Consider the following 144,179-nt stretch of genomic DNA (forward strand, 5'->3'; position numbering starts at 1 on the left):
CGGGCCGTGAGAGGGTGTCCGCCCACGTCTCGTGCCTCACCGGGAAAGCCCTGGAGTGGGCCAATGCCGTGTGGAGAGAGGGAGATGAGGTGTTGGACCAGTTTGAGGAGTTCACCCACCGCTTCCAGGCAGTCTTCGACCTCCCACCTGAGGGTAGAGCGGCGGGTGAAAGCCTTTTCCATCTGAGGCAGGGGACGAGGAGCGCCCAGGAGTTCGCCCTGGAGTTTTGGACCCTGGCTGCCGGCGCGGTATGGAGCTATAGGGCCCTGATCGACCATTATCGCTGCAGTCTGTGCGAGGACGTCCGTCGGGAATTGCCTGCAGAGACACCACCCTCATATTCGACCAGCTGGTGGACCTGTCCATCCGGCTGGATAACCTGCTGGCTACCCGCGGACGTTCAGATCGGGGTCTGTTGGTTCCATCCCCCAGCACCCCCTCTCCGATACCCATGGAGGTGGGAGGGACAGTGCGCAGGGAGACCGGAGGGGGTTCCAGCTCGTGCACCATCTGTGGCCGCAGAGGTCACACTGGCGGTCGGTGCCGGGTTGGTTCCTCTGGGTATCGAGGCAGCAGGCAAGGCGCTCTGGCGTCACCCCAGGTGAGCCGGCACCATTCTCACCCAGAGCCCTCTGATGCACATGTGTTTTGTCGGTGGATTTTCTTACCGATCTCCCCCCTCACAGGGTAACACCGCGATGCTGGTCGTTGTGGATCGGTTCTCTAAGACCTGTCATCTCCTCCCTCTGTCCGGTCTCTTACGGCTCTACAGACTGCGGAGGCGTTGTTTACACACGTCTTCCGGCACTACGAGGTGCCTGAGTATATAGTGTCTGATCGAGTTCCCCAGTTCACGTCTAGGTTCTGGAAGGCGTTCATGGAACGTCTGGGGGTCTCGATCAGCCTTACCTCGGTGTTTCACCCCGAGAGTAATGGGCAGGTGGAGAGAGTAAACCAGGATGTGGGCAGAATTCTACGGTCTTATTGCCAGGACCGGCCCGGGGGAGTGGGCGGCGTTCGTGCCCTGGGCCGAGATGGCACAGAACTCGCTTCGCCACTCCTCCATTAACCTCCCTTCAAGTGCATACTGGGGCACCACCCGGTTCTAGCGCCTTGGCATCAGAGTCAGACCGAGGCTCCTGCAGGGGACGACTGGTTCAGGCGCGCGGGGGAGACATGGGAAGCTGCCCGTGTTCACCTTCAGCGGGCCGTGCTGCGCCAAAAAAAGAACACAGACTGTCACCGCAGTGAGGCCCCGGTGTTCGCACAGGGGGACCGGGTCTGGGTACGGTCCAGAGGAGAGTCCATCGTGCACCAGTCCCTCGTGCAGCAAAGCACCCCAACAACATGATGATGCCACCCCCGTGCTTCACAGTTGGGTTGGTGTTGTTTGGCTTGCAAGCCTCCCCCTTTTCATCCAAACATAATGATGGTCATTATGGCCAAACAGCTCTATTTTTATGTCATCAGGCCAGAGAACATTTCTCCAAAAAGTACAATATCCCATGTGCAGTTTCAAACCGTAGTCTGGCTTTTTATGGCGGTTTTGGAACAGTGGCTACTTCCTTGCTGAGCGGCCTTTCAGGTTATGTCAATATAGGACCCGTTTTACTGTGGATATAGATACTTTTGTACATGTTTCCGCCAGCATCTTCACAAGGTCCTTTGCTGTTGTTCTGGGATTGATTTGCACTGTTCTCACCAAAGTACATTCATCTCTAGGAGACAGAACGCGTCTCCTTCCTGAGCGGTATGACGGCTGCGTGGTCCCATGGTGTTTATGCTTGCGTACTATTGTTTGTACAGATGAACGGTGTACCTTCAGGCATTTGGAAATTGCTCCCAAGGATGAACCAGACCTGTAGAGGTCTACAATTTTCTTTCTGAGGTCTTGGCTGATTTTTTTCGATTTTCCCATGATGTCAAGCAAAGAGGCACTGAGTTTCAAGGTAGGCCTTGAAATACATCCACAGGTACGCCTCCAATTTACTCAAATGATGTCAATTAGCCTATCAGAAGTTTCTACAGCCATGACATCATTTTCTGGAATTTTCCAAGCTGTTTAAAGGCACAGTCAACTTAGTGTATGTCAACTTCTGAAACAGTGAAATATATGTGAATTAATCTGTCTCTAAACAATTGTTGGAAAATGACTTGTGTCATGCACAAAGTAGATGTCCTAACCGACTTGCCAAAACTCTAGTTCGTTAACAAGACATTTGTGGAGTGGTTGAAAAACTAGTTTTAATTGACTCCAACCTAAGTGTATGTAGACATCCGACTTCACCTGTATATTAGGCCTAGCCTACTACAGTGAATTTTGGTGACCAGCTGTGCTATGCAACCCAAAAAATGTTTTTTGTCTGACGCACGTTTTGTGCCATTTGAAGTTGAACTTGAACATCGCCAAATGCGTTCATTTAAATAATTGTGCAATTCAAAAATATATAGTGCCTAGTCCTATTTTATGAAACCACGGCTGTTGACATAGACAACATATTGCAAAACAGAATATCCAATTCCCAACTGAGCTCCTGTTTGGAAATGGGAAGTTCACTTTCTCATCCATAAACAAATATCAAGTGCACTTTCCAGCAGCTCACATCAGCAGGCTGGGGGGCCTTTTCATTAGGAGGGATGTCTAACGTGGATCTCAAAATGAATGATTTTGATCACATTTCCTCAATTTAAATATTAGACCTATAGGGACACATATATTGGCAGCCAGGTGCAAGTGATCATTGTAGCCTTTTATCATGTAGACATGATGTTGAACTACCTTCACGCCTACCGAATAAAACCACCAGGCTTCCGGCATAGACTCAATTTAATGCACAAATAAAGAATTACGGGAGGCAGTTTGGAAAAAACGAATCCCATGGAAATCTTCCTTCTGGAATAAGGCAGAAGCTGGGATAATAATTACATAATAACCAACGTCTCTAGTAATACTAAAGCTGTCTCTCTCTCACCCGTTAAACGTTCCTTTTAAATTAATTTGATAGGCAAAATGATTTTAACATTATGCTATACCACATCCTAGGCTTACTTTCTGATGGACCTCAGCCAAGAATTGAAGGTGAGTCCGAATACGTTTTTAGGAAAGAAGAAATGTGTTTTGTGTGTGTTGGAGGTGCGTTGGTGGCTTTGATTCATGGGCCCTTTTAGTGTGTGTGTGTGTGTGTGTGTGTGTGTGTGTGTGTGTGTGTGTGTGTGTGTGTGTGTGTGTGTGTGTGCGTGCGTGTGCGTGCGTGTGCGTGTGTGTTCACTAATTCTCTCTATGTCCATTCAGAAAGTTTCCTAAAGTGGCCTGTCTTGTAAAAATGTGTAAGCAAGTCATGATGTGAGGAATGATGACAGGTGCCAGTTTTGCATTTCTTTCCTCTCATTAATGTGATGCAACTGAAGAAAACGCAGCTCGATTGAATCTTGTAGGGCGAATATTTGCCATATCATTATTTCTCTCTCATTACCGAGTCCTCTCTAGTCACTTTGAACAACATGTACTTGCATTGACACTGCCTTCTCACAAGGGAATTACTGCAGCAGGTCATGACGGTATTGTATAGTTGTTCTTAAAATTCTATATTGCGCCAAATTTGTGATGTGCACGCCATGTTCCATAACGTTGACATGGAAAATATGAATGTTGTTTCCCACTACCAATTAGCTACTGCGCCGTAAATCCAGCTGCATATTGAACGTTGAGCTTGCCGAAAGGCTAGACTCTTTGACAATGACAAGGAGTGGAATGTTAGCTAAGAGATTGGTACTCAGGCTACTGTGCTGTACCTTTCCACAACTTTGTCCCTGAATTATTTTACAAGCTCCTTGGTGCTCATGGTTGAGTGTTTGCTTTTCAATTAACTACCCAGCAAAGGGAACCGTTAGGAACTGTTTCAAGGTCACAGTTGTAAATGAGAACTTGTTCTCAACTAGCCTACCTGGTTAACCTTTCTAGCGCAGGCGTTACACTAGCGGAACCCCTCGACAACATTCTGCTGAAAAGGCAGTGCACGAAATTCAAATATTTTTTTTTGAAACATGTAACTGTCACACATTAACAAGTCCAATACAGCAAATTAAAGATAAACTTCTTGTAATTCTACCAATTGTGTCCGATTTCAAAAAGGCTTTACAGTGAAAGCACAACAAATGATTATGTTAGGTCAGAGCCAAGTCACAAAAACACACAGCCATTTTTCCAGCCAAAGACAGGAGTCCCAAAAAGCAGAAATAGAGATAAAATGAATCACTAACCTTTGATGATCTTCATCAGATGACACTCATAGGACATCATGTGACACAATACATGTATGTTTTGTTCGATAATGACCATATTTATATCCAAAATCTCTGTTTACATTGGCGTGTTACATGCAGTAATGTTTTGATTCCAAAACATCCTGTGATTTTGCAGATAGCCATATCAAATCCCAAATCCCCTTAATGCAACCGCTGTCAGATTTCAATTTTTTTTAACGGAAAAAGCATAATCTGGCGCTCAGAGCCCAATCCAGCCAAATAAATATCTGCCATGTTGGAGTCAACCGAAGTTAGAATTAACATTATAAATATTCACTTACCTTTGATGATCTATATCAGAATGCACTCCCAGGAATCCAATTTCAACAATAAATGACTGATTTGTTCCATAAAGTCCATCATTTATGTCCAAATAGCCACTTGTTAGTGTGTTCAGCCCAGTAATCCATCTTCATGAGGCTACGTCCAGACAAAAACTCTAAAAAGTTCCGTTACAGCTCGTAGAAACATGTGAAACGATGTATGGAATCAATCTTTAGGATGTTTTTAACATGAAACTTCAATAATGTTCCAACCGGAGAATTCCATTGTCTGTAGAAAAGCACTGGAACGAAAGCTAACTCTGTAGGGACTGCGCTTCACGAGTCTGAGACACTCTGCCAGACCACTGACTCATTCAGCTCCCATTCCCCCCTCCTTTATAGTAGAAGCCTGAAACAAGTTTCTAAAGACGGTTGACATCTAGTGGAAGCCTTAGGAAGTGCAACTTGATCCCATAGACACTGTGTATTCAGTAGGCCAAGCTTTGAAAAACTACAAACCTCAGATTTCCCACTTCCTGGTTGGATTTTTCTCAGGTTTTCGCCTGCCATATGAGTTCTGTTATAATCACAGACATCATTCAAACAGTTTTAGAAACTTCAGAGTGTTTTCTATCCAATACTAATAATAATATAGATTCCAAGAACACAGGATGAGATGTTACTATCCTTTGTGCAAGCACTTCCAAAAGTTCATGAACAGTGAGCCTGGTGAAATTTGAGGAGCGCATCGTCAGTAGTGTACCTTTGGTTCCTAGGGTGTTTCGGCCTTTCACACTATACACCCTCCCCAAAGGCAGCCAGCGACAGGGTGATCAATCCTACGCTTGCGTCCCATTCCCAATTAGTCATAGGAGTTGCCTTGTTGTTGATAGCCAACATCCCATGGGACTATGCATGGCAGGGGCGTCCTCCTCCCTGAGTCAAGCATTGTTGACCGCATACCTCCTGGCCCTCTCACTTCGGGGCCCAGCTGGGGTCTTTCCTCTTCATCCAGAGCCACTGACTGCTGCCTTCTGCCACCTCCGATACAGCTTTGATTGCCGAACGCTGGTTCTGGCCCTTAATTCCCAGGTCTCTAAGCAGTCTGGTTGTAGATGTTGCCACAAAACCTCTGCAGCCCACCTCCACTGGTCGGACTTCTGTGTTCCAGCCATGATGCCGAGCTTCAGCAGCTAGATCGGCATAGCGCAGATGTTTTCGCTCATAAGCCTCATCTACTGAGTCCTCCCAGGGTACTGTTAGCTCAATGATGAAGACTACTAATAATATGCATATATTAGCATCTGGGACTGAGTAGGAGGCAGTTTACTCTGGGCACGCATTTAATCCAAAAGTGAAAATGCTACCCCCTATCCCAAACAAGTTTTAAATAAAGGTGAAATAAAAAAATAAAAAATTAATTGTATCCTGAAATTATGCGAATCACTACAATTTAACACAGGTGGAGGCCAATTTACTTGGTGTGTGATTTTGAAGGTTATTACTCCTGAGCTAATTTAGGATTGCTATTACAAGGGGGGTGGACACTCATCCAACCAAGTTATTTCAGTCTTTATTAGGTATGCATATACAATTCTAGATTTCTTACTTGCTCATATTATTATTATTATTAATTGCTCGCTCTAGTGCTTAAACAACGTCCAAATGTGCAGACTGACCCAACTTAGATTGCTTGAGAAAATTGTTTTAATATTATTTATACTTTTTGTACTACAACAATATTTTGTAGTAAATATAGTGTCATCTGATGCTCCCTAAATGAGCTCCCAATGCATTTGAATTACAATAAAAGTACCTTAGACTTACATAGGGACATTTTGGAAATTTGGGGTATGTATCTCCTCCTACACCATTTAAGCTATCAACTCCAAACCAACGTTGAGATGTTCAGACTGACCCAACTTAGATTGCTTGTGTTTATAATTTGTATTACATTTTGAACAGTAAGCATTTTAAATGTTAATAAAAGGTCCACAAGCTTGAATGGGAAGCATTTTTGATTCTCCACTGCTCTTATACAGTTTAAGCTATCAACGCAAGGCTAATGTTGAGATGCTCAGTGTTACCCAACTTAAACAGCCTGCATTCAGATGTTTTATAATATTTAACATTTTTGAATTATAACCATTTTAAATTTGCATACTTTAACATGGGTTTGAAATACAACCACAGTAATACAATGGTAGCTATTTAAAATAGTCCTAATCCTTGGCCAAATAAGCTATAAAACCAACTTGAAAAAACAATCATGCTATGCTAACTTCAAATTCTTAAAGATCTTTATCAATTATAACTTTACACATTTGCATAAATTAACTCACTAACAGTAACTCTTGACCCGTTCAAGCTAAAGACACCAAACCAACTTTCACATATTCATGCTGTGCTAACTTCCAGTTCTTCAATACTTTTATCAACTATAATTATATAAACATCGCAAGGTGTGACATGATAATAGCAAATGACTGAGTCTGATGTACAGTGCGAAAAGGCAGGTAGCCCCTACTCAGAGGACCGCTAAACTAAAAATCTATAAATATATAATACATACAGGTAACTGCCAAAATAAAGGAAACACCAAAATAAAGTGTCTTAATAGTAGTGATGGGAAGTTGGACTCTTTTACTGACTTTTCAACTCGTTCAGTAAGAGGAATGAATCTTTCGACTAACTTGATTCAGTAATGCCCAGAGCACACAGGACCCACCTGCGAACGATGAACTAAAATCTAGAATAAATCATGATTCTGCAAGCCCCTCATTCACCATAGGGAGCTTATTGGAGATGTTATCTGTGGCTGAGACTTATTAAAATGTGCTTCAAACAATATACATGCATTTTTCTTCTCTATGCATGATCTATTGTTTCTGCACAAACATGATAGACTTGTCCGAAGCAGCTGAGCCAGAGGAGCGTGTATTAACCCTGCTGTAGAAATCATTGCGCCCAGCTGGTCAAGCTATCGACTAAAGTGAACAAGTCACTCGGAAAAACGATCATGACTGTTCAGTCACAAAAATGAGTGCTTGAAAAATTATGAATTGTTCGCAACATCATTCTTCTACAAGAAATTCCAGCAATTTTTGTTTTGTTGATGGTGGTGAAAAACGCTGTCTCAGTCGCCGCTCCATAATCTCCCATAAATGTACAATTTGGATGAGATCTGATGACTCGGACGACCATGGCATATGGTTAACATTGTTTTCATGCTCATCAAATCTTTCAGTGACCACTCACGCCCTGTGGATGGGGATATTGTCATCCGATGGGGGCATTGCCATGGTAGCCAAAATAATGGATTGCCCAGCATTTTTATACATGACCCTAAGCATGATGGGATGGTAATTGATGAATTAACTCAGGAACCAGACCCGTGTGGAAGAACCTGCTTTCAATATACTTTGTATCCCCCCTTTACTCATGTTTCCATTATTTTGTCAGTTACGTGTATATAAAAATAAATGTGACCAGGGAGCAGGCATGCTGCTGATTTGACACTGAAAAAAAGCAGCTTGCCCTTTGACTGGCAGCTGTAGTGTCGCAGGTCAGGAAAAGGGCAGTTGGTGTGTGTGAGGAAAACGGCATGTCAGCAGCAGGAGCACGTCTGTCATGTGACTAAAGCAGCCAATCGCAAGCACCTCACCGGTGAGGCCACCGAGCATCTTGGCTGTCTCGCCAATGCGCAATCACTTTGGAGGGCCGCCTTCCTGCTGCCTGCTTGTTGCTATCTGGGTACTTCTGAGTCTACTGATTACAGTAATAGATACTAGTGGTGCAATGTCTTCAACAACATTTAATAAACTGTCTATCTGTAAGTAATAAAGCATTATCTAAACTGTCCTCATGAAATATGGTATAGCTATGCATTTGTTTCTTTTTTTCAAACCTTGACTTTTAGGGTTCAGTCAGTGACAGCAATGGCAGTTCAAATCAATCATGTAAGTCACATTTTTTCTTAAAATCATTACTGAACAAAAATACTGTGTAAACGCAACATGCAACAGTTTAAAATATTTTACTGAGTTACAGTTAATATAAGGAAATCAGTCAATTGAAATAAAGTAATCAGGCCCTAATCTATAAATTTCACATGACTAGGAATACAGATATGCATCTGTTGGTAACAGATACCTTAAAAAATGGTAGGGAAGTGGATCAGAAAACCAGTCAATATCTGGTGTGACCACCATTTACCTCATGCAGCGTGACACATCTCGTTCGCATAGAGTTCATGAGGCTGTTGATAGTGGCCTTTGGAATGTTGTCCCAATCCTCATCAATGGCTATTCAAAATTGCTGGATAATGACAGGAACTGGAACACACTAGAGAGAATAAAGTAGACGGCGAGCGTCAAACGTTTGATTTATGACCCTATGTTCAGATGACGCGTACATGCCCAAATATGGGCATCCGGTCAGGACATCCTGGCGGGAAGGTGTCACGTGGTTATGCCAATATAAGTGCATCCTGTTCCTGTTGTCACGTGTTAGAGTGTGTGCTATTTTATGGCTATATTGCATTTATTCCTTTGAAGTTGTCATGATGATTGATGTGTAGGGACCTCGTTGAACTGGGGGGGATGTGTTTGAACATTTCAAAGAGGATGGCCCCACACCCACCCTACTTTATTGCCCTTAGGGTTGTTGTCTATGAAGCAGGAATGTCCGGGGGCGATTGTGTTGGCGGCAGACGCATTATAAATAAGGCCCAGAACAACACATGCTGCCCCAGAACACTAAACAATATTTTAAAAATAAACATGGATTTTGTGATCAGTGGCAAAGCAGTGATTACCGCAACAATGGAAGCAGGACCGCGGCTGAAACATAGAGAAAGGGCCAAGTATAAAGCAACAATATACGATGCACCAAAAAAAAACGGATTCTAAGTGTGTATAGAACCCAAATACCGCCCCCAACAGTGCTGAAAGATCAAGTGATGATGTCTAAAGGACAGCAATGGGGGTATCAGTTTGATTACCAGGCCTGTAGAGTGAAACTCTATACCGTAGCCGAAGGAGAAGTATATACAGACCAGACTTTAGGAGCGGACTACGGGCTTGAAGACCGGTTTTTCGCAAGGCTGTGGAACTGAGAGTTATCACAAAGGGGTATAGCGTGTTCACAGGCTACGAGACCCGTTGGGAAGGTACCCCTGACTCCTCAGGAAGAGTATTTCACCAGGTGAAAATACAAAGAAAGAATGGACTTCCATGTGGATGCGTGGAGTTCTATATCAGCAATGAGGAAACCCGCAACCAAAACATTTGTGATGGGTATTTTAGGTTGTGCATGCTTATTCCTTTTAAAAGTTGGGATCTACTGGAATTGAAAATGTTAGAATTGTTGGACGCTCTTCTTGTACAGAGCCAAAAAGGTCAGCCCCCAAAGAAAACTAAGTACACGGCTGCGTAAACCACGCCCTGATACCCAAAGGACTGGTTCAACAATGAAAGGAGTGTCCATAAAGCCTCCGGTTCTTCATTTCAGCATATACCATGGATACAACATACCAGGACTCAGATACGTCATGGGGGCCAGACCCTAAGGACTCTATGCCTCGCAGCCCACCATTCTACTCCCCCCAGGCAAGACCCCCGACACCTCCTACATGTACACAGCCTGAGGATGTGTTTGATGGGGTGGTCAGTACTATTTTTGTGGACACCATCAAGGCCTCTGTAGCCACACTTTTAGACGTTGTGAATGGAGAGTATATAAGAGAAAAATGCATCGGTTGTGAGTGTCACGCCCTGACCTTAGAGAACCTTTTTATGTCTCTATTTTGGTTTGGTCAGGGTGTGAGTTGGGGATGGGCATTCTATGTTTTGTGTTTTATGTTTTATATTTCTTTGTGTTTGGCCGGGTACGGTTCTCAATCAGGGACAGCTGTCTATCGTTGTCTCTGATTGGGAACCATACTTAGGTACCCTTTTTCCCACCTGTGTTTGTGGGAAGTTGACTTTGTTTGTAGCATTATAGCCCTTAGGCTTCACGGTCATTTTTGTATGTTATTGTTTTGTCAGCGTCATCCGAAAGAAAGGAATATGTACGCTCAACACGCTGCGCTTTGGTCCTCCTCATTCAACGATCGTGACAGTGAGATCAATCACTCCAGCCAGCGCCGTCATCCGTGTTTATACGAGCCCCCAAGACACTACTTCTTCAACCATTTTGAGGAGCTGGTGAAAAGACTGTGGTCCTGCAGGTTTATACCTTCACTGGTCAGAGCCCTGGAGTCTTGTGCCGTCTATTCCCAGAGTTTACGGGGTAACCAAGGCTTTCCTACATGAACTGAAGGAGGCGATCTACATCCACTAGAAACTCAAAGAAATCCGACACACTCTGGTGGACGACAATAAATACAGGGAAGCTGTGGTGGCTGATGTGATGACTTTTTTACTCAATAAACCCCAAGAGACAGAGTGACAATACATATTTGTTATTTAAATGTAAAGAAATGGGTAACTATATGCATACGATGTTAGAGAGAATAAATACATTTTTACTTTTGAGAGAACTTACAAATGTGATGCATCAAATTATTGAAAATAAAGTGAACAATGTATCGTTCTACACAACCCACAATACATGGGCTAATGTAGAGTGTGTGCTAAAAATTTAGCAAATCATGAATCATGTACGACATACGGGCGAGAGTCTACAATGGACACAACTGGTATCCCATCTTGTGGATGATTCTGAAGAACTAGAAACAACTTTGTCTAAGATTTTACTTTATTTGTTTGAAACACTGTATAATTGTAACATGTATCATATTTGTTGTTTATATACTTATATAGCGGATGTGAGTGTTTTAATTCAGCGACACAAGCCTGTAAATCTTAACCAAATATACAGGGTATTGCATGCTTGGATCGTTGATGTCATGATCGTTAGAATGATTGGACCAAGGCACAGCATACTTAGAGTTCCATATGTTTAATAAATATGCAACTCACCAAAAACAAACAGAAGAATACGAAACGTGATGCCACAAACAACAGGTGGGAAAAGGCTGCCTAAATATGATCCCCAATCAGAGACAACGATAGACAGCTGCCTCTGGTTGGGAACCATACCAGGCCAACATAGAAAACTAAAAACTAGAATGCCCACCCTAATCACACCCGAACCTAACCAAATAGAGAAATAAAAAGGCTCTCTAAGGTCAGGGCATGACAGTTGAGAAAACGGGGACAAGTATCCTGCAACGAATCCTGAATTGTCTGTATATGTAATACTTGATGTTTGCAAAAATAAAAATTCAAAAATGAAAATGAAATGTTGTCGTTATTTGAAAGTGGCTCATTAACGTTATTGTACCCCATAGAGGCAAGAAGGATGGCGGAGCAAATGTTGAAAAACATATATTTTACCCCCTCTAACCCTGGGTCTTATGGGGGTAAGGAGCATTTACAGAGAGCTATAGCCGAAGAAACAGGTAGCCGGTTAAGTGCTGCTCAAGTGAATGAGTAGTTATCAGAGCAGGATGCTCATACATAAACCTGTACGAAAACAATTTCCAAGAAATATAGTTTTTTCTATCCCATCCTCATCCCAGTTTCAGGCGGATCTATATGACATGTAGGCCCTTACAGATAAAAATGATGGAAATCGCTACATGCTAATATTTTCTCTAAAATAGCATTTGTAAGGGTCTTAAAAAATAAGAGTGGGGCAGAGGTCCCCCGGGCCTTTGACTCTATCTTTAAGGAAGGAGAGCCCCCAAAAAAGTGCAGTCTGATGGCGGAAAATCATTTTTTAATAATACTTTTCAGAAACTCATGAAGAAGCACAATATAGTACATTTTGCTACAGGCTCGGATTTGAAAGCTGCAGTTGTTGAACGCTTTAACAGAACTCTGAAGGAGCGGATGTGGCAAAATTTTACAGCTCACAACACGCATAGATATATCGATATAGTTCAAGATTTAGTAAAGGCGTACAACAACAGCTACCATAAGAGTATACGTATGAAACCCTCCGAGGTCTCTTCTGAAAACTCTTTTCAAGTCTTTAAAATCTGTATGGTTTGTTCCCCCTTCACCGTACGAAAAAAATAGATTTTAAATTCATAGTGGGGGACTTGGTACGTATATCCAAGTTGAGGGCTGTTTTCGACAAAAAAATATGAGCAAGGCTACAGCGATGAGTTGTTCACAGTTACCGAATGTCTACTGCGCATACCCGCTTTCTACAAGTTAAAAGATTATGATGGTGAGCTTATAGAGGGATCTTTTTATGAGAAGGAACTACAGAAGGTACAGTTGGGTAAAGACAAAGTCTTTCACGTGGAGGAGATTCTAGATCAAAAGAGAGAAAAACTGGCCCCAAAAGTTAAACAGTTGGGTATTAGAGCACGATGTGGTGGAGGCATCGGGGGTTAACTTAAACCCTCATGCATGATAAATACAACATCATTCGTGTGTACACAGGAGTGCATCATGGAACACAGCGGCTTCTACCTGACTCTCCCCAGTAATGCGTCTGCACATATATATCGTAATAACCAAAGTTCGAATTATACAACCAATTTTCCAAAGCCTATAGAGTTTTCAGAGGCCTGGAAAGTAGGTCTCAGTGATATTACATACCCCCATAGTTGGTATAATATCAAAGATAAGGACCTTGATTTTTATTGCAAAAGGATATCGGAACCTCCAAAACGTATTAAGCTTAAAAAGGGTTCTATAGAACCGTCAACAGGATCGTCTCAGACTTGAATGAACTCCTAACCCTGAACAATATGGAAATACTTGATCTACAACCCTATACATAAACGTGTACAAATCTCAGAGGATGCTGATGGGGTATCCTATCAAAGGGTAGGAGACATTTGTGTGCCCCTCCTGAGAACAGTTCATATAGATGGAAAGGATGGCGATATAGTCACTGTTAATGCAACCACTGTGTCAGATTTCAAAAAAAGCTTTACCGAAAAAGCACACCATGCAATAATCTGAGTACAGCGCTCAGGCAACAAAACAGCCAAACAGATATCTGTCATGTTGTGTAGTCAACAGAAGTCAGAAATAGCATTATAAATATTCAATTACCTTTGATGATCTTCATCTGAATGCACTCCCAGGAATCGCAGTTCCACAATAAATGTTTGATTTGTTCGATAAAGTCTATAATTTATGTCCAAATACCTCCTTTTTGTTTGTGCGTTTAGTACACAATCCAAACTCACGACGCACTAGCAAGTCCATGCAAAAGTTCAGACGAAAAGTTATATTACAGTTCGTAGAAACATGTCAAACGAAGTATAGAATCAATCTTTAGGATGTTTTATCATAAATCTTCAGTAATGTTCCAACCAGAGAATTCCTTTGTCTGTAGAATTGCAATGGAACTTAAGCTGACTCTCACGTGTACGCGCGTGGTCAGCTCAGGGCATTCTGCCAGAGCCCTGACTTAATCTCCTCTCATTCGCCCCCACTTCACAGTAGAATCCTCAAACAAGGTTCTAAATGCTGGTGACATCTATTGGAAGCCTTAGGAAGTGCAATATGACCCCATAGACACTGTGTATTCGATAGGCAATGAGTTGAAAAACTACAAACCTCAGAATTCCCACTTCCTGGTGGATTTTTTTGCCATTTGAGTTCTGTTATACTCACAGACATAATTCAAACAGTTTTAGAAACTTCAGAGTGTTTCCTATCCAAATCTACTAATAATATACATATATTAGCAACTGGGCCTGAGTAGCAAGCAGTTTACTCGGGGCACCTTATTCATCCAAGCTACTCAATACTGCCCCCCAGTCCCAAAGAAGTTAACAAACGTGGCATTGTTCGATGCCAGAAGGATAGATCCTGACTGTATTGCCGCTCGAGTAAAGCCACCATTTGTTTGTGTAGCAAAACCTTTCTGTATTTTAGAGCCCTGGAAAAGGCTGTGAGAAACCTAGCTTGTTCTATTTCAGGTTTGTGTGTTTCTACAAAATAATTGGAGGAATCAAGAAGGTTGGCCGCTTCACATAACATCACGTCATCTACCTCTGAAATGTAATTTAAAACTTTGAAATCATCCGGTTTCTGTGTTTTATTCGGGATGTCCTGTGCGCCAAAATCCTCTGCGTGCTCTCATTGTGTATGGTGTTCTGTGTCGTTATACGCCGGGGAGGAGTCTGAAAGAAAATAATACATACAATATAATATAGATTATATATAGATATAATACTATATATTAACAATACGTAATTAAATTACCTTGGCTTTTTTGAGAGGGCTGTTCTGACAAATCGCGGAAACCGGGGGCTCTAGACTTTTTTCACCAAGCATTCCAGATTCTGCCGGGCATGTCTCATTATTTGTCATTGTTTTAACATATTCAATCATAAAAATGCATAAATAATAATAAAATATGTATAACTAATAATATATATATATATATATATATGGCTTCCTTGTAGCCTGTTTTTTCAAGCAGTAAGTTGCCGTCCCAGTAACACTTTTCGGGCTGGGGTGATTCTGCGCAATGCACTTGAGCCTGAGTTGTGCGTTGCTGGTTTGGGTCTGGAATATGGAGCAAGCGGTTGGAGGTTCCTGGGGGAGTTGATGTGACAGTTAAAGCCTCGGTTCTTGGTGTGTTTGAATAAACATTCGTACAGAACGGGAGAATAGCATCAATGTCATCGTCTCCACCGTAGTCGTTCAGAGTCCATAATGCAGCCATGATCCTTCTTTGCGGTCTGTCAGCTGTTAACACAAAAATAGCTTTTAATATAGGGTGCACACTTTTTGTTTTTAATGTATAAATATTCTTATGGATTTTATTATTGGACTTACGTTGACAATAGTGTGATGGGGACTGGCTGCACTCGTTTTGCTCCACTGAATCCACTTCTAATGAACGCTGTTCCAAATCATTTATTCCCCGGAGCAACTGGGTAAAGGATTGATATCCTGTGAAAACTTCACAGTTGAATCCTCAGGTTGGAATATGTAAGCCATATGTCCATCACTCGAATCCAAAACTCCTTTAAAACATTCAGGGGCCTCATATAAAATGTCCTCAATGCTTTTATCATTGGGTTTTCTGTTTAATGTTCTGGGTTTTATTTTTTAAATCTTGTTTAGTGTTCTGGGGCCGCATGTGTTGTTCTGGGCCTTATTTACAATGCGTCTGCCGCCAACACAATTCCCCCCCCCCCCCTCCCCCCCGGACATTCCTGCTTCATAGACAACAACCCTAAGGGCAATAAAGTAGGGTGGGTGTGGGGCCATCCTCTTTGAAATGTTCAAACACATCCCCCCCAGTTCAACCAGGTCCCTACACATCAATCATCATGAGGAATAAATGCAATATAGCCATAAAATAGCACACACTCTAACACGTGACAACAGGAACAGGATGCACTTATATTGGCATAACCACGTGACACCTTCCTGCCAGGATGTCCTGACTTGATGCCCATATTTGGACATGTACGCGGCATCCGGACATAGGGTCATAAAGACGCGCGCCGTCTTCTTTATTCTCTCTCACACTGTCGTGCACATCGATCAAGAGTATCCCAAACAAGCTCAATGGGTAACATGTCTGGTGAGTATGTAGACCATGGAAGAACTGGGACATTTTCAGCTTCCAGTAATTGGGTTCAGATCCTGGTAACATGGGGCAGTACATTATCATGCTGAAACATGAGGTCATGCTGGTGGATGAAAGGCATGATAATGGGCCTTAGGATCTCATCATGGTATCTCTTTACAATCAAATTGCCATCGATAAAATGCAATTGTGTTCGTTGTCCGTAGATTATGTCTGCCCATATCATAACCCCACTGACGCCATGGGGCACTCTGTTCACAATGTTGACATCAGCAAACCGCTCAACGCCATGCTGTCTGCCATCTGCCTGGTACAGTTTAAACCGGGATTTATCCATGAAGAGCATACTTCTCCAGCATGCCAGTGGCTATCGAAGGTGAGCATTTGCCCACTGAAGTCGGTTACGACGCCAAACTGCAATGAGGTCAAGGCTCTGGTGAGGATTTCGAGCACACAGATGAGCTTCCTTGAGACGGTGTCTGACAGTTTGTGCAGAAATTCTTCACTTCTGCAAACCCAACCCATCAGCTGTCCGGGTGGCTGGTCTCAGACAATCCCACAGGTGAAGAAGCCAGATGAGGAGGTCCTGGGCTGGACATTCCTGCAGTCAGCATGCCAATTGCACGCTCCCTTAAAACTTGAGACAGTTGTGGCATTGTGCTGTGTGACAAACTGCATATTTTAGTGGCCTTCTATTGTGCCCAGAACAAAGGTGCACCTGTGTAATGATCATACTGTTTAATATGCCACACCTGTCAGGTAGGAAGGAGGATTATCTTGGCAAAGGAGTAATGCTTACTAACGGGGATGTAAACAAATTTGTGGCCAAAATAAATAGGCTTTAAGTGTGTATGGAACATGTTTGGGATATTTTACTTCAGCTCATTAAACATGGGACCAACACTTTACATGTTGTATATCTATTTTAGTTCAGTATAATTTGTAGACTGAAAATTGACGACAATAAGCCCAATACAGTCTGTTACAGCCTTATTTTAAAATTGATTAAATAAAATGTTTTACTCATTGATCTACACACAATAACCCATAATGACACAGCAAAAATAGGTTTTAGAATTTTTAGCAAATTTATGAAAAATAAAAACAGAAATACCTTACATGAGTATTCACACCCTTTGCTTTGAGACTCAAAATTGAGCTCAGGTGCATCCTGTTTCCATTGCTCATCCTTGAGATGTTTCTACAACTTGATTGGAGTCCACCTGTGGTAAATTCAATTGATTGACTGCGTGGCCATGCACGCTTCCAAAAAGATTATTAAGGATAACAACCACCCGAGCCAATGCCTGTTCACCCCGCTATCATCCAGAAGGCAAGGCTGCAACAAAGCTGGGTACAGGTGCAACAAAGCTGGGACCGAGAGACTGAAAACAGCTTCTATCTCAAGGCCCCAGACTGTTAAACAGCCATCACTAATATAGAGAGGCTGCTGCCAACATACAGACTCAAATATCTGGCCACTTTAATAAATGGACTTAATAAAGGTATCACTAGTCACTTTAAATAACGGCACTTTAATAATGTTTACTTGGTAAATATTACTCATCTCATCTGTATACTGTATTCTATACCATCTACTGTATCTCGCCTATGCCGCACAGCCATCGCTCATCCATATATTTATATGTACATTGTCACGCCCTGGTCTTAGTATTTTGTGTTTTCTTTATTATTTTGGTCAGGCCAGGGTGTGACATGAGTTATTTATGTGGTGTGTTTTGTCTTGGGATTTTTGTAGGTTATGGGATTGTGGTGTAGTATAGTTGTCTAGGTAAGTCTATGGTTGCCTAGAGTGGTTCTCAATCAGAGGCAGGTGTTTATTGTTGTCTCTGATTGGGAACCATATTTAGGCAGCAATATATTGTTTCGTGGGTGATTGTTCCTGTCTCTGTTTGCACCAGATAGGGCTGTTTAGGTTTTTCACGTTATGTTTATTGTTTTGTATTGTATTGGTATTATCTTTATTAAAGATGTATGAAGATAAGCACGCTGCGTTTTGGTCCGATCCCTGCTACTCCTCCTCTTCAGAGGAAGAGGAAGAACCTTAACAGAATCACCCACCACAACAGGACCAAGCGGCGTGTTGACAGTCAGCGGCAGCAGGAGCAGCGAAATCCAGATTTCTGGACATGGGAGAAGATATTGGATGGTGAAGGACCCTGGGCTCAGCCTGGAGAATATCGCTGCCCCAAAGAAGAGCGGCGCTGGTATGAGGAGGCAGCACGGCGACGCGGATGGAAGCCCGAGAGTCAGCCCCAAAAATGTATTGGGGAGGGGGCACACAGGGAGTATGTCGAAGCCAGGTAGGAGACCTGCGCCAACTTCCTGTGCTTACCGGGGGGCTAGAGAGACCGGGCAGGCACCGTGATATGCTATGGAGCGCACGGTGTCCCCAGTGCGGGTGCATAGCCCGGTGCGGTACATACCAGCTCCGCGTATCGGCCGGGCTAGAGTAAGCATCGAGCCAAGTGTCATGAAGCCGGCTCTACGTATCTGGTCTCCAGTGCGCCTCCTTGGGCCGGCTTACATGGCACCAGCCTTGCGCACGGTGGCCCCGGTTCGCCTGCATAGCCCAGTGCGGGCTATTCCACCTCGCCGCACTGGTAGAGCGACCGGGAGCATTCAACCAGGTAAGGTTGGGCAGGCTCGGTGCTCAAGAGCTCCAGTGCGCCTGCACGGTCCGGTCTATCCAGTACCACCTCCGCGCACCAGCCCTCTGGTGGCAGCTCCCCGCACCAGGCTTCCTGTGCGTGTCCTCGGCCCAGTACCACCAGTGCCAGCACCACGCACCAGGCCTACAGTGCACTTCGCCTGTCCAGCGCTGCTGGAGCCTTCCTCCTCTCCAGCGCTGCTGGAGTCTCCCGCCTGTCTAGCGCTGCCAGAGCCTTCCTCCTCTACAGCGCTGCCGGAGTCTCCTGCCTGTTCAGCGCTGCCAGAGCTGCCAGTCTGCAAGGAGCAGCCAGAGCTGCCAGTCTGCAAGGAGCAGCCAGAGCTGCCAGTCTGCAAGGAGCAGCCAGAGCTGCCAGTCTGCAAGGAGAAGCCAGAGCTGCCAGTCTGCAAGGAGCAGCCAGAGCTGCCAGTCTGCAAGGAGCAGCCAGAGCTGCCAGTCTGCAAGGAGCAGCCAGAGCTTCCAGTCTGCAAGGAGCTGCCAGTCTGCAAGGAGCTGCCAGTCTGCAAGGAGCTGCCAGTCTGCAAGGAGCCGCCAGTCTGCAAGGAGCAGCCAGAGCTGCCAGTCTGCAAGGAGCAGCCAGAACTGCCAGTCTGCAAGGAGCTGCCAGAGCCGCCAGTCAGCATGGAGCTGCCAGAGCCGCCAGTCAGCATGGAGCAGCCAGAGCCGCCAGTCAGCATGGAGCAGCCAGAGCCGCCAGTCAGCATGGAGCAGCCAGAGCCGCCAGTCAGCATGGAGCAGCCAGAGCCGCCAGTCAGCATGGAGCAGCCAGAGCCGCCAGTCAGCATGGAGCAGCCAGGGCCGCCAGTCAGCAAGGAGCAGCCAGATCCGCCAGTCTGCCAGGATCCACCAGATCCGCCAGTCTGCCAGGATCTGCCAGTCTGCCAGGATCCGCCAGAGCCGTCAGTCAACCAGGATCCGCCATTCAGCCAGGATCCGCCATTCAGCCAGGATCCGCCAGTCAGCCAGGATCTGCCAGAGCCGCCAGTCAGCCAGGATCTGCCAGAGCCGCCAGTCAGCCAGGATCTGCCAGAACCACCAGTCAGCCAGGATCTGCCAGTGCCATTAACCTGCCTGAGCTTCCTCTCAGTCCTGAGCTTCCTCTCAGTCTTGAGCTACCCCTCAGTCCCGAGCTACCCCTCAGTCCCGAGCTACCCCTCAGTCCAGAGCTACCCCTCAGTCCCGAGCTACCTCAGTCCCGAGCTGCCCCTCAGTCCAGTGGGGCCCTTGGTTAGGGTTACTAGGCCAAGGTCGGCGGCGAGGGTCGCCAATCTAAAGACGCAATGTAAGCGGAATAAGACTTTGTTGTGGGGTCCAGTGGGGTCCACGTCCCGCGCCGGAGCCGCCACCGTGGACACACGCCCACCCGGACCCTCCCCTATGGGTTTAGGTGTGCGGCCGGGAGTCCGCATCTTGGTGGGGGGGTTCTGTCACGCCCTGGTCTTAGTGTTTTGTGTTTTCTTTATTATTTTGGTCAGGCCAGGGTGTGACATGGGTTATTTATGTGGTGTGTTTTGTCTTGGGGTTTTTGTAGGTTATGGGATTGTGGTGTAGTATAGTTGTCTAGGTAAGTCTATGGTTGCCTAGAGTGGTTCTCAATCAGAGGCAGGTGTTTATCGTTGTCTCTGATTGGGAACCATATTTAGGCAGCCATATTCTTTGAGTGTTTCGTGGGTGATTGGTCCTGTCTCTGTGTTTGTTGTCACAAGATAGGCTCAGTCATTTGTTTTTTTCTTTTCACTTGTTTTGGAAGAGAAGAGAACGAGCGCCATTCTCCTTGCGGAGATGGTGCTAAATACATCAACACGGTCGGTCCCTGGGATTGGGCTGGCTAACACGATTAGGTTTGCTTGGAAGGAAAAGGAGATGGAGCCTTTAGGACGGGAATCTTTTGGAAGGATAATATTGATGGGGATTCTAAAGCTGACGGTGAAGGACGTGTTTTGTTTCCAAGGCAACTCGTTGGAGGGAGCATACGACGTGGCACTATATACAGAGGTAAAACACGATGATATCCTGAGAAGGGCAAGAGCAGTGGGAGGTGAGAGGCCGATGTGCCACTACGAAATAACAAGCCTGGCGAAGAATAATTTTAGGGTTGTAACTGTCAACATTTACAACCCTTACGTTAAGGACGAAGAGGTGAGGGCTTTTCTGTGGAGATATATGGATAACGTCTCCTCAGCAAGGCACCTCAAAGACTCCCTTGGGTTTTGGAATGGGAGGAGAGGTTTCCAGGCCCTCCTCAGAGAGGACCCAAAGGGACATGGTGGCTACCTCCATCCTCCTGCTATGTTCTCCCTAGGGGCTGACAGGGGGGCGTTGTTTTATGCACGTCAGCCCCCATTTTGCAGACGTTGTATGGCCTACGGTCACATATTCGCCTCATGCAGTACAAGAAAATGCAGATTTTGTGCATCTGAGGATCATGAGGCGAGGGATTGTGACAAGCCTAAGACGTGCCATGGGTGTGGCTCGTCAGCACACCTGTGGCGGGGGTGCCCGGCCCGTCAGCGGTCATATGCGTCTGCGGCTGGGGGGGGAGCAGGGGCGGGGGATGGGGGAAGAAGAGGAGGGGAAGGAAGCACGCCTCATGATCAGAGTACAGGTCCATAGGGGAAGGCCACAAGGAAGGAGGAGGAGCAAGAAGCGACGGAAGGAAGAGAGAAGGAAACGGAAGGCACGGGAGTAGGAGAACCAGGAAAAGCGGCGGAAGAAGGCAACCGAGTGGAGGAGCATGAGAGAGAAGAAAGCGATGGAGGAGTGGTGGAGAAGGAGACGGTGGAAGAGCAAGTGGACTGGGGGGAATGTGCCCTGGTGGAAGAGATGAGGGGTATGGTGGAGGAGCTGGCGGGGGGGGGGGGGTGGTATCTCTCCACTGCCGTCATCACCAAAGAAGAGAATGAAGAGGAGGGAGCGATTGGCCGATAGTGAGAGGGAGGGGATGGCCAAGAGAGTGATGGGGGTGGGAGAAACCTCTGGGTTGCTGCTGGTTTCCACAGGCTCTCAATATCTGTTGGGTGGGGACACACCTAACAAGACTAACAAGACACACCTAACAGGACTGGGTACAGGAGGAGGTGGGGAGTTTTTTGTTTGGGGACTCAGCCTCCCCGAATTTTTTCCAATCCAGCTGCAGCACTGGGGAGGGGGAGGATTGTGGGGGTAGACCCAGGGTGCAGGGCACCCCGGAGCCAAACACTATTCCTGCATCCTGGGTTGGTGAGATGGAGGAAGAGGGGGGGATGTTGGGAGTACAGATGGTGTTATCACCGGTAGATATGGAGCAGGGGAGCATCGGGTGAGTCTCCTGTTTTTGTTTTTTTCTGTCTGGGTTTAGAATTTGAGTGTATTACATGTTTTTATTTTATTCTTTCATGGGGTCTGATTTTACTTTTGTTACAGGAGGTTCACCTGAGGGATGGAGGGGATGTTAATAGGTTTAAGAGGGTGTGGGACAAGGGGGAGTCGGTTTGGGGTGTTGGGGGGGTGCACTCATCGGGGGTAGGGATTTTGTGTGGGCACAGGGAGGTTAAAGTGGAGGATTCTTTTGTGGTAATGCAGGGGAGGGTTATAGGGGTGGATGTCACGATAAGGGATTGTAATTTTAGATTAGTGGTGGTGTATGGACCACAGGTGGTGGCAGACAGGAGGGAGATGGTGGACTGTCTGACGCCCCTGTGTGTCACAAATAGGAAATTAGTGATAGGGGGGGATTTTAATACAGATTTAGGAAGAGGGGGGGATAGCAGTGCGGGCGCCATTGCCAGGCTAATGGCTTGCCATGGTCTGGTAGATGGTGGTCTGCACACTACTCCGAAAATGGACGGTCCTACATGGCGCAACTCCAGGGGGGTTGAGCGGAGGCTCGACTATATTTTTGTACCCAGGTCTTTGGGTAAGTTGTCTGGGCGGCTGTTGCCTGTTTTCTTTTCGGATCACGACGGGGTGCTCCTGCAGGTGGGGTCGCCAGTCTGCCTCTTTGGTAGGGGGTACTGGAAGCTAGATCGGGATGTGCTGGAGGAGCAGGCTTTTGTTGACGGGTTTTATGGTTTCTTTTGGAGGCTTGAGGGTCTCCGGTCCATGTGCGAGGGGGTGTTAGAGTGGTGGGAATTAGTTAAGGTGAGGATTAGGGCTTTTATAATAGGGTATTGCAAGAGGAAAAAAAGGGAGGAGAGGAGGGAGGTGGATCGTATCCAAAGGTTAATTGAACTCGAGTACGAGGCAGGCAACCTCGGCGGGTCGTTTGACTGGGAGAGATCCGCAACCCTAAAGGCGCAGCTCAGGGAGTTGCAGGAGCGGAAGGCTCGAGCTTTCCTGGAGCGTGCGCATAGTGGCTTTCTAGAACACAATGAGACTTGTTCTGCTATGTTCTTTAAGTCGGTTAGGGCCAGACAGAGTAGGAAGGTAATGCATGGCGTTAGGGAAGAAAATGGTAGTATAGTTAGAGAACCAGAGGATATGGTCAGGGTGACAACTGATCATTTCCAAGGTTTATTTAAGGAAAGGGAAATAGATGTAGAGCAGGGAAATGTGTTTTTAGAACACTTGTCCAGGCGGTTGCCGGAGGACATTAGAGAAGTGATGGAGGCCCAGATCTCACTAGAAGAGGTTGAGAGCGCTCTTAGGAGGATGGGAAAAGGGAAGGTGCCTGGGATAGATGGGCTGCCGGCTGAGTTTTATCTCAAGTTTTGGGGTATACTTGGACCAGTGGTCCTCGAAGTCTTGAAGGCCATCCTTGAGACGGGGGTCCCGGGGGGATCAATGGCTGTTGGTGTGCTGTCACTTTTATATAAGAAGGGGGAAGTAACAGACCTTGGCAACTGGCGGCCGTTGACCATGCTGTGTGTAGATTACAAGCTACTTGCAAAGGTTTTAGCAGACCGGTTGCGCACAGCCCTTCCCTACGTCGTCCATGAGGATCAGACGTGCGGGGTAGAGGGCCGCTCTATTAGATGGAACCTACAGTTAATCAGGGACTCCATCGCTTGGGTTGAAGATAGAGGACTGCCTTTAATGGTAGCAGCGCTAGATCAGGCGAAAGCCTTTGATCGCGTGAATAGATCATTTTTATTCAGAGTGTTAGGTCGATTAGGATTTGGGGAGAAGTTCATAGGATGGATTCGTACATTATATGTCGGAGCGGGGTGCCGAGTTAGTGTAAATAGTCACTTGGGTGACGTTTTTGACCTCTCGTCTGGGGTCAGGCAGGGGTGCCCACTCTCGGCTCTCCTCTTCGTTCTGTACATGGAGCCTCTGGGGGCTGCCATTAGGGCAGACACAGGGGTGGAAGGCTTGTTGATCCCTGGAAGTGGTGGGCTGCGTGTTAAGATGACGCAGTACGCCGACGACACTTCCTTGCTGCTGTGCAAGGACTCGTGCCTGACAAGGTCCCTTGCCATCTTTGGGGATTTCACCCGAGCGTCGGGAGCAGTTCTGAACCATGCAAAGTCTTCCGTTAAGTTTTTCGGAAGATGGCGCGGTAGAACGGATGTGCCCGGGGGGTTATCTCTCTGTGAGGGGGCCCTGAGGATTCTCGGGGTCCATTTTGAGACCTCCGGCTCAGCGACGCTAAACTGGAACATGCGTATCGCAGTGGTACAGAGGAAGCTAGCAATGTGGAAGGCTAGGTATTTGTCTTTTATGGGCAAAGTCCTGGTTTTAAAGGTGGATGTGTTGCCGTCTCTCTTGTATTTGGCGTACATCTACCCATTGCCGGCTAGTCTGAGGAGGCCTCTAGTGAGGCTTGTGTTTCAGTTCATGTGGAGTGGCAGGTGCGAGTGGGTCGCCAGGGCACGCATGCTTTGTCCCATCGGGGAGGGAGGTAGGGGGGTACCACATTTCCCCCTCAAGCTGGACGCAATTTTTGTTTCTTTCTTGTTAACGGAGCTTGCTCATCCAGTGATACACCCGTCCGGTTACCTCCTGCGGGTGTTCTTCTCGTATCAGGCGAGAAGCGTAATGGTGTGGTCTAACACGGGTCCTCGGGCGGAACAGCTGCCGTGGCACTTTGGTCATGCCACCCTGAGGTTGAAGTTGCCCGAGTAGGTTTAGATCACAGGCACCTGTACGAGGAGGTCAGAAAGGCAGGGAGTCCGGCGCCTGTAGTGGGCATCTCGGAAGTGGTCTGGGAGGGAGTGCAGGCGCGGGGTCTGGACAACAGGCTCAAGGACCTGAATTGGTTGAGCCTCCATAAGTGCTTGCCGGTACGTTCCATCATGTACCGGTATAGTTTGGTGCAATCCCCCACCTGTCCAAGATCTTCTTGTGGCAGGGAGGAGACTGTGCGCCATGTCTTTTGGGACTGTGCCTTTGCCGGAGTAGTATGGGCTAGGGCACGGGTGTTGTTAGGTTTGGTAAGGGGGGATTTTGTATTGACGTGGGCCAGGTTAGAGAGAGGTGTAGGGAGAGCGAGAGGGACGGATAGGGACAGGTTTCTGCTCTGGCTTCTCATGAGTCTCTTTAAACGGGGGCTGTGGGAAGCCAGGCAGAACATGGTGAAGACAGGGAGAGATTGGGGGGTGGAAGGGATAGTGAGGAGGGTGGAAGGAGATTTGAGGGGGAGGATGAAGAGGGAGGAGAGGAAGTGGGGGCAGCATGCTGCCCGGGAGAGGTGGAAGGGGGGTTTAGGGCTGGGTGTCATTTAGATTTGTAAGGGGATAGATTAGGGACGGGGAGATAGGGAAAGGTAATTTGTAGGATGACGGGGAGGGAAGATGCTCCCCTGAGGTTTTGTTTGGGGTTTTTGTTTTGTTTAAATTAAAATACCACTATTTGAGTTTGTATGGAAAGTTTGAGTTGTAAAGAATGAATGGTATTGATGATAATAAATTATTTTTTATTAAAAAACAAATAGGGCTGTTTAGGTTTTTCACGTTATGTTTATTGTTTTGTATTGTATTGGTATTATCTTTATTAAAGATGTATGACGATAAGCATGCTGCATTTTGGTCCGATCCCTGCTACTCCTCAGAATACCTTAACATACATATTCTTATTCATCCCTTTATATTTGTGTATAAGGTAGTTGTGAATTTGTTAGATTACTTGTTAGATATTACGGCATTGTCAGAACTAGAAGCTCAAGGATTTTGCTACACTTGCATTAACAGCTGCTAACCATGTGTATGTGACCAATAAAATTGGATTTGATTTGATTTCTGAAGGCACTATAACTAGAGACAGCAGTTTATTTTCTTTAATTGACCAAGCAAGACTATACCAAGTTATTGAAAAAAACAGAGGTCCCTGGTTACATGTAATAATAATTATTCTATTTCATTATATCAACAAGTGACAAAATGTTTTTTTTGCACTGTAAATGGGGTGACAGGTAGCCTAGTGGTTAGAGCGTTGGGCCAGTAACCGAAAGGTTGCTGGATTGAATCCCCGAGCTGACAAGGTAAAAATCTGTTGTTCTGTCCCTGACCAAAGCAGTTAAATCACTGTTCATTGGGTAGGCAGTCATTATAAATAAGAATTTGTTCTTAACTGACTTGCCCCCCAAAAAAATGCTTCAGCCTTCTATATTCCAGTTGAAACAGGTCTGTAAAACATTAACCATTAGTTAGCTACCATAAATTGTTTCTAGGACCACTTGAATCCTGTAAACAGGAATGGTGCTATATGTGTGGAGACAACAGAATTCTCAGCCCAGACCTAAGTCTAATAATAATGCAAGACTTTGGACAACAGCATGGAGTTTATTACTCTCCTGATAGCCATTATCTGAGATTAAGTGTTGCCAGTCTAACCTATACACTATGGTGGGACTGCTCGACCTGGATGTTTACCAGAAAACATGATAAACTACTCCTGTAATGGTTGTCTTGGGTGGAAGAAGGATCGGACCAAAGCGCAGCGTGGTAAGTGTTCATGATGATTTATTCAAAACGAACTGAACACTGAAATACAAAACAATAAATGATGTGAACAAAACAAAAACCGAAACAGTACCGTGTGGCCCAAACACTCACACGGAAACAAACCCCCACAATTCAAAAGTGAAACCCAGGCTACCTAAGTATGATTCTCAATCAGAGACAACTAACGACACCTGCCTCTGATTGAGAACTATACTAGGCCGAACACAAAAACCAACATAGAAAAAAACAAACAGAGACTGCCCACCCCAACTCACGCCCTGACCATACTAAAACAAATAATAAAATAACAAAACTATGGTCAGAACGTGACAGTACCCCCCCCCCCCCCCCCCCCCCCCCAAAGGTGCGGACTCCGCCCGCAAAACCTGAACCTATAGGGGAGGGTCTGGGTAGGCGTCTGTCCACGGTGGCGGCTCTGGCGCGGGATGTGGACCCCACTTCACCACAGTTTTTCTCCGCCTCCTCAACCGCCCCCGTGGCCTCTTACGAGTGGCGACCCTCGCTGCTGACCTCGGACTGGGGACCCTCGCCACGTGTCCCGAATGGACGGGAGATTCCGGCAGCGCCGGACGGATGGGAGATTCCGGCAGCGCCGGACAGGCGGGAGACTCCGGCAGTGCCGGACAGGCGGGAGACTCCGGAGGCGCCGGACAGGCGGGAGGCTCCAGCAGTGCCAGACAGGCGGGAGAATCCGGCAGCACCGGACACGTGGGAGGCTCCGGCAGCGCCAGACAGGCGGAAAACTCCGGCAGCTCCGGAGTGAAGGATGGCTCTGGCAGCTCCTGGCTGGCTGACGATTCTGGCGGCTCCTGGCTGACTGACGGCTCTGGCGGCTCCTGGCTGACTGGCGGCTCCTGGCTGACTGGCGGCTCTGGCGGCTCCTGGCTGACTGGCGGCTCTGGCGGCTCCTGGCTGACTGGCGGCTCAGGACAGACTGGCGGCTCTGGCAGCTCAGGACAGACGGGAGACTCTGGCGACTCAGGACAGACGGGAGACTCTGGCGACTCAGGACAGACGGGAGACTCTGGTGGCTCAGGACAGATGGGAGACTCTGACAGCGCTGGGCAGGAGGAATGCTCTGGCAGTGCTGGACAGGCGGGAGCATCTGTAGGGGGAAGACGGAGAGACAGCCTGGTGCGGGGGGCTGCCACCGGAGGGCTGGTGCGTGGAGGTGGCACTGGATAGACCGGACCGTGCAGGCGCACTGGAGCTCTTAAGCACCGAGCCTCCCCAACCTCACCTGGTTGAATGCTCCCCGTAGCCAGGCCAGTGCGGCGAGGTGGAATAGCCCGCACTGGGCTGTTCTGGCAAACCGGGGACACCATGCATAAGGCTGGTGCCATGTACGCCGACCCGGGGAGATGCACTGAAGACCAGATGCGTAGAGCCGGCTTCATGGCACCTGGCTCGATGCCCACTCTAGCCCGGCCGATACGAGGAGCTGGAATGTACCGCACCGGGCTATGCACACGCACCGGGGACACAGTGCGCTCCACAGGCACCCTCTCGCTCTCCACCGCATAACACAATGCCTGCCCGGACCCTCTCGCTCTCCGGTAAGCACGGGGAGTTGGCTCAGGTCTCCTACCTGACTTAGCCACACTCCCCGTGTGACCCCGCCAATACATTTTTGGGGCTGCCTCTAGGGCTTCCTTGCCAGCAAAACATGATAAACCACTCCCATGGTTGTAGACTGCTCTATCTGGATGTTTACCAGAAAACATGATAAACCATCATGGGAGTGGTTTATCATGTTTTCTGGTAAACATCCAGGTTTGTAGGAAGGAAAATATAAAATGTTGCTTTATTTTTCAGTCCCCGATATTAACTTAGAAATTACTTGGTAAACTGGTAATAATATAACATTGGCTGTTATGTATAATATTGTGTGAGATGACACAAGGTAACCCCCTAACTTTGGGTAGTTCTTTGAGACCAAGAGAAAATTGCTAAACTATAGTAATGTAATTGATTATGAATTTGTTCTTAAGCGACTTGCCTAGTTAAATAAAGGTTACATTTAAACAAATGTTAACACTTGCCTTCTAGTGGCCTCATGGGTGGAACGTTGTTAATATTTTTCATAATTTCATAATCAATATACAGGATTGGAAAAAAACTCAGAAAATCCTGTGATTCTATGTCAAAAAAATTATACATTCACATTATATGTTATTTTTTTATTGAGGAAGATTGTAGCCAGGCAAACAAGAAAGGACAAAATTAAAACATTGTAAAACAAGGTAGGTTATTGCCGTAACAGCATGTTGTCATTGAAGGTTGTTATGGCATTCTAACTAATTGGTCCTACAGTACATAGCTAGCAGTAATTCATGGCCAGTTGCAGCACTTGCAGGCATCAACATAGACCAGGCCGGGCTGGCATTTGTGCAGGTAGGTGTTGCCACGGAAACACTGGAAGTAGGTGGTGTTGTCGAAGATGTTGACGTACAGGCCGTCTGGGCGTCCGGAGCAGAAGCTGAGGATGGGGTCTGGGGTGGTGGTGGGTGCCCGAGTGGTGGTGGGCTTGGGGGCGAATCCTGGGAGAGGGAGGGAGAAAGGAAAGGATGTATGGAGAAAGGGAGGAGAGTTTGAGATGATATATAGACCTACATACTGTATAGCTTTACTTAGAGGTTTGTAAAGTCAACTGAATTCAATTGAACTGAATGGAAGTTCATTTACCCAGAGAGTTGCGGAGGTGGTTGACGAGAGGGAAGGGGCCATCAGCACAGAAAGCACCACTGAAGTCATCCATGTCTAGGGTCCACACAGAGGCTCCTCCCAGGTTCTTGGACTTCAGCCACTGGACCTGATGAAGCAAAGAAGACACAGACAAATGTGCTAACATGGACATGGCTTTAGAGATAAATCAGTTGATTGATTGATATTGACTCAGATGTTCCTGGCATGTACCTTGGCAGCGTAGCTCTCCTTGCTGTCGTAGCCCACCCAGGAACTGCCTTTGACGGCGTAGGGGACCTTCTGCTCATCAATCCATCCGATAGTGGCACCGGAGGTGAAGGAGCAGACCTGGGGGGAGCGAAACATTCTGTTAGATAATGACAAACAAACAGATAAACAAACAAACTACACAAAATGGCGTATTGTTTTGAGATTTGTGGCCTGTGTGCTTTGAGTAAAAAATTTATATTATATATATATATATATATATATATATATATATATATATATATATAGATCAGATGTATGATCATGAACATAGTTATTCAAGTTTTAGCGCACCTCGTAGTAGGACCAGTATCCTGCGTCCCGGGTGTAGGGACCAGCGTCAGCCGGGCCGTTTGTGGGGGCTCCCAGGCCAGTGCTGGAGGTGGTGAGACGGTAGGTACGGCCGTAGGTGGGGAAACCCATCAGCAGCTTCTCAGCGGGAGCACCGTTGTCCAGCCAGTAGGTGATGGCAGAGTCCTAACACATAGAGACAGGTGGTTAAGACAAGGGAGCTACAATGGAGGACATCTATACCAATATTTTGTATATTTACATAATTTCTTCACAAGTTTCCTGGTGAAAAACTTGGTGTAGATGTTAAAAAAGAAAGTGTGTCTTACGACATTGAAGTTGTAGTGTGTCCCCGAGTCATGGCTGCTGCGGAACAGTGGGCTATTGTGTCCTGTGGCTCTCTCCCAGTGTCCGTGGAAGTCATAGGTCATCACGTTGATGAAGTCCAGAGAGCTGCAGAGACATGAATAGACAGGGGAATGAAGTATATAAAGTGTGTTTGTTTGAAAAGGAGAGCGAGGGAGAGAGATAAAAAAGAGAAAGAGAGAAAACAGAGACTTCAATTTATATCAGAGACTTCTATCAGCTGAGTGGGTTTCTCCCAGACCCATGCTGTCTACAGTACCTGGCGATCAGGGCCACCTCGTAGCTAGAGTTGATAGTGGGCTGAAGAGCAGCCACGTTGGCAGACAGGAGCAACTGGGTCAGCCTGGTGTCTTTAGCGTCATTCTCAAAGGCCTTCTGCAGCTCCTGTTAAGCCATACATAGACATTAGGTACAGAAAATAGTCAAAACTATATGGCCCTTCAGGCTGAGCTGGATAGACAGCGCTACAACGATAACAAGCCACAGAAAATGACAGAAACACATTGAAAGATAAAGGTGCAAAACCTCACTCATGTTATAACTGTCAGTAAAAAAGTTTATGTGCAAGCTTACTCTGACGAGCTTGGTGAATCTCTCCCTGTCTCCATCGGGGCTGCCGTTTTGAGTGGGGAACTCCCAGGCCAGGTTGAGACCGTCAAAGCCATGGGAACGCAGGTAGCTGATGGCAGACTTGATGAAGGCCTGGCGGCCCTCAGGCTTGGACACCATTCCAATGAATCTAGAGGGGTGGAGGGAGACAATGTAAACCGTTTCTCTGGTCCTGAGTCTATTGATGTGCAGAAGTAGGGAAATGGAAAACACTATGATAAAACACTATGATAAAACACTATGATTAAACACTATGATAAAACACTATGATTAAACACTATGATAAAACACAATGATTAAACCTGATAAAAAAAGGAGTGGAATGGGAAACAATAAAAACCTTCACCATTGAAATTGACTTTTTTAGATGCTGGGTACAAAAACACAAATCTGTTTAATGTGGAGTAGTGGAAAGATGTGAAAGTAAAATTTTATCTTATCACAAACCATGCTTTTGGAGAGCTGTGAAATCGCAATAAAATACTGTGAAGAACCAATAAGAGACTTACGGGCTAAGTCCGTTGACTGTGCCTCCGACAGACAGCAGAGTCTTCATCATTGGGTTCCTGCAGATCAGAGAGGTAAGATGAGGAGTCAAACCGAGTGTTCACCATGGAATTATTAACTAAGGCCCAACTCTCACTGATGTCAACCCAGAGTCACTCACACGTTCTTCAGGTGGTTGAGGCTCGTGTAGAGGGTCTCGTCATTCCACTCGATAGGGGCGACCTGGTTGAAGCTGTTGATGGTGGCCAGGGCGTAGATCACGTGGGTGCAGAGGAATGGGTCGATGTTCTCGGGGGTGAACTTCCCAGTGGTTGGGCGATACTGGGACCAGTTGGTCATGTGACACACCAGTTTGGTGGAGGCAGCTGAAGGTAAAAGAGGAAATCTATCCAGAGACTGAATTTCACATTGACCCTTTGGGGTGCTCTAAAATAATGGGTTGGATTATTTTACTTTATGGGATTCCTCATTTTAAATGCTTATGTAGGATGCATGAATTTGAGTAGGATTACCGAGCCTCAGAGGTGTAATTGTGGCTCAGATAAGGAGATTTAAACCACAGAATTAGATTTAACACAATCTTAATCTCTATGGTTTAAACATGTCAATTGAGAAATGTAAAAAAGTTGATGAGGGAAACGCTTACCAATCTGCAACATCAGCAGAAGGCCCAGACCTGAGGAAAGATTACTGAGTTAACAGAGTAGACACTAGGGACTCGTTTGCCAGTGGGTCATGTTGAAGAATAAGATGAGGATGATGATAATGATAACAACAAGGACGATGGGGATGATGATAGTGATGGTAATGACTGAAGACGGCATAGGCATGTACCTGCAAGCACAGTAAGTCTGGCCATTGTGTTGTAAAAATAAAGTATGTTTTCCTTAGAAACAATGTACCTGAAAGAAAGGATAGATTATTAAAATAAATGAATACATACAAATAAACAAACAAATGACTTAATAAATACATTCTTAAATATAAATATATAACGAAATCGTATAATTATGCAATTATAACATTTTATACATGCAATTCTGTTGTTATGTTGTTCATTCAGGTCAACCAAGTTTGTAAATATTAGATATCACAAAGTATTGGATAGTGTTTTGTATTTCACAATCTCTAACATTTAGTAACCCATGTAACTATTGTTCTTAATTAGCTGGATATTAAACAAAATCACATTCATGTATACCCAGACCTAGGTCAAATGTATAAACACTTTCAAATACTTGAAGTGCACTTCACATACTATAACTTGACTGGTATAATGGAACCAATTAAAAAGTCCCCAAAAATGTTGTTTTTAAAAACATTTTGAAACGTTTTAAATGTAACCTTTATTTAGGCCCTGGTCACCATAACCAAAAGGGTCAACTCCACCCACCCTGCAGTGTATTCAATAATGTATTTGAACCAAGTCTGATCTAAGCATACACACACTTATATCCACTGTTAACCTAAATCTTTTCAAATGCTATTCACACGTTAATTAATAAACACACTGTTATCACCATGTCATGCATGATAGGTAAGTTGCAACATAGCGGTGATATTACATATGAAATTACAAGCTATGTCACATACATTAATATAACATTACATATTACATACAAAACATGAATATGGATGTGATCGTATTACCTTTCTCCACCAGTGACAGAGGGCGAGTTTCTAGCTGTGCTTTGTTCTTGCTTATTTATACTTTTCACTTTCCTTAATAATAATTGGTATCAAAGTGCAAGTGATAAGTTTCCCGGCTATTCTGGGTAGTGGGAGATTGACTGATTAGGGGAGACCGGAGTTGGCTTTCACACTTTTTACTCTCGTGTATTTCTCAGCGCTAGTATATCTTACAAGACTCTTTTAAGCCTTAATAGAAATACCAAGGCCTTGGGTTGACATACAGTAGGGATCCTTTCTATCCTCATATCGTATTCCAACATTGAGCTAAAAGCCATCAAACACACGCTCCATTCTTGGGTTGGTTGTCACAATGTTTGCTAGTTGCTTATTCCTTTTGTAACAGGAACTACAGCATACAGAGTCTTAGAAATAGCCAAGCCTTTCTTTGATCGAAAAATATTCCCAACAAAATTCAGCATTTTATGCCGTGAGAGCAACATATGACATTTTGAGTACATTTGTTTGTGTATGCATGTCTTTGCATACACATGTGTACGTGTGTGTATTTCACAGGGTATGGACGGTGTATACCATGTGTATATTCTGTACATACGACTAATAAAAACGTGAAACATGTCATGCTGACATGAATTGACCAGATGGATGAGATCTTTCAAATAATTGACATATTTTAATATTACACAGCAATCTCTAGATTGGGAATAATAAGGACTGTGACAACCAACCCTTGAGACAATCAACCCAGGTCCCCCCTCCCTAATAGATGAAATGACGCACACTAGATAAAATGGCGCACATTAGATAAATAAAGTATTTAGGGGCTATTCATCCTGATATGTCACAACTGACATAATAAAGCAGTCTTTGATCATGCTACATCATCCATGCAAATTCAACAGTGATAAGGAAATAAAAAACACAGTGGAACAGGAACGTTTTAAATACAACCCCAAGGTGTTTATTTAGTCACATTTACAAGTGCCATCCCCCCTTCACATTTCCATTCAATCACAGATTTAGATTGGCCAAACGGTATCATAACATATCAACATTTCAGCCCGACCAGCTGACAGGCAAGCACATCCTAGCAGAGAGGTTGCCCTTTTTAACCACTGATACAGGAACAGTGTTTTCACCCCCTTAATGCTTCAGGTTAGTATTAAGGGGAGAGTAACTGATCTTAGATCTGTGGTTACGGGCAACATCTACTTCGAGCACCATCATAGCTTCCACCATGAAGTGAGAGATGAACCGACCAATCAGACTTCCTGAAGTTGACACAACATTCCAACAGTTTTTGGACATGATGTCACCTTAGTATTACAGAGATATCTGATGGTAGTTTTAAATATGAAAAGTGTTGCGTTAACAAAAACATTTACACACACACACACACACACACACACACACACGCACACGCACACGCACACGCACACAAATGAATAAGCTAGCATTACGTACATAACCAAAAGGGCAACAACATTCCATGGCTGAGGCAACCTTCCGGATTGGGGTAGAATAAGCAAGGGCAGATCACGTGTACTTGTGCGTCTTCTCAGACCTATACCAGTGCTGGGTGAGGAAGGAACAACACTACCCACCAAACAGTAGGCTCTGAGTTGTGAGGTAAGTGTGTGCTAACAACTGTACTCTAGCAGCACAGTACAGTACAGTATAGTATCTACAGACCGGTGATAAGTGAGATGCAGTGTACAAATACATTGAGTGTACAAAACATTAGGAATATCTGCTCTTTCCAGACTGACCGGGTGAATCCAGGTGAAAGCTATGATACCTTTTTGATGTCACTTGTTAAATCAACTCCAATCAGTGTAGATGAAGGGTAGGAGACAGGTTAAAGAAAGATGTTTAAGCCTTGAGACAATGGATTGTGTATGTGTGCCATTCAGATGGTGAATGACCAAAGATTTAAGTACCTTTGAACGGGGTATGGTAGTAGGTGCCAGGCGCACAGGTTTAAGAGTGTCAAGAACTGCAACACTGCTGGGTTTTTCACACTCAACAGTTTCCCGTGTGTATCAAGAATGGTCAACCACCTAAAGGGTATCCAGCCAACTTGACACAACTGTGGGAAGCATTGGAATCAACATGGGCCAGCATCCCTGTGGAACGCTTTCAACACCTTGTAGAGTCCATGCCCCGTCGACTTGAGGCTATTCTGAGGGCAAAAAAAGGGTACAACTCAATATTAGGAAGGTGTTCCTAATGTTTTGTATGCTCAGTCTTTACCATAGTAACTCCTATCCTGTGCTTACGGGAACACAGGCTGCTTTCCCAGTTGGTGGCTGTATCAGTTTAGATGTGATACAGTGTACAGAGCTGAGTGGTCCAGTGGCTTCCAGCATGTCAGGCCTTAGTAACTGTTTGACCCTGCAGAAGCTGCTGAATGAGATATATGTTTGACTATAGTTTGACCGGCATGTTGAAAGAGAGTCAAATTGATGCCCTTGTTCTGCAGTTTTAACGACAGTATTACCATGCATTCATTGTCTTCAACTTCAAAGTGAGAGTTTGTGTTTCCTCAATAAGACGTATGGACGTATGGACGTATGGACATGTGGAGGTATGGACGTATGGACGTGTGGACATATGGACGTATGGACGTATGGACGTGTGAACGTGTGGACGCGTGGACGTGTGGACGTATGGAGGTATGGCGTGTGGACGTATGGACGCATGGGCGTGTGGACGTATGGATGTATGGACATATGGACGTATGGACGTGTGGACGTATGGACGTATGGACGTGTGGACGTGTGGACGTATGGATGTGTGGACGTATGGCGTGTGGACGTGTGGACGTATGATGTGTGGACGTATGGCGTGTGGACGTATGGACGTATGGCATGTGGACGTATGGACGCATGGACGTATGGATGTATGGACGTATGGACGTATGGACGCATGGACGTATGGACGTATGGACGCATGGACGTATGGCGTGTGGACGTATGGACGTATGGACGCATGGACGTATGGCGTATGGACGCATGGACGTATGGCCTGTGGACGTATGGACAGTCACGTTTTTTCTTTTTTAGCTGCCCTCTTTATTTTAAGGTACAGTGATCAACATACCAAAACAGTTTATAAAACGCAACACTCCCGATCCAATAGAAAATGACCTGAACACTGTCAGGCACAGGATTGGGTGGCTTCACACACTGGAATCAAAACACTACGGGTCTGAAACATCAAAACTGACAGGTGTTGAATACATCAATTTATTATGAAAACAAAATGACTGTCAAAACTGGGAACTCTGGGTATAGTGGCGTTGTTTCTGTACTAACAGATTGTCATCAAAATGTTTCATGCCCAGAGTGTGTTTGTATCTCGCTCATTCTGATGTTGACAATCAGTCGATGTCTGTTTAAAACAAACAATAACTTCTATACAGCTTTGGCCCTAAAATGTGAGATGTAGCTAGAAAACAGCACTGGAAAAAACAAGTGATCCATCATCCAACCACTTGCTTAACAAACCATTTTCAACTCCCAGACTTTTACAAATAACAAAAAAAGACCCCTTGCAAACCATAAAAGGTATTGTTTGATTCCTACACTCCTGAGATGTTTTGAAATCATAGAATTACAATTAGTGATGACTAAGAAACCCTGGAATGCCACAGAGCATCTTGGTTCCTAGAACTGTTCTACTGCATAGAACAACATGTAGAAGCACAAACGTACTGCTACTGGCCAACCTGCCTTTATATGGTTCAGACCAACAGAAATGGAATAAAACAAGGGACAACATACAGTAGTTGCCATCTTGTTTCACGTTAAGATGTATCTAAGAGTAGTTATATTGAGAACAGACACACTGTGTTGAAAGAGCAGTTTACCATTGAACTTCTTGGCTACGCCCAAAATCAATAGTTCAAGGTATTGTACTGAACATACATTCCACAGACTTTCTAGGTGCAGGAGTTATCAGATGGGAAAATATAGGAGAAGACCCCCTGTTCAAAAGCTGCCACGGTTTTAATGTACAGTGGCATAACACTTGACAAAGACAGTGGTTGTGTAAAGCTCGTCATCGGTGGAAGGAAGAGTGGACCAAAGTGCGGCGTGGAAAGTGTCCATGATGTTTATTTTCAAGAAACACTCAAACAAAAATAATACATTCAAAAATTAAAGCGAAAGCGAACAGTTCCGTCAGGCACAGACACTAAACAGAAAATAACACCCCACAAAACCCAAAGGGAAAATCACAACTTATATATGATCCCCAATCAGAGACAACGATAGACAGCTGCCTCTGATTGGGAACCACACGCGGAAAAAACAACAAAGAAATGGAAAACATAGATTTTCCCGCCCGAGTCACACCCTGACCTAACCAAACAGAGAATAAATAAGGATCTCTAAGGTCAGGGCGTGACAGTAACCCCCACAAAGGTGTGGACTCCGGCCGCAAACCTGAACCTATAGGGGAGGGTCCGGGTGGGCATCTACTCTCGGTGGGGGCTCCGGTCAGGGATCGTCGCCGGGACCTCCGGACCGTAGATCGTCGCTGCAAGCTCTTAACTGGGGACCGTCGCAGGAGGCTCCAGACTGGGGACCTTTACTGGAGGCTCGGCACCGTCGCTGGAGGCTCCGGACTGGGGACCGTCACTGGAGGCTCCGTGCCCTGGATTTTCACAGCAGGCTCCGGGCCATGGATCATCACTGGAGGCTCCGGGTCATGGATCATCACTACAGGCCCCGGGCCATGGATTATCACTGGAGGCTCCGGACCATGGATTATCACTGGAGGCTTCGTGCCATGGATCATCACTACTGGCACCGGGCCATGGATCATCACTGGAGGCTTCATACGTGGAGCCGGAACAGGTCTCACCGGACTGAGGAGACGTACTGGAAACCTGGTGCGTGGAGCTGCCACAGGGCTTACCAGGCTGGGGAGACATACTGGAGGCCTGGTAAATGGAACCGGAACAGGTCTCACCGGACTGGGGAGATGCACTGGAAGCCTGGTGCACGGAGCAGGCACCGGATACACTGGGCCGTGGAGGCGCACTGGAGGTCTCGCGCGTAGAGCTGGCACAACCCGTCCTGGCTGAATGCCCACTTTCGCCCGGCAAATGTGGGGCGCTGGCACAGAGCGCACCGGCCTGTGAATGCTCACTGGAGACACCGTGCGCATCACCGCATAACACGGTGCCTGACCAGTCACACACTCCCCACGGTAAGCACGGGGAGTTGGCTCAGGTCTAAACCCTACCTCCGCCAATCTCCCCGTTTGGGGCTGCCTCTCGTGTTTCCGTCGTTGAGCTAACTCTTTGTATAGTCGCCGTTCCGCTCTCGCTGCCTCCATCTGCTCCCTTGGACGGCGATACTCCCCGGCCCGTGTCCAGGGTCCTTCTCCCTCCAGGATTTCCTCCCATGTCCAGTCCTCCTGGCCACGCTGCATGGTCCTTCTTTGGTGGGGTGTTCTGTAACGCTCGTCGTCGGTGGAAGGAAGAGTGGACCAGAGCGCAGCGTGGAAAGTGTTCATGATGTTTATTTTTGAAGAGACACTCAAACAAAAATAACAAATGCGAAAGCGAACAGTTCCGTCAGGCACAGACACTAAACAGAAAATAACACCCCACACAACCCAAACAGAAAATCACAACTTATACAGTATATGATCCCCAATCAGAGACAACGATAAACAGCTGCCTCTGATTGGGAACAACAAAGAAATAGAAAACATAGATTTTCCCACCCGAGTCACACCCTGACCTAACCAAACATAGAGAATAAATAAGGATCTCTAAGGTCAGGGCGTGACATGTTGACATGTTGCTTTTGTAACTCTGGAAACATCGGGAACATCTAAACAGCTTGCGGGAATTCTCTTTGCTTTACACCCAAATCAATATCACAGGGGCTTCATGATTAACTAGCATATGCAGTATGTTCCTTAGATGTCGTATCCTTGCCGTGAACCCTTCTCAGACAGACAGTATTTATGGCAGGTGTGTTGCATGATTAACAGTTAATGAACAACAGGACATGTTACATAAAAGTTAATGGATAAAGGGTGACAGAATAATGGTGGCATTAATAATAATACTAACGATAACTCTGTACTTTGGTGATCAAACGTTCATCGTATTTTTGCTGTTGAAAGAACTGATGAAGCTCTTTATCAAGTTGAGTTCTCTCATCTAAACATAAACAATAAAAAAGGTAAACATTCATTTGGACCATTAAAGTTATTCATCCGGATGCTGCCATCGCAAACAAATAATAAAGCAACCAAACAAATACACAGGCAGACAATCCAAAGAGAAAAATGACCATTTTAAACAGAAACTGTGTCATAAGAAAGACCAGTAGGCTAAGGTAGCGTTCTATTTACAGTGAGTTCCATTTGAAGTAGACTTTCTCAAAAATCATGACATTTATGACATCACTGTTTTATCCCCCTTCATCTTATTCTAGATACAAACGTTTGAGTTGGTCAGTGTCTGAGAGAACCAGAGATGTTGTCTACTGTTCCGTATGTGTGTACCATAGATAATTACAGAGGACTCATCATTTTACCTGTCCCATTATGGCGTCTGTGAGCGCACGGGCAGCGCCATTGAGACCATCTCCATTTTGAAGTAGTACATTTTCTTCTACTACTACTTCTATGAGTTGGTTAAAAAAAATGAAAGGGTGTATACTGCCACCTGGTAGTGTGTTGCTTAAACAGGTATAAAGGGAAGGTTGGCGATTTACTGCCACCTGCAGTTACGGAATGTTTGATCACAAGTATAATTCATTGGCTGATCCCTCCTGAGGACCTGGATGGAATTATGTGATCCTTCCTTAACCCATAGGATGTCCCACCCATTTGACAACTTCAAAATTGTGAAAGTTCTCAATTGCGCAGCCCTTGCTAAAACGTGCTTTTGGGCACTAGAGTCCTCTTTCATTCTCAATGTTATGTACACATGATGCTCTACATACACAGGCTGATTTGGGTGACATACGCCAGTGAGCCTTGGGTTTATAGCAGAGTAGGGAAAGCCAGGAGACATGGAGAGAGTGACCTATTGCTGTGAAGCACAAAGGCCTCTCTAATCCCCATAAGGCATGGTTCTAACGACACCAATGTAACTGACAATCAGGTAGTCTGACCCACTTGAAACCCCATAGACCCACACATAAAAAAATTACCTTCTTTGATTTTCTTATAAAAAGAATAAAGTCCCCATTAGTCATTTTGGCAACTCCCACCATCCCCTTTGCTTCAAAATATTACCTCACACATCCCTCCCCACCTATTCAAATCCATCCCTTAACCCCACCCCAACAAAACTCCAGATAGGTGAATTTGACCAATCGGCTTAGACCATGAAACATAATGTCCAGGGATTGTTGTAGATCACAGGTCCAGTAAGCCAATGAGAGTGATGGAGAGTGTGGCGGTGAGCAGGAGAGGAGCATGATTGGACCATGGGGATCCCGCCTGGTTCTGCACCATCATTCCAGTTCCTGTTTGAGAAAGAGAAAGAGAGCGAGATAGAAAGCGCGAGAGAGAGAGAGAGAGAGAGAGAGAGAGAGAGATAGAGAGAGAGAGAGAGAGAGAGAGAGAGAAAATTGGGGACATGCTCTGGTACAGTATTATCATAACAGTTGCCTTCTTGTCTCCTTTGCTTATTGAAGGAGTCACAGTTCTAATACTGAGCTCAGTAAGCAAAAGCTAATTGACAGACACTGACTAACAACCACTGTCTCTCTGACTGGCTCACACAGCCCTCCCGGCTCTAGAGACTGGGACTGGGACACAGCTAGTCTTAAGCATACTCCAAATAACAATGTGTGTGTGTGTGTGTGTGTGTGTGTGTGTGTGTGTGTGTGTGTGTGTGTGTGTGTGTGTGTGTGTGTGTGTGTGTGTGTGTATGTGTGTGTGTGTGTGTGTGTGTGTGTGTGTGTGTGCGCATATGTGTTCAGTATGTGTGCATTTCTGCATGTGTGTGATAGACAGGCACTAATACAGAATCCAGTGAGGTAAACCCCCATTAACCCTCTCTACCTCTCATTAAACCCTGTCACTCACTGACGAACCTCAACTTCCCACAGCAGCCTAGCAACCTCACAGGCAGCAACGGGACTCCAGAAAGCTACCCAGATCCAATATTCCAATTCCCACTTGAGAAATGATAGGCTATCAGAAACAGGAAGGCCAAAAAGGTCAACAAGGACAACAACCACCCGGGCCACTGCCTGTTCACCCCACTATCATCCAGAAGGCGAGGTCAGAACAGGTGCATCAAAGCTGGGACCGAGAGACTGGAAAACAGCTTCTATCTCAAGGCCATCAGACTGTTAAACAGCCACCACTAACATTGAGTGGCTGCTGCCAACACACTGACTCAAATCTCTAGCCACTTTAATAATTAAAAATGTTATGTAATAAATGTATCGCTAGTCACTTTAAACAATGCCACTTTATATAATGTTTACATACCCTAGATTACTGATCTCATATGTATATACTGTACTAATCTACTGCATCTTGCCTATGCCGTTCGGCCATCGCTCATCCATATATTTAATTGTACATATTCATATTCATTCCTTTACACTTGTGTGTATAAGGTAGTTGTGAAATTGTTAGGAATTGTTAGATTACTTGTTAGATATTACTGCACGGTCAGAACTAGAAGCACAAGCATTTCGCTACACTCGCATTAACATCTGCTAACCATGTGTATGTGTAACCGATGTGAAATGGCTAGCTAGTTATTGGTGGTGCACTCTAATAGCGTTTCAATTGGTGACGTCACTTGCTCTGAGATCTTGAAGTAGTGGTTCCCCTTGCTCTGCAAGGGCCGTGGCTTTTGTGGGGTGATGGGTAACGATGCTTCGTGAGTGACTGTGCTTGATGTGTGCAGAGGGTCCATGGTTCGAGCCCAGGTTGGGGTGAGGAGAGGGACGGAAGTTATACTGTCACATATGTGACCAATAAAACTTGACTTGACATGGATTTCACAGAACAGTTTGACCTCATCCTCCCAGCTAATTATGACTGGGCTGCTGTGTATAGCCGCGTGGTTCCAATTACCACTTAAGCTCTTGTAACCTTATTTGTGTGAAAGCTAGCTTATCCTGTTAGCCATGGGCTAGACTAGCTGTTGGGGCAGACTCATGCAGAACAGGAGATGGGATTTGGTTATTTTATATTTTATATAGAGTAGTCCTAGGTGGGGTTGTGACTTAAACTTGGCACAAAACCTTGCCTGAAGAAGCTCTGTGGCTATGTGGTGTGTATAGAGTTGCAAAGCTATTGGTAATTTACCAAGGTTACTGGAATGTTGGTCAAGAACAGGTCATCTATGGCAACGTTGGTAATTTATACTTGTATAACTTTTAAATGTATTCATATTTAACATGATTTTTTTTTTATATCTGTGTCCATATTGTCCATGGGTTTCTAGTGGACAGACCATATGTGATTACGTGCGTCTAGGTGAGAGGTGTAGGAGTCAGGCGCAGGAGAGCAGGGATGTCTGAGAAGCGTGTTTAATCAGACAGTCCACCAACACAAAAATGGCACAGTTGAAAATACAAACTAAGCTCTCGATACTGAGAACTCGTGCAAACGCACTGAAACGCACGGAGGAACAAGCACAGTTCCGAGTCTAATCCCGCACAAATTAAGGCAGGCAACAGGTTACCCTTATACACACAGAAAAAAACGTAAATGAAACCAGGTGTGAAAAGGAACACAGACAAAACAAACAGAAAAGGAAAAAGGGATCGGTGGTGGCTTGTAAACCGCAGAGCGCCGCCCGAACAGGGAGAGGACTTACCTTCGGTAGAAGTCGTGACACCATAAGTGTTCAAGATAATATAGACTAATTAATGAAAAAAGTATCTAATCAACAATGGCAACTCTGCAAATCTTCCAACAATTGTCTTTTATCACAGCTGTCACCAGTTTGGCCCTAAAACAACAAAGACATATTGACATCGTAAAATAAATTAAAGTGGGTAAAAAAAGACAAAGGCTATTTCATGCTGAAACCCTCAGTAGAAAAAACAATGGTATTATTTCATTATTTAACATAGTATACATGTGATAAGGCCACACGGAGGGACAGAGATAATTAGACACTGTGATAATCTGAACTACCCAAAAAGGCCCTAGATGCAATCTGATAGAATTCCACAAAATCCTTGAAAGTTACAAAAATTATGTTAGTGTGCACTTGTTCACTTCCCTTCACTGATATGAAAGGAAATGACTGGTATAAGAAATATGGTAGAAACAATCTATAGCCCATCCTTTCACCAATCCAATGCTTATAGATTTAGGGGAAGTAGTGACCGAGTGTACACTTTATGAGAAAAAATATATTATTGGGACACACGCAGTCAGTCCAAGTCTCACCTGAGTCTCGGGAGACGATGGTCTCTTGTGCGGCTCCGTCGCCCCCCTCCCCCCAAGAGCGTATCTCCAGGACCACGTAGCCATTGTCTTTGGGTAGGGGCAGGGTCACAGACGTCTTCCCCTTGTCCAGAACCTTCAGAGCAGACTGGCCCTCGTGCTTGTACAGGACCTGAGAGAAGACAGAGGGAGGGAACCTATTCACACAATTTCTACAGAGGAAATACATTTGTTGGGTTGCTGAATGTGTGTCCTTTCCATCTTGATGAACTATTATTTGTTTTATTAAGATAATGTTTTTTTTCCTTTACTTTTGTGTTTTCTCTCTGCACAGCATCACACTATAAAACCAGAATAGGATGGTTCATGTTATCTACTGATGATATGTCATATCTTGAATGTTTTTCTATTGCCAGGCTGAGCCTTATCAAATGCTCTTTGATTCCTTTACATGACCTTTTTATTGCACTACCTATCTGATTATTTACAGAAGGGTTTACAAGTAGCTTATGAGAACAACTTTATTCATTTTGACCACATATCCCCTTTCACTTCACACATGTTAACAGGATTTAATATATTTTGACAGTGCATTCGCAATATGACAATAACATACCTACCTGCACACACCTCTCCTACAAACAGACACCACTCACCTTGTAACCCAGTACGGCTGATTCATTGTCTAGGGTCTTGACATGATCCCACCTAACAGTTACCCATGAGCCATCAGTCTTCCAGGACACGTTGCCAGGGGGACGATTAGGAGCTGTAAAGGTAAACAAAGGAAATCAACTAGAGACACCAACTTATTGATCTGCCTCACCTTCCGGGAGTCACATGACCAAGACATGAATTAAACTTAGATACACGTACTTGATAATACAATAGTCTCACACACGTTTTACGGACACAGAAACATGACGATCCAAACTGTAGCCAAAATGCAAACCAAAAGGCATGATATCATATAGAATATATTAATATAGACATATTTTTGCCTAATGTTGACAGTGGGTTAAGGTATCAGTATCAGTAGCTTAAGGAGAGGAGATCCTCTGTCTCAGGATCAGCACAGACATGATTCCCTCTCACTCTATAAATCCTCCACAAGAATCCCTTTACACTCTTAAGCCCAGTAGATACTGGTAGCCAGGTGCATATCCACCCTCCCAAAAACACTGGGGCCATACTTACGAACTTCAGGCAAAGTTTAAATTCAAGTTTAAGCATCAGCCAATAAAAATGGTTGGTGTATTGTCACGCGATAGAATGCTGCATTGCAGCTGGTCCCATCAGATAACATGGCACACGTTAGCCCTATGCTAAGTTCACCAGGTGGCAGTGATTATTTCCTTTAACAACTTCCTCATCAGCCTATCAAAGATGTTAAACTTGTGGGCGACAAAAGTCAAGCGGCACAATCTGCTTTTGAAGTTACTAAAAAGCTTCTTATTTAAACTGGATGTTTAGATCACAGTGTAGTGATCCTGGCACCTGGTACTTTTCACGGTGTGCTGCAAGTTGGAATCCCAGGTGAGATACATTTTCTTTCCTTTAAAATATAGAATGACATTTGTAGTGTTAGTGTGTTGCAGGGAATTGCAGACAAAACCTTGGAAATGAAGATTACCAATTGACTACTGCTACTACGCAGGTGTATAACGTTAGTGCTGCTGGAGCGACGCTCCACCACTCCTCAGAATGGTGCATGTTTAATACAGTTTATATCAAAGCTGAATCAATGTCTTGCAAGACCACTTAATGATGAATTTGTATTCTACATAGGCCAAGCATACTGAATATAATAGCATAGTATAACAGTAGTGTTAGACCAAAAACGTCCTTTAATTTCTGATGTAGGCAACACTTACATGTACAACGTTTTGTATGCGTTGTTAGAATCATCCACTTCGACATTTAAGCCTTATTTGAATTGAGCTTTGAGGACCAGCAGTGAACAGTTTTTTTCTCAACAAAAAAGCTTGACTTCACAGGGACTCAAACCCACAATGACTGTGCCCCAGAGATGACATGTTAAACCCCTTAGTGCTATATGCCATCTGGCAGGGATATCAATTGTGGTAAATGACAGCTTTTTGACAAGGCCACAAGGCTCTTTGTCTTCTTTTTTTTTACAAAAAACTTAGTCTGACTTTAGTAGCTAGTAGCCTTGGCAAGGATGCATCATGCTACATATTGATCTTTGTGACAGACCAAGTGGAACAAAAGTAAACCTTGACTTTGGATGTTTACCAAATCCATCTGGAGGCCAAGTTGACCTATTTTATTGAAATACCGTTGGTTTGTGGAGAAAAAGTTGAACATCTTTGATACACTGATGACGAAGTTGTTACAGGAAATAGTCAGTGCCACCTGGTAAAGTTAGCATAGGGCTAACGTGTGCCAGGTTATCTGATGGGACAGCTACAATGTAGTGTTTTATCACGTGACACTACGTCAGCGATTTAAACTGGCTGATGCTTAACTTCTTGGTGACAGGGGGCAGTATTTTCACGTCCGGATGAAATGCATGCCCAAATTCAACTGCCTGCTACTCATCCCCAGAAGATAAGATATGTGTATTATTAGTAGATTTGGATAGAAAACAGTCTGAAGTTTCTAAAACTGTTTGAAACATGTCTGTGAGTATAACATAACGTATTTAGCAGACAAAACCCAGAGGACAAACCATTCAGATTTTATTTTTTTGAGGTCACTCTCTTTTCAATGAGTTTTGGTTGGGAATCCAGATTTCTAAGGGACCTTCTTGCAGTTCCTATCACTTCCACTGGATGTCAACAGACTTTAGAGAATGGTTGAGGTTATTCCTTTGTGTAATTAAGAAGTACGGCCATCTTGAACGAGGGTCACTTGAAGTGTACTGTTAGATAGAGGCGCGAGACCAGAAAGCATGCTACAGTTTGTTTTCTTCCTGTATTGAACACAGATCATCCCGTTTTCAAGTTTATCGATTATGTACGTAAAAAATACCTAAAGTTGTATTACAAAAGTAGTTTGAAATGTTTTGGCAAAGTTTACAGGTAACTTTTGAGATATTTTGTAGTCACGTTGCGCAAGTTGGAATCAGTGTTTTTCTGGAACATTTTGTATATATCTCGACGGAATTAATCAAACAAAAGGACGATTTGTGATGTTTATGGGACATATTGGAGTGCCAACAAAAGAAACTTGGCGAAGGTAAGGCATGATTTATATTTTTATTTCAGGGTTTTATGTCGCGCCTGCAGGGTTGAAATATGGTTTCTCTCTTTGTTTATGGAGGTCCTATCCTCAGATAATATCATCGTTTGCTTTTGCCGAAAAGCCTTTTTGAAATCTGACATGTTGGCTGGATTCACAACAAGTGTTTCTTTAATTTGCTATCTTGCATGTGTGATTTAATGATAGTTTGATTTTTATAGTAATTTATTTGAATTTGGCGCTCTGCATTTTCCCTGGCTTTTGGCCAGGTGGGACGCGTGTATGTCATATCCCAGAGAGGTTAAACTTAACCTTGAACTTAAACTTTTTATAATGTTTGCAAATATGGCCCCATTGTGTTTGACCCCCTGGGATGTTATGTCATATATACGGAATGGTGTCTTGATGGTGGCAACACTGTGTGTGTGTGTGTGTGTGTGTACATGTTAGGTATCCTACATACGTGGTCTCCTGGTAGTGACAGTGGTTCTGGGTGAGGCTGGTCCTGTGCCAGCGCTGTTGTAGGCCATTACGGTAACATGGTACCGGGTGCTGGGTCTCAATCCCACCACGCGAGCCGTGGTCTCAAGCCCAGCTGTACGCACACGGTCTGCAGATGCCTCCCGCTCATGCTGACGCCAGTACCGGATCTGTAAACACACACATACACAGCATTGTCAAACAATTAGTTACGTGACCGTGGGTACATCTCTTAAAGGAATGAGATGCCTAATACTGGAATTGTTTCTTCTACTGAAAAAAAAACACAAACTTTGTCAAATCATTAGGAATGTTAGATACCTGTACTCTTCCTCACAATATACTGTGTGGTTCTATAAATTTGAGCATATTTTCTGGTGAGCCTTGTATCTAAGCCCTTTGCTGTTTTATGCTTCACCTGAAGGCACTGTGTATTCTGTATTTTTTATTCTCTTAAACTCTGTTTCCTTTCAAATATGTACAATAAAAAAATATGAAAGTGTGACACCTGTTGAACCATGATAATATTAATGACTCTGCCATTGTTTCCCCACAGGGCCATCGTGATAACCAACCATCAGACCTAATCTGCCTGTCGACAGACTGAACATGCTGATCCCAACCACACACAGGCCATCTAATAAATTAGTACCATCTTTATTGGTGTGAGAAGATAAGATAAGGTGAGGTCAACTCCAGGGTGGTCTCTCACTGGCGTCAGGGGACTGATGGCACCATAGATGGTACTGACTGGGACTGACTGGTTTTGAGCAAAAGTCCAGAGATGGGTCCCAAATGGCACCCTATTCCATTCATAGTGCACTACTTTTGACCAGGGCTCATAGAATAGCTTGTCACATATGTTATATGCTGGTGTTGTGCAGGTCCTGACCTCATATCCTTGGAGGATACCGTTGGTGCTGAGATGTTGGATGGGGTCCCACGACACCTGCATCTCGAATGCTGTCAGAGCCGTGGCATTGATCCTCGAGGGTGCCACCGTGGGCTCTGCATGGAGGGTCATGGGTAAAATAAGGGTTGGGGAGTCGGATCATATCTAACACACATAAGTAAGATAAACACAATGAATTTACATAATGTGGTTGGTAAACATCTGCTTTTTTTGTGTTTTTGTTCGCCCTCTTGTGGCAAACAAGCATAATGCTCCTAATCCTTCCTGCATGTCCCAGACCTGTTCTGACTCAGCCTCCTCTGCAGAGTGCACCAGGGTGATCTGACTGAAGGGTTAAGGCTAGGGTTGAGGTTAGGGTTAGAGTTAGAGTTTGGGTTGCTCACCCTCTTCTGCAGAATGCACCACAGCGATCTGGCTGAAGGGACCCTCTCCTTTACGGTTGTAGGCTTTGATCTTCACCTCAAAGAGGCAGTAGGGAGACAGGCTCTGGTTGGAATAAACGTAGCGAGACGACTCCACGTTGGAAACACGCTCCACCACCCATGTTGGAGAGTTCTGCTTCCGGAATGCCAGGATGTAGCCGAAGCCATCTCCGTTCTGGTACTCTCTGGCCATGGGCTGGGATCAGATTCAAACAAAACTTTATGTACATTTTCACAATGACAAAACTCTCTCTCTATCACCCACCCCACCCCCACCCACACACACACACACACATGCACACACTGACCGTCCAGGTGATGATGAGTTCGTTGCGGTCTCCTCCTCCTCCACCTAGTCCACTAGGGGCCACTGTGGGAGCTGCTTGCTGGGTGCGTATAGTGTGAGAGGACATACTAGGCTCTCCACTACCCAGGATGTTACTGGCAATGACCTGGAACTCATAGTCCATCCATGGCAACAGGCCAACCACACGAATCGACTCAGCATTGCCTTCAATGTTAGATGGGTCTGTGGGAGAAGAGAGGAGGAGAATGCGGAGGAAGGAAAGAAGGAGAAGTCAGGGACTAATTGATTGACACAAAAACACACAGGTACACAGATAAGCACACACACAGACAGTGGTGGTCCTCTTACCTGTCCTCATCCTCTTCCAACCAGGAGACAGTGGAGAGTGACCCATGATAACATACTTCCCGATGGGGCTGTGGTTGTCATAGCCACGACTCCAACGCAACTCCACCGACGTCGCGGCAACGTTCTTCACCACCAAACCACCTGGAGGTCCCGGGGGACCTGAGTAGAGACAGTTGGAGAATGCCTAGTCAGGACTTTTATCTAACCTCCTTCATGTACATGCAAGTACAAATTCTCACCCAGAAAGTAGTGGACGTAGCTCATTGTGGCCTGGGGATAAGGATGATTATGTAAGTAATTAACTCAAAAATCCTCATAAAATGTTACAATTAAGTTCTGCAATGCTGTAAAACAAACATTTTATAAGGATGACCATCATAGAAAAGGTCAGGTGAGTTGTTGTGATATGATCGGGGTCTTACCTCTGACCACCAGTTTAGCGGAGGCTGAGGCGCTGTCCACCACAGTCTGAGCTGTACAGCTGTATGTTCCTGCCTGACTCAGATGACCACTCACTATCAACAGGTCACCTACGGTCTCCTTCTGTTAGAGAGAGATAGATGGGTGGAGAGGGAGAGAGAATGGGAGGGTGGAGAGAGAGAATGAGAGAGAGTGAGAGATTAAAGAGAAAGGGGGCAAGAGATGAGATGAAAGAGATTAAAGAGAAAGGGGGCAAGAGATGAGATGAAAGAGATTAAAGAGAAAGGGGGCAAGAGATGAGATGAAAGAGATTAAAGAGAAAGGGGGCAAGAGATGAGATGAAAGAGATTAAAGAGATTAAAGAGAAAGAGGGCAAGAGAGAAATTAAAGATAAAGAGTGCGAGAGATTAAAGAGAACGGGGCAAGAGATTAAAGAGATTAAATAGAAAGGAGGCAGAGATTAAAGAGAAAGAGAGATTAAAGAGAGAGTGAGAGATTAAAGAGAAAGAGGGTGAGAGAAAGACAGAGAGAAAGGGAGGCAGATATATATATAGAGAGAGAGACCGAGAGAGAGAGGAGAGAGCGAACAAGTGACAGTGGAGAGAGAAAGAGAGAAATAACTTGTTTAGTAATTGGAGACATGGTCTGTCTGCTACAGAGAAACAAGCCAGATATTCAGTATTCATATCATCACCATTTCACAGCAGTATTGAAGGTAACTTTAATTAAAATTAAATTCAATTATATCCAACACTCGGATTTAAAAGTATATACCATTATAAAGATGACTCCAGTGACAGTGAAATCTCGGTGCTGACCGAAACTTGTTTGGGTCAACATTCTAAACTCTAATCCCCAGTACACCCAGAGGCATGTGGCAGTCATATCATCAACCTAGAAGTGTTAGGTCAGCAAGACGTGAACGGTAGGGAGGGAGACACATTACACGGATGGTCTCCTTGATATGGTCTGCAGCATAGATCTTAAGTGATTCAATTAAGCGTATAATAGCTGTCTCTAATAAAATTTTTGTTGTTTAAATAAACCCTGCTGAATGGTTCTTATTTCCATTAATCACACTGGGAATCATATTAATTTCAAGCTGTTTGATTCCAAAATCAGTTAAGCAGTTTCATTAAATTTCTAACTCTTTGATTCAAAATAACCCCAAGAGAACCCGTGGAGTTTTTTTTGTGTCATTCATCATGACGCACCCCCATTCCTGCAATGGTTTGCTCTGCTGTGGCCTGACTAACTCACCCCCTCCACGCGATGGTACGGTCCGCCGGGGTCCTCCAGGTCCAGCAGAGCTCCGTTGAGAGCCCAGGTGAAGGTGAGGTCCATGGTGGGGTCATGTGAAGCGTGACACTGCAGCGTGACGTTCTCCCCCTGGTTGATGTCAGCGTTAGAGGGAGCCAAGGTGATCTTAGTAGCATCTGGAGGGAAGGAGGGAAAGGACAAAGGGGAGAGTAGGATGGGAGGATAGTGAGGGAGTTCAGTTACCTCTGACAGATTCAGTGTGTGTGTGTGTGTGTGTGTGTGTGTGTGTGTGTGTGTGTGTGTGTGTACCTCTAACAGACAGGTGTCCAGTGCTGTTGGCCTTGCCCAGGTAGTTCTCAGCAAAGCAGGTATACTTCCCCTCATCGGCCCTGCTGATGTTGTGGATCCGCAGCATCCCGTCTGGAGTCACTGTCACCCTGGAAGAAGAAGCAGGAAGCTCAAGTTACCTTCATTATCTTTTTGGGCTTTTTAAATGTTTGGGCCTTTTAAGTGTTTGCAGTTTGTTGCTAGACGGGAGTTAAGGACGAAATCAAATCTAAAACATGACAGACTCTCCTTCAGATCACGTTTCTCTTCTAATCTCCATTTGACCTTAACTTCTACCTTTTATGTTTAATTCCCTCTGGAGATGTATCAAGTGAACATTCATACACGTACACACATGCGCATAGACACACAGGTTAATTAATAATGTTTTTCATCTAGACACACAGACCTAACAAAGCACCAAAATGTGATGAAATCCGAAGAAATAGGTTCCTTTGATACACACATAACAGGGGAATGCTCTTTTGATCTTACCTTCTACTATATACCTATTGCACATTTTGGTTTCTCAATCAAGCCTCAGGGTTGAGGCGTGTGTGTGTGTGTGTGCCTAAGTGTGTGTGTGCGTGAGTGTGTGAAAGGGGAAAGGAAAAGGGGGATACCTAGTCAGTTGTCCAACTGAATGTATTCAACTGAAATGTGTCTTCCGCATGAGTGTGTGTGTGTGAGTTAGTGTGTGTGTTTACCTGCTGCTGTTGGTAAGGAGCTCAGTACCGCGGCTCCAGAACAGGGTGGGTTTGGGGGCGGCTCGCGGCCGACACTCCATCATCACCTGCCCCCCTCGGGCTGCTGGGACAAGCCTCCTCACCGGGTTGGAGCGGAAGTCTGGAACTTGGACTGGAGACCACAACATAGGGTGGAGGAGAGGGGGAGAGAAGTTACAACTGAGTTCCAGTTCTCTTGGACTGCAGTGTTTACAGGGTTTGATTTTAACCCTTGAACCCAGACCTCTCACCTTGCACCCTCAGCTCAGCGTTGGAGTAAATGGTGCCGTGTTTGTTCTCAGCCACACACTGATACATCCCAGAATCCTCCAGGGCCAGGTTGATGACCTTCAGACGACCCCCATTGACCTCCACCCGGTCCTGAGAGAGAGCAAGGGATGGATTGAGAGATAAAGGGAGGGAGAGATGATGGGAGAGATAGAGAGAGGGATGGATTGAGCGATAAAGGGAGGGAGAGATGATGGGAGAGATAGAGAGAGGGATGGATTGAGAGATAAAGGGAGGGAGAGATAGTGGGAGAGATAGAGAGAGGGATGGATTGAGAGATAAAGGGAGGGAGAGATGATGGGAGAGAGAGAGAGGGATGGATTGAGAGATAAAGGGAGGGAGAGATAGTGGGAGAGATAGAGAGAGGGATGGATTGAGCGATAAAGGGAGGGAGAGATGATGGGAGAGATAGAGAGAGGGATGGATTGAGCGATAAAGGGAGGGAGAGATGATGGGAGAGATAGAGAGAGGGATGGATTGAGAGATAAAGGGAGGGAGAGATGATGGGAGAGATAGAGAGAGGGATGGATTGAGCGATAAAGGGAGGGAGAGATGATGGGAGAGATAGAGAGAGGGATGGATTGAGCGATAAAGGGAGGGAGAGATGATGGGAGAGATAGAGAGAGGGATGTATTGAGAGATAAAGGGAGGGAGAGATGATGGGAGAGATAGAGAGAGGGATGTATTGAGCGATAAAGGGAGGGAGAGATGAGAGGGATGGATTGAGAGATAGGTAGGGAGAGGGATGTATTGAGAGATAAAGGTAGGGAGAGATGATGGGAGAGATAGAGAGAGGGATGTATTGAGAGATAAAGGAAGGGAGAGATGATGGGAGATAGAGGATTGTATGTATGTATGTATGTATGTGTGTGTGCGTGCGTGTCTGCGCGTCTGCGTGTGTGTGTCTGTGTGTGTGTGTGTGTGTGTGTGTCTGCGTGTGTGTGTGTGTGTGTGTGTGTGTGTGTGTGTGTGTGTGTGTGTGTATACCTGTGTGCTGAGGGGCTGTCCATTGCGTAGCCAGCGTATGGAGGGTCTTGGTTTGCCTGCTGCAACACAAGTCCAGTGCAGCTCAGAGCTGATCTCTACCTCAGAGTCACTCATCACTTGCAGCCACTCTGGCTGTGCTAGAAAGGACCAGATAAATACAGGGACAATAAAGTGCAGGTCAACGCATGGTTTTGATGGTCATATTGTGTGTGTGTGTGTGTGTGTGGGGGGGGGTTGTGTCTCTACCCTACCTTGCACGGTGATGCGTCCTTGTTGTGTGTCGCGGCCCTCAGAGTTGTAGGCCTCACACTCATACACCCCCTCTTCATGGAAAGTCATCTCAGGCAGTGTGAGGATGGGTCCCTCTGCACTAGCCCCGGCCTTAGACGGCAACAGACCATCCACCTTCCTCCAACGCAGTTTTGGGACAGGACTGGGGAGGGAAGGAGTAGGAGAGGAGGATTAAGAGTGCAAGAGGGTTGGAGTTGGGGAGGAGGAGGGGGAGGGGGAGGAGAGAGGGGGAATTGTTGGAGAGAGGAGGAGAAGGAGGGAGAGGCAGGAAGGGACATATAGGGAGAGAGTGTGTGAAAACAAAATAAATACATCAAATCAGAGATATCCTAACATGGGACAAGAAAAGGGATCAGGGACTTACTTTCCGTAGGCGAAGCATTCCAGCTGGGTGGTGTGTCCTGTCAGGGCGTACGTCTCTGCCGGGAAACCCACTGTGATAGCAGGAGCTGACTTCCTGGCGTTGGCTGTGGTGAATAGAGAGGACATGTCAACAACAGAGAAAATGGCTGATGTGGTTCAAATCTTCCCTCTTACAGGAGAAACACACTTTATCCTTCCACTTTATTTCACTGTCCTGAAATTGTCAATTGAAATGTCAAAACATTTCAAAGCTGTACAATTACTGTGTAAGAGTAACAGAGTCTTGAATAGGCCTTCTTTCTCACTCTCAGCTACATGCACAAACACACACACAGTCCTGTACCATCTGGCAGCACGGTGAGCTGGTTAGCCTTGCTGAAGGTACTCTTGGTGCTAATGTCCATGTTGATGGTGGTGAAGCAGAAGTAACTTGCTGTATCGTTAGGCTCCGCCTTGGCCAGGTACAAGTTGCCCGTTACCTGGGAAACGAACCACCGACCCCCGTCAGGCTTCATGAAGCTAGGAAACTCGCTAACGAACCAGCGGTAGGAAAGAGCTAATGAGAGATGAGAGAGAGGAGAGGAGAGTGAGACTCGCATGTGTGTGAGTGCATGTGTGTGTGCATGTGTGTGTGCATGTGTGTGTGTGTGTGTGTGTGTGTGTGTGTGTGCACCTGGGTAGTGGGCGGGGGGCTGGCAGGCTAGGAAGGCACCTGCTCCCTCGTAAGCCGTCTGTGGGCTCCTCCCTTCCCCAGGGAAGTCATGGAGGTCTGGAAAAGGAGGACAGAAGAGTAAGAAGAATAAGAACAAGAATAACAAGAATAAGAAAAAATCAAATAAATCCCCTCAGTCAAGACAAAAATATACTTCTCACTGAGAAATGTATTATTTTCACTATGTAAACCAATCAATGGAATGAGATGAGATCCAAATAAGGTTTGATGAACAACAACTGGGATCCAGTAAATGTTGATGAATATGCATTGTCCCCATAAACACTGAGAGAATGGAAAATAATATCTGAATAAATAAATCAATGTACTCACAACCGAATTTGAGGTTGGCGGCCCGGCTGAGTATGGTGCCACAGCGGTTGATGGCCAGACACTGGTAGGAGCCTCCATCACGGCCAAACTGGGGACCACTGATCACCAGGTTACCGGCTACCAGTGTGTACCGGGGGTCACCTACAGGGACGTCTGTACCATTGACGCGCCAGCTACCGGACAGGGAGGGGATAGATGACAGACCTGTCCGATGCATACTCTGGCTGTACCCTTCTCTCTCGTATGTGACCAATTAATTTGATTTGATTTGTTTTCTGTCTGTATGTCTGTGTGAGTGCTTACCTGTACGTAGCAGCAGGACTGGCTCTAGCCTGGCAGTTGAGAGTGACTTTGCCCTCACTGAGTCCCTCTGGGTAGACCACACTGCTAGGCTGCTCTTCAAACACTGGTCCACTGTCATGACCCGTTATGCACACGTCCCCGCCTGTGAACACACACAGCCAATCAGAATCCCCCATCACCCAATGAGGGAGTTCTATTAACCTGAGACATGGTGCACCGGTCTATAGCCCGTGGAGTAAATGGGCAAAATAGATGAGGGAGGTGCACCCGTCTCAAATGGAATAGTAATCTGTGCTGTTAGGTCATGTAATCAACAAGGTAGGATGGTGCATCGTCCACAAACATATAACATCCCTTTTACATAAAATATATGTTCATATTTTCAAGCAAATTTTCATTGGGAAGGCAGATTAAGTGTTTTTTAAATCAAAAGCAATCACTTTTGCATGTGAAAATACAGAATTCTACTCATTACTCCACGTGCTTAATCTAGCCTAGGCTACGTCACTTTGTTTTGAGCCGACTTTGCCTTGGGCTTGGAATAGGGAACAGGGAGGCAGCCCAGGGAGGCAGCCCAGGGAGGCAGCCCAGGGAGGCAGCCCAGGGAGGCAGCCCAGAGAGGCAGCCCAGGGAGGTAGCCCAGGGAGGCAGCCCAGGGAGGCAGCCCAGGTAGGCAGCCCAGGTAGGCAGCCCAGGTAGGCAGCCCAGGGAGGCAGCCCAGTTACAAAATGAATGCAATCACTTTTCACCCAGTGCAAACTCCTCCCACCGAGGTAACCCGGGCCAGATAATCGAATCCCCTCAATGTCCTACTACCAGCCCCTTCCAACCAATCAGGAGTCAAAAACTGATTCCAGTGACTTTCCCTTTTCAAACAAGTAGTTTTGTATCACTTTAACATATTTTTGCTTAATTAAATGAAAATGTTTCATCACCAAAACATCCTGAATCCCATTCAGTTCACTAGAGGTAAATCAGAGGTTAATCTGTGCTTTTGGAAGCCAAGGTAAGAAACATTTGAATTGTCTACATTGATGATACATTTTTACAAACAGAATAATTTTCTTAAATGTAATCTAATCCAATTTTATCTGGTACTCTGGGAGAGTGTGGATATGGCCTGTTGTCCCCTATTCCCTCTTCCCCTGACAGAAACCCATACTTAGTTTTGCATGGCTCAGAGATGGTACCATAAAATATTAAAATCAAATCAAAATAAATCAAAAAGTATTTGTGGCGTACACAGATTAGCGAATGTTAAAGCAGGTGTAGTGAAATGGTCATGTTTCTAGCTCCAGCAGTGTTGTACATTTCTAACAGTACAATATGAATACACAAATAACCACCCCCCCAAAATAACATAAAAAATAACCAACTAAAATGAAGAAATATCAGATTTGGTTTGTGAAGTAAATGTGTACGCAAGTGTGTGTGTGTGAGAGTGTGTGTGTGTGTGTGTGTGTGTGTGTGTGTGTGTGTGTGTGTGTGTGTGTGTGTGTGTGTGTGTGTGTGTGTGTGTGTGTGTGTGTGTGTGTGTGTGTGTGTGCGTGCGTGCGTGCTTGTGTGTGTGTGTGTGTGTGTGTGTGTGTGTGTGAAGCAGAGAGTTGTGCAGGCAAACAGAGTACAGGATCCATCTGCACTAGAGGTGGGAGTGAGTCTGGAGGGGCTACAGGCTGTCAGGGATAATACTGTTGCTACAGTGAAGAGGAGAGAGAGGGAGAGGAGGAGATGGGTAGAGGGAGAAGAGGAGGGCCTGAGAGGGGGAGAGGAAGGAGGAGACATAGCTTAAAAAGAGGGGAAGATAGTGTTGGGGTGGAGATGGAGGGGAGAAGATAAACAAGTGTTGGGGTGGAGAGAGTGAAGAGAGGTGTGGGTAGAGGTGGAGGGGAGGAGAGTAAAGGGTGTAGAGGTGGAGAGAGGGAGGAGAGGCACGGGTAGAGGTGGAGGGGAGGAGAGTAAAGGGTGTAGGGGTGGAGAGAGGGAGGAGAGGCGCGGGTAGAGGTGGAGAGAGGGAGGAGAGTAAAGGGTGTAGGGGTGGAGAGAGGGAGGAGAGGCACGGGTAGAGGTGGAGAGAGGGAGGAGAGGCACGGGTAGAGGTGGAGGGGAGGAGAGTAAAGGGTGTAGGGGTTGAGAGAGGGAGGAGAGGTGTGGGTAGAGGTGGAGAGAGGGAGGGAGGAGAGTAAAGGGTGTAGGGGTGAAGAGAGGGAGGAGAGGTGTGGGTAGAGGTGGAGAGAGGGAGGAGAGGCACGGGTAGAGGTGGAGGGGAGGAGAGTAAAGGGTGTAGGGGTGGAGAGAGGGAGGAGAGGTGTGGGTAGAGGTGGAGAGAGGGAGGAGAGTAAAGGGTGTAGGGGTGGAGAGAGGGAGGAGAGGTGTGGGTTGAGGTGGAGGGGAGGAGAGTAAAAGGTGTAGGGGTGGAGAGAGGGAGGAAAGGTGTGGGTAGAGGTGGAGAGAGGGAGGAGAGGCACGGGTAGAGGTGGAGGGGAGGAGAGTAAAGGGTGTAGGGGTGGAGAGAGGGAGGAGAGTAAAGGGTGTAGGGGTGAAGAGAGGGAGGAAAGGTGTGGGTAGAGGTGGAGAGAGGGAGGAGAGGCACGGGTAGAGGTGGAGGGGAGGAGAGTAAAGGGTGTAGGGGTGGAGAGAGGGAGGAGAGGTGTGGGTAGAGGTGGAGGGGAGGAGAGTAAAGGGTGTAGGGGTGGAGAGAGAGAGGAGATACGCGGGTAGAGGTGGAGGGGAGGAGAGTAAAGGGTGTAGGGGTGGAGAGAGGGAGGAGAGGCACGGGTAGAGGTGGAGGGGAGGAGAGTAAAGGGTGTAGGGGTGGAGAGAGGGAGGAGAGGCGCGGGTAGAGGTGGAGAGAGGGAGGAGAGTACAGGGTGTAGGGGTGGAGAGAGGGAGGAGAGGCACGGGTAGAGGTGGAGAGAGGGAGGAGAGGCACGGGTAGAGGTGGAGGGGAGGAGAGTAAAGGGTGTAGGGGTGGAGAGAGGGAGGAGAGGTGTGGGTAGAGGTGGAGAGAGGGAGGGAGGAGAGTAAAGGGTGTAGGGGTGAAGAGAGGGAGGAGAGGTGTGGGTAGAGGTGGAGAGAGGGAGGAGAGGCACGGGTAGAGGTGGAGGGGAGGAGAGTAAAGGGTGTAGGGGTGGAGAGAGGGAGGAGAGGTGTGGGTAGAGGTGGAGAGAGGGAGGAGAGTAAAGGGTGTAGGGGTGGAGAGAGGGAGGAGAGGTGTGGGTTGAGGTGGAGGGGAGGAGAGTAAAAGGTGTAGGGGTGGAGAGAGGGGGGAGAGGCACGGTTAGAGGTGGAGGGGAGGAGAGTAAAGGGTGTAGGGGTGGAGAGAGGGAGGAGAGTAAAGGGTAGAGGTGGAGAGAGGGAGGAGAGTAAAGGGTGTAGGGGTGGAGAGAGGGAGGAGAGGTGTGGGTTGAGGTGGAGGGGAGGAGAGTAAAAGGTGTAGGGGTGGAGAGAGGGGGGAGAGGCACGGTTTGAGGTGGAGGGGAGGAGAGTAAAGGGTGTAGGGGTGGAGAGAGGGAGGAGAGTAAAGGGTGTAGGGGTGGAGAGAGGGAGGAGAGTAAAGGGTGTAGGGGTGGAGAGAGGGAGGAGAGGCACGGGTAGAGGTGGAGGGGAGGAGAGTAAAGGGTGTAGGGGTGGAGAGAGGGAGGAGAGGCGCGGGTAGAGGTGGAGGGGAGGAGAGTAAAGGGTGTAGGGGTGGAGAGAGGGAGGAGAGTAAAGGGTGTAGGGGTGGAGAGAGGGAGGAGAGGTGTGGGTAGAGGTGGAGGGGAGGAGAGTAAAGGGTGTAGGGGTGGAGAGAGGGAGGAGAGGTGTGGGTAGAGGTGGAGGGGAGGAGAGTAAAGGGTGTAGGGGTGGAGAGAGGGAGGAGAGGTGGGGGTAGAGGTGGAGGGGAGGAGAGTAAAGGGTGTAGGGGTGGAGAGAGGGAGGAGATACGCGGGTAGAGGTGGAGGGGAGGAGAGTAAAGGGTGTAGGGGTGGAGAGAGGGAGGAGAGGCACGGGTAGAGGTGGAGGGGAGGAGAGTAAAGGGTGTAGGGTGGAGAGAGGGAGGAGAGGCGCGGGTAGAGGTGGAGAGAGGGAGGAGAGTAAAGGGTATAGGGGTGGAGAGAGGGAGGAGAGGCGCGGGTAGAGGTGGAGAGAGGGAGGAGAGGCACGGGTAGAGGTGGAGGGGAGGAGAGTAAAGGGTGTAGGGGTGGAGAGAGGGAGGAGAGGTGTGGGTAGAGGTGGAGAGAGGGAGGAGAGTAAAGGGTGTAGGGGTGGAGAGAGGGAGGAGAGGCGCGGGTAGCGGTGGAGGGGAGGAGAGTAAAGGGTGTAGGGGTGGAGAGAGGGAGGAGAGGCACGGGTAGAGGTGGAGGGGAGGAGAGTAAAGTGTGTAGGGGTGGAGAGAGGGAGGAGAGGCGCGGGCAGCGGTGGAGGGGAGGAGAGTAAAGGGTGTAGGGGTGGAGAGAGGGAGGAGAGGTGTGGGTAGAGGTGGAGGGGAGGAGAGTAAAGGGTGTAGGGGTGGAGAGAGGGAGGAGAGTAAAGGGTGTAGGGGTGGAGAGAGGGAGGAGAGTAAAGGGTGTAGGGGTGGAGAGAGGGAGGAGAGGCACGGGTAGAGGTGGAGGGGAGGGGAGTAAAGGGTGTAGGGGTGGAGAGAGGGAGGAGAGGCACAGGTAGCGGTGGAGTGGAGGAGAGTAAAGGGTGTAGGGGTGGAGAGAGGGAGGAGAGGCGCAGGTAGCGGTGGAGGGGAGGAGAGTAAAGGGTGTAGGGGTGGAGAGAGGGAGGAGAGGCGTGGGTAGCGGTGGAGGGGAGGAGAGTAAAGGGTGTAGGGGTGGAGAGAGGGAGGAGAGGCGCGGGTAGAGGTGGAGGTGAAGAGAAAGCGATAAATGAGGAGAGTAGAAGGTGCAGGTGAAACAGCAGGCTGGAGCAGACAGCTATTCTCAGGGTACACAGAGAATCAGGGTACACAGAGAATCCATGTTAGTGTGTATGTATGTATGTGTATGTATGTGTATGTGTATGTGTATGTGTATGTGTGTGCATGTCTATCGTGTCTATCTTTTTCAGCCATCTATTTCCTGTGTTTGGGGGCTGCGAAATCCACTGGTCACTTACTGTAAATCTGGCTGGATTGATTGCTTTCATTTTACACCTGCAACCCTTTCATACTCTTGCTTGTGCCTGTCATTTTTTCCCGCTAACGTTACGACCAGGGAAATGTTTGTAATGACCTGTCAAACACATCCCGGTAATGGCTGGAATGGGCTCAATGGGATACCTTCACTTTCTGTGGAATCAATAAGAAAGCTTTGCCTGGGATTTAACACACCATCTCCACATCACAAGAAAGAGAAGAAACAAAACTTTATTTTGATGGGTGTTCATTTTTGTGGAATTTTTTAAAAAGTTATAATTTAATACAGTTCAAATTTTACAAAATAGAATAGTTGAAATGAAAGCAACTTCCGAAAATGAAAACTCGGATTAGTGATATTAGTGATATTATGCCTAATCTCACAAACAATGTAAAGTATGTTGAGATAGGTGTAATCTAAGCATGTTGATTTTTAATCCCAGGGTATCCTGCTATTGACACACTTGTTGAATTACGCAAGAGAACATCACAACAAACGTAATTAATGAAGCAGTCTAGACAGCACAGTTGAGTGCAGGTAGGCCAAGACAGCAATACAGGCTGTTGGGAGGAGCTATAGGAGGACGGCTCATTGTAATAGATCGAATGGAATAAATTGAACGGTATCAAACACATTAAACATTGGGAAACCAAATGCTTGACTCTGTTCCATTCCAGCCATTACAATGAGCCTGTCCTCCTATAGCTCCTCCTACTAGCCTCCACTGCTAGACAGAGCAAGTGTTTGGTGGTTGCAGCCTTTTTCCTCTCCTTTATGTTATTTTATTAATATATGCAAATACACCAAGTGTATTTATGCAAATTAGAAGCATATAAAATAAATAAAAAATACCTGATACAATAAGACCATGTATATATGAGTGCATCTAAGATTTAAAAAAAATAAATGGACAATACATTGAATACCTGAATTCCCACCAAAATCACTGAACATTCATTATTTGTCCGTACCAGTAACATGTTTCTTGTGCTATATTTAAGTCAATAGCTGATGGATGTTGTGTGTGTACAGTGCCTTGCGAAAGTATTCGGCCCCCTTGAACTTTGCGACCTTTTGCCACATTTCAGGCTTCAAACATAAAGATATAAAACTGTATTTTTTTGTGAAGAATCAACAACAAGTGGGACACAATCATGAAGTGGAACGACATTTATTGGATTTTTCAAACTTTTTTAACAAATCAAAAACTGAAAAATTGGGCATGCAAAATTATTCAGCCCCCTTAAGTTAATACTTTGTAGTGCCACCTTTTGCTGCGATTACAGCTGTAAGTCGCTTGGGGTATGTCTCTATCAGTTTTGCACATCGAGAGACTGACATTTTTTCCCATTCCTCCTTGCAAAACAGCTCGAGCTCAGTGAGGTTGGATGTTTTCAGTTCTTTCCACAGATTCTCGATTGGATTCAGGTCTGGACTTTGACTTGGCCATTCTAACACCTGGATATGTTTATTATTGAACCATTCCATTGTAGATTTTGCTTTATGTTTTGGATCATTGTCTTGTTGGAAGACAAATCTCCGTCCCAGTCTCAGGTCTTTTGCAGACTCCATCAGGTTTTCTTCCAGAATGGTCCTGTATTTGGCTCCATCCATCTTCCCATCAATTTTAACCATCTTCCCTGTCCCTGCTGAAGAAAAGCAGGCCCAAACCATGATGCTGCCACCACCATGTTTGACAGTGGGGATGGTGTGTTCAGGGTGATGAGCTGTGTTGCTTTTACGCCAAACATAACGTTTTGCATTGTTGCCAAAAAGTTCAATTTTGGTTTCATCTGACCAGAGCACCTTATTCCACATGTTTGGTGTGTCTCCCAGGTGGCTTGTGGCAAACTTTAAACAACACTTTTTATGGATATCTTTAAGAAATGGCTTTCTTCTTGCCACTGATTGTTGTCTTATGGACAGTCTCCCACCTCAGCTGTAGATCTCTGCAGTTCATCCAGAGTGATCATGGGCCTCTTGGCAGCATCTCTGATCAGTCTTCTCCTTGTATGAGCTGAAAGTTTAGAGGGACGGCCAGGTCTTGGTAGATTTGCAGTGGTCTGATACTCCTTCCATTTCAATATTATCGCTTGCACAGTGCTCCTTGGGATGTTTAAAGCTTGGGAAATCTTTTTGTATCCAAATCCGGCTTTAAACTTCTTCACAACAGTATCTCGGACCTGACTGGTGTGTTCCTTGTTCTTCATGATGCTCTCTGCGCTTTTAACGGACCTCTGAGACTATCACAGTGCAGGTGCATTTATACGGAGACTTGATTACACACAGGTGGATTGTATTTATCATCATTAGTCATTTAGGTCAACATTGGATCATTCAGAGATCTTCACTGAACTTCTGGAGAGAGTTTGCTGCACTGAAAGTAAAGGGGCTGAATAATTTTGCACGCCCAACTTTTCAGTTTTTGATTTGTTAAAAAAGTTTGAAATATCCAATAAATGTCGTTCCACTTCATGATTGTGTCCCACTTGTTGTTGATTCTTCACAAAAAATACAGTTTTATATCTTTATGTTTGAAGCCTGAAATGTGGCAAAAGGTCGCAAAGTTCAAGGGGGCCGAATACTTTCGCAAGGCACTGTATGTGTATGTGTATATTTGTATGTGTGTGTGTGTCAGAGCAAGTCACAGGCAAGTCTCAAGTCACAAGGTTCGAGTCTCAAGCCGAGTCCCAAGTAGAATGGGTCGAGTCGAGTTAAATCCAAGTCATTCTAAGAGCAAGTTAACTTTTTTCAAGTCGTCTCAGGTCAAGAAAAAAAAATCTATGCAGGCAATGACTTCAACTACATACCTTTGTCTATTTATTGAGGCTAGCAGACAGCCCTTTTCCTTATTTTCTATACAGCACATTTTGATTATGTAATAATACATTTTTACAACAAATTCCAAATGTACGCTTCATAAGTAAATGATCAATTTCAAGGCGTGTACCTTTTTCGTCTGAAGCACAGATTAGATGTTTTAGAAACAAATCATTTGGTGCAATGCCTTAGGCCTATGTTAGTGACCAGTATGAATAAGCAAAGATATGCATATAAAATATGGTAGGCTTTATGTAGCCTATTAAAATATGGTAGGCTATATGTAGCCTATTAAAATATGGTAGGCTTTATGTAGCCTATTAAAATATGGGCTATATGTAGCCTATTAAAATATGGTAGGCTATATGTAGCCTATTAAAATATGGTAGGCTATATGTAGCCTATTAAAATATGGTAGGCTATATGTAGCCTATTAAAATATGGTAGGCTTTATGTACTCTATTAAAATATGGTAGGCTTTATGTACTCTATTAAAATATGGTAGGCTATATGTACTCTATTAAAATATGGTAGGCTATATGTAGCCTCTTAAAATATGGAAGGCTATATGTAGCCTATTAAAATATGGTAGGCTTTATGTAGCCTATTAAAATATGGTAGGCTATATGTAGCCTATTAAAATATGGTAGGCTATATGTAGCCTATTAAAATATGGTAGGCTTTATGTAGCCTATTAAAATATGGTAGGCTTTATGTACTCTATTAAAATATGGTAGGCTATATGTAGCCTATTAAAATATGGTAGGCTTTATGTACTCTATTAAAATATGGTAGGCTTTATGTAGCCTATTAAAATATGGTAGGCTATATGTAGCCTATTAAAATATGGTAGGCTTTATGTAGCCTATTAAAATATGGTAGGCTATATGTAGCCTATTAAAATATGGTAGGCTATATGTAGCCTATTAAAATATGGTAGGCTTTATGTAGCCTATTAAAATATGGTAGGCTTTATGTACTCTATTAAAATATGGTAGTCTATATGTAGCCTATTAAAATATGGTAGGCTATATGTAGCCTATTAAAATATGGAAGGCTATATGTACTCTATTAAAATATGGTAGGCTATATGTAGCCTATTAAAATATGCATGAATTCGTTTTTATTTTTCCCATTCAGTTTCACTCTCATAACCCTCCAAAACCTTCTCACTATGTTAGCTCTCCTGACCTGTGTTGATTTACAGTGTGCTGGTCTATTCAGAGGGCTGAGTGTGTGTTTCACTAGCCAATTTGTTTTTTGCAACTGCCACACTGTCTCTATACTGTCTCTGGCTGCGTGGACAGTAATCCACGGGGAATCTGTGAAACAAAATGAGTGACAAAACCTTGCCAGATCATTTCAAGTCATCAGTCTTAAGTCAAAGTCGAGTCCCAAGTCTTGAGGATCCAAGTCCAAGTCAAGTCTCAAGTTGTTTGATTTTCTATCAAGTCGAGTCTCAAGAAATCAAATTTGTGACTCCACACCGCTGGTGTGTATACAGTATGTGTGTGTGTATGTGTGTGTGTGTATGCATGCGTGTGTGTGTGTGTATGAGTGTGTGTGTGTGTGTGATTCACTTCATCAACAGACCAATGGAGCATTGACGGAGCTAGTAATTACAATTTCATGGACTGTGTGCTGTCCACAGGGATCGACTATGCGTGACTGCACGCTTGGCTACAGTGGAAAAGCTTTTTTAATTTCAACAAAGGAACGCTACAACACATCTTCATTTATCATTCATGAGATCCCTAAATTATTTCAACTCTGTCGTCAAAAGAAAAAAAAGAAGAAAAAGACATCTCAAGAAAATCGAATCCCTTCCGCCTGCTGGTAAAAAGAAACAGCATACAATTTTAATCTGGCCTGAAGCCCCCAAGATCTGCAGACCCCCTACTTTTGGATCTCCAGACACACACTCTCACACCCAACCATCAGTCTGATAGCACACATGGACATGTTGAGTGTGTGTCTGGTGTGAGAGGCAGTGGCTGGCTAGGGAAGCACCATAACAGAAATAGGTTGCATTGCAGGGGAGAGGTGAATGAATGGGAGGGGAGAGGTGAATGAAGGGGAGGGGAGAGGTGAAGGAATGGGAGGGGAGAGGTGAATGAAGGGGAGGGTAGAGGTGAAGGAATGGGATTGGAGAGGTGAAAGAATGGGAGGGGAGAGGTGAAGGAATGGGAGGGGAGAGGTGAATGAAGGAGAGGGGCGAGGTGAAGGAATGGGAGGGGACAGGTGAATGAAGGGGAGGGGAGAGGTGATTGAAGGGGAGGGGAGAGGTGAAGGAAGGGGAGGGGAGAGGTTAATGAAGGGGAGGGGAGAGGTGAATGAAGGGGAGGGGAGAGGTGAAGGAATGGGAGGGGAGAGGTGAATGAAGGGGAGGGTAGAGGTGAAGGAATGGGAGGGGAGAGGTGAAGGAATGGGAGGGGAGAGGTGAATGAAGGGGAGGGGAGAGGTGAAGGAATGGGAGGGGACAGGTGAATGAAGGGGAGGGGAGAGGTGATTGAAGGGGAGGGGAGAGGTGAAGGAAGGGGAGGGAAGAGGTGAAGGAAGAGGAGGGGAGGGGAGAGGTGAATGAAGGGGAGGGGAGAGGTGAAGGAATGGGAGGGGAGAGCTGAATGAAGGGGAGGGGAGAGGTGATTGAAGGGGAGGGGAGAGGTGAAGGAAGGGGAGGGGAGAGGTGAAGGAAGAGGAGGGGAGAGGTGAATGAAGGGGAGGGGAGAGGTGAAGGAGGGGGAGGGGAGAGGTGAGGGAAGGGGAGGAGAGAGGTGAAGGAAGGGGAGGGGAGAGGTGAAGGAAGGGGAGGGGAGAGGTGAAGGAGGGGGAGGGGAGAGGTGAAGGAAGGGGAGGAGAGAGGTGAAGGAAGGGGAGGGGAGAGGTGAAGGAAGGGGAGGGGAGAGGTTAAGGAAGGGGAGGGGAGAGGTGAATGAAGAGGAGGGGAGAGAGGAATGAAGAGGAGGGGAGAGATGAAGGAAGATAAGGGGAGAGGTGAATGAAGAGGAGGGGAGAGGTGAAGGAAGAGGAGGGGAGAAGTGAAGGAAGGGGAGGGGAGAGGTGAATGAGGGGGAGGGGAGAGGTGAATGAAGGGGAGGGGAGAGGTAAAGGAAGGGGAGGGGAGAGGTGAAGGAAAGGGAGGGGAGAGGTGAATGAAGAGGAGGGGAGAGGTAAAGGAAGGGGAGGGGAGAGGTGAAGGAAAGGGAGGGGAGAGGTAAAGGAAGGGGAGGGGAGAGGTGAATGAGGGGGAGGGGAGAGGTGAATGAAGGGGAGGGGAGAGGTAAAGGAAGGGGAGGGGAGAGGTGAAGGAAAGGGAGGGGAGAGGGTGATTTTAATAAGGAAGACTGACATAATGGATGTGTTCATTTTGATGGGGAACGAGCCTGGAACTGAAGTCCATCTTAATGTACTAGTCAATTCAGGCATTGAATACCACTCCTACGGAAAATGTCATTTTATTCAATTCACAGGCCAGGACTGACAGGAGACACATTCATTGGTAGTATTGAACGTTTCTGGCTGATGGAGTGGGCGTGAGAGGAGAACTGACAGTGAAAGGGATGCGAGGAGGAAAGGTTCTTAATGATGGAGTGGGCGTGAGAGGAGAACTGACACTGAAGGGGATGTGAGGAGGAAAGGTTCTGACTGATGGAGTGGGTGTGAGAGGAGAACTGACAGTGAAGGGGATGTGAGGAGGAAAGGTTCTGACTGATGGAGTGGGCGTGAGAGGAGAACTGACAGTGAAGGGGATGTGAGGAGGAAAGGTTCTGACTGACGGAGTGGGCGTGAGAGGAGAACTGACAGTGAAAGGGATGTGAGGAGGAAAGGTTCTGACATTGGAACACAGGAGAAAGAGAATAGATGAGAATGCTGGAGGAGAGGAGAGGACAGGACAGGACAGGACAGGACAGGAGATGAGGGGAGAGGAGAGGAGAGGAGAGGAGAGGAGAGGAGAGGAGAGGAGAGGAGAGGAGAGGAGAGGAGAGGACCAGACATAGAGGAGAGGAGCAGACATGAGAGAAGATGAGAGAACATGAGAGAAGAAGAGAGAACATGAGAGAAGAGGAGAGGACAGGTGTGGAGAGGAGAGGAGTGGAGAGGACAGGTAATAGAATATAGAAGGAAAAAGTGAGAAACCTTACCGACAGCGTAGCTCAGAGCTAAGGAGCTGAGGCTCAACAGAAACAGCAAAAGCCCCATTCTCACACTCTGATCAGAACTGGACCAAACAGGATCAGAACCAGATCTGCACCACACCAGGAGGAAATTAGAAGTGGCTTATCAGTGCCTGTGGAGAACAAAAAATACAGATTTACTCCTGGTTAAACTACACGGCTAGTACTCTTACACGTGGCCTATAAGCATAACTTATCTATTCTTCTGAACATCCTAACAGTACAATGTCTCTGGACTGAAGCATTGTGGAACAACAGTAGAGCTGGGGTGTGTCCCAAATGGCACCTTATTCCCTACTACATCATTTTTTGGGGAACAGAGCCTTATGGGCCTTGATCAAAGGTAGTGCATTATTTAGGGAATAGGGTGCCATTTAAGACTCAAACCTGGCTAGTATGCTCCAGTGGCCTTATCTCTTTAGTAGCTATCTCTCCTGCTGCCTCTCACACACCCAGGAGACTGTCTCCCCATGCAGTGTGCACTCTGCTTCATGTTACATTACGGAATAAATACTAGCCCAAGGTAGAGGAGAGGGAGAAACAGAACAAACATAACAAACCTTTAACAATGTCGTCTCTTACCTTCTTATATTCCCTCCGTCCCCGCTCTCTATCTCCTTCCCTGTCTCTCTACCTACATCCTTTTCTCTCTATCCCCTTCCCTTTCTCTCTATCTCCTTCCCTTTCTCTCTATATCCTTCTGTTTCTCTCCATCTCCTTCCCTGTCTCTCTACCTACATCCTTTTCTCTCTATTCCCTTCCCTTTCTCTCTATCGCCATCCTTTTCTCTCTATCTCCTTCCCTTTCTCTCTATATCCTGTTTCTCCCCATCTCCTTCCCTTTCTCTCTCTCCTTCCCTTTCTCTCTATCTCCTTCCCTTTCTCCTATCTCCTTCCCTTTCTCTCTATCTCCTTCCCTTTCTCTCTATATCCTTCTGTTTATCTCCATCTCCTTCCCTTTCTCTCTATCTCCTTCCCTTTCTCTCTCTCAGTTGAAACCGCTGGCCAAACACGCAGACTCACTAAACACATTTCCACCTAATATAAATTCAGCATTGTTTGGCAAAAAATAACTCAAAATAATATTGTCCAATCCGAACGTAGAAAGCAATGAGAGGGTATTAATTGATCAAGTGTATTATACTCTTCAAATCCAATAAAGATAAAGAAACATCAATAGAACAGGAAGGTTCAGGCTTTTTTCCCCGGAAGCTGGCACATATGGTACAATTAGATCTAGCACATCTGCCGGAATGTCGTCTAGACAGCTCACAGCCTAGTAGACTCGCTTACAGACCAGGAACAAGCTACTCCATGGCAGAATTCCCCACGACAGACCCTGGCTAACATAATCTACTCTGTCAGTCTGTGTTCTCGCACAGTGTTCTCCCTCTGTGTGCTCCCTCTCTCCCCAAACTGTCACCTTCTGACATTTCACTGGATACTACTGTTATTAAACACACAGCAGAAATAGAGGGGGGGTGGGGGGAGATTGGGAGGAAGGAAGAAAGAAAGAGGGAGAGAGAGTTATGACGAGAGAGAGGGGGGACTGGGAGAGGCAGAGAGAGAGGGAGAAGGAGAGAGAAAGAGAGGGGAAAGACAGAGAGCGAAAGACAGCAATAAATAATAATATTTTGAGGGTGTTTATATTTGCTCTGTTAACACAAGTGTATAATGGAAATGTCCAAAGCTCTAACCTTGCGGCTACCTGCCATCCTGAAGACAGCAGAGACAGCAGAGAAACAGACAGAAACCGAGCCGGGCAGAGACAGAGAGATATAGCTCATCAAATCAGCTCACAGCTTAATGGACTGTGGAAGGAGAAGAGGAGAAGGGAGCAGCATATCACATTGCTCTCACGTCTCCATTACACCACAGCCAAACATCTGAGGCTGGTTCAACAGTTAGCTCAAAGCAGATAGAAAGATTCTGTATGACATTCTTTATGTCCAGTCTATGCTTTAATAAGGCTTGGATACACTGAGTTCGCAATGGCGCTGGAATGTATAGCAGACGTTTTACATGCTCCTGACCAATTCTGTTATTTTGTAGATTTTTGCGTTGATCGTAACTTTTTTTTACATAATGTTCCTGCCATCATTTCCTATGACCGAAAAGAGCTTCACTAACCCCGATTTGGATTAAGATTTCTACTTCAGTGAGTCTTCGGTGCAGGGCATACTGCTCACCCCAGACCAGGCCCTAATCCCTGACACTTGGAAAAGAAAGTGACAGCGATATAGAGGCCGACGTGTGGGCAACCTGATGAAACTACAGACGCGAAAAAATAACCCCCCTCTACCCTCTGTTCTAGTGACGAATATACAGTCACTGGAGAACAAACTGGACAAGCTCCGTTCAAGATGATCCTATCAACAGAAACTGAACAAGGACATGGATAATACACATCTAGCTGTTTTTTCTATGCTTTGGCAGGACAGAATGGCAACGTTGGGTAAACTCAAGGAGGGGGGCGGGGGGGGGGGGGGTGTTTGTCTCTTTGTTAACAACAGCTGGTGTGCTATCTCTAATATTAAGGAAGTCTTGAGGTTCTGAGTTAGAATACCTCACGATAGGCTGGTGATCATACTACTCCACACACAGAGATGCATACAAAGCTCTCTCTCGCCCTCCATTTGGCAAATCTGACTATAACGCTATCCTCCTGATTCTCGCTTACAAGCAAAAACTTAAACAGGAAGTACCAATTACGCGCTCAATACGTAAGTGGTCGGAAGCGGATGCAAAGCTACAGGACTGTTTTGCTAGCACAGACTGGCACATGTTCCGGGACTCATTCGATGGCACTAAGGAGTTACCACATCAGTCACCAGCTTCATTAATAAGTGAATCAACGACTACATCCCCACAGTGACCGTACGTACATATCCGAACCAGAAGCCACAGGCAACATCCACACTGAGCTAAAAGGCTAGTGCTGCCGCTTTCAAGGAGCGGGACACTAACCCGGATGCTTATAAGAAATCCTGCTATGCCCTCTGACAAACAAACAAACAGGCAACGCGTCAATACAGGACTAAGATTGAATCCTACTGCACCAGCTCTGATGCTCGTCGAATGTGGCAGTGTTTGCAAACTAGCACGGATTACAAACTAGCACGGATTACAAACTAGCACGGATTACAAAGGGAGCCATTAACTGCACAGTGACATAAACCGACCAGATGAACTAAATGCACTTTATGCTCATCGAGTAAAGCAGCACTGAACCATGAGTGAGAGCACCAGCTGTTCCAGACAACTGTGTGATCACACTCTCCATTGTCAATGTGAATAAGACCTTTAAACAGTTTAACATTCACAAGGCCGCAGGGCCAGATTGCCAGATGTGTACTCAGAGCATGCACTGACTAGCTGGCCAGTGTCTTCAATGATATTTTCAACCTCTCTGTGACCCACTCTGTGTTACTTACATGGTTCAAGCAGATCACCATAGTCCCTTTGTCCAGGAATGCCAAGGTAACCTGTCTAAATGACTATCGCACCTTAACACTCACATCTGTATCCATGAAAGGTTTTGTAAAGGCTGGCTCACATCAACACCATCATCCCAGACAGCCTGGACCCACTCCAATTCGCATTTCTCCCCAACAGATCCAAAGATGATGCAATCTCCATTGCACTCCACACTGTGACTTTCCCACTTGGACAAAAGGAACACCTACATGAGAATGCTGTTCATTGACTACAGCTCAGTGTTCAACAACATAGTGCCTTCCAAGCTCATCACTAAGCTAGGACCCTGGGACTGAACACCTCCCTCTGCAACTGGATCCTGGACTTCCTGATGGAACGCCCCCAGGTGGTGAGGGTACTGTAGGCAACAACACATCAGTCACGCTGACCCTCAAGACGGGGTTCCCTCAGAGGTGCGTGCTTAGTCCCCTCCTGTACTCCCTGTTCACCAATGACTGTGTGGCCGCGCACAACTCAAACACCATCAATACGTTTGCCGACAACATGACGGGGATAGGCCTGATCATCGATGACAATGAGACAGCGCATTGAGAGGTCAGAGACTTGGCAGTGTGATGCCAGGACAACAACCTCTCACTCAATGTCAGGAAGATAACGGAGCTGATCATGGAATACAGGAAATGGAGGGCTGAGCACGCCCCATTCACATTGACAGGGCTGTAGTAGAGCGGATCGAGAGCTTCAAGTTCCTTGGTGTCCACATCACTAACGATTTATCATGGTCCAAACACACCAACACAGTTATGAAAAGGGCACTACAATGCCTCTTCCCCCTCAAGAGGTTGAAAAGATTTGTCATGGGCCCTCAGATCCTCAAAAAGTACAACAGCTGCACCATTGAGAGCATCTTGACTGGCTGTATCACCACTTGGTTTGACAATTGCTTGGCATCCAACTGCAAGTTGATACAGAAGGTAGTGCATACAGCCAAGTACATCACATCCAGGACCTCCATAGCTGGCGGTGTCAGAGGAAGGCATTAAAAATGGTCAGACTGCACCCACCCATCATAGACTGTCCTCTCTGCTACCGCAAGGAAAGTGGTACTGATACACCAAGTCTGTAACCAACAGGACCCTGAACATCTTCTACCCCCAAGCCATAACACCCGTTTTGCACACATTTTTTTTGACTCATCACATGACACTGCTGCTACTGTTTACTATCTGTCACTTTATATCAACCTCAATGACCTCATACCCCTGCACAGACTCAGTACTGGTACCCCAGTACCAACCAAGTTATTATTACTCATTGTGTGTCTACTATTACTTTTATTATTATGTGTTTTACTTTTCTATTATTTCTCTATTGTCTTTCTCACTGCATTGTTGGGAAGGGCCTGTAAAGTAAGAATCTCACTGTTAGTCCACACCTGTTGTTCACAAAGCATGTGACAAATACAATTTGATTGATTTGATTTAGATGAAGACAAGACAAGACAATTAGTCAAATAAAATAAAAAGGTTGTTGCAATGGAACACGACTCCTGCAAATGCAGGTGCATCACTTTAAAGATCAGTGCAGACATTTTGTTGAACCAGATGGTTTCCTTATGGTATCTCATTACTAAATGAGGAGCTACAACCAGGTGTTGTGCATTTAGCAATCAACCGAACCACAAATTAACAAGACACGTCTGTCTCACAGAATGAGAGTTTTCTGTCAATCGCGCGGGACTAATTGTCGTATTAGAGTGAAATCTGTCCAATGTGTGAAGTCAGTGCAGACCCTTCCATTTCTGTGTGCAGCGCTGTGGAACATTGTGGCCCATTGTGGATCCTCGGGTGAGTCACCCATCAGTGCACACCTCTTCCACTCTATTCCCCCTCTCTCTCCTCTCTCTGCTCCTCTCTCTGCTCCTGTAATTGGAACTCAGAACTCTGACACATTCTGACAGATAACAGTAATGGAACCAGCACTCTAGAAGGGAGAGGTTCCTCCCTTGAGCACTGATCTAGAACCTGTTATATAGCCTCTCCATATCCTAACCATAATCATAAGAGGAGGGAAACACAACTGACCCTGGATCAGTGTCTGGTAGTGGCAACTTCATTGTTATCTGTTTTCTGCTCTTAGCTGAATCATTCTGGGCACACACACAAATAAGGAGAACTGATGGGGCGTTTTTAATGAGTGGTTTGAAGAGGAGAGGGCCCAGAGTGGGGATTCTACAGAGTGGGGATTCTACAGAGTGGGTATTCTACAGAGTGGGTATTCTACAGAGTGGTGATTCTACAGCATAGAGTGAGCAGCAAAGAGAGGGAACACACACAGCAGCGCTCTCAGCAGCCCTCAACAACATGCCACACACACACACACACACACACACACACACACACACTATGGATGACTGGGTCTAGACTAGAATAAAGGGTGGCTGGATGCGGTAGTCCATCTTGGTAGTACGCGCCGTGTGTGTGTGTGTGAGGGTGTCCGTGCATGTTTGTGTGTGTGTTGTAGATGAGGGGTTGAGTTAACACTGACTCCACTTGTGTGGAGCGGAGTGTAGGTTTGATTGCTGAAGAAATCTCTGCTGCTCACTCTTCTCTTCCCTCATCGTCACAGTTTTCTCCTATGTGCTCCTCTCCTCTCCATCAGACTGAGTAGGAGTGCTGGTTGATGGTACTTTTTTGGGAGGTGGACAATTTTGCCAATTGACATTCAGATCCTCGTCCTTCACAGTGCTTTCAAACCACATCCCACAGACAGACACCACAACATCTCCCTTTCCTTCTTTTACCACTATCTCTCATTGTCTACCTTCTCCTCCCTACATCCCTCCATCCCTTCGTCCCTCTGAAGTCGTCACGCTCCGTTAAGGAGGGAAGGACTGCCTGAGGCCACGGAGCTTTTAACTCAGCCTAGACATCTGTCGACGGGACACACACAAGGACCACACGTGCACGCACGCATGCACGCATGCACACACACACACATTCCACACACACACACACACACACACACACACACACACACACACACACACACACACACACACACACACACACACACACACACACACACACACACACACACACACACACACACACACACACACAGGGACAACAAAGGACACTGTCAAAATGCACTACACACCCCAGTTGGCTGTTTGGGACACCACTCTGGGCAGGGGAAGGGGTAGAGGGGAAGAGAAGGAAGGAGTGAGGAAAAGAGGATGAGGGAGGAGGGAAGTAAGGTGTCACCAGAAGACAACACCTTTATTTATTGATCAGCTAAGATCCCCACAGTACTGCCCTATCCTCTGGGGTGACAACTAATATCCTGTCTGCGCTTGCCTTAGGTGCGGGTGACACACACACACACGTACACACACACGCACAGGCTGCTCTGAAATCTCCTGTCTTCTTGGCGATAACCATCTCTTTAGCAGGTGTTTGATGAGAAAGCAGAGGGAGTTAGCTGTCCCTGCCAGTCCCCCTGAGAACATCAAACAAAACACTGATCTGCTCCCTAAATCCATCTCTGGGATGAACTGTGGAGATTGTGAGCTCTAGATGACTTCTACATCATACACCTCTCTGAATATCACACACACACACCTGCATAGTCAGTCAGTCAGTCAGTCAGTCAGTCAGTCACACACACACACACACACACACACACACACACACACACACACACACACACACACACACACTGATCCCTCCCTGTTGATTCAGAGATAGAGAGGCTTGAAGATGGAGACGGCTGATATTGCAGCGTGAGACGACAGACACTGGCAGCGTGACTGGAATCATATAACAGAGTCATCACATCACATCACACACACGCACACACACAGAGATTAAAGGTAAAGAGATCATTACCACAATTAGTCAGGAAGACCAAGGACTGTTAAGTTACGATTTCACAGGTAAATCTGAATGCTCCTGATTTTAACACCTAATGATATAATGCATGACATGTCAATTCCACAGCTGTAAGATGTAGCACCTCAAACAGATGGAACTGTGACAGTCACAGTAGCAGTATTCTGCACACACATATTCTATCTCCTCCAGGGTAATTGGAATTCAGACTCAAACTCACTTGATACACACTTTAAATGGTTAGACTGTCATTCACATACTATTGGGCTTGTATATCTGACTTACGAAGAGTACTCTACACACATACAATGCTGGCAGGCAGGCAAGCATAGACACACACATACTTTCTTAAATACTCACTGTCCTTACCTGGCTCTCCCCCCCATCTCTCACCCTGTCTCTCTCTGTCCTTCTCCAGTCATGACCAAGTCTGAGCAAATACAAACACACAATACAATACAACCGCGCACACACACACACACACACACACACACACACACACACACACACACACACACACACTGTGCTGGTCATACATTATGTATTGAATCACCACATTCGCTGTCAGTCAGTCGCTGGGGAAGAACCAACCAGATTACACTGTAAAATAAGATTAGAGGGTTTTCCACATTCAAACTGATGGAAACAGACATACACACTGTCAAAAACAAACACGATTATACGACACACACACACACACACACACACACACACACACACACACACACACACACACACACACACACACACACACACACACACACACACACACACACACACGACGTTTGACCATGCGGGGCAATGAGAGTACGGAGAGCTCAGATGTGACTATTGTAGTCCTATTGTTGAACAAACATTAGTACAAATCAATAACAGCATTATAATCACACCTCTATATTCTACAGACCTCAATATCCTAGAGTTTAGACTTGGAATTTAGAGTTTAGTTTACTGTTGGGATTTAGAGTGTAGTTTACAGTTTAGATTTGACAGAGTTACGAGTTCAGGACTCTGCAGACAACCATGGCAATATTTGGACAGGGATGAGTGTGTTTGAGCCGGGTTCATCAGGATTTGGATTGAACCAACCATGACCTTGTTTGACTGGACCGTTGCTTGTTCACACACTCTCCTTTCTGAATGTGGTGTGAAGAAATATCTTCACACCACATAAAACCCTTTATCAACAATACAGTATATGCAGCAAATGGATGGTAGGAGGGATTGCTATATTGTACACAGAGTGTGTGTGTGTGTGTGTGTGTGTGTGTGTGTGTGTGTGTGTGTGTGTGTGTGTGTGTGTGTGTGTGTGTGTGTGTGTGAGAGTGAGAGTGAGAGTGAGAGTGAGAGTGAGAGTGAGAGTGTGGGCTGAGCAGGAGCAAACAGAACTTGCTCTAAACATTGTAAATCAATCCGGGGGTTCATATTTCACCCAAACTGTCTTTTAGGTGCTTCTTCTACATGGAGCTCAGTGTGCTGGTCTAGGTTAGAAGCAAGATGTGTTTTAAGCTCTAATGATGAGATACCATTCCTCTGTGTGTATTTGAACAGTGCTCTGCTGAGGAACAAGGGTTAGAGGGCTGACAATCATTCTGATTCAGACACAGAGTCTGATGGAGTCTGATAGAGTCTGGAATATTGCAATTTAAAGTCTGATTTAGAAGGTTTGGCAGTATCATCAAATGTTCCAGAATACTCGAGTGCAAATCTAAATGCTATGCTTCATCGCCTGGTATTTATTAGAAAACATATGAAAAGGTTAATGACATTACTACACTGAACAAAAATATAAACACAACATGCAATAATTTCAAAGATTTTACTGAGTTGCAGTTCATAAGGAAATCTATTAAATCTATGGGATGCAGCACTGCACATCGCATAGAGTTGCCTCATGTAGCACTGCACATCACATAGAGTTGATCAGGCAGTTGATTGTTGCCTGTGGAATGTTGTCCCACTCCTCTTCAATGAGGCACTCTGCTCACAACGTTGACATCAGCAAACCGCTCACCAACACAACGCCATCTGCCCGGGTACAGTTGAAACCGGGATTCATCTGTGAAGAGCACACTTCTCCAGCATGCCAATGGCCATCAAAGGTGAGCATTTCCCACTGATTTAGATTACGATGCCAACCTGCAGTCAGGTCAAGACCCTGGTGAGGATGACGAACACACAGATGAGCTTTCATGAGACAGTTTCTGACAGTTTGTGCAGAAATTCTTCGGAAGGTGGAAACCCACAGTTTCATCAGCTGTTGAGTGGCTGGTCTCAGATGATCCCGCAGGTGAAGAAGCCGGATGTGGAGGTCCTGGACTGGTGCGGTTACACGTGGTCTGCAGTTGTGAGGCCAATTTCACTAAAATGACATTGGAAGTAGTAGAGAAATGAACATTCAATTCTCTGACAACAGCTCCGGTTGACATTCTTGCATTCAGCATGCCAATTGTACGCACCATGAAACTTGAAACATCTGTTGCATTGTGTTGTGTGACAAAACTGCACATTTTAGAGTGGACTTTTATTGTCCCCAGCACAAGGTGCACCTGTGTAATGATCATGCTGCATAATCAGCTTCTTGATATGCCACACCTGTCAAGTGGATGGATTATCTCGGGAAAGGAGAAATGCTCACTAACAGAGATGTAAACACATTAGTGCACCAAATTTGATAGAAATAAGCTTTTTGTGCACCTGAATCTTTTAGTTCAGCTTATGAAACATGGGACCAACGCTTTGGGTTTATATTTCTGGCAGTGTATTTCTTTACATACGTGTGTGTATGTATCTAAGCATGTAGCCTACAGCATGTGGATATTGAGTGAAGAGAGCAGGACTAAAACAGTCTCCCTGAGACACTGACCATCACCTTCCCTGAGTTGCGGTCCGCAGGTATGTGTATGTGTGTGTTTGTGTGTGTGTGTGCATATGTGCGTGCGTGTGTGCGTCTGTGTGTGTGTTATAGACTGATATTGGTTGAGATAGGACTTCAGAGTGTTCTGCCTCTCATGAATGGTGATTGTGCACAGTTGCCCTTTCCAGAAACTGTAAGAAAACACGTCTATAGCTCTGACCTTTCAAGAAGACGACAAGAAGGATTATTTTGCATTCAGACTAAATGTCTGGAAGTTTAGCAGCCCACAGAATGAGCTGAGTTTTGCTGGGGGCCATTTTCATCCATGATTTAAAATCTACCTCCGTACTGTAGAGTGCTGGGAAGAGTTGATACCAATAGTGACTTAATCTGTGGATGGAACTTCTCAGCATCTATGCGTGTGTGTGTGTTCATAAATCAGCAGATGTGGAATGACACTGACAGTTGTGAATCTGATGCAGCCGAAGAGCTACTGCCCCCTTACCTGGGAAGCATCGAACAACAGCAGACAGGGACGTTGGACCATCAAAGAGGTGCAAATATGATGAGAACTACATTGATTTGGGGTTCACTTATATTGGGTGTAGTGCCTTTCCTCAGCCACAGTGTGTTAAATGCGCAAAAGTACTATCTCACAACTCGATGAAACCTTCACTCTTGCGCAGCCATTTAGAAACAAAACATGAGCCGTTGAAAAATAAGCAGCGGGAGTTTTTTGAGCGAGAATTAAGATGACTTTCGAGTAGTAAGACATGTATAAAAGCAACAGATCCATTAATAACAAGGGGCTAGAAGTGTCTTATATGGTGAGCTACCGAGTGGCTAGGACAGACAAGCCCCATACTATTGTGGAGGACTTAATTCTTCCTGCTGCCGCGGATATGGCTGGGACAATGCTGGGGGAAAAGGCCCAAAAAACTATACAGACAATGCCTCCATCAAACAACACTGTTTTACAACGCATCAGTGACATGGCAAGCGATGTTTTGAAACAATTACTGCTACGCATACAAGCCAGTGAATTCTATGCGTTACAGCTGGATGAGTCTACAGACCTGGCACATTTCCTGGTATATGTCTGTTACGTTTATGGGGGGTCAATTAAGGAAGAGGCCACCGAGAGGCTCTTGCTGCCAAGGGAATGACTGACAGCTTGAAATACATTTTGGACACTACATTGAAAATGGTTAACTTTGTTAAAGCAAGGACCCTGAACTCTCGTGTATTTTCTGCACTATGCTTTTACAACATACAGAAAGAAGTGTGCTGGTTATCAAGGGGCAATTGAGAGACGAGCTTAAAGATTTCTTTACTGACCATAATTTTCACTTGTCTGACCACTTGCATAATGACAAGTTTCTCACACGACTGGTCTATCTGGGTGAGGTTTTTTCTCGCCTGAATGATCTGAATCTAGGATTACAGGGACTCTCCGCAAATATATTCAATGTGCGGGACATAGAGACTATGATTAAGAAGATGGAGCTCTTCTCTGTCTGCATTAACAAGGACAACACACAGGTCTTTCAATCATTGTATTATGTTTTGTGTGATAATGAACTCAAGCTTACAGACAATGTCAAATGTGATATAGAGAAGCACATGAGTGAGTTGGGTGTGCAATTACGCAGGAACTTTCCCGAAAAAGGTGACACAAACATCTGGATCGATTATCCCGTTCATGCCCTGTCTCCAGTCCACTTACCGATATCTGAACAAGAGAGCCTCATCGAAATTGCAACAAGCGGTTCTGTGAAAATTTGATTTAATCAGAAGCCACTGCCAGATTTACAGAATGAGCTGCGTTCACAATATCCTGCCTTGGCAAATCGGGCTGTTAAGACACTGATGCTCTTTGCAACCACATACCTATGTGAGAGTGGATTCTCAGCCCTCACTAGTATGAAAACTAAATACAGGCACATACTGTGTGTGGAAAATTATTTAAGAGTGAGACTCTCTCCAATACAACCCAACATTGCAGAGTTATGTGCATCCTTTCAAGCACACATTTCTCATTAACCTGTGGTGAGTTATTCACAATTTTCGATTAACAAATAAGGTTTTATATGTAAGATGGTTAAATAAAGACCAAAATGATTGATTATTATAATATTCTTATTTGTGCCCTGGTCCTATAAGAGTTCTTTGTAACTTCCCACGAGCCGGGTTGTGACAAAAACTCACACTTATTCTTATGTTTAATAAATGTATTGTATAGCGTGTGTGTAGCAGGCTTACAATGATGGCAAAAAACAACATTTGAGAGTACGCTGACCCTGGTACTAGAGGGGGTACGCAGCTGGAGGTTGAATGTTTGAAGGGGTACGGGACTACAAAAAGTTTAGGAACCACTGCTCTAGAGGACATCATTCTGCTGCACAAATGATAGATCCAACAGCAGAAAGCTTCTCACACAACGCCAACGGCAGGGTGTTGAGTTATATCCGACATAATGGTATATGTGCTGCTCAGGGTGAAATAAGTTCATGATCTCATCTTGGGGGACAAATGAGTGATTTTTGTAACGAAATACCTAAGATTCCAAGCACACAGGATGAGATGTTACTATCCTTTGTGCAAGCACTTCCAAGAGTTCATGAACAGTGAGCCTGGTGAAATTTGGGGAGCGCATCGTCAGTAGTGTACCTTTGGTTCCTAGGGTGTTTCGGCCTTTCACACTATACACCCTCCCCAAAGGCGGACAGCGACAGGGTGATCAATCCTACGCTTGCGTCCCATTCCCAATTAGTCATAGGAGTTGCCTTGTTGTTGATAGCCAACATCCCATGGGACTATGCATGGCAGCGGCGTCCTCCTCACTGAGTCAAGCATTCTTGACCGCATACCTCCTGGCCCTCTCACTTCGGGGCCCAGCTGGGGTCTTTCCTCTTCATCCAGAGCCACTGACTGCTGCCTTCTGCCGCCTCCGATACAGCTTTGATTGCCGAACGCTGGCTCTGGCCCTTAATTCCCAGGTCTCTAAGCAGTCTGGTTGTAGATGTTGCCACAAAACCTCTGCAGCCCACCTCCACTGGTCGGACTTCTGTGTTCCAGCCATGATGCCGTGCTTCGGCAGCAAGATCGGCATGTTTTCGCTCATAAGCCTAACATATTATCTCATGACAAACCAATGGTTTTTAACATCCGTTTTTTTTACAGCTCTGTAAGTGTAACGGATGTGAAACGGCAAGCTTAGTTAGCGGTGTGCGCTAAATAGCATTTCAATCGGTGACGTCACTTGCTCTGAGACCTTGAAGTAGCAGTTCCCCTTGCTCTGCAAGGGCCGCGGCTTCTGTGGAGCGATGGGTAACGATGCTTCGAGGGTGACTGTTGTTGATGTGTGCAGAGGGTCCCTGGTTCCCGCGAGGGGGCGGTCTAAAGTTATACTGTTACATAAGAATAAAATATTGCAAACTCCACGGTTATCGCATTAAAAAGAGTGGATCTCTTTTATTGACATGTATTAAAGCTAAATCAGAGAGCCAGGCTGTAAAACAACATACAGTATATATAATACATAGTCAAGGTAACACTCTCTTAACCTTGAAACAGCATGCCACCAGCTAATAATACTTGATATCTCAGCCTCTGTCTTGCCCAGCAGGGCTGAAATGGAGACATGTGTTGCGCCTAGTTGCTCTCTGTCTCCGGTCACCCTGTCCAGAATCTTTCTCGCCCTCCCTCCCTCTCTCTGTTTAACCTTCTGTCTCACTCCCCAGAGAGGGGGAGTGTGTCACAAGCACAGGAAATGAAGCACTTTGAATAACCTGGTGATGTTAGGAGGTGTTACATGTGTCTGGCTGAGCTAGAACGTTTTTATAAGTGCTGTAGAAAAATGTGTTGGCGTGGTGGGCATAGTGTTGGTGAAAGTGTTGTGTGGATCGACCTTGAAAGAATTAGAAATGTACTCTTGAATGTAGAGATGGCCATCTCTGAAGGAGGTAGGAGGAACTAGCTACCGTAACTAACAATCACTACTCAACTTCAGTTATATCTGAAGTAGGCAGTTTTACATCTGCAGCGAGTGTTCTATAGGGCCTCCAGTGTTCTAGAGGGCCTCTCAGCTCTCACATACACACATGAGAAGAGAAACTGCAGCTTTGAGATATAATATATTAAGTCTGATTGAAGTGAGTTGATGCTAAGTGCGTTGTTACGGCAATCAGAAGCACAGGCTGGTTGGGTTAGGAGAAGAGATCCTTCAAAAGAACAAAGCTCTTGGCTTAGCAAGGAGAAAGGAAGGCAGTCAGAGATTTAGACATCAGTGTCAGTATGGAAGACTAACAGGCAGAGATTTAGACATCAGTGTTCAGGGTGGAAGAATAACAGGCAGAGATTTAGACTTCAGTGTTCAGGGTAGAAGACTAACAGGCAGGTATTTAGAAATCAGTGCTCATGGCGGAAGACTAACAGGCTTAGGGAAGAACGCACACTGTGTTTTGGGTGATTGATTGATCATCAGCCACTCTGAAAATACACATCTGGCCTGACTTAGGCTCCTGTAGATTTTACAAAGGAGCATCTCCACAAACTATACTGGCCATACATCATATTCAGAATGCATGTTTGTTTCAGGATCATGTTTTCTCATCTAGGGAGATCTTACTTTCTCCCCATGATAGTTTAATAGTTATGTGCCAAGACCCCCAAAGCCGAACTCAGCACAATGTTCTTTAGAAATGAGTACATCTTATTTCTGCCCAATAACTTGAAAAGCCTTAGCTGTATCCATTATTCAAAAGGCCTTCCTTAGTTTTAGGGAAACCCCAGTTGGATTCCGTGAGGCAAAAGTTGTGTCAAATAAATTAGAAATATAATTTCTAAATGTTACTCACTCCCCAAAAAAGTTTTTGGAGATACAGCCTAACTTTGCTGCCGTAGCAGAGGCCAACTCTCTGAATCTATCTGAAACAGTTCAAGTTCAAGTTTAAGGACATTGTGTGTGTCCAGTCTGCTGCCGTTGACCTGCACTTAACAGGTAAGCTGACTGAGAACACATTCTCATTACAGCAATGATCTAGGGAAGAATTACAGGGAAGAGGAGAGGAGCTGGGCATTATTATGTTACCATGGCACCATGAGCTGCCAGTTTGGGAACTGCTCCAGCCAGGACACTGTGCCACATCTGCTCCTGCTACGCCCTCTTGTGTTCATCCGGTGTCTTCTTGAACTGCAGTTACTCCCCCAGTACACACTCTCTCTCCCTCTCCCTCTCTGTGTGATTGTGTGGTTGGAGACAGGTGTGCTGGAGTCAGAGCAGATCCCTACCAGCTGCAACTCGTTCCATAATCAAGACCTCTGCAAGTCTTCAGTCCTGCCACTTCCACTCTTCCAGATCGTAATCTCTGCTCAGTCAGTTCATGCTTCTAGCTATTTATGATTATTCAAGATCCTGTTACTCTGCTGTGCCTGTTTCCCTGCCTGATGCTATTTATCCTCACATTGCAGTTTACCTCTATGTCTCTGGCTCCTGTCTCCCGTTCCACATCTCACCACCCTACTATCCTGTTCTGGATTTAGCTCACCACCACTACTTTGGATTCCCCTCCGGACCTGTTTACCTGGTTCTACCCTGCTCACTCCAACCTCAGTCTCCACATCTGGTTTTCTACAAATCATCTGAGCTTCCCCGGACCTGCACTCCATATCTCCCTGTTTTACAACAAATATCTTGGTTAATTCATCCCTGTTTCTTCATCTGAGTCTGCTCTTGGGTTCCCCTGTGTCGATCCACCTAACACATTGGGGTTTAGTGTGGGTACTGCTACTCGTGTGACAGGTTAATGACAGGTTACAAATCATTAAAATCCAGACAGATAATATTTACACAAGAAGCAATCTAATATCACACAGTCAAACTCTCAGTCGTTTAGTAAGTTCACCATTCTGCGATTCTCACTGTTAATAACCATCGCACGGTCAGGACCCTGGTTCAACATTTAATCCATTGTCTGAACAAATATATTGGTTTTTAATGTGCCCAGATCTATGATCAGTTTACCCTCACACTAGGGCTGGGCGATATGGCAAATTCACAATATTTATTTTCAATCAATGATTATCACGATAAACTAGGGGGCAGTATTTTCATTTTTGGAAAAATAACGTTCCCAAAGTAAACGGGCTATTTTGTCAGGACAAGATGCTAGAATATGCATATAATTGACAGCTTAGGATAGAAAACACTCTAAAGTTTCCAAAACTGTACAAATATTGTCTGAGTATAACAGAACTGATATTGCAGGCGAAAGCCTGAGAAAAATCAAATCCAAAAATCCAACCTTGACTCTTATTTAGAAAGCTCTGCGTTCCTATGCGTCCCTATTGAGCAGTGAATGGGATATCAACCAGATTCCTTTTTCTATGGCTTCCCTAATGTGTCTAGTGTCACAATACATAGTTTCAGGCTTTTATTTTGAAAAATGAGCCTGAACGACAACATTGGTCAGCTGGAGGCTCTCAGAGCGATTTGTGCGTAATAGACAAATGCAACCATTGTTTCTCTCTTTCCTACTATTACTAACCTGTCCCGGTTGATATATTATCGAATAGATATTTGAAAAAAACCTTGAGGATTGATTATAAAAAACGTTTGCCATGTTTCTGTCAATATTATGGATCTAATTTGGAATATTTTTCGGCGTTGTCGTGACCGCAGTTATCGGTGGATTTCTCAACCAAACGTGAAGTACAAACGGAGGTATTTCGGCTATAAAAATAATCTTTATGGGACAAAATGAACATTTGCTGTCTAACTGGGAGTCTCGTGAGTGAAAACATCCAAAGCTCATCAAAGGTAAACGATTTAATTTGATTGCTTTTCTGATTTATGTGACCAAGCTGCCAGCTGCTAGCTAGGCATACTGCTATGCTAGGCTATCGATAAACTTACACAAATGCTTGTCTTGCTTTGTCTGTAAAGCATAATTTAAAAATCTGTGATGACAGGGTGATTAACAAAAGGCTAAGCTGTGTTTCAATATATTTCACTAGTGATTTCGTGAATATGAATATTTTCTAGTAATATTTTTTTGTCCGTTGCGTTATGCTAATTAGTGTCAGTTGATGACAATTCTCCCGGATCCGGGAGAGGGAGGTCCAAGATTAATCTACGTTTAAAAGTTGCATATCTGCTTCAGACTCAAGAATGTCTGAACAAACAAGGCTTTAATGTTTGTTATTGTCAGAAGTAGAACTCACATTTTAACTCCACTGGTATTTAAAGCTGTAAACCCTTACAAGTCATGAGCAAAAAATAAAATGGTGCAAGTCAATATGCCTTATAACTATTAACCTAATGGCACATCACAGTTTTTTGGGGTAGTTCTTGTCAGAAGTAGAACTCACAAAACATTAACTCCACTTTTTTAAAAGCTATAAACCCTTAAGTTATGAACAATAAATAAAAAAATAAATAGTCAAAGTCAATATGCATTATAACTGTTAGACTAATGGTACATCACAGTTGGGGTAGTTGTCTTACAAGTTACAAGCAAGAAAGACAAGTGTGTATACAGTCTCTGGCTTTAAAGATGCCCTATGGCAGGTCACTGTGATGCCACCTGTGCTTAAAAACATGCTCTGAGGGGGAGCTGGTCGCAGGAATGCACAGGTAGCATTTTGCCAGGTGGTTGACTTTGGGAAGGTTTTTGGGGTGGATCTTCCACCAGTCCAGTGGATTGGTTTCACTGTCAGCATCAGGAGACTGAAGGTAGCAGCTGAGTTCCTTTTATACCAGCTGGATATCAGTAAGACCTGTGGTGGTGGAGCATGGATTTTTGAAAAAACTACCCAGTGACTTTCTCTTTTTAGCTGACAGTTGTGGTGAAGCAGCAACAACATCTCCCTGTGCTGGGCTTGGGTTTTCATGTCCCTCATTGACCATCTCTGAGACAGCTCTTGCTTTTATGTGACCCACTTTCTCCTCTTTGATGTAATGTGTTATAAACCGTGGGTCAACTAACGAGGCTATGTCCAGGAGGTCATCTGTGGCTAGGTCATCATATTTCTCATTCAGATAGTCCATGACTATCGTTTGATGGTTTGGATGAGCTCTGTTTCACCATCATCAGGTTTCATTACATCTGTATAGAACAGGTGTATTACTGTCTTCAGGTAAGACACAGTGACATAAGACTCACCAGACAGAGCATCTGTGAATTCTAGTGGGGTCAATGCCTGGTTGATGGATTCAAGAACATCTATATCTGTATAGGTGGGAGCTCAGTGCCGGGTCTTCTTGTCTCTGGACAAGACGTGTGAAATGGTTTTCTCCTGCTCCAGTACTCTCTGCACCATCTTTTGACTTGATCCCCACTCTGTCACCAACTTGTTCTGGGGTAGGTTGTGTTCTTTTTGAGCAACTGCCAGGTCTCTCTTCTTTTTCCACCAATAGGAAAAGGCACCTACCACTTTCTTACAAACTCCAATTGCTCAATTTACCCGTTTGTCTGAACCACTCTCTCTAAGAGAAGTCAAGAGATTTTAATACAATGTTAAAATCACAATAATCCCTTTAGTTAAATTCGAATGTAATAGTTATCAGCTGATCATCTGATGAAAAAAAATCACATTGAGTTTAATCTAACCAATCACTTCAATATACACAATTGACAAGGTTACTTACCAATGGCCAAGTGCAGACGATGTCTAAAACATTGCAGTCGGGTCCATTTGTTGATTTGAGCGGCCTTCACCACGTTCGCACCACTATCCGTTGTAATGCAGACCTGTCTGTCTTGACTGAGTCCCCAGGAGGCGAGAGCGTCAATGAGCCCCTCTGATATAGCTTCACCCGTGTGGTCGTCGGGAAAGCATGATGTTGAAGGCATTTATTTCAATGATTCCACTCTCTGTCAATATAGTGGATCGTGAGGCTAATATAAGGCTCTGACGTGTGGCCAGACCACAGATCGGTAGTAGTAGCAAAATACGTCAAATGTGTCTTGAGCTGTTCCTCAACATTTTCCCTACACTCTGTGTAGAGATTAGGCAGTGTGGTGTGAGAGAAATGTTTGCGTCCAGGGAGCACGTACATGGGGTCAATTAAATTGATAAGCCTCTTGAAACCTTCCTTTTCGACTGTGCTAATTCGCTGCATGTCCTTAGCAATGCAATGCATAATAGCATTTGTGATGTCTTTGTGTCTTTTCGATGTTTGCTCATAGGGCATAAACGCTGTCAGTGTTGACTGCTTCGAGCGAACATCCCTAGATTGGCTGGTGCTTGAAGGGCGTTTATCAATACCGAGGTTCCAAAGAGTGATTTTGTTTCAGATGGTGAAACAGGTTTGTCGTATTACCAGACTTGGTAGCCACCTGTCTACTTGAAAATAAAATAAAAGAGAGCCGCACACTCTTGGAGCTCAGATGCAAAAATGTAATACCAACGTTTCGACAGCCAAGCTGTCTTCTTCAGGGTATAATCACAAACACTGCGGGATGACTCGTTTATATAGTGTCAAAAGACACAGGTGTCTGTAATCATGGCCAGGAGTGGCCTAATATCATTGGTTAATAATCAAATATTAAAATGTCATACAAAGAACAGCATACAAACAAATGGATAGCATACGATCATAGATTAATTTGACTATACAAGTTTACACACAATTACAATGGCAAAGTCACAATAATCACAAGAATGGCTTCAGATCAAAGTCTACGTTGAGACCGAAGGGCGCAAGGGTCTTTAAATTAAAGATCCAGGCAGCCTCTCGTTTTAACAATAAATTATCAAGGTCACCCCCTCTCCTAGGGAGGGTGACATGTTCGATGCCAATATAACGCAGAGACGAAATCGAGTGGCCTGCCTCCAAGAAGTGGGCCGCAACTGGATAAGCCACCTGTCTACGGCACAATTTGCACCGAACATTGCTCTGCTCTTTGTCAGACTTCAAAAAGCCAAACCACTTCCAAATTACTGAAACAGTTGAACCCTTTTCATCAATCATTTCTTCATGTGAAGCTGCTCCTTCTCCATGGCTATCACTGCCACTGGTATCGTCTAAAACACACATTTTTTGTGTTTAATAGTGGCTACTCCATCACTCAAGGTGCTAAGTGGTTTTTAGTGGGCGTATACCTCTCCACGTGCATATTGTCACTTCTCTGCACGTTCCTGCTGCGTCACAGAGGTGAAATGGACTGCTGGACCTAATTATTCTATATCAACATTATCGAAAATGTATCTAAATGTTTTAATATTGTTATTGAGGGAAGTAATTACCTGTAACTATAGACATTGATTTATCACCCAGCCCTACCTCACACAATGTTAACCTTAACATTAGGAGTGGGCGGAACACAAAACTGACCTTGGATCAACATCTAATGGGCAGTTTCCACTTACTGTGTGTGAATACAGCATGCTGCCTGTGTGGATGTGGTCTGCTGCCTGCCTGGCTCCCTCAGTGCTGTTTGGTGGCTATATTTACATGATTTATTTTTATAAATGATTCCAGCTCAGCCAGTCCTGGGCAAGATCGTGATTAGAGCATTAAGGTTATGAGACGACACTGACTGTACCAACATAACTATATCTCCATAAAAGTCACAGTAAAAAGGTCCTACTTGAGTCTATCTCTCTCGCTCTCGCTCATATATATATATATATATATATATATATATATATATATATATATATATATATATACAGTTGAAGTCGGAAGTTTACATACACCTTAGCCAAATACATTTGAGAAACAGACGCCTCACAAGTCCTCAACTGGCAGCTTCATTAAATAGTACAAAACACCAGTCTCAACGTCAACAGTGAAGAGCTAACTTCGGGATGCTGGCCATCTTGGCAGAGTTCCTCTGTCCAGTGTCTGTGCTCTTTGCCCATCTTAATCTTTTCTTTTTATTGGCCAGTCTGAGATTTGGCTTTTTCTTTGCATCTCTGCCTAGAAGGCCAGCATCATCGCCTCTTCACGGTTGACGTTGAGACCGGTGTTTTGCTGGCACTATTTAATGAAGCTGCCAGTTGAGGACTTGTGAGGCGTCTGTTTCTCAAAGTAGACACACTAATGTACTTGTCCTCTTGTTCAGTTGTGCACAGGGGCCTCCCACTCCTCTTTCTATTCTGGTTAGAGCCAGTTTGCGCTGTTCTGTGAAGGGAGTAGTACACAGCGCTGTACGAGATCTTCAGTTTCTTGCCAATTTCTCGCATGGAATAGCCTTCATTTCTCAGAACAAGAATAGACTGACAAGTTTCAGAAGAAAGTGCTTTGTTTCTGGCCATTTTGAGCCTGTAATCAAACCCACAAATGCTGATGCTCCAGATACTCAACTAGTCTAAAAAAAAGGCACATTTTATTGCTTCTTTAATCAGAACAACAGTTTTCAGGGGTGCTAACATAATTGCAAAAGGGTTTTCTAATGATCAATTAGCCTTTTATAATGATAAACTTGGATTAGCCAACACAACATGCCATTGGAACACAGGAGTGATGGTTGATGATAATGGGCCTCTGTATGCCTATGTAGATATTCCATAAAAATCTGCCGTTTCCAGCTACAATAGTAATTTACAACATTAATAACAATGTCTACACTGTATTTCTGATCAATTTGATGTTATTTTAATGGACAATTTTTTTTGCTTTTCTTTAAACACAGACATTTATATACACAGTACCAGTCAAAAGTTTGGACACATCTACTCATTCAAGGGTTTTTCTTTATTTGTACTATTTTCTACATTGTAGAATAATATTGAAGACATCAAAACTATGAAATAACCAAAAAAAAGTGCTAAACAAATCAAAATATATTTTAGATTTTAGATTCTTCAAAGAAGCCACCCTTTTGCCTTGATGACAGCTTTGCACATCCTTGGCATTCTCTCAACCAGCTTCACCTGAAATGCTGTTCCAACAGTCAAGTTCCCACATATGCTGAGCACTTGTTGGCTGCTTTACCTTCACTAGTCCAACTCATCCCAAACCATCTCAATTGGGTTGAGGTAGCCCTTACACAGCCTTTTGACTGGTACTGTATATATATACTGTATATATATATAATGTATATGTAACGATTGTCGTTGGTGGAAGGAGTAGACCAAAGCGCAGCGTGGTACGTGTTCATATTTCCTTTAATACACTCAACACTAAATACAAAAGAACAAGAGAATAAATTAAAACCGAAACAGTCCCGTATGGTGCAAACACTGAAACGGAAAATAACCACCCACAAACAAAAGTGGGAAAACAGGCTACCTAAGTATGGTTCTCAATCAGAGACAACGATTGACAGCTGCCTCTGATTGGGAACCATACCAGGCCTAAACATAGAAAACAACATCTAGACATACAACATAGAATACCCACCCACATCACACCCTGACCAAACAAAAAGTGGAAACATACAAAGCAATCTACGGTCAGGGCGTGACAGTATATCCTTATAGTTCTGTGTCTTGCGCTTTTTCAGTCTCTTCTTCCTCTCTCGCCCTCTTTTCCCCAAACTCATGTTCTTCTCCTTGTTACCCCCCAGTGCTCTGTCCTGCCATGACTCAGTGTTAGCTGGCTAGCACTGCCCTGATATTGCCAATGTAGTAGTTGGCTAACGCTGCCCTAACATTATCAGTGTGATAGCAGGCTAGCTGTGTAGGGCCCCAGCATTAGCAGTCTGCATCGTGTTCCCCTATAGCGCTTCACTGACTTTTAATTTGCACCTCTGCTGCTCGGCTTGTATCTGCTGCCCTGACAGTCCCTGGACTCCCACACCGCTCCAGCCAGCCAGTCTGTACTCAGACAGACACACAAATTACCCAGCAAACTGGGAACATCCCCAGAACATTAGCTAAGATTCCCATACATTTATAAATAAGGTTTGATCTTTTTTAGTTTTAAATATAAATGTTCTAACATTCACTAAAATTACGTGCACAACATCTGTAGCAACCACCACAGATCATTGCCTAAAAGTTCTCATTAGGTTTTCAGGTAATGTAATTACACAATGTACCAGTAATGTTTTCTCAGTAACCCAACTTGGTTATGTGCAAATTCCCAGAACATTACCTAGGTTGTGGAAAATGTTCTCATAACACAAAAACTGTCTTGTCATGCTGATGAATGTTTGTATAAAAAAGTCATTTAATCTTGCAAGAAGGTTTACAGAACAGCCTTTCTGAGTTCTTTAAAGTTTCCCAAAACATTTAATTAGGTTGTGGGAACGGTGTGGGTACATTACAAGAGAGAGGTTCCCAAAACACACTCAGTTTGGTGAAATGTATACAATGTTTAAGTTAGGTTGCACAGTAAGTAGCCTTGCACAAGCGAGCCAGAACAGCTCATAGGGCAGAAGCTTCTCATTCTGTAGCATAAGGCAGCTTGATGTACAAGTACACTGCAGATCCTCTCAAGCTCTGTCTTGTTGGATGGGGAGCATCGCTGCACAACTATTTTCAGGTCTCTCCAGAGATGTTCGATCGGGTTCAAGTCCGGGATCTGGCTGGGCCGCTCAAGGACATTCAGAGACTTGTCCTGAAGCCACTCCTGTGTTTTCTTGGCTGTGTGACGAGGGTCGTTGTCCTGTTGAAAGGTGTACGTTAAGCCCAGTCTGAGGTCCTGAGCAGGTTTTCATCAAGAATCCTTCTGTACTTTGCTCCGTTCATCTTTCCCTCGATCCTGACTAGTCTCCCAGTCCCTGACACACAGCATGATGCTGCCACCACAGTGCTTCACAGTAGGGATGGTGCCAGGTTTCCTCCAGACATGATGCTTGGCATTCAGGCCAAAGAGTTCAATCTTGGTTTCATCAGACCAGGGAAACTTGTTTCTCATGGTCTGAGTCTTTAGGTGCCTTTTGGCAAACTCCAAGTGGGCTGTCATGTGCCTTTTACTGAGGAGTGGCTTCTGTCTAGCCACTACCATAAAGGCCTGATTGGTGGAGTGCTGCAGAGATGGTTGGCTTTCTGGAAGTTTCGCCCATCTCCACAGAGGAACTCCGGGGCTCTGTCAGACTGACCATCCGGTTCTTGGTTCCCTCCGACCAACTAAATTCTTCCCCGGTTGCTCAGTTTGGCCTGGTGGCCAGCTCTAGGAAGAGTATTGGTGGTTCCAAAATTCTTCCATTTATGAATGATGGAGGCCACTGTCACGCCCTGGTCTAAGTATTTTGTTTTTTTCTTCATGTATTGGGTCAGGCCAGGGTGTGGCATCGGGTTTTTGTATTGTGGTGTGTTTTGTCTTGGGGTTTTGGTGTGTATGTATTGGGATTGTAGCTAGTGGGGTTATCTAGCAAAGTCTATGGCTGTCTGGAGTGGTTCTCAATCAGAGGCAGGTGTTTATCGTTGTCTCTGATTGGGAACCATATTTAGGCAGCCATATTCTTTGAGTTTGTCGTGGGTGATTGTCCTAAGTATCTTGATGTCCTTGTTTGATGTTAGTTGACACAAGTATAGGCTGTTTTCGGTTTTCGTTTCGTTTATTGTTTTGTAGTGTTCGTGTTTAGTCGTGTTTGTTTAAATAAACATGGATCGCAATCGACACGCTGCAGTTTGGTCCGACTCTCCTTCACTATATGAAAACCATTACAGCCACTGTGTTCTTTGGGACCTTCACAGCTGCAGATATAATTTTTTTTCAGATACCTTAAAAAAAGGGAGGGGCCTGGATCAGAAAACCGGGCAGTATCTGGTGTGACCACCATTGGCCTCATGCAGCGCGACACATCTCCTTCACATAGAGTTGATCAGGCTGATTGTGACCTGTAGCATGTTGTCCTCATTCCTCTTCCATGGCTGTGTGCGAAGTTGCTGGATAATGGTGGGAACTGGAACACGCTGTCGTAAATATTAATCCAGAGCATCCCGAACATGATCAATGGTTGACATATCTGGTGAGTATGCAGGTCATGGAAGAACTGGGACATTTTCAGCTTCCAGGAATTGTGTACAGATCATTGTGACATGGGGCTGTGCATTATCATGCTGAAACATGAGGTGATGACGCCAGTTCAAATTGTCATAGATAAAATGCATTTGTGTTCTTTGTCTATTGCTTATGCCTGCCCATACCATTACCCCATCGCACTCTGTTCACAACGTTGACATCAGCAAACCGCTCGCCCACATGACGCTATACACATGGTCTGCAGTTGTGAGGCTGGTTGGACGTACAGTCAAATTCTTGATAACAACATTGGAGGCGGCTTATGGTCGAGAAATTAACATTACATTCTCTGGCAACAGCTCTGGTGGTTAAAATTACAATTGCATGCGCCCTCAACCTGAGACATCTGTATAATTGTGTTGTGTGACAAAACAAAAATTTTGGGGCCTTTAAATGTCCCCAGCACAAGGTGCACCTGTGTAATGATCACGCTTAATAAGCGTCTTGATATATCACACCTGTCAGGTGGACGGATTATCTTGGCAAAAGAGAAATGCTCACTAACAGGGATTTGTACACAAAATTTGAGAAAAATAATATTTTTCTGGGATCTTTTATTTCAGTTAATGAAACATTGGACCAACACTTTACATGTTACGTTTACATTTTGTTTTCAGTCTGGTTTGAAGGTTCTGAGCCTGTATTTAAGAAGCAGGTAAATAAATAAGTATACATGTTATTTAAATGAAGCTCTATCCAACTAAAATCACATTTCATAAGACACATTTCATCACATGGGATGAAGAACGAACATCGTAAAATACAGCGTTACAAGTACAAAGCATATGAAAAGGATGAACATTTTAATGTTGTTCTGTGTCCTAAATAGACTGGGGAAAAATGAACTACAACAGAAATCCCCTGCTGGTGCAAAACATTGAGTCTCAGATATAATCTACTTAAATAGAGGATGCATTTCATTTGTCCAGATTTATAAATCCAGTCTTAAAATTATGTAAAACTATAGAAATTAAATGTGTAAAAATTGACTGTTCAGCTTTTTAAAAAGCACACAATTTAAGTCCTGCTTTAAGACGCTTCCTATGGTCCCCCTTGTCTTATTTTTCATTATCTGAAAAGCAAAAGTGATCCTAGATCAGCACTCATAGTCTTGTAAATATGGGCCCAGAAGCACATGAGTGAAGGTGAACAACCCATGTATTTTTATTAAACTAGGCAGGTCAGTTATGAATAAATTCTTATTTACAATGACAGCCATAGAACAGCGGGTTAACTGCCTTATTCAGGGGCAGAACGACAGAATTTTACCTTGTCAGCTCAGGGATTTGATCTTGGCAACCTTATGGTTACTGGCCCAACAAGTTAACCACTAGGCTACTTGCCACCCCATTTACCAGTATTTCCCTGGGTTATGTCTAAGAAGCATGGAATTCATGATTGAACATACTTCCATCACTATATATGGAAAAAATAAGACATAAGAGCGATTCTCTGGTGGCGCATATGGTAAATGACTTGGCTTAAAAAGTTAATATTGCCGGTTTTAACCTGATGTGTGCAAATTGTCAACATATGAAGAAAACCATTTTTTGTTGTGTTTGAATGAGTAAATGCTGGTAAATGTACTATGAATGAAATCAAAATGCTATGTTGCTATATCACCTACAATACATTTCTGAAATTGAATTTGCATTAAATCTGGAGAAAAACAATTGGGATCTGTTGTTCTGTGTTTTAAGGAATTACATGAGTGTTATGGCAATATTATGTCAAACGTTTTAAATGTTTCAGGGACCTCTAAGACAAAGTCAAATGTATTTTGTGTGAACATAAATGCAATATTATGTGAAACCTAAAACAAATGGTGGAACATTGTGGGAATGTTCTCTGTGAAAATCAACAAGAATATTCTTGCAACAACTTAATTTTAACTTTAGTCATATCAGTTAAGAACCAATTCTTATTTTCAATGACGGCCTAGGACAGTGGGTTAACTGCCTTGTTCAGTAGCAGAATGACAGATTTTGCAACCTTTTGGTTACAAGTCCACCGCTCTAACCACTAGGCTACGCTGCCACCCCAAATGCTCTGGGAACATTTTAAAGAACAGACCAGGTGTTCTGTTAAGATTCTTAAAACATTATAGAAATGTCCTATGCAACTTAAACATTGCATGAATGTCATCACAACTGATTATATTTTGTGTTTTAGGAACCTATCTTGTAATGTAACCACACTGTTTCCTAAATGTAATGTTCTGGTAACTTTTAAAGAACTCAAAGGCTGTTCTGTCAACATTCTTGCAACATGAAAGGAGTGTTTTGTGCGCCCTGACACAAACATTATCTGAATGTCAACGCAACTGGACAGTTTGTGTTTTGGGAACCTACAATGCATTTGGAAAGTATTCGGGCCCCTTTACTTTTTGCATAAAATTTAGTTACATTACAGCCTTAATCTAAAAATTATTAAATACAAAATATATACACAATATATCAGGCAAATGTTTTATACAAAGATCAGCAAGACTGGACAGTTTTTGTGCTATGAGAACATTTGCAGCGACCTAACTTAAGTTCTTGGATCTTTCACAGAACAAATGTAGGTTTTCTGGATGGAATACGCATGCAACGCGCATGCACGCTGCACCGCGCATGCACGTGAAACAGATCACACACACACAAAATTTATAGTGACATAAAAAAAAGCACATACATGACTCTTCACTTGACACGTCTCAAACACATTTCATATGTGTGGTTGCGGACACACACACACACACACACACAGCTCACTGTCTCCCACTCAGTTCTCAATTTACAGAGTGCTTTAGGAGGCTAATTCATGGGTATGTGTGTGGACTCCTCAGCAGTGTGAGACCAGATCAGACCTCTTTTAGACGGGTCACATCTAATCACCCATGGTCATAACAAGTGTTACAGTCCCTACTGCACTAAGCCAGAGAGAACAAGTGTCACAAGCTCAACAATCTAGCCATTCAAACTATTAATTACACACATTATCACACTGACCAAGCTGAAAGAAGTGTGTCTCACTCACAGGATACTGTGTGTGTGTGTGTGTGTGAGTGCGAATCAGACCCATTGAACTCCTTCATCTCTGCAGGAGAGATACGATGACTGGGAGGGATGACGTGTAGCTGGGATAGAACACCAAACCACTGTTCACTGGTGGGGGGTTGGGAGTTCAGAACCAGAGTGTTACGACTGAGACTTCAGCAGAGAGAGAGAGTGAGAGAAGAGGTTCTGAACAAATGTATGTTCTCATTGGACAAGAACTAGCTCCTCCATTTGATAAGATGTTCTTCAGCTTCTTGCCTTCTGAACACAACCCAGCCCAATGCTTCAAAATATTCACTCCAAAGCAGTGGTCATCAACCTTTTCTGAGTCAAGATCACGTTCGCAGTTAAAAAGCAAGCCGAGATCTACTGCTCAGATTTGTTTAAACATTACTTAAAATAATAATAATCTAATTAAAACAGTTCTGTAGGAATGACGATTGTGCAGTACATTATCACAGCATATTGGTTATATGTCTGGCCTGCAAATATTGTTCTTCTCAGACCTTATTATATTTCAAAACTCAAGCTTTGATAACAAAATAGATCAGTTGGTGTAGCACTTGCGAGAAACAGCTGAACATAAATTGAAACAATTTGCAAATTATTCGCTTTTTTATTTTATTGGACTGATGGTACCTGCATCTGATGGTCATGGTGCTTTCAAGACAACTGGGAACTTGGGAACAAAAGGAGTTCCCCAGTGATCATCAGGTCAATAATTCAGAGCTCCAGAAAGATGCCAGAGTTTCTGACTTGGAATTCTGAGTTGCATGACCTATTTTTCCCAGTGTCACACCCTGATCTGTTTCACCTGTCGCCCACCTTCCCCATTATCCCCCTGTGTATTTATACCTGTGATCGCCAGTTTGTCTTGTTTGTCAACCAGCATTTTTCTCAGCTCTTGCATTTTCCAAGTCTCTCTTTTGCTCGCCCCCCTGGTTTTGACCCTTGCCTGTCCTGTCTCTGGGCCTGCGTGTCCGACTGTCCATTCTTCTCCTCCCGCCGGCACAGGGTTCTTCTTTGTGGAGAAGAAGGACAAGACCCTGTGCCTGTGCATCGACTACCGGGTTCTCAACGACATAACGGTGAAGAGCCGCTACCCACAACCACTCATCTCCTCGGCCTTCGAGCCGCTCCAGGGGGCCACCGTGTTTTCCAAGCTGGATCTACGGAACGACTACCACCTGGTGGGAAGGGGATGAGTTGAAGACCGCCTTCAACACGGCCAGCAGTCACGATGAGTATGTGGTCATGCCATTTGGCCTTACCATCGCCCCTGCTGTGTTCCAGGCTCTGGTCAATGATGTTCTCCGCAACATGAACCAGTTTGTCTTTGTCTTCCTAGATGACATCCTCATCTTCTCCCGTTCCACCCAATAACATGTGCTCCACGTCCAGTAGGTTCTCCAATGCCTCCTGGAGAACCAGCTGTTTGAAAAGTGGAGAAGTGCGAGTTCCATTGTTCCACCATTTCTTTTCTGGGTTTCATCATCGCCGCAGGGAGTGTGCAAATGGATCCTGGGAAGGTGAAAGCAGTGGTGGATTGGCCCCAGCCTACTCTCAGGGTGCAGCTGCAACACGTCCTCGGGTTTGGCAACATCTAGGCTACGCGGCAGCGTTGGACTAGTAACCGAAAATAAGAATTAGTTCTTAACTGACTTTTCTAGTTAAAAAAGGTCAAATAAAAACATAAAATCTACTGCTGCTTTATCCGGGGTTACAGCACCCTGGCTTCCCCTCACCTCGCCCAAGGTTCTATTCACGTGGTCTCCAGCTGCTGACCGGGCGTTCCGGGACCTCAAACATCACTTCACCACAGCTCCCATCTTGGTTCATCCGGACCCTTCCGTTAGTTCGTGGTGGAGGCCGACGCTTCGGATGTCGGAGTGGGGGCAGTCCTGTCTCAGCTTTCTGCCCTGGACCTCAAGCTACATCCCTGTGCCTTCTTCTCCCACCGCCTTAACGCCACGGAAAATAACTACGATGTGGGGAATCGTGAGCTTCTTGCGGTGAAGATGGCGTTGAGGGAATAGAGGCACTGGCTGGAGGGGGAAGAACATCCATTCATCGTGTGGACCGACCACAAGAACCTGGAGTATCTCCACACTGCCAAGCGCCTCAACTCCAGGCAAGCCAGATGGGCCCTGCTGTTCACATGGTTCAATTTCTCCAACTTGTACCGGCCGGACCCAAGAATGTCAAGCCGGATGCACTGTCCTGCCGCTATAGCCCCACGGGTACCACCCCGGAGCCCGAGACCATCCTTCCCACCTCGTGCCTGGTGACGACACTCAACTGGGGTATAGGGAAACAGGTCCAGGAGGCGCAGCGGTCCCAGCCTGAACCCTGGGGGGGCCATGTTAATTGGATGTTTGTGCCTGACACTGTCCGATCTAGAGTGGCCCCATTCCTCCAGGCTTGCCTGCCACCCGGCTCCTGTTGGACCCTGGCCTTCGTGCGACAACGCCTTTGGTGGCCTACGATGGTTCCGGATATCGCCACGTTTGTCTCCGCCTGCATGGTCTGTGCTCAGAATAAGACTCCTCGGCAAGCTTCGGCTGGTCTTCTGCAACCACTGCCTGTCCTGCACCGTTCCTGGTCCCACATATCCCTGGATTTCATCATGGGTCTCCCCCCGTCTGAGGGTAACACTGCCATCCTGACTGTGGTCGACCAGTTTTCCAAAGCGGCTCACTTCATTCCTCTTCCCAAACTACCCTCGGCCAAGGAGACGGCCCAGTTCATGGTGCAGCATGTCTTCCCGATCCATGGACTGCCCGTGCACGTGAGGGTCCTCAGTTCTCGTCCCGGTTCTGGACGGCATTCTGATCCCTCATTGGGACATTCGCCAGCCTGTCCTCTTGGTTCCACCCCCAGTCCAATGGGGGTGGAAAATAAAAATAAAGGACCCGAGTCTTTATCATTGGATTTTCTACAGAAATGTTGGTGATCGGCTAGGAATGCCTTGAAGATCGACCAGTGGATCGCAATCAACCGGTTGGTACCCACTGCTGTAGTTAGAGATTAGAAGGTCAGAGCAGAGATGGTCCAGAGGAATCATCTGGAGAGATTGAATGACTGATATCTCCTTCCATCGCTCATAGCCTGTAACAACAGTATATGTAATAACTTTTCTATTTGTAAAAAAAAAAAAAAAATGTATAAACGTTTAACTTGCTGGTAAACGTAATAAAATGTTGACCTGTAAATGTAATGACTTTTTATGCTAAATGTAATAAGTTATTACATTAACAAGTGTTGAGTAACAACTGTTTGTATGAATAATGTAATAATTTCAACCAGTCATGTAATAACATTTCAAAATCAATGCTTTTATGTGCTACTTTGCTCAATTTGATGCACATGCAGTGCCTTCAGAAAGTATTCATGCCCCTTGACTTATTCCACATTTTGTTGTGTTACAGCCTGAATTCTAAATGTATTAAATATGTTTTTTCTTCACCCATCTACACACAATCTACACACAATACCCCATAATAACAAAGAAAAACATGTTATGAGACATTTTTGCAAATGCATTGAAAATGAAATACAGAAATGTCTCATTTATATAAGTATTCACACAATTACATTGTTTTTCCCCTAATCATTATACACACAACACCCCATAATGACAAAGAAAAAAATATATTTTTAGAAATTTTTGCAAATGTATTATCAATTAAAGTAAATATCACATTTAATAAGTATTCAGACTCTTTACTCAGTACTTTGTTGAAGCACCTTTGGCAGCGATTACAGCCTCGAGTCTTCTTGGGTATGACACTACAAACTTGGCACACCTGTACAGGTATTTAGGGAGTTTCTCCCATTCTTCTCTGCAGATCCTCTCAAGCTCTGTAAGGTTGGATGGGGAGCGTCAGTGCACAGCTATTTCCAGGTCTCTCCAGAGATGTTAGATCGGGTTCAAGTCCGGGCTCTGAATGGGCCACTCAAGGACATTCAGAGACTTGTCCCAAAGCCACTCCTGCATTGTCTTGGCTGTGTGCTTAAGGTTGTTGTCCTGTTGGAAGGTGAACCTTCGCCACAGTCTGAGGTCCGGGGGTGCTACGGAGCACCCCTTCATCAAGGATCTCTCTATACTTTGCTCCATTCATCTTTCCCTCGATCCTGACTAGTCTCCCAGTCCCTGCCACTGAAAAACATCCCCACAGCATGATGCTGCCACCACCATGCTTCACCGTAAGAATGGTGCCAGGTTTCCTTCAGACGTGACACTTGGCATTCAGGCCAAAGAGTTCTATCTTGGTTTCATAAGACCAGAGAATCTTGTTTCTCATGGTCTGAGTCCTTTAGGTGCCTTTTGGCAAACTCCAAGCGGGCTGTCGTGTGCCTTTTAGGAGTGGCTTCCGTCTGGCCACTTTACCATAAAGGCCTGATTGGTGGAGTGCTGCAGAGATGGATGTCCTATAAGTTTCTCCCATCTCCACAGAGGAACTCTAGAGTTATTTCAGAGTGACCATCGGGTTGTTGGTCACCTCCCTCACCAAGAACCTTCTCCCCTGATTGCTCAGTTTGGTCGGGCGGCCAGCTCTAGGAAGAGTCTTGGTGGTTCCGAACTTCTTCCATTTAAGAATGATGGAGTCCACTGTGTTCTTGGAGACCTTCAATGCTGCAGATATTTTTAGTACCTTTCCCTAGATCTGTTCCTCGACACAGTCCTGTCTCGGTGCTCTACGGGCAATACCTTTGAACTCATGGCTTGGTTTTTTCTCTGACATACACTGTCAACTGTGCAACCTTATATAGACGTGTGTGCCTTTTCAAAATCATGTCCAATCAATTGAATTTACCGCAAGTGGATTCCAATCAAGTTGTAGAAACATCTTAATTAAGGATGATCAATGGAAACAGGATGCACCTGAACTCAATTTCGAGTCTCATAGCAAAGGGTCTGAATACTTATGTAAATAAGTATGTATTTCTCTTTTTTATTTCTAATAAATTTGCAAACATTTCTAAAAACCCGTTTTCGCTTTGTCATTAGGGGGTATTGTGTGTATATTGATGAGTAAAAAAATTATTTAATACATTTTAGAATGAGGCTGTAACTTAACAACATGTGGAAAAAGTCTAGGGGTCTGAATACTTTCTGAATGCGCTGTAGATGGCTTTGCCCAAATAGTCCTAGTATCCCCTCATATACCTTAGCTTACCTTAGCAACATTGATATTGTGGTAGATTGTAAAGTCTTGACCGAAGGTTAAACAATTTACAACTCTTATTTGAACCCCATCATAACCATCAAGGGCTTGTCGTTGTGAGATGTATTGACAAGTTGAAATCACAAGCTGTCTGTTTAAGCAACTAGCACACGGCTCAGACACCCATACATACCCCACAAGACATGCCACTAGGGTTCACTTCACAGTCCCAAAGTCCAGAACAGACTATGTGAAATGCACAGACAGACTACATAGAGCCATGACTACATTATTGTACTCCTAATATTCAACAAATAGCATTACTTTTCCCCAAAGGAATAAGCAGCCACAACTCACATTTGCGGACCGCGGTGCAAGAGAGGCAAAACAGATGAATAAATTACAGAGCACATGGGAAAATAGAGTTTCTGATATGATCAAAGAAAAAATAGCCTACATGAAAGTAAGGGAGAGAGAAAACATTGCTGTTTTTAGTTGAAGTTAGTTACAAGTGAAGTGTCCTGGCTTTACATCTGTTCAAAAAATGTACTTGTGACTGGAGCGAATGCCTGGGAGCTACTGTATGTGGGAGAGCCGGGCAGATCAGCTCAATCAGTCCACGCAACTGAAAGACCTCAATTCTGCCAATGAGAGGATTGTATGAAATATTCTGAATGAGTGCATTCTTGTGATTGGACAAAACAGATGAGAAGGAGCTTCATGTCAAATCAAATTGCCATTAGTCTCAAGTGGAATTCTTGTCTCGTCACATTTTCGTAGACTAAAATTTTAATAAAATTGCAATAGTTATAGATTTTTTTAAAGGGCATCCCATCATAGTTTTAGTCAGGAAAAATAGGTTGCTGACAATTATTTTTTGTCATAGTTATTGTTGACAAAAATTAACACTGCAGCGTAAACACTAACCTTAAAAACCCCACACCATTTCATGACTTTATTTATAATGGTTTGGGCCACCTGGGACCATCATGTGACAAATACCTTCAAGAACTTCCAGGGAAGCTTCAGGGGACCGTGACACAATGTCGCATGAACGTCCTAAAAACATTCTTGGGGACGTCCCGGGACCAACCGGGAACTAGAAAAAAACCTCCAGGGGACCATGACACATGTCCTAAAAACGTTCTTGAGTATGTCCCCGGGACAAACTGGGAACTAAAGAAAACCATCAGGGGACCATGACACAAAAAAATTACTGACATGGTCCTCAGTGACATCCTGGGAACTTACAGGGAAATAGACAAAGGTCCCCCAGAGAACATTCCCTTACGACCATCACACAATGTCCTAAGGACTAGTAAAATTAAAGTCCTGAGAAAATTCTACAAAGGTCCTGACATGGTCCTCTGTGATGTCCTAAAACTAGACAAAGGTCCCCAGAGAACATTCCCTTGGGACCATCACGCAATGTTCTTAGAACGCTCTCAGAACATCAGAGAGATAACGTTGTGCCGAAACCCTTAAGGGGCCTAATGGGAACTTTGCAGAATGTCCTCAGGACCTTCACTGTTTGCTGGGTTACTGCTGTTCAGTCTTCATGTCAATTAATGCATGCATGTATGTGCATTTATTGTGTTTTTTGCTGTTTATAGTGTGTGAAGTCGTAAATTCTTTGTCAATATATTCTGTCTGTATACAATCTTTATCGCCTATATTCACCATTTCACTGAATCGAATTCTGGGTATATGTAAATGTCCTTTGCGAATAAAGGTGATTCTGAATGTTACATACTGTAGCTATCTCAATCGTTATTTGAAATAATTTTGGTGACTTAACAGCAATTGCTAGCTAGCTAAAATGTAGCTAGCTAGATACAAATCCCCCTAGATACAACCATGTCTCATAGTCAAGGCCTGAGATTTGTAAATGAAAGAGGAATATAATAATATGAATTTAATGGAGTTTCCCATTTTCACATTTAGAGTTTCTGGCACAGCACAGAAATGCCTTTAACCAGACGGTGTGACAAAGGCATTTCCTAACAGACCTGCTAACTTTCTTTGTTGTTACTTTAAGGTTGGAACTAACATGCAGTACCTCCAGCAGGAAGAGAGGCAAAAACCATTATTCCGCCAGCTCAGGGACAAGCTACACAAATCACAGCTCTGTGTAATGTTCAATGTAACTGCATTGCTGGACTTCATGTATTTGCATTGTTTAAAAAAAAAAATACAAATAAAAATAAATGTATGGTTTAAACATGTCTTTACATGTTTATTTGTTTAGCTGTTAGTGATAATTCCCCAAGTGTTAATAAATTTTTGTTTACATCAATAAGCCATTATGTATGTTATGAATGACCAAAGGTGTCTGACCTTATAGTAAGTACAGCGTCATATGATACAAGGCATTTATGTATGTGTTATAAATTATCAATTGGGCCCAGCACCGCGTGGTATGGCTCGTTTTTGTAATGTGCACGTTTGTGTACTGAGGAACATGTCACTTGGTTCCAGAAGAAATACACTTTCAATTTCTTTAGGTTGGGGGCTTTCATCAAGGTAAGTGGTTCTTGGGGTAACATCGTCCCCAGGCTATTGCATACATAGCACATATAAGTGTGGGATATCAATCATTCAAGTTGGCCTTAGTGGGAGTGACCATAGAATTCTATAGGAGTGACCTTACTGATGTCGTAACATTTGCTGTTCATTCATGTGAAGACTGTTATATCATCAAATCAATTCTCTATGTGATTAAACTAATTATGGAATAGTAATTAACTAGGAAGTTTGGGGCACCACCGGAAAATGTTGTTTAAAGAGTTGCAATTTCACAATTTTAACTCTCTTCACATATTTTCATATCTTATCGATTACAGTCACTTCATAATGTATTATTACCTCATCAATCATATTCTGAATGTCGCAATCCCTTGGATATCTGCACGAACCCTAGCATAAATTAGCAATATACAAATTGGCTTAAGTATTTATTTACTAACTAACGAAATAATCACACAGAATTATATAAATACACTCACAAGAAAAAGTCCCTAGTGGGAGAAACCGATATGACGGCTTGGTAGACAAATGAAAGGGTTGGGGACAACTCGAGCGGGAAAGCCAGAGAAAAAACACAAATATACAGTTGATAACTACACCCATGGAAATGCTAATACTTTACAAAGAGCTATATAAAGAAATTTGATTTGATATGATTTGAACATGCACAGCCGCTTATTTAAAAAGAAATTGCAATTTACATATTTACAAGTGTATGCCTTTGTTGTCTCTCGCCGGTCCGTCTGCTGGAGAGAGTTGACAAAATGTCTCTGGTTGCGTTCCCCAGAAGTTCCAAGGACTTTCTTGGTTGTAGTTTTCTCAGCGAGCTCTGGATAATGTCTGTTGTAATGGATACTTCAGACGTACCCCTGGTCGCTTGATAAGGAAATGTTCTCCAGAATGGATCTTTCAGAGTACCGTTCGATCGGTTGCATTTACCAGACTAAAATACTTAAACAGCTGCAGACTGAATAATTGGTCTTTGGTTTGTAGATTTCTTAACCATTTCAGCGTGGGGATGATGGCCACGTTCTCTGGTCTTGTCCTTTGGTAGAGTTGTAGTTTAAACCATTTTACAACATCCGGCTCATGCCTTGGTCTGCTTGGTCTATATAGTGGTAGATTTCTCAACCATTTGTAACGTATTCAGCTGGCGCTGCACGTGATTGGTCTCATGTCACTATTTCTATTTAAATTGCCAACCATTTCCATGCTTTCTGGTCTCATATACATTTTGTCGGAAGTGGGTTTTATACTGGAGTAGAAAAGGGGGCGTTCCATGACGCCGATGTAAATGTCTGTGCTCACAGGGGCATGGCCACTGACTAATCATAAGTTTCTATGAAAAACATAAGTTTACCATTCAACATTTTATTACGTTTACCGGCAAGATTTTTTGAATTACCTGGTTAATTACATAAAAAATTAAAAAGTTATTACAAAAAGAAAACGTATTACATTTACCGGTGTTATTACATTTACCGTTGTTACAGAGCCTATCAAAGAGGAGCTTTAGAGCATCAAATGGAGAAGGATGCGAATCACTGAGCTCTTCCATAACTAATCAGGGCACCCCCAGAACCTTCAAAACATTGATATGGTCACCCCCATAATGTGTTAGTTGGTCTAGTCCTTCCCATAACCTTAACCTTAACCCTTTAACCTAACTCCAAAGCTTAACCCTAACCTTAACCCTAACCCCATTGTGATGGACATCCACAAAATGATTCATACCATACAAAAAGTAACATATCATAAATGGAGTTTCTCAGATTTACGTACAGAATTATATGAAATGCTCTGAGACAAGGTTGTTGCACCATGCAGCCAAATACTCTGTCAAGTTCAATTGTAGCCTTGTAGTTCCCAATCTGAGAGGGTTCCATACAGAACAAAGCATTCCACCAATATTCTATCTGCTCTATTTGCCAGTGTAAGACAAAGCATTCCTCTCCCTTCTATCGGTTCTAGATCTAAGATTCTAAGACGCTCTGCAGTGGTGCCATGAGTCACTGAGCAAAACATGCACGCGCACACACGCACGCGGGCGCGCGCACACACACACACACGCGCGCAATACAGACACACAGAGCTCTGAGGGAGGATTGACCCCTGTGGTCAGCCCCTCGTTAGAGGGAGCAGAAGGAGTCTTTGAGCTAGTGGTGGGTCACCGAGACACAGAGACACCGCCAACGGGGGAAAGACAGATGCTCCGGCTAAAAGAGCTAAGCATGCTTAAGCATGGGAGGGCTAACCTTGCCAAGTTTAAAACGAGAGGAACCCCAGTACATCATCAGCAACATGAGAAGAAAGTAAATTTGCACAGCGGTCACACATTGTCCAGGCCTCAGCCTGATCATTGCTGAGGTGGAGGTGATACAGCCCTGCTAGCTTTCACATAGAAAGACAGTGCTGCTGCAGCAACACAGAGATACAAAACTAGAGGGATTCTCAAGGCTCCTCAAGGCTGAGTAGCCTATTCACGCTGTAACAACACTATAGCTAACACCTCAATTTGAGGATTAGCATGGGTCTCCTCACCACAATGCAACACTGTCACAGGCTCACAATGCCTAGATGATAGAGGTAGTAGAGATGGATATTGCTCTATCTTTGCCTCTTACTGGCCTTCCCAGTAAGTAGGCTACTATCACATCATCCTAAAGTAGCAGGCGTAGAAGAAATGCCTGGAACCAAACCCCCACATTCTGGTCTTGATGAGAATTTTTTTAAACTGTTGGGGAGGTTATTTTCTGCACTGTTCAACCAATCTAGTAAATATGAAGTAGGAGTTAAGACATACTGTGGCATTGTTAACGTCCAAAAGTGGAAGTCAGGCACTATCTTAAATTTCCCCTGGAAACCTGAATTTATGGTAGTTGTTGGCAACTCTGCTAAGGTTACTATCACACCAACGCAAGCGTGGATGCTTGACTGTTTCTGCACTGAACATTCAAAACATGCTACAGTGTTGCTTTGCCAAATAAACCAGAGCAAAAAAAAGCATAAACATGCACATTCACCCTCCACTCGCAACTTGTGTACTAACTTCGTAGTACTACGAATTTAATACAACGTACTTTAGAGGTGTTCTGTTGATAGCATGAAGACGCATTGATTTATTATACACTGACTGTGCTGTCGCTCGAGATAAAGAGAAACCCGAATAGGCTATTATGTGAAAAGGTTCCTATTAACATTCAACACGAACTGTCTGGAGTGGTGCTCTACAACCTGGGCGCAATGCAGCGAGATACTTACTGTATGTTCTGAATCCTGTATGTTCTTCAACATTATATGAGTCATTTGATATGTACAGTATTAATATATTGCATGTGCCCTTTCCCTTCAGCACTATTAGCCTACTCTCTTGATTGCGTTCATATTAACTGTGGACTGTTTCCTTCTCCACCTTTCCTCAGTCTACTCTACTTGACACCGCTGCTGGGTGAGTCGGATGTGTGTGTGTGTGTGCGCGCGCGTGAGCGACAGTGTGCGCCGGTGGCATCAACTATAGGTCATACACCTGCCCGCCAGCCGTTCTCCTAGGCATCGTATGATGAAGGTAGGCTGTGGGTACCCTATATTCACCGGGAGAAGCCGTGGGGTTTCTCCACCTAAAGGTTGAACTAAACTGAGTTTCCCGTCACTTTAGCTGAGATAAAACCAAAACACAAGCTAACGTTTTACTGTTCACCAATCAGGGTGCTGTCAATGGAGCATGAACCATGCCCCAGTTTGATCCGGTAAACTATGGGAATAATCCATGAGATGTCTCCAAACGAGATGGGGTGGGGGGGGGGGGGGGGGGGTAACTCTAGAAGTATAATCATGCTAAATGGCATATCAGTGCGTATCTCCATCCCACACACAGTTAGTGCGTCTAATGAGGTAAAAACGGAAAACCAAACCTAAACAACCGCTCAAGCGATATCATGCATTTTGAAGCCCCTTCAACGACAGGTAAACACAAGGTTTAATCCGCCCAATTTTTAGTTCAGACAACAAACACATCTCATCTGATAGTGCGACAGATACATATAAATGCGCATTTACCTACCTCAATTAGCGGAGGAGAGCGAGCGTTTTTATTTATTTCTCTCTGCTGGCGGAGATGCTGAGATGTGGGTTCACTCCGGCCAGAAGGGATGTGTAGACGGCTGATCATGCGCAAGAGACACACTGATGCAGCCCGCTCAGAACGCCCTGTAATAAAGGAGACCACACGGGATTTTCAGATAATAGAAGCGTCTCTAGCCTCATCTGACAGATCTTTGTTGTCCCTCCCTCTCTCTCTACCTCGCTCTCTCTTTCCCCCCTCTCTCCCTTTCTATCTCCGTTTGTCGTCGCTCACGCTCTGTTTCCTGTCTCCCCCCCTTCTGCGCTACTCAATTTAGTCAAGCTGCAGCCCCTGTCGCATTAGGATGTCCTCTCTCTCTATCTCCCTCTCATTTTCTAAAAGCAGCCCGCTTCTTTTTCTTTCGCTGCTATACCCCTTTCCCATCTTTCTCTCCCCCTTCTCTCACCTTCTGTTCTCTTCTCTTCTAGAATGAAACGAAGAAAAACAACGCGCCTGCCTCGCTTTTGTTGCCGGCCTCTCATACGCAGCAGCTACTCATTTTAGAATAGGAGCATTGGTGATTCCCTCCCCTTTCTCCCTTTTTTTCTCCCCCTAGCTGTTTCTCGACCGTGTGTGCTGCGCACCCGCCCCCATCCCCCATCCCTCCCTTCACACCTCACTAATGAACATCTCATGCCCCAATATGCACACAATGTCATCACGGAGTGGGACCGGCTGTCGCACTGGGTGCTCAAGCGCTCTCCTTAAAATGATTTCCTCCGACTTTATTACACCAGTCTCATCTAGGAGTCTAGGCCTACACACACCTGAGCCCCGCTCCCAGCCTATGGGCCACATTAGGCCGCTGACACTCACAGCACTAATGACAAAAGAACAGGCACAATATGAATTAGAGGCATATATAGCCTAGGCTACATATGACTTCACAAGGAATAGTAACACGCAAAAATACAGTAATAAGACATGCAAGTTTAATTTGAGCACTATTACAAAGCACATCCACACAGGCCTATTGTAGAGATTAACCATAGGTTAAGACAATTAGCGCATACAATACACTATTAGACATGCCTAGACTAGACAGACTAGACAGAGAACTGCAACATAACATATACTGTATATCTTCACGGTTAAGATCACTCATAATACACCCATGTAGATCAGTGGTAGGTGAATTACTTACAGGAGTGACACTGTATATGGGACAATTCCTTCATAGGCAAGTAATAAGTCCGTTACTGTGACAACATTCAAATCAGCATTGTTGCAGAAAGTCAACATCAAATAATGTGCCAACATGAGTGTAGTTGACATGAACATGTCCACATTTTTACTTCATCTAATTAACTCTAATAAAAAGACAGGTCATGCATTAAATGTAGTCTGAAATGAGAAATAAATGAATTCAACCCAATGTCATTTGCAGAATGGGAAAGTGTTGTAGGTGACGGTAGCAGCGGTAGCAAGCATAGTGAGTAAAATGGAGTCAAACTAATTCAGTATGCAGACTCATAGAGTGTATCTACAGTATCAAACAGTGCAGGCCTGAGTCCAAGACTGTCATCTTGGCTGCATTTGAATCTCAGGGAGAGGTCAGAGTGGTTTCTGTATTATTGTGATATGCTGGAGCTGAAAGAGCGAGAGAGAGAGAAAACACCACCAACAATTTCTTAAAAAAATATATTGAGTATTTCTCTCTTTATACAAATGAAACTACACAATGTGTGAACAATTTCAATTGGATGCTGAGAAGATGAAATAACAGACAATGTAGACATGTGGGCCAGGCTGTAAAACTCTTGTGGGCTATCCATTCATTTTCAGACAAATCATTTAGTTGTTAGAAGTTTTTCATTGGAGAAGTTTATGAAGAAACCTAGAAAAATCTTGTTGATCTGTTTTACTGCATGGGGAAATTACTCAATAAATTAAAAAAGTTGTACATATACAAATTGTTTTAGTTGTAATATTTGGTCCACTCAAGGGGCCTAAAGCATGAACACTGTGCAACTATATAAGCCAATTCCTAACAACCCATTGGGATATAATCCTTATGAATTAAATCAACACTCAACACAAAAACAGCAGACAATCATATTCATATGGTTGTTACTTTATTAAATTGAAAAAATAAAGAAGCATCCACCACATTTAAATCTACCCAAATGTGTTTAGGTCATCTTACTTGCAGCATACACATGATATGCAAAAGTATAAATTCAAATTAGTAGATTCAACTTTTTCAGCCACGCCTGTTGCTGACAAGTGTATAAAATCGAGCACACAGCCATCCAATCTCCATAGACAAACATTGACAGTTGAATGGCCTTACTGGGGAACTCTGTGACTTTCAAAATGGCACCGTCATAGGATGCCACCAATCCAACAAGTCAGTTCGTCAAATTTCTGCCCGGCTAGATCTGCCCCGATTTGTTAGGGTTGTTATTGTGAAATAGAAACGTCTAGGAGCAACAACGACTCATTTGCGAAGTGGTAGGCCACACAAGCTCAAAGAACGGGATAGCCGAGTGCAGATGCATGTAGCTCGCAAAAATCGTCTGTCCTCGGTTGCAACACTCACTACCAAGTTCCAAACTGCCTTTGGAAGCATAGTCAGCACAATAACTGTTCGTCGAGAGCTTCATGAAATGGTTTACATGGCCGAGCAGCTGCACACAAGCCTAAGATCACCATGCGCAATGCCAAGAAGTGCTGAAGTGGTATTAAACCCTCCGCCATTGGACTCTGGAGCAGTGGAAACGCCTTCTCCGGAGTGATGAATCATGCTTCACTATCTCGTAGTACGGCGTACGAATCTGGGTTTGGCAGATGCCAGGAGAATGCTACATGCCTGAATGAATAGTGCTAACTGTACATTTTGGTGGAGGAGGATTAACGGTCTGGGGCTGTTTTTCATGGTTCGGGTTAGGTGCCTTAGTTTCAGTGAAGGGAAATCTTAACACTACAGCATACATGACATTCTAGACGATTCTGTGCTTCCAACTTTCTGGCAATAGTTTGGGGGAGGCCCTTTCCTGTTTCAGCATGACAATGCTCCCGTGCACAAAGTGAGGTCCATACAGATATAGGTGTGGAAGTACTTGATCGGTGTGGAAGAACTTGAATGGCTGGCACAGAGCCCTGTCCTCAACCCCATGGAACACCTTTGGGATGAATTGGAACGCCGACTGCGAGCCAGGCCTAATCATCCAACATCAGTGCTTGACCTCACTAATGCTCTTGTGACTGAATAGAACAAGTGCCTGCAGCAATGTTCCAACATCTAGTGGAAAGCCTTCCCAGAAGAGTGGAGGCTGTTACAGCAGCAAAAGGGGGTCCAACTCCATGATTTTGGACTGAGATGTACAACAAGTACTTTTGGTCATGTAGTGTAGATCATTTTGTCTTCATCTGCTTTTTATATTATATTAAGCCATGACTTGCTTAATGAATTAAGCCGTGCACCCATGTCAGACGACATGTGTGTTTGTGGTAAAAGGGTTTCATTCATTTATTTGGCCCTGTTCTGGGAAGTAAATTTTTTTCCCCATCGTTCCCGTCTCTTTTTACATGGCTGATGGATGTGCTCATTTTTCAGACCTAATACCCCTGAGCCTCCCTCGTCACCCATCCCTCACCCGCTCCTCATCCCCTCTCTTTTCCCTCAGTGCTGAGCCTTCAAAGCTTCTCATCCCAAAAACTCTACCCCAAACTGTCTCCCTTCACCATCCAAACACAACTCCAGCCCCTCTCCTAAATCCATTTTGAGAGCTTAGCCCCAAAAAAACCTAACCCCCTCTCCCCTCCTTCTCCTCCCCACCCGCCCCTTGATGTCCAAGCCTTGAACCTTCAAAGATTTGAGCAAAACCTCTCATCCCGTCCACTTTCCTTCCACACCCCCTTCACCCCCTCAAACCCAACCTCACCCCCTTTGCTCAGTCTTGATAACTTGGACCGAAGCCCCTCAGTCTGCTACCTAACGCCCCCACTTCTCCCTCACCCCTCCCTCCCTCCCTCCTCATCCCTCCTGTTGAGAGCGCCCCCCATCCACGCCCTATCCCCCCCCCCCTCCCCCCACATGCACGCACCCTGCCTGTCTTCCTGCTGTCGTATTAATTTTCATTCTGACTGCTTGGGCCTCGCGATCCTCCACAAATCACCTCCGGCCTGTCACATGTCAGACGCCACCATGGTGTGTCCGCACACAAGCATGTGTGTGTGGGCTGTCTGGGCTGAGATGGGTTAGACAGGGTGACGTGATACAGTAGTCTACATAGTATTTCAGTCATTTAGCAGATGGAGCATACTGGGCTGGGATGGGTAAGACAGGGTGACGTGATACAGTAGCCTACATAGTATTTCAGTCATTTAGAATATGGAGCATACTGGGCTGGGATGAAAAGGGATGAATGAGACAAGGTGACGTGAAGTAGGACATTCATGAGATTCACTACATTCATTTAGCAGATGCTCTTACTTAGAGTGATTTACATTAAGTGTGAATTTATCATAGGCTCTATATTGCAGGGTTTCCCAAAATGTTTAATTCAGGCACTCCTTCCAGCATTGGGGAACATTGGGCTCTTACAATTCTATACATTTTTCCATGTCTAATGTGTATGATTCATGTGATATTTGATTGAAATCTATGGGCTAAAAAACTTGATCTGGACATTTCTGACAAGTTATAAACAGCTCTCTAAGGTATGCAATGACTGACATGACAAGAGGACAACTGATGACACGCCACCCAATTTCCAAATTGCACTGTGTGCATTTACGATTAACACTTTCAAGAGTAAGTTTATTTTTTTTGGTTTTCCCGCCGGAACTGTAACACGCTCTAAAGCGAATACAGGAACAATATTTCTAACATAGAACATGGGGAACTAATGTCATATTGTTGGTTATTTTGTGATGTCATAAAAAATGTTATATAGGAAATACTGTAACTTGAGATGTATACACACGACATGTACGAAGTCTCCATCCTTGAGCATGAAATATGAAAAATTATGAAAGTATTGTTGTTATGATAGGGATGTGATTTTAGGAGTTATAAGAGATGATTTGTTTTCTACAAACTTCGCACAGTAAGTAGCCACGCCCTGAGTGAGGTCAGAAAGCGTGTCAGCCTGACGGAGCCGTCCCTTTCGAACAGAGTGTATAAAAGGATTGATAAAAAATGTACATTGAGACCAGAGAGGCGTGTAGTAGCTGCAGCTCACGTCCAAAGTGGTTCGAACTCTGAATATCAACACGAGGTAGAGGTGGGAAGCTCACCTCCTGGACAATCATTGGTACGGCTGATTAGCTGTCCTAAGTAAAATATCTAGAAAAGCTAATTTAAGTGGGACATTTCAACCACTCTTCAAACCATCCTATTGTACTACTTCTCAAATCACTGTGTTCTACTACTGTCATCACTAATGGGAACCGTCGACATGGCTGGCTAGCATATCTTCAAAGGAGCATCTTCCAGAGTTTAACAACAGTAGAAGCCTGGGGGGGACCCCTTTTGAACAATCAGAGCCTTACAAGTGTGCTACGGAAAGGCCCAACACACTTCCTAAGAAGGCCTGGTACCAGCAGAGACATGGCGAACAAAGGCATTTACACGTAAATACATTCATGATTTCTTACTCCAAACAGGGGATATGTTCAATGTATATGATTACTGTGAGAGTAGTTCCTAAAATGTATCAAAGATAAGTCTCTCTCTCTCCCTCTCTCTCTCCTGCAAGGGACATTTTTCTGATGTATTAACTGTGTATGTTTATCTGTGTTACCATTTAGTTAGCTAGTAAATAAATAATTAAAACAATTTGTGTAGTACAGAATCATAAGTAACGCTGGGGATTTTGCAGATGCAAGGAGGTTACAACTGTTCAGAATGATGATATGATATGAGGTTATCATTAATATGTTGCCTGTTTAATGGATGTGATAGGTAAAGACCTTTTAGAGTTGAATTCAGGAGATGATAACTCTTTAAGCAAATGCTCTCGTGGTGCCCCACATTCCTAATGAGTTAATTGTTACATGATTTATTTAATTGGGTAACAATAAAACATAGTTAGTTGATTAGATAAATAACAGTAATCCGATTAATGAAAGCAAAGTCACTACACTTTCTAGGGCAGTTTCTGCCAGCGTTTCAGTCCAACAGCACCTCTGCATCTTTTTCAGCACCTGTGACAAATCAGCATCCCGCAAACTTGACTTGAGGCTTGTCAAACAAAACTGGAAATGTGAAAGATATTCAGCCACTCTGGGAGGAGAATGGATATTAATTAGAATAATGCCTTAATATACTGAACAAAAACATAAATACAACATGCAACAATTTCAAAGATTTTACTGAGTTATAGTTCATATACAGTGCATTGGGAAAGTATTCAGACCCCTTGACTTTTCCCACATTTTGTTACATTACAGCCTTACTCTAAAAATGGATTCAATAGATTTTACCCTCATCAATCTACATACAATACCCCATATCGACGAAGCAAAAACAATTTTTTATCAAATGTATTATTTTTATATATTTAGTTATTTATTTTTGTAAAACATTTTTTGGGGGATATCACATTTACATAAGTATTCCGACCCTTGGCCTCCCGAGTGGCACAGCGGTCTAATGCACTGCACCACAGTGCTAGAGGCGTTACTACAGACCTGGGTTCATTCCCAGGCTGTGCCACAACTGGCTGTGGCCGGGAGTCCCATAGCATGGTGCACAATTGGCCCAGCGTCGTCCGGATTGTGTCAGGGCTTGGCCGGTGGGGATTTACTTAGCTCATCACACTCTAGCGACTCCTTGTGGCGTGCCTGTACGCTGACCCCAGTCGCCAGTTGAATTGTGTTTCCTCTGACACCATGGTGTGGCTGGCTTCCTGGTTAAGCTGGCGGGTGTTAAGGAGCGTGGTTAGGCGGGTCATGTTTCGGAAGACGCATGTTTCCACCTTTGCCTCTCCCGAGCACTTTGGGGAGTTGCAGCGATGAGACAATATGAAAAAAGAATGTGCGTAAAAAAATATTCTAAAAGTATTCAGACCCTATACTCAGTTGTGAGTGATGGCGGCGGATGAATGGCACAACAATGGGCCTCAGGATCTCGTCATGGTATCTGTGCATTCAAATTGCCATTGATTAAATTCAATTATGTTCATTGTCCGTAGCTTATACCTGCTCATACCATAACCCCACCGCCCCCATGGGGCACTATGTTCACAAGGTTAACATCAGCAAACCGCTTTCCCACACACCGCCATACACATGGTCTGTTGTAGTGAGGCCGGTTGGATGGACTGCTAAATTCCCTAAAATGACGTTGGAAGTGACTTATGGTGGAGACATGACCTCTCAATTCTCTGTCAACAGCTCTGGTGGACATTCCTGCAGTCAACATGCCAATTGCACGCTCCCTCAAAACTTGAGACATACAGTGCCTTGCGAAAGTATTCGGCCCCCTTGAACTTTGCGACCTTTTGCCACATTTCAGGCTTCAAACATAAAGATATAAAACTGTATTTTTTTGTGAAGAATCAACAACAAGTGGGACACAATCATGAAGTGGAACGACATTTATTGGATATTTCAAACTTTTTTAACAAATCAAAAACTGAAAAATTGGGCGTGCAAAATTATTCAGCCCCTTTACTTTCAGTGCAGCAAACTCTCTCCAGAAGTTCAGTGAGGATCTCTGAATGATCCAATGTTGACCTAAATGACTAATGATGATAAATACAATCCACCTGTGTGTAATCAAGTCTCCGAATAAATGCACCTGCACTGTGATAGTCTCAGAGGTCCGTCAAAAGCGCAGAGAGCATCATGAAGAACAAGGAACACACCAGGCAGGTCCGAGATACTGTTTAAAGCCGGATTTGGATACAAAAAGATTTCCCAAGCTTTAAACATCCCAAGGAGCACTGTGCAAGCGATAATATTGAAATGGAAGGAGTATCAGACCACTGCAAATCTACCAAGACCTGGCCGTCCCTCTAAACTTTCAGCTCATACAAGGAGAAGACTGATCAGAGATGCAGCCAAGAGGCCCATGATCACTCTGGATGAACTGCAGAGATCTACAGCTGAGGTGGGAGACTCTGTCGATAGGACAACAATCAGTCGTATATTGCACAAATCTGGCCTTTATGGAAGAGTGGCAAGAAGAAAGCCATTTCTTAAAGATATCCATAAAAAGTGTTGTTTAAAGTTTGCCACAAGCCACCTGGGAGACACACCAAACATGTGGAAGAAGGTGCTCTGGTCAGATGAAACCAAAATTGAACTTTTTGGCAACAATGCAAAACGTTATGTGTGGCATAAAAGCAACACAGCTGAACACACCATCCCCACTGTCAAACATGGTGGTGGCAGCATCATGGTTTGGGCCTGCTTTTCTTCAGCAGGGACAGGGAAGATGGTTAAAATTGATGGGAAGATGGATGGAGCCAAATACAGGACCATTCTGGAAGAAGACCTGAGACTGGGACGGAGATTTGTCTTCCAACAAGACAATGATCCAAAACATAAAGCAAAATCTACAACGGAATGGTTAAAAAATAAACATATCCAGGTGTTAGAATGGCCAAGTCAAAGTCCAGACCTGAATCCAATCGAGAATCTGTGGAAAGAACTGAAAACTGCTGTTCACAAATGCTCTCCATCCAACCTCACTGAGCTCGAGCTGTTTTGCAAGGAGGAATGGGAAAACATTTCAGTCTCTCGATGTGCAAAACTGATAGAGACATACCCCAAGCGACTTACAGCTGTAATCGCAGCAAAAGGTGGCGCTACAAAGTATTAACTTAAGGGGGCTGAATAATTTTGCACGCCCAATTTTTCAGTTTTTGATTTGTTAAAAAAGTTTGAAATATCCAATAAATGTCGTTCCACTTCATGATTGTGTCCCACTTGTTGTTGATTCTTCACAAACAAATACAGTTTTATATATTTATGTTTGAAGCCTGAAATGTGGCAAAAGGTCGCAAAGTTCAAGGGGGCCGAATACTTTCGCAAGGCACTGTATGTGGCATTGTGTTTTGTAACAAAACTGCACAATAGAGTGGCCTTTTACTGTCCCCAGCACAAGGTGCACCTGTGTAATTGTCATACTGTTTAATCAGCTTCTTGATATGCCACAACTGTCAGGTGGATGGATTATCTTGGGAATGGAGAAATGCTTATTACTATCAGGGATGTAAACAACTTTGTGCAAAAAAAGGTTGCTAAATATTATTTTAGTGCATTTGGACATTTTCTGGGATCTTTTATTTCAGCCCATGAAACATGTGACCAACACTTTAGATGTTGCGTTTATATTTTTGTTCAGTGTATTTGACTAGAAAAATATTGATTCATAATTTGACCAGAAAAATAGTTGTCAAAGGTTGAATAATTGTCCTAATGGTGTGCCCATGCATGTTGTCCTTGTTGTAGAGTGGGTCTACCCAATATAATTGCATATATAATCACAAATTTATTGGATCTCTATGGCCTTTACTTTGTCTATAGATGGCCCTTTAGTTGCTATTTCTGAACATAATTTATTATTCATTTGGAGCTCTCCTGATTCCTCATATCTCCTAATATGGGAGGGCCTGATTTGAGTGTGCTGTGTCCCTCTTCAGAATCCCTCTCCCCCTCCTCGGAGTATTGATCCTCTCAGTGAGTGTCATCATCATTCATGGCCTCCAGTTTAGAAAGTCTATGAGTCAGCCTGTTGATAGACAGACAGACACACCCTCACTCTGGGCCCCAGTCACTCAGCTCTCCCCTAGGGCTGCTTGGGGCTATCTGTTGCTGTAGGGGATCAATAGTTGTGATTTCTAATGATGTCTAAAAGCCCAGCAGAAACCTGAGAGGTCTCTGATCCCAGGGCCCAGGGCTACGCTGTCCTGTCATACACAAGGCTATCATTCAGTTTGATGACCACTGAGCTGACCACTGAGCTGACCACTACTGAGAGGGTCAGGCCCAGCCAGGTCAACCTTCAAACTGCTGTGGACCTACTGGATCAACCTATGGCCCAACATGAACGTTTGCAGTGCGCAGAAGATCACCTACTGGTAATGCAACATGTAAAATTGTCTGGAAATCACAGCCAATGTTCTGTGGTCAGAGGCAGTAGGAGGGTCACCCAATGGGCACGGATGACGTTGGAGTTGGTCCGACCCACCCTTCAGGCTTTATTTGATCTGCTCTTCTGAGCTGAACACTGTCCTCACTCAAGCCTGTCAATGTCCCAACCCGCCCTAAACTCTCCCAAACCAAATCTTGCTCTGCTCATTACACTCATACCATTTATCACTGTTTCAACACAGTATTGTACAGTACAAGTGAACATGTTTTCTTGCTGTTGTAGACCCAGTGGTGGAAAAAGTACTCAATCATCATACTTGAGTAAAAGTAAAGATACTGAAGTGAAAGTGAAAGTATCCCAGTAAACATGTACTTGAGTATACGTTTTAAAGTATCTGGTTTTAAATGTGCTTAAAGGAAAATTCCAATCAAAAACTATCTTTTGGAATTTATTTCATTAGTCCATTGTTGATATAGTCCCAAAATGTTTTGCATGTCAGCAATCAAGTTTAAGATATATAACTTTCAATATATAGAAATATAGCCGGTATGATGCATTTGCGTCATATGTTGCAAAACGCAGCATCATACTGGATGTATTTCTGTATTTTGAAATGAAAGTAAAGTAAAAAGTAGATGCTATCCATTATTATTACATTTTTAATTACAGGCAGTAAAAAAAATATTTGATCATATTACTCCAGTGCTAGCCTCCCTACACTGGCTTCCTGTCAAGGCCAGGGCTGATTTCAAGGTTTTACTGCTAACCCACAAAGCATTACATGGGCTTGCTCCTACCTATCTCTCTGATTTGGTCCTGCCGTACATACCTACACGCACGCAACGGTCACAAGAGGCAGGCCTCCTTACTGTCCCTAGAATTTCAGCTGGAGGCAGGGCTTTCTCCATTTTTATGGAATGGTCTGCCTACCCATGTGAGAGACGCAAACTCAGTATCAACCTTTAAGTCTTTACTGAAGACTCATCTCTTCAGTGGGTCATATGATTGAGTGTAGTCTGGCCCAGGAGTGTGAAGGTGAACGGAATGGCTCTGGAGCAACGAACCGTCCTTCCTGTCTCTGCCTGGCCGGTTCCCCTCTTTCCACTGGGATTCTCTGCCTCTAACCCTATTAATGGGGCTGAATCACTGGCTTACTGGTGCTCTTTCATGCCGTCCCTAGGAGGGGTGCGTCACTGATGTGATCTTCCTGTCTGGGTTGGCACCTTCCCCTGGGTTGTGCTGTGGCGGAGATCTTTGTGAGCTATACTCAGCCTTGTCTCAGGATGGTAAGTTGGTGGTTGAAGATATCCCTCTAGTGGTGTGGGGGCTATGCTTTGGAAAAGTGGTTGGGATTATATCCTTCCTGTTTGGCCCTGTCCGGGGGTATCATCGGATGGGGCCACAGTGTCTCCTGACCCCTCCTGTCTCAGCCTCCAGTATTTATGCTGCAGTCGCTTTTGTGTCTGGGGGCTAGGGTCAGTTTGTTATATCTGGAGTACTTCTCCGGTCTTATCCGGTGTCCTGTGTGAATTTAAGTATGCTCTCTCCAATTCTCTCTTTCTCTCTTTCTTTCTCTCTCTCGGAGGACCTGAGCCCTATGACCATGCCTCAGGACTACCTGGCATGATGACTCCTTGCTGTCCCCAGTCCACCTGGCCGTGCTGCTGCTCCAGTTTCAACTGTTCTGCTTGCGGCTATGAAATCTTGACCTGTTCACCGGACGTGCTACCTGTCCCAGACCTATTATTTGACCATGCTGGTCATTTATGAACATTTGAACATCTTGGCCATGTTCTGTTATAATCTCCACCCGGCACAGCCAGAAGAGGACTGGCCACCCCTCATGGCCTTGTTCCTCTCTAGGTTTCTTCCTAGGTTTTGGCCATCCTAGGGAGTTTTTCCTAGCCAACGTGCTTCAACACCTGCATTGCTTGCTATTTGGGGTTTTAGGCTGGGTTTCTGTACAGCACTTTGAGATATCAGCTGATGTACGAAGGGCTAAATAAATACATTTGATTTGATTCAAGGGCACACTCCATCACTCAGGCATAATTTACAAACACAGTATGTGTTTAGTGAGTCCGCCAGATCTGATGCAGTTGGAATTACAACGTGTTATATTGATAGGTGTGTGAATTGGATCATATTTCTGTCCTGCCTGAGCATTCGAAATGTAACGAGTACTTTAGTGTCTCAGGGTAAATGTATGGAGTAAATATTTTCTTTAGGCATGTAGTGGAGTAAAAGTAAAATTAGTCCAAAATATAAATAATAAAGTACTGGCACAGAGAGACAGGAAACACAGGGATAAATACACTGGGGAAAATAAGCGACACCTGGAGGGGGTGGAGACAATCACAGGAACAGGTGAAACAGATCAGGGCGTGACACTAGTCTACAGCACTAGCATTGATCCAGTCTAGGCTACACTCTTAGATAAAGGGTTACAAAAGGGTTCTTGGCTGTCCCCATAGGAGAAACCTTTTTGGTTCCAGGTAGAACCATGTTGCATTCCATGTAGAACCCTTTCAACAGAGGGTTCTACATGGAACCCAAAACAATTCTACTTGGAACCAAAAGGGTTCAACCTAGAACCAATAATGGTTCTTCAAAGGGTTCTCCTATTAGGTTCTAGATAGTACCTTTTTTTCTAAGCGTGTACCCATCCCTCTGAACTAACCATCTCATTACTGAACTGATGAACACACAAACACACTCAAACAGACTGGCACCAGACTCATCAGAGACCCACTCACACATTCACAATACTCATCTGTTTTTACATGACTTGAAAACTGCTTGTTATTTTCAAAGTCTTCCAATTCATGGACTGAATTACCACTCACTTCCCCGCCCATAAGAAGATTGAATTGACCCAAACCTCTGTCAACAACAACCTAATCACCCAAAAAAGCCTATTCAACCCTCCACTCTCCACCTTCACACCACCACCACAACAGACTGACCAGCCCACCCAGGCCTTTCCAGGCCAGGAGATATGGACTCCCTCTGGGCTTAAAGAGAGACCAATCTGGCCCGGTTTGTTCTACAAACTGATGTTGTTGTAGCGCTACAGTAGATTGCTCCTACAGCCTCCACCTGAGAGAGAGAGCAGTTATTCCATCACTGAGCCCCAGTAAAGCTGCTTCGCCTGGCTGCCAGATTGGAAAAAGAAAACATGTCATCTTCGCTGCAGGACAAAGACAGAGGCTGGGGGATTGTGTTGAGAAAGAGACTAAGATCTGCGGGAAATTACCATAGTGTCGAGTAAATGTGTAATATGATTGTGGTGGAGGTGTGGGAGAAATATATTTTGTTTCGTCACTTTCAAAGGATGTAATACTTGTAGCCAGCCCATCCACACAGGCACGCACACACACGTCACACACCAACATGATAGAGAGTGCTCCTGGTCACTGAAACTTCAGCCTTCCCTGGCCCTGCCATCCAGGGTGGTGTATGTGTGTGTGTGTGTGTTTGTGCATGTGTGTGTGGTTTAGAGAGGTCTCCAGAGCTCCAGATGTTACCTCTCTAGTGAGGTCTCATCTCTCTCCTCCCATCAGGGTTCTGTCTGAAACTGGATGTGAGACACAACACTGATTTTAACCTGCTTGTCTCACATCAGTTCCCCGGGCATCACACCCTCATACCGTTTCGCTGAGTAACTACTCTGTTTTCTCCTCTCAAAAGGAAAGCACTGTTCTTCATTTAACAATGGTGACAAAGTTTCACATATAGGGAAAGCACAAGGGGGTGATTAAGAACGGCTCAGCATAGGTGTCAGAAACAGCACACACTATATGTCATAATAACACTTAAAGCAGTCTTTGTAACAAGGCCTATGGCAGAGAATCTTTTTCATTGTGTGTTCAGTTGAAACCTTCCTTTAACTCTTGTTAACCAGACAGGAGGACCAGTGGGGGTGGAACCACAGTCCCAAGTCCCATTCTCAGCATCCTTACCTTTACAAACTGTCCAAGCAGTCAACCTGATAATAGAATCCCCCACAGTGGAATTCATCAACAGCCACGTTGGCACTGCGTGCCATCTGCCTATAAGGCATATGGTAGCCGCGCACTTGAGAGTCTGTGTCTGTGTCTGTGTGTGTGTGTGTGAGAGAGAGAGAGAGAGAGAGAGAGAGGGGGCGCATCAGGGGCGCATGATTGGTGTTATCGAGTCAGCACACACCTGTGCCAAGCCAGGCAGAACAACAATACCAACACCTCAGCTTCCCACTGTGAGGACTGTCTAACTCACTTACAGATTAACATGCACCTCACCCCCACCCACACATGGAGGCACACACACACTCATGTAAAGGACGTCACGCTGCATGCGTAGCGAATACCACTTCCTCCTGATTCGACACACTGAAGCTTAAACCCAGGACTTCTGCCTTGCATATGTGCCTACCCTCCTGAATTGTCTTACCAGTCTGCGCCATGTGAAAAGCTAGCAATTCGGTGGTGCAAGTGGCGACACTTCAGACTGAGGAGAAAGTTTCACACATGCTCATGTGCTACAATTCACCCCTCAAATGGATTTTTTCAAAACTTGTATTTCGGCAGGGAGTCATGCTGAGACCAAAGTCTCTTTCACAGATGAGCCATGGATACACAACAATACACATCAATATACACTACACACATCACAATACACTACACACATCCCAATATGCACATCAATACATGAAAAGCTAAACACAATCATAGAAAACAAACACATTCTTTATTTAAAAGGTCCTCAATCAGCCTGTTGAATTCCCCCAGAGGCACCAATTCATCCAGCTTTAGAGACCATTCATCAAGCAAAGTGCAATAAATCTACAGGCAGATCTCCAGAGTTAGCCATCCCTGAGACCGCGTCTGGTATTTTGTACGTCTGTAACTTAACAATAAGGAAGTTTATTCAGGAGGGCTTTATAAACAAAAATGGTATAAACTTATAAAGATTTTAAATTGCATACATAAAGGCTTCATAAGCCCTAAATAAATGCTTCAGAAATCATCTTTCAGGATATGTCATACTTGATAAATGCTGTGTGAAGGGTAACATAATAATTCCAACTGTAAGGTGAATTGCCAAATGTGAAATAACACACTGTGTATGTTTATACACCATTTATAGAGTATAACATACGCTCATGGATGATTTGTGAAGCATTCATGTAGTGTGTATGAAGCCTTATGTATACTATATAAAGCCGCTATAAGTTGTACTTTGTTTGGGACTACAAAAAGAGTGCAATGCATCAATCTAAAGAGAGGGCCAGCCTACTTTCTGATGCAGAATGCAGTGATCTTGGTTAGGGTTGAATATTTTCCCTGTATTTTACAAATGTTCCATCCCAAGAATGAATCACTTTTCTCCTTGGTAACCCAAGATTTTTGCACCAAAACCGGAAGTGTCATTCAAAAGCATTATAAACCATATACATAGGCCTATGTCTGGATTTGATGGAAAATTCAAGCAAGAATTTTGAGTCTGATTAATATATATTTTTTTTATGAACCTTTATTTAACTAGGCAAGTCAGTTAAGAAAAAAATCTTATTAACAATGATAGCCAACCAAAAGGCAAAAGGCCTCCTTTGGGGATGGAGGCTGGGATCAAAAATAAACATTAATTAAATCAAAATATAGGACAAAATACACATCACGACAAGAGAGACAACACAACACTACAGAAAGAGAGACCTAAGACAACAACATAGCATGGCAGCAACACATGACAACCCAGCATGGTAGCAACACAACATGGCAGCAGCACAATATGGTAGCAGCACAAAACAGGGTACAAACATTATTGGCCAAAGACAACAACATAAAGGGCAAGAAGATAGAGACAACAATACATCACACAAAGCAGCCACAACTGTCAGTAAGAGTGTCTATGAATGAAGAGCCATACATTAAATACATTTTATGAACCCTACATTAAAGACATTTAATGAGCCCAAGCCCAAAAAAGCCCAAATGATTGTGCCTTTATCCAATACACATATGATATAGACTACTGCACATTACACATGACAGAAAAACATAAAAGCCTGTAGATGTAGCTAGCTACAGTATATGCTCTGTTGGGGAAATAAATGAAACTAGCTCCGGTAGTCTAAACTTTTTGAGTGTGAACTGCATTACTGCACTGTTTTGTATTATACTGTGTTAAATGGACTGGGATTATGCACCTCATTCAAACCATGATAAAGCAGGGAGAGAACGTACGATTCTGGTGCATCACTTGCGGCCTAAAAAGTTGCAAATATAGGCTTCCAAATTTGATATCAATTTTAATTTGGAAATATAATAGGGCCTATTTGTATAATTAGTAGGCTGACACATTTATGCCTTTCATAATATTTCCTCTAATGGTATTAGCCTACCTCCTCTTTCTCTCTCTATTGTTGCTTCATTCCTTCCTCGCTTTCAACAGTTACATGAAATACATTTTGTTGTCCTCATCTTCATCATTCTAATGACACTGCTATAGCCTACCGGCTTTTCACGTTCAATTATTTCAAGCTGCCCGTGAGTTTTATTGGATGCTGTATTTAACATTCAGCAAACAAGAGCTGGTTTCCCTCTTCGATTAGTCTATTGGTATAAGCAATGCTAAAAAAATAATGTCCAGCAAGCTATTCAAAGACGGAGAAGACGGCTGATGTTTTATGTGCTCCTTGTCACGTTCTGACCTTAGTTCTTTTATTACGTCTTTGTTTTAGTATGATCAGGGCGTGAGTTGGGTGGGTTGTCTATGTTAATTTTTCTATGTTGTGTTTTGCGTTTAGCCTGGTATGGTTCTCAATCAGAGGCAGGTGTCGTTAGTTGTCTCTGATTGAGAATCATACTTAGGTAGCCTTTTTTCAACTGTGTTTCGTGGGTGATTATTTTCTGTTCTTGTTTTGTATTTCACTGTTCAGGACTGTTTTGTTTTGTTCTCATTGTTTTTGTTTTGTGTTCATATAATAAATACAATATGGACACTTACCATGCTGCACATTGGTCCTCCGATCCTTCTTACCACTCCTCCTCAGAAGAGGAGGACGAGAATTGTTACAGAATCACCCACCATCAAAGGACCTAGCAGCGTGGTAACGGGCAGCAGCAGCAGCGATCTCAGGACTCCTGGACATGGGAGGAGATCCTGGACGGCAAAGGACCCTGGGCACAGGCTGGGGAATATCGCCGCCCCAAGGCAGAGCTGGAGGCAGCGAAAGCTGAGAGACAGCGTTATGAGGAAGCAGCACGGCAGCGCGGCTCTAAGCCCGAGAGGCAGCCCCAAAAATTGTTTGGGGGGGGCACACGGGGAGTGTGGCGAAGTCAGGTAGGAGACCTGCGCCAACTCCCCGTGCTTATCGTGGAGAGAGAGGGACAGGGCAGGCACCGTGTTTTGCCATGAGGCGCACGGTGTCTCCGGTGCGTGTGCATAGCCCGGTGCTGTACATAGAAGCACCTCGTATCGGCCGGGCTAGAGTGGGCATCGAGTCAGGTGCCATGAAGCCGGCTCAGCGCATCTGGTCTCCAGTGCGTCTCCTCGGGCTGGGGAGCACAGCCCAATGCGGGCTATTCCACCTCGCCGCACTGGCCTGGCTACGGGGAGCATTCAACCAGGTAAGGTTGGGCAGGCTCGGTGCTCGAGAGCTCCAGTGCACCTTCACGCTGCCCTCCGGTGGCAGCCCCCCGCACCAGGCTGTCTCTCCGTCTCCTTCCTACAGGTGCTTCCGCCTGTCCAGCACTGCCAGAGTCTTCCTCCTGCCCATCGCTGTCAGAGTCGCCCGTCTGTCCTGAGCTGCCAGAGTCGCCCGTCTGTCCTGAGCTGCCAGAGTCGCCCGTCTGTCCTGAGCTGCCAGAGTCGCCCGTCTGTCCTGAGCTGCCAGAGTCGCCCGTCTGTCCTGAGCTGCCAGAGTCACCCGTCTGTCCTGAGCTGCCAGAGTCGCCCGCCTGTCCAGCACTGCCAGAGTCTTCCTCCTGCCCAGCGCTGTCAGAGTCGCCCGTCTGTCCTGAGCTGCCAGAATCGCCCGTCTGTCCTGAGCTGCCAGAGTCGCCCGTCTGTCCTGAGCTGCCAGAGTCGCCTGTCTGTCCTGAGCTGCCAGAGTCGCCCGTCGGTCCTGAGCACCTTTGGGGGGGGGGTACTGTCACGTTCTGACCTTAGTTATTTTATTATGTCTTTGTTTTAGTATGGTCGTTTTTCTATGCTGTGTTTTGGGTTTGGCCTGGTATGGTTCTCAATCAGAGGCAGGTGCCGTTAGTTGTCTCTGATTGAGAATCATACTTACCTTTTTTCACCTGTGTTTTGTGGGTGATTATTTTCTGTTGATGTTTTGTATTTCACCGTTCAGGACTGTTTTGTTTCGTTCTCGTTGATTTTGTTTGGTGTTCATATAATAAATACAATATGGACACTTCCCACGCTGCGCATTGGTCCTCCGATCCTTCTTACTACTCCTCCTCAGAAGTAGAGGACGAGAATCGTTACACTCCTAACCGATTGTGCTTTTATGTAATTTTTTTTTTGCATTGTTTGTAACTTATTTTTTTACTTATTTTGTACACAATGTTGCTGCTACCATCTCTTATGACCAAAAACAACTTCTGGACATCAAAACAGCGATTACTCACCACGAACTGGCAGAACCTTTTTTTCCTTTAACGAGTTCGATGAGCCCAACGTGAACGACATACTGCTTTCCCTGGAACAGGCCCAAATCCCTGTCATTTGAGTGAAGAGAAGACGGAGAAAAAGAGGACGGAGGTCGGACTGCCTTCTGAGAATTCGTAGGCATCGAATAAACCCCCCCTGCCTTCCGTTCTTCTAGCTAATGTGCAATCATTGTAAAATAAAATCGACGACCTACGAGGAAGATTAAACTAACAACGGGACATTAAAAAATGTCATATCTCATGCTTCGCAGAGTCGTGGCTGAACAATGACATTATCAACATACAGCTGGCCTGTTATACACTGTATCGGCATGATAGAACAGCTGTGTCTGGTAAGACAAGGGGGGGCAGACAACGCATATATGTAAACAACAGCTGGTTCATAATATCTAAGGAAGTCTCTAGGTTTTGCTCACCTGAGGTAGAGTATTTCATGATAAACTGTAGACCACACTATCTACCTAGAGAGTTTTCATCTGTATTTTTCATAGCTGTCTACATACCACAACAGACCAATACTGGCACTAACACCGCACTCAATGAGCTGTATTCCACAATAAGCAAACAGGAAAACGTTTATCCAGAGGCGGCGCTCCCAGTGGCCGGGGACTTTAATGCAGGAAAACAAATCTGTTTTACGAAATTTCTATCCACATGTTAATTTGGGCCCCTTTTTTCTCCATTTCCGCCTGAATGACGTGCGTGCCCAAAGTAAACTGCCTGTTGCTCAGGCCCTGAAGCCAGGATATGCATATAATTGGTACCATTGGAAATAAACACTTTGAAGTTTGTAGAAATGTTAAAATAATGTAGGAGAATATAACACAATAGATAAGGTAGGAGAAAATCCCAAGAAAAACCAACCAGAATAAAAAAAAAGGTCATATTGAAAATTAGCGGGGGCGGAGCTAGCATGTTGGAGTGAACGGCTGTGTGTGAGAGAGTCTCCTGGAACTTTTTTGTGAAACAATCTAACTTAAACTACTTTATGGTACTTTTTTACAACACACATCTCTTTCTAATACAATATTGTAACTTTCTCTGTGAAAATGCAGAGTAAAGGACAATAAATCCACATTGGAGGCCTACTCCCCACCAAACAACGAGACAGACATGGCGGAAGGCACAGGTAACAACGTGACACTTACAGAACTTACCCTGGCTCTGGGAGAACTATGTGTTGCTATAGCTGAGAATTATAAGGCTACTATTGCTGATCTGGACACCAAAATCGAGAGCATCATTCGAACGGTTGCTTCGCAGGTTCAGATTATTGTGGACCTTGAGAAATCTTCTGAATTCAACGCTGGTAGGATCGACGAGTTAAAGAAGCTATGCACGACCTAGAGGGCCGATCTTGACGTCATAACCTTCGCGTTGTTGGTCTGACATCACGCTCTTGTCCCAGTGCCTGGTCCAGGCCAACGTCCTCGCCCAGTAATCATCTGTTGTCACAGTTTCAAGACCAAGGATCTTATCCTGCGCGAGGCTCGAATGAGGGACAATCTGTTACATAAAGGACACCCCTTCCGTGTCTATGAGGATTATGCGGACGATGAGGCAAAGCGTCGCTCCAGCTACGGAGATGACCATGACCAAACTCTACAAACTCCATCTTCGCCCAGCCTTGCTCTTCCCTGCAAGACTCAGAATTACCCCTCCTTCCGGTGAGAAGATTTGGCTCTCCTCGGTTTTGGATGCAGAGAAGTTTATCCGGGAATATACACCAATTCCCTTGTCATTGTGTGTTAGGGTCTGCTCATGGACTGCTCATGAAACCTTATTAAACTGTCTCAGCAAGGGCTACCGAACATGTAAGACGCTGAGCCGACCAATGGAGGGCGGTCAGAGCTCTCATTTAACGTTCATTTTACTTTCATTCCAGCTGGATGACTGACCTGTCGTTGGAGTTCAGAGCGATGCCTGTTTGGGGGTCTTCCAGGTTTGATCATTGACACTTTCGGATGGATATACTTATATTCCCCCATTTTTGTTTTGTTTCGTTATTTATTTTTCAATTCTTGCATTCTTGCATTATTGCAGGGGACTGGGGGTGATGGTTGGAGCGGGGCAGACGCAGACACCTAGACATTAAGTTGGTGTTTTGTGCCGTTCTGATTCTGTCATAGCCGTGGTCCGCTCTCCCAATTAGATTCCCCCCAGCCTTCTATGGTTCTTTTGTCTATGTGTAGGTGTGCGTACATATAATTATAATTATATATATATTTTTTAAATGATCTTAGCATTTTATTATTGTTATGTATATGTATATTTTAAATTAGTGTATATTATTATTTTGTGGTATGAATGTTTGTGTATGTATGTATGTATGTATGTATGTATGTATGTATATGTGTATGTGTATGTGTATGTATGTGTATGTGTATGTGTGTGTGTGTCCCTGATGTCTGTCCCTGATGTCCTTACACAGCTCTCTGGTATTGGCCATTGTGCAGAGGTTGGAGTCTGTTTGATTGAGTGTGTGGACAGGTGTCTTTTATACAGGTAACGAGTTCAAACAGGTGCAGTTAATACAGGTAATGAGTGGAGAACAGGAGGGCTTCTTAAAGAAAAACTAACAGGTCTGTGAGAGCCGGAATTCTTACTGGTTGGTAGTTGATCAAATACTTATGTCATGCAATAAAATGCAAATTAATTACTTAAAAACCATACAATGTGATTTTCTGGATTTTTGTTTTAGATTCCGTCTCTCACAGTTGAAGTGTACCTATGATAAAAAATTACAGACCTCTACATGCTTTCTAAGTAGGAAAAACTGCAAAATCAGCAGTGTATCACATACTTGTTCTCTCCACTGTATACAGTATGTATATGTTTGTATATATATGTATATGTATGTGTGTATATATGTGTATATATGTGTATGTATATATGTACATATACAGTGCCTTGCGAAAGTATTCGGCCCCCTTGAACTTTGCGACCTTTTGACACATTTCAGGCTTCAAACATAAAGATATAAAACTGTATTTGTTTGTGAAGAATCAACAACAAGTGGGACACAATCATGAAGTGGAACGACATTTATTGGATATTTCAAACTTTTTTAACAAATCAAAAACTGAAAAGTTGGGCGTGCAAAATTATTCAGCCCCTTTACTTTCAGTGCAGCAAACTCTCTCCAGAAGTTCAGTGAGGATCTCTGAATGATCCAATGTTGACCTAAATGACTAATGATGATAAATACAATCCACCTGTGTGTAATCAAGTCTCCGTATAAATGCACCTGCACTGTGATAGTCTCAGAGGTCCGTTAAAAGTGCAGAGAGCATCATGAAGAACAAGGAACACACCAGGCAGGTCCGAGATACTGTTGTGAAGAAGTTTAAAGACGGATTTGGATACAAAAAGATTTCCCAAGCTTTAAACATCCCAAGGAGCACTGTGCAAGCGATAATATTGAAATGGAAGGAGTATCAGACCACTGCAAATCTACCAAGACCTGGCCGTCCCTCTAAACTTTCAGCTCATACAAGGAGAAGACTGATCAGAGATGCAGCCAAGAGGCCCATGATCACTCTGGATGAACTGCAGAGATCTACAGCTGAGGTGGGAGACTCTGTCCATAGGACAACAATCGTATATTGCACAAATCTGGCCTTTATGGAAGAGTGGCAAGAAGAAAGCCATTTCTTAAAGATATCCATAAAAAGTGTTGTTTAAAGTTTGCCACAAGCCACCTGGTAGACACACCAAACATGTGGAAGAAGGTGCTCTGGTCAGATGAAACCAAAATTGAACTTTTTGGCAACAATGCAAAACGTTATGTGTGGCATAAAAGCAACACAGCTGAACACACCATCCCCACTGTCAAACATGGTGGTGGCAGCATCATGGTTTGGGCCTGCTTTTCTTCAGCAGGGACAGGGAAGATGGTTAAAATTGATGGGAAGATGGATGGAGCCAAATACAGGACCATTCTGGAAGAAGACCTGAGACTGGGACGGAGATTTGTCTTCCAACAAGACAATGATCCAAAACATAAAGCAAAATCTACAATGGAATGGTTCAAAAAATAAACATATCCAGGTGTTAGAATGGCCAAGTCAAAGTCCAGACCTGAATCCAATCGAGAATCTGTGGAAAGAACTGAAAACTGCTGTTCACAAATGCTCTCCATCCAACCTCACTGAGCCCGAGCTGTTTTGCAAGGAGGAATGGGAAAAAATGTCAGTCTCTCGATGTGCAAAACTGATAGAGACATACCCCAAGTGACTTACAGCTGTAATCGCAGCAAAAGGTGGCGCTACAAAGTATTAACTTAAGGGGGCTGAATAATTTTGCACGCCCAATTTTTCAGTTTTTGATTTGTTAAAAAAGTTTGAAATATCCAATAAATGTCGTTCCACTTCATGATTGTGTCCCACTTGTTGTTGATTCTTCACAAAAAAATACAGTTTTATATCTTTATGTTTGAAGCCTGAAATGTGGCAAAAGGTCGCAAAGTTCAAGGGGGCCGAATACTTTCGCAAGGCACTGTATCTCTTGATGTCGAAAAGGCCTTTGGCTAAGTTGAGTGGTCCTATCTATTCAAGGTCCTACAGAAATGTGATATTGGAGATGGGTTCATAAATTGGATCCAGATATTATATAGGAACCTCTGTGTGAGAATACTCACTAACCAATCATTGTCGCCCCGATTTAACCTTTATAGAGGGACAAGGTAGAGTTGTGCGCTGTCGCCCATGCTCTTCGCTCTAATTATTGAACCCCTCACTCAGGCGATCAGATCTCATGCAGCAATACACGGCTATAATACTATACTATAATATAATATATAATATTTCCCTATTCACAGATGACATTCTCCTCTATGTAACAGAACCCCAAGCTAGTATCCCAGCTATTCTTGATGTGATTAATTGGAATCAATTGGAACAAGAGCGAATTAATGCCCACACGGTTGCAAAACACCTCCTGGCTAGAACATCTTCGAGTTAAGTTATCTTCAGAAAAATGTCCCTACCTAGGAATTGTAGTTACCAAACAATACTCCTCACTATTTAAAGAGAATTTCCCCTCTCTGATGCAAAAACTCAAGGCAAACATACAATTTTGGAGAACTCTCTCAATGTCTCTATTCGGAATAATTAACGCCATTAAAACACACAGGATAGGTAAAAAAACACCTCTGTAAATCGAAGATGGAAGGAGGATTGTCTCTCCCAAATGTTGTATTTTACTATTGGGCCGCTAACCTCCATGCTGTTACGTTTTGTCTGGATGACGCACTTCCGTCATCCAGCTGGTTTAGTATGAAGCTTGAGGAGCGTCACCCCTTCTCTATTGGCGCTGTGATTTAATGCATTTAATGTATTACCTGACAGAGGTAGGCTAGGACATATATACAGTGCATTCGGAAAGTATTCAGACACCTTCCCTTTTTTAAAAATTGTGTTCGGTTACAGCCTTATTCTAAAATGGATTAAATCATTTCCCCCCCTCATCAATCTACACACAATACCCCATAATGACAATGAAAAAAAGGGTTTTTATAATTTTTTGCAAATGTATATATATAAAAAGGAATACCTTATTTACATAAGCATTCAGACCCTTTGCTGTGAGACTTGAAATTGAGCTCAGGTGCATCCTCTTTCCATTGTTCATCCTGGAGATGTTTCTACAACTTGATTGGAGTCCACCTGTGGTAAATTCAATTGATTGGACATGATTTGGATGATTTGGAAAGGCACACAACTGTCTATTTAAGGTCCCACAGTTGACAGGACATCAACCACCCGAGCGACGGCCTGTTCACTCCGACACCATCCAGAAAGCGATGTCATTACAGGTGCATCAAAGCTGGGACCGAGAGACTAAAAACTGCTTCTATCTCAAGGCCATCAGACTGTAAAATAGCCATCACTAGCCGGCTACAACCGGGTTACTCAACTCTGCACCTTAGAGGCTGCTGCTCTATAAACATAGATATGGAATCACTGGTAACTTTAATAATGTTAACATACTGGTTTACTAATTTCATATGTATATATTGTATTCTATTATATTGTATTTTAGTCAATTCCACTCCTAACATTTATATATTTCTTAATTCCATTCTTTTACTTTTATATTTGTGTGTATTGTTGTGAATTGTTCGATTTTACTGCACTGTTGGAGCTAGGAACACAAGCATTTCGCTACTCCCGCAATAAAATCTGCTCTATATGTGTATGTGACCAATTACATTTTATTTTATTTTATATCAGAGCAACAACCAAGCTATGAGGTTGAAGGAATTTTCCTTCAACAGGATTGTGTCGAGGCACAGATCTGGGGAAGGATACCAAAAAAATGTCTGCAACATTGAAGGTCCCCAAGAGCACAGTGCCCTCCATCATTCTTAAATGGAAGAATTTTGTAACCACCAAGACTCTTCATAGAGCTGGCCGCCCGGCCAAACTGAGTAATCAGGGGAGAAGGGCCTTGGTCAGGGAGGACACCAAGAACCTGATGGTCACTGACAAAGATCCATAGCTCAAATCAAATTTTATTTGTCACCTGCGCTGAATACAACAGCGAAATGCTTACTTACAAGCCCCTTCACCAACAATGCAGTTTTAAGAAAATACCTAAAAAAAGCAAGAGATAAAAGTAACAAATAATTAAAGAGCAGCAGTAAATAACAATAGCGAGGCTATATACAGGGGGTACCGGTACAGAGCCAATGTGTGGGGGCACCGGTGTCGAGGTAATATGTACTGTACATGTAGGCAGAGTTATTAAAGTTACTATGCATAGATAAAAACAGAGAGTAGCAGCAGCGTAGAATGGGTAGCCATTTGATTAGATGTTCTTGCGGTCGGAGGCCGAGCAGTTGCCATACCAGGCAGTGATGGTGCAGCTGTAGAACATTTTAAGGATCTAGGGACCCATTCTAAATACTTTCAGTCTTCTGAGACAAAGGAGATGATTGGGGGTGGCCTGTCAGGAAGTCCAGGATCCAGCTGCAGAGGGAGGTGTTTAGTCCCTGGGTCCTTAGCTTAGTGATGAGCTTTGAGGGCACTATGGTGTTGAGCTGAGCTGAGCTGTAGTCCATGAATAGCATTCTCAAATAGGTGTTATTTTTGTCAAGGTGGGAAAGGGCAGTGTGGAGTGCCATAGAGATTGCATCATCTGTGGATCTGTTGAGGCGGTATGCAAATTGGAGTGGGTCTAGGTTTTCTGGGATAATGGTGTTGATGTGAGCCATGACCAGCCTTTCAAAGCACTTCATGGCTACAGACGTGAGTGCTACGGGTCAGTAGTCATTTAGGCAGGTTACCTAAGTGTTCTTGGGCACAGGGGACAATGTTGGTCTGCTTGAAACATGTTGGTATTACAGACTCAGACAGGGAGAGGTTGAAAATGTCAGTGAAGACACTTGCCAGTTGGTCAGCGCATGCTTACAGTACACGTCTTGGTAATCCATCTGGCCCTGCGGCCTTTTGAATGTTGACATGTTTAAAGGTCTTATTCACATTGGCTGCGTGATCACAGTCGTGATCACACAGTCGTCCGGAACAGCTGATGCTCTCATGCATATTTCAGTGTTACTTGCCTCGAAGCAAACATAGAAGTTATTTAGCTTGTCTGGTAGACTCGTGTCACTGGTCAGATCTCTGCTGTGCTTCCTTTTGTAGTCTGTAATAGTTTGCAAGCCCCATTTGACGAGCATCGGAACCGGTGTAGTACAATTCGATCATTGATCCTGGATCATCGATCCTGTATTGACGCATTGCCTGTTTGATGGCTCGTCAGAGGGCATAGCGGGATTTCTTATAAGCTTCAGAGTTAGAGTCCTCTGTGGAGATGGGAGAACCTTCCAGAAGGACTCCACCAATTAGTCCTTTATGATAAAGTGCCCAGAAGGAAGACACTCCTCAGTAAAAGGCACATGACAACCCACTTGGAGCTGGCAAAAAGGCACCGAAAAGACTCTCAGACCATGAGAAACAAGATTCTCTGGTCTGATGACACCAAGATTGAACTATTTGGCCTGAATGCCAAGCGTCACGTCTGGAGGAAACCTGGAGGCAGCATCATGCTGTGAGGATGTTTTTCAGTGGCAGGGACTGTGATACTAGTCAGGATCGAGGGAAAGATGAATGGAGCAAAGGACAGAGAGATCCTTGATGAAAATCTGCTCCAGAGGGCTCAGTACCTAAGACTGGGGGCGAAGGTTCACTTTCCAACTGGACAACGACCCTAAGCACACAGCCAAGACAACGCAGGAGTGGCTTCGGGACAGGGCTCTTGAGTGGCCCAGCCAGAGCCCTGACTTGAACCCAATCAAACATCTCTGGAGAGACCTGAAAATAGCTGTGCAGCGACACTCCCCATCTAACCTGAGAGAGGTTGAGAGGATCTGCAGAGAAGAATGGGAGAAACTCCCCAAATACAGGTGTGCCAAACTTGTAGCGTTATACCCAAGAAGACTCAAGGCTGTAATCACTGTTCAAATGTGCTTCAACAAAGTACTGAGTAAAAGGTCTGAATACTTGTGTAAATGTATTTCTGTTGTTTTTATTTTTATACATTTGCAAAAAAAAAAACGTTTTTTCCTTTGTCATTATGGGGTATTGTGTGTAGATTGATGATCAGAAAAAACAATTTAGCACATTTTATTCAGGGGTCTGAATACTTTCCCGGATGCACTGTATATAGGTCTATATATTAATCTAGAACAGGATGATCTATTTTGGATGCAATTTGAATGGAGTTGATGGGGAGAGAGAAAGACTGCGAGAGAGTGCTCCTGCGTGCACTGATTTATTTTGTATTTTTTAAACCTTTATTTAACTAGGCAGATTTAAAGCAACGGTATTGCAGCTGCAATTTCACAAAAAAAGTATCTTAACAATAAAACATATAAGTGTCCCCCAAAAACCAGATGGAGATGGGTAAATTAAATGCGCATTCAGTCTTTATATTACTGTAGCATAGGCTGTGCTGCATCAAATGTAGGCCTACCTATCACAAGAACAAAAGTAACCATGATCAGATAATAGGTCTACATGCATTGTGAACTGCGTTCCATACTGAGACGGGTTGTCTGTCCCCACCCTGAGCGCTGATTCACCATGCAGAGGCCGTAGCCAGATTTAGAGATCGCATATCATTTAACCGTTAACCATTTCACGCCATGCTGTTCATATATAAATAATTTATTATCATTTACCGTTTTCTCGCAGTTATTTTTCCAGGGGTAAGGGAGTGGTTTTGGACGGTAAATCCCAGTAAATCTTGGTAACCGGGTTCCCGCCATTCAACCCTATTACTGAACCTATCGCCTGTAATAAAGCATAGTGCGCTATGATACACTGCTTCCAACGGCTTCAATACAGTGGCAGCTGCGTTCATTTAGACAATATCACCATAGTCTATAACCTGTATGAATGCTGACTGAATGATTTGTTTTCTGCTGTTTAATGAAAGGCGTGACCTATTCCTATAAAATAAGCCAATTTCTATTGCTCATTTCTTAAATCATCAATCCAGATACCAAGAAACAGCTGCACCCAGCGTTGAGCGTAGCTGTAGTTGCAGGTCACAGCCCCACTGTAAAGAACGTCACGCTGCTTGCTTAGTACCACTTCCTCATGATTTGGCTCCCACTGAAGCTCGAACCCAGGACTTCTGCCTTGCTAGCACATATCACTGCCTTCCTGAAGCATCTTATCAGTCGGCACCACGCGAAAAGCTAGCAGTTCAGCTGTGCAAGTGGCGACACTACAGGCTGAGGAGTAAGTTTCACACATCCCAATGCGCTATACACACACACACCCACACCCACCCACACACCCACGAGCACTTAAGATAAACAGATATTTTACAAAACATAGGAAAGGATACAGTTATTTGATTAGCAACTCAGAAAACCCACTCTATTCTCCATCAACCACTCAACTCTTCAGGAATTGCCTTACAATAGAGTTATTAATAAGGCCCTGTATTTCCCAAGTGCTTCGATTTTAGAAGTGAACTCTTATAATGAGTGTTTTTCAGACATCTCATTGTTAGTCGATGTAAAGATGTGGTGAGTGAAGTCTTTAGAGACAGAGAGGAAAGGCAGACAGAAGTGTTACATCGAGTCAGACAGATCCCAATGGGCACACACACTGGTTGAATCAACATTGCTTCCACGTCATTTCAACGTGGAATAGACATTGAATTGACGTCTGTGCCAAGTGTGAAACCTTAAGCCTGTATCTGCATCCTTATTGCTTCTGTTCTTACCCTGGAACACCTTTGTTACGATATCAAACTATTATACATTCTTAAAGTACTTTTATATCCTTCTCAAAAGCAACTCTTAGATCCAGCAGTGAGATTATTGGAAGTGTTCATATAACATTGTCCTTATAGAATAGATGATCTTATAGAAGAGAAGGTCTTATAGAAGAGAAGGTCTTATATAATAGATTGTCTTATGGAAGAGATTGTCTTATAGAAGAGATTGTCTTATAGAAGAGAAGGTATTATATAATAAATTTTCTTATAGAAGAGAAGGTATTATAGAAGAGAGTGTCTTATAGAAGATATGGTCTTATGTAAGAGGGTGTCTTATGGAAGAGAATGTCTTATAGAAGAGATTGTCTTATAGAGGAGAGGGTCTTATACAGGACATGGTCTTCCTCTTTCCATTGATCATGATTCATGACTATTGATCCACTGCACAGAGCGACTGAGACCTGGGTTGTTTTCTGTGATACGCAGATGGTCACATCCGTAACCCTACACTGATTAATACTTCAATATGGCCATGTCAATCAAACATGGTGATTCAATTATGATAGAGGAACAGGGGAGAGCTGTCTTAAGGAACCCACAACAGATGAGGCCCCCTACAGTACCTCTCCATCTCAACTCCCCAAATCCCCCTGTCTTACCTCCGAGTGGATGTGTCCCATGGGACTGGACCCATTAAACTCCATTATCCGGACAGAGAGAATATGAGGGAACAGTACTATTGATCCAGTAAAGTAGGGGGGGGGGGGGGGGCTAGGCATCCTCTTTTGTCAGATGAAGACAGTGGTCTCTGAAGGTCGGTCTAAGGGGTGGAGAGGTTGAGGGAGTGAGTGGGTGAGAGGATGCTTTTGAGGATGCCATTGCTTTGTGTTCAGTTAGTTCAAGCCAACGGCTGTACAGTATATTGACTTCCAGTATGACATAACCAACTAGTAAACAAGCAAATTAGTGCTTGTTTGTACTGCACACACACACAGCTCAGATGGGGCCCCTTCCTTCATCTCAATAGACTGTGAGCCGTGTCTTGCTTCTGGAAATGAATAAACATCCCATTTTTTCCGTGTGGTTAGACTCGAATGAGCTCTGCGGGATGAAAGAGATGTGCAGACGAGGCAGGCCCGGCTCCTATGAGAAGAGAGGAAAGGAGGAGAGAAAAGAAGAAAAGGAGTCAGTGTCCCTGAAGTCCAGCGCGATGGGAGGTCTGATACGGAGGTGAAAGAGAGAGCCAGACAGTAATGGTAACTGGAGTTGATGGGTGAGCTGTAGGCTGATAGGTCTCTCTTTAAAGAGAAGAAGGTTCCTCTTCATTTGACAGACTGGCATAACACTGTAGATCAGTGGTTCAAAACTGTGGGGAACCATTGGAACTCAGTCTGGCTTTCAACTTACTCTTGAAAGTTGTAATAGTAGAATACACAAGGTGCAATTTCAAAATTGGGTAGTGAATTATCTGTTGTCCTCTTGTCATGTCAGTCATTGCATAACTTAGAGAGCTGTTTATAACTTGTCAGAAATATGCAGATAAACTAACCCATGTTAGCTAACATTTTTTATCTAGATTTTTTACCCCATAGATTTTGTAATAACGTTCGAGAAACTCAAATATCACATGAATACACATTAGACATGGCAAAATGTATAGAATTGCAAGAAATTTAGCTTCAAAACGGCAAATTTGTCTCTGCATCCCATGATAAAATGTATTGAATTGCAGGATTTAAAGTAAGCTTTAAAACTGGAAGGGGGGGTTCAGTCTATCTGCTGAGAGAGAGACAGAGACAGTCAGAGGCAGAAAGAATTTACAGCTGTGTGATTTGACCATCACAACATTTAGCTTCAAGTAAATCAACATTCCATTGCTTTAAGAACAGAAACAATAACTCAGCTGGCAACAACCAGAAGAGTAGTAGAAGAGTGATTGACATCTTACCAGTACAGAATTACCCCTTTCAAACCAGACAGGCTAGTCAATGAAGAGCTCCTTATTGGAATTAAAGAGGGGAACCAATTCAAACTGCCACGATCAATCACCTTTTCAGCTTCCAATACGCCCAACATGTCAGAGTCCATCCACTTATTACCAGACTGACTGACCCTAACAACATGATAATCCTGTTAGTGTTTTGACCTTCCCTGGTCTGAGAAGTATGGCCTGCGCCTAGGGGGTCTAGCATCTCACAGCTCTCATAGTCCTCATTAACTAGACTCATAACTCAACAAGAGGGGGGATTATAGGTTTCATTTTTTTAAATTCTTTACTCTTGCTGTACTATTGTATCTATTCTATTATAATCTATACTCCTCAAAACTATTTATATTCTAGCACTGGGTTATGATTGAAGAATCGTTTATTTGTGAGGCTCATATTATCTGTCTCTGCAGTTATTCTAAGTTGCTCTAAGTAAAAGATATCTCTCCCGCCACGAGCCAAACTTTACTTTGGAAGTGTTGAGTCTTAACTTCTGTTAAACAATGACCTTGCAGATCCAGCAGCCATACACATCATTTTGTTGATTCAGTTTAATCAGTCTAAGTGAAGCTGGCATTTGTCTGAACTCCATTCTGCAACCACTGTGGCATGATACAGCCTAGTACGGCAACTGCACTGTCTGCAACCGCAGGGCTCTTCAGTGGGTGGTGCGGTCAGCCCAAGCATCACCAGGGGCACACTGCCTGCCATCCAGGACATCTACAGCACCCGGTGTCATATGAAGGCCAAGAAAATTATCGAGGACTTCAGCCACCTGAGCCACTGCTTGTTCACCTGCTACCATTTCGACTCTAGACAAGGCTATCCTATATAACTAACTGTACAAACCTTTTCTATTCATATACTGTCCATACTGTCTCTACAGACCATTCACATACATTTGTATTTAATGTGTTTATTTCACCTTTATTTAACCAGGTAGGCTAGTTGAGAACACCTTTATTTAACCAGGTAGGCTAGTTGAGAACACCTTTATTTAACCAGGTAGGCTAGTTGAGAACACCTTTATTTAACCAGGTAGGCTAGTTGAGAACACCTTTATTTAACCAGGTAGGCTAGTTGAGAACAAGTTCTCATTTACAACTGCGACCTGGCCAAGATAAAGCATAGCAGTGTGAACAGACAACACAGAGTTACACATGGGGTAAACAATTAACAAGTCAATACCACAGTAGAAAAAAAGAGTCTATATACATTGTGTGCAAAAGGCATGAGGAGGTAGGCGAATAGTTACAATTTTGCAGATTAATACTGGAGTGATAAATGATCAGATGGTCATGTACATGTAGAGATATTGGTGTGCAAAAGAGCAGAAAATTAAATAAATAAAAACAGTATGGGGATGAGGTAGGTAAAATTGGGTGGGCTATTTACCGATAGACTATGTACAGCTACAGCGATCGGTTAGCTGCTCAGATAGCAGATGTTTGAAGTTGGTGAGGGAGATAAAAGTCTCCAACTTCAGAGATTTTTGAAATTCGTTCCAGTCACAGGCAGCAGAGAACTGGAACGAAAGGCGGCCAAATGAGGTGTTGGCTTTAGGGATGATCAGTGAGATACACCTGCTGGAGCGCGTGCTACGGGTGGGTGTTGCCATCGTGACCAGTGAACTGAGATAAGGCGGAGCTTTACCTAGCATGGACTTGTAGATGACCTGGAGCCAGTGGGTCTGGCGACGAATATGTAGCGAGGGCCAGCCGATAGAGCAAACAGGTCGCAGTGGTGGGTGGTATAAGGTGCTTTAGTAACAAAACGGATGGCACTGTGATAAACTGCATCCAGTTTGCTGAGTAGAGTGTTGGAAGCTATTTTGTAGATGACATCGTCGAAGAGTGAAGGAGGCTTTGTTGCAGAATAGAAAGCCGACTCTAGATTTGATTTTAGATTGGAGATGTTAGATATGAGTCTGGAAGGAGAGTTTGCAGTCTAGCCAGACACCTAGGTACTTATAGATGTCCACATATTCTAGGTCGGAACCATCCAGGGTGGTGATGCTAGTCGGGCGTGCGGGTGCAGGCAGCGAACGGTTGCAAAACATGCATTTGGTTTTACTAGCGTTTAAGAGCAGTTGGAGGCCACGGAAGGAGTATTGTATGGCATTGAAGCTCGTTTGGAGGTTAGATAGCAGTGTCCAAGGACGGGCCGGAAGTATACAGAATGGTGTCGTCTGCGTAGAGGCGGATCAGGGATTCGCCCGCAGCAAGAGCAACATCATTGATATATACAGAGAAAAGAGTCGGCCCGAGAATTGAACCCTATGGCACCCCCATAGAGACTGCCAGAGGACCGGACAGCATGCCCTCCTATTTGACACACTGAACTCTGTCTGCAAAGTAGTTGGTGAACCAGGCAAGGCAGTCATCAGAAAAACCGAGGCTACTGAGTCTGCCGATAAGAATATGGTGATTGACAGTGTCGAAAGCCTTGGCAAGGTCGATGAAGACGGCTGCACAGTACTGTCTTTTAGCGATGGCGGTTATGATATCGTTTAGTACCTTGAGCGTGGCTGAGGTGCACCCGTGACCGGCTCGGAAACCAGATTGCACAGCGGAGAAGGTACGGTGGGATTCGAGATGGTCAGTGACCTGTTTGTTGACTTGGCTTTCGAAGACCTTAGATAGGCAGGGCAGGATGGATATACAGTAGGTCTGTAACAGTCTGGGTCCAGCGTGTCTCCCCCTTTGAAGAGGGGGATGACTGCGGCAGCTTTCCAATCCTTGTGGATCTCAGACGATATGAAAGAGAGGTTGAACAGGCTGGTAATAGGGGTTGCGACAATGGCGGCGGATAGTTTCAGAAATAGAGGGTCCAGATTGTCAAGCCCAGCTGATTTGTACGGGTCCAGGTTTTGCAGCTCTTTCAGAACATCTGCTATCTGTATTTGGGTAAAGGAGAACCTGGAGAGGCTTGGGCGAGTAGCTGCGGGGGAGGGGGGGGGGGGGAGCTGTTGGCCGAGGTTGGAGGTTGGAGTAGCAAGGAGGAAGGCATGGCCAGCCGTTGAGAAATGCTTGTTGAAGTTTTCGATAATCATGGATTTTTTCGGTGGGGACTATGTTACCTAGCCTCAGTGCAGTGGGCAGCTGGGAGGAGGTGCTCTTGTTCTCCATGGACTTCACAGTGTTCCAGAACTTTTTGGAGTTAGAGCTACAGGATGCAAATTTCTGTCTGAAGAAGCTGGCCTTTGCTTTCCTGACTGACTGCGTGTATTGGTTCCTGACTTCCCTGAACAGTTGCATATCGCAGGGACTATTCGATGCTATTGCAGTCCGCCACAGGATGTTTTTGTGCTGGTCGAGGGCAGTCAGGTCTGGAGTGAACCAAGGGCTGTATCTGTTCTTAGTTCTGCATTTTTTGAACGGAGCATGCTTATCTAAAATGGTGAGGAAGTTAATTTTAAAGAATGACCAGGAATCCTCAACTGACGGGATGAGGTCAATGTCCTTCCAGGATACCCGGGCCAGGTCGATAAGAAAGGCCTGCTCACAGAAATGTTTTAGGGAGCGTTTGACAGTGATGAGGGGTGGTCGTTTGACTGTGGATCCATAGCGGATACAGGCAATGAGGCAGTGATCGCTGAGATCCTGGTTGAAGACAGCGGAGGTGTATTTGGAGGACCAGTTGGTCAGGATGACGTCTTTGAGGGTGCCCTCACAGATTTAGGGTTGTACCTGGTGGGTTCCTTGATGATTTGTGTGAGATTGAGGGCATCTAGCTTAGATTGTAGGACTGCCGGGGTGTTAAGCATATCCCAGTTTAGGTCACCTAACAGAACAAACTCTGAAGCTAGATGGGGGGCAATCAATTCACAAATGGTGTCCAGGTCACAGCTGGGAGCTGAGGGGGGTCGGTAGCAGGCAGAAACAGTGAGAGACTTATTTCTGGAGAGAGTCATTTTTTAAATGAGTAGTTCGAACTGTTTGGGTATGGACCTGGAAGGTATGACATTACTTTGCAGGCTATATGCAGATTTCTGGGCATGGTAGAATATATTCAGGGCATAATGCGCAGACAGGGGTATGGTGGGGTGCGGGTACAGCGGAGGTAAGCCCAGGCACTGGGTGATGATAAGAGAGGTTGTATCTCTGGATATGCTGGTTGTAATGGGTGAGGTCACCGCATGTGTGGGAGGTGGGACAAAGGAGGTATCAGGGGTATGAAGAGTGTAACTAGGGGCTCCATTGTAAACTAAAACAATGATAACTAACCTGAACAACAGTATACAAGGCATATTGACATTTGAGAGAGACATACAGCGAGGCATACAGTAATCACAGGTGTTGATTGGGAGAGCTAGCTAAACCAGTAGGTGAGACAACAACAGCTAGTGTCATATATATATATATATATGTAAACATTCATACACATAGCTCATATATTATACAGCGCCAAGCCAAACCGCCTGACTCAAGTCATCTTACGTACCCTTGCTAAAACAGGAACTAGCTCACACACCCAGCCATAAAACTGACCCCCTCTGTTCTCTTCTTTCACGACCCCCTCTGCTCTCCTGTATCAGATTTCCAGACACACAAATATCTCCTTGTATAAACACACATCTCACCCCCCTCTACTGGTCGGGTGCTCAGAACAAGACTCTGCTGTGCACCAATGGGGCCCGCTCTGGCTAGAGCAAGGCCCGCCTCCAACCCTTTGTGACCAGTCAGAAGACCAAAACGACAAGACTCCACCTACTTTATTCTATGTATAAAAATGAATGTAACCTTTGTATAAGGCCTCTTTTTCACCTGACTCCTTGCCCAGTTATATGAACTAGATCCGTGCACGTAAAACTGCGGGACAAGATATCTTTGACTCATTAAAACTGTCTTTTGTTACAACTGAAATCCACTCTGTCCAGCGTCCGTGATTTGGTCTCAACTCTCCAGTATTTAAACACTAACACTAGTCAGCTAGCACAACAACAGCAGGTAAAATGGCGTTGACTAGGCAGAGAGGGTCGGATTAACTACACACAGATCCTGAGTGCGGCTGGGGCCGACAGATAAAACATAAACAAGCAGAATGGAGTACCGTGATTAATGGACAGTCCAGCAGGCATCAGCTATGTAGCCAAGTGATCACAGTGTCCAGGGGGCAGCGGTAGATGGGACAGGGAAGCTAGACTGGCGAGTATTATCCAGGCTAAAGAAACTGGCTGGCTGTGCAGAAGGTAAAAGCCGCTAGCAGTGGCTAACAATGACTAAGTAGCTTGTAGCTAGTTAGCTGGTTGGCTTCTGGAGGTTCTTGAATGTGTCCTGGCAGGTTACCAGAAGGTATAATCAAATTAAAAATCGAAAAGAGATTGAAAGTAAATATGGATCCAGTTAGTGGATGGGTTGGCTGGGGACATACATACAGTACCAGTCAAAAGTTTGGGAACACATACTCATTCAAGGGTTTTTCTTTACTTTTAGTATTTTCTACATTGTAGAATAATCACGAAGATATCAAACCTATGAAATTACAAATAGGGAATCATGTAGTAACCAAAAAAGTGTGAAACAAATCAAAATATATTTTATATTTGAGATTCTTCAAAGTAGCCACCCTTTGCCTTGATGACAGCTTTGACACAAATATACATTTTCACAAAGAATCAGTGTCTAGATATTTTTGTCAGATGTTACTATGGAATACTGAAGTATAATTACAAGCATTTCATAAGTGTCAAAGGCTTTTATTGACAATTACATGAAGTTGATGCAGAGTCAATGTTTGCAGTGTTGACCCTTCTTTTTCAAGAACTCTGCAATCCGCCCTGGCCTGCTGTCAATTAACTTCTGGGCCACATCCTGACTGACGGCAGCCCATTCTTCCATAATCAATGCTTGGAGTTTGTCAGAATTTGTGGAGTTGTGTTTGTCCACCCGCCTCTTGAGGATTGACCACAAGCTCTCAAAGGTATTAAGGTCTGGGGAGTTTCCTGGCCTTGGACCCAAAATATTGATGTTTTGTTCCCCGAGCCACTTAGTTA

General features: G+C 44.5%; 2 protein-coding genes across 2 annotated transcripts; both read right to left on the bottom strand.

Annotated features, from left to right (window-relative positions):
• Positions 1–29,057: 29,057 nt before the first annotated feature.
• LOC139414414 (acidic mammalian chitinase-like) lies at positions 29,058–32,322 on the bottom strand. The gene is made up of 11 exons (XM_071162327.1): positions 32,286–32,322; positions 32,098–32,127; positions 31,612–31,816; positions 31,454–31,510; positions 30,909–31,074; positions 30,595–30,719; positions 30,299–30,422; positions 29,973–30,155; positions 29,643–29,759; positions 29,412–29,538; positions 29,058–29,266 (listed from the first exon to the last, which is right to left on the bottom strand). The coding sequence occupies exons 1-11, from the start codon at positions 32,308–32,310 to the stop codon at positions 29,058–29,060; spliced, it is 1,368 nt and encodes a 455-aa protein (XP_071018428.1). The 5' UTR covers positions 32,311–32,322.
• A 4,881-nt stretch (positions 32,323–37,203) lies between these two features.
• On the bottom strand, positions 37,204–107,340 carry LOC139413708 (contactin-2-like). Its single transcript, XM_071161390.1, has 22 exons — positions 107,188–107,340; positions 67,250–67,395; positions 55,186–55,327; positions 54,883–55,055; positions 54,511–54,606; positions 54,181–54,393; positions 53,839–53,941; positions 53,435–53,616; positions 53,184–53,320; positions 52,160–52,289; positions 51,891–52,041; positions 51,166–51,293; positions 50,857–51,032; positions 49,599–49,719; positions 49,177–49,335; positions 48,830–49,050; positions 48,483–48,717; positions 48,079–48,194; positions 47,170–47,356; positions 44,159–44,271; positions 43,506–43,674; positions 37,204–40,603 (listed from the first exon to the last, which is right to left on the bottom strand). Exons 2-22 carry the CDS (start codon positions 67,305–67,307, stop codon positions 40,494–40,496), a joined length of 3,120 nt encoding a protein of 1,039 aa, XP_071017491.1. The 5' UTR covers positions 67,308–67,395; positions 107,188–107,340; the 3' UTR covers positions 37,204–40,493.
• Between the last annotated feature and the right edge of the window lie 36,839 nt (positions 107,341–144,179).

Source organism: Oncorhynchus clarkii, chromosome 7 (genome assembly GCF_045791955.1).
Source record: "Oncorhynchus clarkii lewisi isolate Uvic-CL-2024 chromosome 7, UVic_Ocla_1.0, whole genome shotgun sequence".
Taxonomy (NCBI): Eukaryota; Metazoa; Chordata; class Actinopteri; order Salmoniformes; family Salmonidae; genus Oncorhynchus; species Oncorhynchus clarkii.

Bases quoted from the DNA above. Each gene is read 5' to 3' on its own strand.
- LOC139414414 (XM_071162327.1), bottom strand. From the start codon at position 32,310: ATGGCCAGACTTACTGTGCTTGCAG. The intron at 30,156-30,298 runs GTAAGACACACT...TCTATGTGTTAG, and splicing joins CACACTACAACTTCAATGTC to GACTCTGCCATCACCTACTG. The intron at 29,267-29,411 runs GTAAATGAACTT...TCCCTCTCCCAG, and splicing joins CCACCTCCGCAACTCTCTGG to GATTCGCCCCCAAGCCCACC.
- LOC139413708 (XM_071161390.1), bottom strand. From the start codon at position 67,307: ATGGGGCTTTTGCTGTTTCTGTTGAGCCTCAGCTCCTTAGCTCTGAGC. The intron at 49,720-50,856 runs GTGAGTTAGTCA...TCTCTCTAACAG, and splicing joins CGTACCATCGCGTGGAGGGG to AAGGAGACCGTAGGTGACCT. The intron at 49,051-49,176 runs GTAAGAGGACCA...CTTCTCCCACAG, and splicing joins TTGGAAGAGGATGAGGACAG to ACCCATCTAACATTGAAGGC.